The sequence below is a fragment of the Alosa alosa genome, chromosome 13 (assembly GCF_017589495.1).
Source record: "Alosa alosa isolate M-15738 ecotype Scorff River chromosome 13, AALO_Geno_1.1, whole genome shotgun sequence".
Classification (NCBI taxonomy): domain Eukaryota; kingdom Metazoa; phylum Chordata; class Actinopteri; order Clupeiformes; family Clupeidae; genus Alosa; species Alosa alosa.
Window position 1 is genome coordinate 12,541,005 of NC_063201.1, and position 144,179 is coordinate 12,685,183.

A 144,179-nucleotide genomic window follows, 5' to 3' on the forward strand; every position below is an offset into this window, starting at 1 on the left:
ATTTGTTGTGGCGTTTGCATGTGTTATGGCCCTTCTCGGCCACCGTAGATTGAGCTGTCCTGACATTTATTCAGGGTACTGTGAAAGCTACTGATGGATGAATTTCAGGATATGATGAGACATGGTCCTATAAGCTTCCAGATGTTTCCAGCCGAACTCTAAAGGACTCTGACACCTCACTGCATTTGACCAGGTCTACTCTATGAAATAGCACACGCACCAACACATACACCATTGTTCCTTCTTGTGTCTGAATGAACTTTTTCTCTATTTGAAATGTATGGATGAAAATGCATAGAAACCTATTGAAACGGTGCACCTATTTAATGGACAACAAAAGCCAGTGAGAGCGCAGACACACAGGCAGATCGTATCAGCGTCCGGCCCCCGGTAGCCTTGACCCTGCAGGACACAGAGAGTGATGGGGACGCAGCGAGAGAGGGGGCAATCTGGTTGCTTCCTGAACTAAGACGAATGGTCTAATTTGAGCTGGTCAGAGTTACTGCCTCCTGGCTCCCAGCCGCCCATCATCAGAACACATCATCAGTAGGGTAAAACTAACCTGTCTCACGACGGTCTAATCCCAACTCACGTTCCCTATTAGTGGGTGAACAATCCAACGCTTGGTGAATTCTGCTTCACACACACACACACACACACACACACACACACACAAGGTGTCCAGGCAGCTGTGGTGGGCCCCGTAGCTGATCACTCTAGTGATGGTGCAGAAGATTTCATAAAAGCGCTGAATTAGTACTTAAATTGATCTCTATGAGACTCACTTAAAATACCCAGAACAGACAGCCATTTATGTGATTAATTGAGAGCGCTCATCCAGATTGAGTGCCACTAAAGGGCCCAATTGGGTTGCGTGAGTCAGGTGTTATTGCAGAGCAGGGGGCGAGGTGTGTGAGGTTCCAGAGATCTAGGGGCCAAGGCCATTAGTCTCTGGATCGTTCTGCCCCCTCGCTCTGACTAATGTGTCTGTTTTCTGTCCATTCCCGCTACATCCTCCTCTCTTTCTCTCTTCCTCCATATCTCTATCTCTTTTCCTGTCTGTGTTTGCTGTTTAACAGACGAGCTCTCTCTCTCTGTGTGTGTGTGTGTGTGTGTGTGTGTGTGTGTGTGTGTGTGTGTGTGTGTGTGTGTGTGTGTGTGCCTGAGTGTGTGTGGGTGAGACTGGACCTAGGGGCATCAGGGCAATATCTTACTCATTTGATTAGCTCAAGAGCTGGAAACAAAAGGAAATAACATCCAGCAGATACCGCCATGGGCAGTCTCCAAGCCTGTGTCTGTCTCTTTTTCTCTTGCTTATTCGCTTTTTTTCTGTGTGTGTGTGCGTCGCGTGTGTGTGTGTGTGTGTGTGTGTGTGCGTGCGTTCCACATTTCTTGGAATAAGCCAGTGCATGCATATTTCCACATATCTCCAACTCCTCATGGTCACTGCTCTCTGTTCCCTCCCCCCAATCTCAGCCTGTGCCCTCTCACTCACAGTTCAGACCCTCAGCTTCACACACATCCACACACACACACACACACACACACACATCCACACTGTACCTATTCACCCTCATATACATATGCACACACACACGCACACACATACACAACCCTCTTGCCCTATTTTTCTCTCTCTTTTTCACTCACACAGACACACTCACCTTTCACACACATGCAGACACACACACACACACACACACACATACAGCCTCCGACACATACCCTGCAGAGCCCCTCTCCAACTCTCACTCTCTCTCTCTCTAGCTCTGAACAGTCCTCTTTTAGACTGGGTGAGGTATTACCGGCTGCCCTGACAACCATGGGGCACTCCATTCAGCTGAAGAATTTGGAGGGTTTGTGTTTGTGTGGGTGCTGGTGGTGGTGTGTGTGTGTGTGTGTGTGTGTGTGTGTGTGTGTGTGTGTGTGTCTAGTTCTTGCTGCCAAAGAACACCCTCAGCTCCTCTTACCTCCATCTCCACCCTCAGCAGCACCAGTGCCACCATCATACCCTCCGTTCATCGGGACTCAGTTCGTAGGAAGAGTACTGGCTGCACCTCTTTTATTGTCCTTACATCTCTCCTTCTCAGCACCAAAGTGCTGCTGGTGGTGGTGGTGGTGGGTGTGTGTGTGTGTGTGTGTGTGTGTGTGTGTGTGTATGTGTGTGCTGCCAAATAACATCAGGGCTCAGCTTGTAGGAAGAGTGTACCGGCTGCAACTATTTTATTGTCCTCACATCTCTCTCCTTCTCAGCACCAAAGTGCGCCTCTATCCAAAGAAAGTTTCAAGAACCTTTTCTACACTGTGCATGGCTCAGCCAGTGCATGGAGTTCTCTTTAAAAAAAAATGCATTTTAAAAAAGTAAATGCATTCAGAATATATAGAAATTCCAACCTTTCTAGGGTCCAGGCTAGTATAACTGTATAACTGAGATACATGTAATCATCATAAACAATCAGTCCCTCCAGGAATTCGCGATGTTGCGATCGCAACAATTAACGCAAATTCAGCAAATCCTCGTGAATTCTGGGCGACCTCGCAATTTTGTCCAAACACTTTTTTTTTTCGCAAATTTGACCAATCATCATGGTTTCCCCGTGAAATTTCACCTACCACAACAGCCCCTCGCGCAGAATATTGAGTCAGATGCCACACTCACTTCTGCAGACACCAGAGACTGCCCTATAACTTGTTCACTCCTCTGCAGTTTTGATGACAATAAATAAAAGGCTAACGTTAATGATCTGCTTTACTTGCATCTGTCATCTCAACCTAGTGTTGCTAACCTGCCTAGGCTATGAAAGTAAGTTAATTAAGGCCTACTCGGTTTACTGACATTTGAGTAGGCTACAATATGCAACCCTTTGGCAACCCTACAATATGCAACCCAACGTTTACACCTGGAGATGTCCTTTTAGCTCGTGTCATGTTTGCTAGCTTGTGGGCTCAGTTTGTGTAGTGCTACCAAAATCATAGAAATGAATAACATTGTAAGACATTTACCTCTTCTATGATCCAAGAATGATTTCATACGAGTTATTTTTTAACATTTATTTTAACTAATGACATATAAAACATCCCGAATTCCATCCAATCGTAATGCACTACGCAAAAAGTTATTTCCAGTCATAGCTGAACACAGTGAGATGCAAGCGTTCCAATCCACTTAGAAATGTTATTACGCTACTCTCACGTCCTTAAAGTGGCAGGCAGTCAATTAGACTTACACACCAACAATGTAATAACATTAAAGAAAAGTGTAGTCTAATAGTTTAAATCAATATGAAATTACTAGATACTTAGTTGGCTATTTGTAATTATGCAAGTCACAGAATATGAATTATTAAAAAGATATGAGCTTAACATGAATTACAACATATATGAATGTATTGAAACATATGACATGATGCCATCTCTTTAGGGGGCTGTCTTTTTTGGACAGTTCTACGAAAGGTTATACTGCTTTGTGAATTACCCCAGTCAAAGTATTTACACAAATAAAGTAGGACTACTTTGATTTTCTGTACCCTTACTATTTACCTTTACTTATCCTTTTTAATAAGCATCAAGATGATCCGTGTAATTTTGGTCTTACTAACCTTAATTACCCTCAATTAATTTTTTTTTTTTTTTAAATCGCAACTATTTTTGCAATTTTCACTTCCTCTCGCAATTTCTTCGCAACAAACAGCTAAAAACACCGCAACTTCTATCGCAATTTTTCAGAAAAGTTGTCGCGAAATCAGGCATTTTAGATCGCAACAATCTCAAAAAATCCTCGCGAAATCCTGGAGGGACTGAACAATTATGTTGGGGATCCACCATATATATGTTCGGGATTATTCAGACACACAGCAACACATTGTGCATTGTATGTCTACCTGAAAATGTCAATGAACTCTCTCTTTCTTTTCATATCTCTCTCTCTTCATCTCTCTTTCTCTTCATCTCTCTCTTTCTCCTAATATCTCTCTCTCTTCATATCTCTCTCTCTCTCTTTCTGGGATTGTTGGTTCGCTACTATGTTCGGTTTGCCCAAGGCTATTCCTATAAATACACAGCATATGTATGTACATACAGTACACTGCACAGCAGTCCTCTCTCCCCTCTCATCTCAGTTGGGTCCCCTATTCTATCTGGGTGATGAGATACGGGAAGAGAGTAGCTTGTTCTCACCTGAGACACTGATGAGGTGTGTGTGTGTGTGGTTGTGTGTGTGTGTGTGTGTGTGTGTGTGTGTGTGTGTGTGTGTGTGTGTGTGTGTGTGTGTGTGTGTGTGTGTGTGTGTGCGTGTACACACTTTTGTTTGCAATAAATGTGTGTCATAGAACACAGGTTGGTATATTTTTCTGCAATTCTTTGTTGATATCACAAAAGCTTGGTTGCCAATCTATTTACAGCTCTGGAAAAAATTAAGAGACCACTGCACATTTTTCTGATGTTATTCTACGGTTGCTGAGTGACATTCAAATGAGTTGACGGTCATGTTCAAAATTAAGAGACCACTGCAAATTTGAATATGACCGTCAACTCATTTGAATGTCACTCAGCAACTGTAGGATGACATCAGAAAACTGTGCAGTGGTCTCTTAATTGTTTCCAGAGCTGTATATTATTATTATTTTGTTTGTTTTGTCGGCTGGTGCTAATAAGATTGTTTAATAAGAGAGTTTTTTTTATGTAAGCCTGTATGCAGAACACAGACGTTTTACAATAAAGCAGTTCAGTCTTTGTCCTCACACTTCCTCCTTGCCTTCTTGTTTATATCAAGCTCTAGATGCCTCTCACCTCCCCCTCGGTTTTCCTGTCTCCACTTTCACACCCCTGATGGTTGTCTTCCTCTCTTTCTTTCTGTCTCTCTCTCACACACACTTACACACTTCAGACACACACATACTGCCTCTAATTAGTGCAGGAACCTCACCTGCTGCCTGTGAGGTTGAATATGTTGGTGGGAAGCTGAGCTCTTTGTGTAGCTCTCACACTGCAGCCTGATCAAGTGAGGGCAAGCATTCTCTGACAGGCTAGATGACGAAACAACCCAACAACATCTGTGCAAAAATACTCACTCAGGATACTTTATTTAGGGATGTGTGTGGGGGTAAGAGGGGGCACAAACATGCACACGCATCATGACGTGGCCCAAATAGCCTACAGCTCTGGAAAAAAATTAAGAAACCACTGCACATTTTCATACGGTTGCTGAGTGACATTCGAATGAGTTGACGGTGTTACATGGCAACTGGCACCCATGTTAACTGGCTGCATTGATGACGTTTCACGAGTGATGACGTTTCTTTGACAGATGTGGCCGCTTGCAGATTTGTCACTTTCTGATGGAAACTGGAGACAAACAAATACAAATATGCATGACATATTTAAATGTCAAAATTGTCTGTAGTACGCTACATACACTGGACCATGAATATGCCACCAAAAAAATAAATACCCAAATAGCCTAATAATAACTCCACGTGGGGATCTCGAACCTGCTTCCTAAATGAAACCTCCTACATGATAACCATTCATCTACGTACTTGCGCCACGAACCAGCTGATAAGTCATAGTGAAATTTACTTGACTTAGTCTATACAATTAGAAGAAGTCAGCTGATGATTGTAGCAAGTTAACAGGGCTGATGGTGTCTTGCTACAGCAGTTGGCCAAGCCAGTAGGTGGTTACGTTTTCAAACATTTCACTGACAGCTGGTCAGGCTCTCTGTGGCCACCTAGTATCTGTAGCCTAAATTGAGGAAGCGTTGCTGGTCTAAAAATAAATAAATAATAATAAAAAACGTGTGATGAGGAGGATTGAACCCATGTCGACTGCATGAAAAAGCAATATATAGGCATTAACCTGTTGCGCCACAGGAGAAGCACCAACTTGTGAGTTGGGAAATAAAGTATCAAAAAAACATCAAACTCATGTTTACATGTCAGCAACATTAACGTTAATAGCCTATAAGCCTAGGAGTTTTGACTCTCCCTGTGCTCAAAGTTTGTGTAAAATATGGACACGTTATAGACTTCTCCTGCCCATTGCAGTGTGCGTTTCAATAGATAGATAGATAGATAGATAGATAGATACTTTATTGATCCTCAATGGGAAATCCAAGGGTCTCAGTAGCATACAGACATAACACACAACATGCACTTACAGCAGAAATGGTAAACATAAGTATAAGTATAAACATATAACTAAACTCCACTGTGCAATAAAGACAGTGGAAGATAAGAAAGATAAGAAAACTAACAAAACTAAATACTAAATACACTATATAAGTTAAATTAAGAAAGTCCAATGTGCTTGAGGGTGATCAAGCATAAGACGCTTGAAGTGACAGGGCCGGGACTGGTAAGGTGCTAAAGGGAGTGAGTGTCATGTTGAAGGTGCAAACAGTAGTCCAACCATAGTCCTTAGTTATGTGTGCCTGGCAAGGTGCTCAAGAGAGTGAGTGTCATGGTGAAGGTGCAAAAAGTAGTCCAACATTAGTCCAACAGTGCAACAGTGCAAGAGTAAGGTCTAGAGACCAGCATAAATAATATAGACAAAAAGGAGAGTAAAGTATAATGGAGACAAGGTAAAATAAAAAACTATTTCAGTGCAAGAACAGGTTGAGGTAATAGGGTTATAGCCATTCATTCATTCAGTATTGTATCAGAAGCCTGACCGCAGCCATTGATCATGTGTGCTAATATAGCATGAAAAACAGTGTAGCAGTAAAACAGTAGTGAAAACATTAGGCTGTGTACAATAGTAAAACAGTAGTAAAACAGTAGGAAGCAGTAGTGGGCAGTCAGTACTAAAAAAAACAAGGACATGGAGAGGGTGGAGAGGCAGACAGACTAAGCAGAGAAGTCTATCTCTCCTCTTCCCTTTAGTGAGGCATTGAACAGTTCATTGGCCCTAGGAACAAATTACTTCCTCAGCCTTTCAGTTGTACATGGCAGTGGCGAGAAGTCTCCAGCTGATCAAGCTCTTTTGGTTTTTTTGATAGTGCTGTAGAGCGGATGACATTCATTGTCCAAGATGTTGATCAGTTTGTTTAGGGTCCTTTTGTCAGATTTTGAAGTGATGCACTCCAGTTCAGCTCCCACAGAGCCAGCCTTCCTTACCAGCCTGTCAAGTCGCCCAGCATCCTTCTTCTTTGTGCTTCCTCCCCAGCATACCACTGCATAGAAGAGGGCGCTGGCCACAACAGACTGATAGAACATCCTGAGGAGCTTGCTGCACACATTGAAGGACCGCAGCCTCCTCAGGAAGTACAGCCCGCTCTGTCCTTTCTTGTAGAGTGCATCAGTGTTGGCTGACCAGTCCAGTTTATTGTCCAGGTGGAGACCCAGATACTTGTAGGTGCTTACCACCTCCACATTGACCCCATCAATGGAGACTGGTAGCAGAGCGGGCTTAGACCTTCGGAAATCCACCACCATCTCCTTGGTCTTTGAAGTGTTTAGTTGAAGGTGATTGAGTTTGCACCACTGCACAAAGTCCTCCACCAGGCTCCTGTACTACTCCTCTTGCTCGTCCCAGATACACCCCACAATTGCAGTATCATCAGAAAACTTCTGCATGTGACATGACTCGGTGTTGTAGCAGAAGTCAGATGTGTACAGGGTGAACAGGACTGGAGAGAGCACAGTTCCCTGTGGCGCTCCGGTGCTGCTGATCACAGTGTCAGAGAGGCAGTTCTTCAGTCTGACGAACTGTGGTCGCTCGGTCAGGTAATCTGTAATCCAGGTTACCAGGTGAGCGTCCACACCCATCTGCAAGAGCTTGTCTCCCAGTCTGAGGGGTTGGATGGTGTTAAAAGCACTTGAGAAATCAAAGAACATGATTCTCACAGCACTTTTCCCCTTGTCTAGGTGAGAATGTGTCCTGTGTAAAAGATAAGTGATGGCATCGTCCGCCCACTTTCTCCTGGTATGCAAACTGTAACGGGTCTAGTGCATGGCGCACCTGGGGTCTGAGCATACCTAAGACCAGCCGCTCCATTGTTTTCATCACATGTGATGTTAGAGCGACAGGCCTGAAGTCATTAAGCTCGCTGGGGTGTGGTTTCTTGGGAACGGGGGTGAGACATGATGTCTTCCACAGTTTTGGAACTTGTCCGAGACGTAGACTCCAGTTGAAGATGTGCTTCAGTGGCTCCCCCAGTTCAGCAGCACAGGCCTTGAGCAGCCTTGGACACAGTCTGTCAGGCCCGGCTGCCTTACGAGGATGTTTTTTTAAAAGTTTTTTTAAAAGATAACTTACTTGGTCTGCTGAAATGATGGGGGGATGAGGGGAGTGGAGGGTGAGGAGGAAGAGGGGTGCTTCTGTGAGGGTTGTCGTGTGGCTAGAGACTGATGGCCATTGGCTGAAGCCATTGTTGCCGCACTACTCGTGGTGGGAGAGGTGCGATAGCCTGATCAGCAGTGATGATGGAGGGGGGGCAGCATCTGGGGTCTGTGTGTCTGATGGCTGTTGACTGAGGTCGTTGTCACCTCTTTGTTCGTGGTCGCCATTTGGGGGAGGGGTGCAATATCCAGTGATGGTGGGGGTGAGTGTTAACTGGTAATGAGGTGGGGTGGGGGCTGGGGGATGGGCAATCGAACCTGTTGTAAAAGTGGTTCAGCTGGTTCGCCCTGTCCAGGTCTCCTTCCACAGAGCTGCTGCTCTTCTTAAGGCCAATGATAGATTTAATACAGTCCCACACCTCCTTCATGTTGTTATCTTGCAGCTTCTGTTCCATCTTCCTTCTGTAGTCCTCCTTAGCCTCTTTCAGCTTAATCTTGAGTTCCCCCTGTACTCGCCTCAGCTCTGCCATGTCCCCCTCCTTAAACGCCATCTTTTTCCAATGCCTGTGTTTCATGAACTGAATTCTTAAAAGAATAGGCTGGACAAAAGGATACACAATTAGGCAACACATTTTTATTTAATTTATTTGCTGACGTTAATGTAGCTCTACAGACAGGGGCGGCCACAGCCTAACCTCAGTGAAACGTTTGTAAAACTTAACCATGATACTTTGAAGGCCTACTAAATGGCTTGTGCAACGGTAGCATGATAACATGGTAGCCAGATAACATGAACAGCTATGTTAACTTGTTACAATTATAATAACGTTAGCTGACTTCTTTTAATCATACAACTGAAGTCAATTTCTGTGAGTGTCGTCAGCTGGTTTGTGGCGCAAGTGATAGGCACTATTACCAAGAAAACAGGTCAATTTATTAGTGGTTCGATACCCACGTGGAGTTATTTTATGCTATTTAGGTGTTTGTTTTTGGGTGGCATATTCATGGTCCAATGCATGTAGTACTACATACAATTTTGACGTTTAAACATGTCATGCATATTTGTGTGCGTCTCTAGTATATCAGAAAGTGACAAATCTGCAAGCGGCCACATCTGTCATCAATCACGTCATCAACGCAGCCAGTTAACATGGGAGCCAGTTGCCATGTAACACTTGTATTCAAAACTTAGCAACCGGATGACATTAGAAAAATGTGCAGCAGTCTCTTATTTTCTTTCCAGAGCTGTATGAATTAAACAAATTGGCTTTTTGTCATTTACCTAATGTGAGCAATGCCTGTGCAAAAGTCGACCTGTGAATGAATGGACAATATGTGGAATGTGAAGCTAAAATGAATCAAGTTTTTATGCACATGTATAACGTTTTACCAGTGCGTGAAGAAAGCAATTGGTTCCAGACTGTAGCCACATCTCACGTATTACCACCATCCGGAACAGCTATTATGGTACCACAGCGCTTCCATTGCGCTGCCTTTCTGTCTGTCAGACTAGGCACCAAAAGGGGAGAGCTTAATCAATTTAGGCCGGAAATGACTAACTCCCTACTGCTTTGTTTTTGTAGTTTACGCGATTTACCAAAGCGCACTAAGATAACGCTCTGTTTGTCCCTCCAGCAAACTAAACACCTGTCTTTATCAGTAGGCTACTAAATAAGTAGATCTCCTTTCTCTAAAATTGCTGCCATGTACCATGTAACAACATACCCTGTCCCCAAAGTCTTTCAAACACTTTCAAACACTTAAGTGATAAACTCGTTCAGTAAATGAACGGGGAAAAGCGAACAGCGTGGCGAGACGGGTGAGTCACCCCACGTACAAATGAGCTTTTATCGCAACAATCTGATGAGAGCGAGCTCGGTAACCGGAGACGAGGTAATTGGCTCAAACGCTGGCTCGTCGGCTGTAAGTGGCGTTCCAATCCAGCACCATACATCTGATATCAATACTTAGCACTCGGGTTACGCAGCACTTTGCCAATATTGCATTTCATGTGTTGGGACGTACTGTCTGACAGGCGGGTCTCTCTCCTTCACCAGTTCCATTATTTTGTGCGGCAGCCCTCTCAGAGCGGCCTGTGTGATGTGTACGGGACATGTCTGGTTTCATAAAAGGGCTGGAAAATGACAAGACACTTAGTCAGTGGGGACCGCAGGGCAACACACTTGACAGGAGGATGCTGAGATTGTAACCAGAGCGATCATGCAAATATTTCCAAAAGTGCTCAGGTTTCACATTGAAGCCGGCACCTGAGATGCTACGGATCTTGCATGGCGCACTTACTCATTTACTTGCACGTGCCCATGTTCTACTTCTGAGGCTAGGTGACCCTGCCTATTGTGTAAAGCAGTAGCACACTAGAGCACACTAGAGAGTTTAGTACTGTCAGAGAAAGAGAGAGAAACACTTCACCTTTGACAGACTGATTCATGGAGGAAGCCCAAGTAACTGTTCCAGGCTGAAGGGTTTCCAGATTGAGGGTAGACACACAGAGAGACTCTTAATGCGGGCAAGAGAACTTCTCTCTCTACCTACCATGCAGTACTCTTTTTTTTCAAACAGGTTTACGGTTGCTATTCTAGCCACACCACACTTGGCTCAGATTGACACGGCCTGTCTGACAGCAGACAGCCTCTAAGATTAAACGTCCTTACACCTCACACAAAGGTGGCAATGATGCCTGAGGTCTTTAGTGCAGTGTGGTTAGCTAATGATAGGCGGTACCTGATGCAGGCCATTATAGTGACCTGGCTAGTCTCAGGGTGCTAAGAGAAACAGTGTCCCAGATTCTGTTCAAACAGAGCTCTGACTCACCTCCCATATTTATGTAGCTTTTGGAGGTGATGAAAATGCTGGTGCACATAAAGTGGGGAGCCGCCTGGTGTTTTGTGATGCACAGGAAACTAGCCTGACCTAGGAGCCCAAAACAGTTAAAAATTGAAGATGCTTGCAATTACAGTTTGTGACAAGAGCATGGTTACATGGCCATAGAGTTAAATCACTTTGCTCAAGGCCTTTGTTCAAAGTTTTCAAATAAAATGGAAAATACTATTTATAAATGTATTTTAATGGCTGCTAGAATGACCTTGGAGTATGTAGCCATGTGTGTGTGCTATGTGCAAGTGTGTGTGTCTGTGTGTAAGACAGTCTTATCTCCACAGTCAAGGCTTTGCTGTGGTTTTTCAGAGGTTATTACTCTCAGTGACATGCTCCACTGATCTACTTTGCCTTACCAGACATTTAATTGAGGCAGCCGTGGCCTACTAGTGCTTCGGACTTGGAACCGGAGGGTTGCCGGTTTGAACCCCGACCAGTAGGCACAGCAGAAGTGCACTTGAGCAAAGCATCTAACCCCTCACTGCTCCCCGAGCGCTGCTGTTGTTGCAGGCAGCTCACTACGCCGGGATTAGTGTGTGCTTCACCTCACTGTGTGCTGAGTGTGTTTAACTAATTCACGGATTGGGATAAATGCAGAGACCAAAAATTCCCTCACAGGATCAAAAGAGTATATATACTATACTTATACTTAATAAGGCCTCTTCCAGAGAACACATGTGCTCCTTGAGCTGCTTCTGGACATGGAAAAACTCTGTGGTGTTTTTATTGTTTTTGTTGTTGTTGTCATTTTCCTTTAGTATGGGGACAGGTTAGCCTGACGAGCCAGACCCACATTAAAATGTAGGATCTGGGCACTCACCGTTCGCAGTGCTAAGTCCGAGGGGCGGGATAACCGGTTGTAGGGTTGCCACCTGTGTCTGACAAAAATCCTGGACATTTTAACCATCCAATCGACCTTTTTGTTTGTAAGTTAAACGCCTTCGCAAGACATCTAACCCAAGATAAAAAACCGTCATTCTATGCGACAATTGTATAGCTAAAATTAGTAAGAATGACAATTTCTAGTTATTTGTTTAGTTAATTGCTTTATTTAATAGCAGACCTTTATTATTTTGTTATATTTTCAACAGTTTTTAGTTGTGGACACCTGGGGGCAGTATTGAGAAAAAAGGGGGAATACATAATTAGGTTCTGCTTTTTTGCTTATGTGGAATAAACTTTCCTTTCTCTGTCTCTCCTTGTCCCACACACTCTCCGTCTCCACCTTACCATTTCTAATGAACCTCCACGGTGCGTGCCCCCACCACCACCACCCATGTTATGCTACGTCATTTTTGTAGAGCCAATAAGGCTGTGCATACGTTTATGGACGTAGGCACGCTTCAATTAAACTGATACACATTTTGCGCATCATGTACAAAAATCCGGGACATTCAGTGTCCAGGATTTTTATTTTTATTTTCCTGGACAGACCATGAAAATCCTGGACAATCAGGAAAATCCTGTACAGGTGGCAACCCTAATCGGTTGTCTTTCAAATTCCCTCTGCACGCAATAGGACAGCGCTATGAGTCCCATGCGTTTCCCACCAGCTAGTTGAGTTCAAACTTTTCCAACTTAATAAAAGCTTAACTTGTGTCACACTGTTTTCCCATTAACTCTGTCATCAATCATTATGTTAAGCCTGCCTAACGACTCTATACACAATTTGATTGGCCTGATAGAAGTTTAATTTTTCGAGCCAACGGAGAGTTGCTAGACTAGCTCTGGCAGCAAATGTAATTTGCCGCTAGGGTGCGTCTAGATTTTTAGGCTAGGGACAGGTATCATCTTGTTGAGTGGCAGTATGTAATATACTATAGTAATATTCTAGTAGCATTAGCTGCTATTTGGTTGCATCAAATGTAGAAAACCAGATGAGGTATGTTTGGGTTGAAAAGATTGTCATTTCCCCTCAAGCTAGTGAGAATGAGAATGACACAGACTGCAGCTTACTGAGGCCCAGATGTGGCTGATCAGGCATGGGCACACCCAATCGTTTTATTCCTTTTTTAATATTCTAGTAGCATTAGCTGCTATTTGGTTGCATCAAATGTAGAAAACCAGATGAGGTATGTTTGGGTTGAAAAGATTGTCATTTCCCCTCAAGCTAGTGAGAATGAGAATGACACAGACTGCAGCTTACTGAGGCCCAGATGTGGCTGATCAGGCATGGGCACACCCAATCGTTTTATTCCTTTTTTAATGTGTGTGTGTATGTGCGTGTGTGTGGGTCTGGGTCTGTCTTTGTCTCCACTAAACTGACATTTGTGTTAAACATTACCATTACATGCATTCTTTCCGTCTCGCAAACACACACACACACAAATATTCTAACAGTCTCCTTCAGTGACACAGACAACCCATTACTGCTTTTCCCAGACCTTGAAACACTAGATCTGTCACGGCATATTTGAACATGAAAGAAAATATTTGCTGAGGAAACTCATCAGTTTCTCTGCTGCTGGTGAAGACTGTCTGGGTGTGTGTGTGTGTGATGATGATGATCCCACGCCAGTCACCCCTCTACTTCTCACACCCTCTCTGTTTGACTTGGCCCCTCTCCTCAGGGTCAAGTTGAGCTGCCAGCGACTGTCTGTCTGGGCAGTCCAGCCAGGTTCAGTTAAAGACACAAACACCACTGTTCACACCATGGCAAAGACAAGATCACCATGGCCACGAACACCACTGTCCACACCATGAAAAGGACACAATCACCATGCCCCTGTGCTGATATATTAGTCATGTGAATCCAGAAAAGTCAGTAGAGATACTATTCATGGGTTTAATCAGGTCCCTTGCCAAAGGTGTATTAATCAAGCACCATGCAGTCTGCAATCATAAACTATGTGCTTGATTTTATACACCTGTGGCAAGGGACATGATGAAACCCATGAATACAGAAGACAATAGTATAATAAACAGAAGTCTACTTATTATGAACTATTCTTATTCTTATATACTTCCCACATAACTTGTCTTTCAGTTAAGCAGAGTAGTCGTGTTGGGAGACAGTGTCTCTGCTTTGGTCTTACACACAGCTCATGTTTCCAGCCAGAACAATTAGAAAAGTTGGGAGGAAAACAGCTTACATATTGTACTGTTTTAATGCAGCAGGTTACTTTAGACGGAGTTGTGGCCGCAACTATAATAGTATTAAAGTATTTGAATGGTAATGTTGTTTGTTTAATGGGACTTCAAGTATCATGGTTTTCTTTGAAATGGTGGCACAACAATATAAATATACTGTATAGCCTATATAACTTAGCCCTAAATATAGCCTAGCCACTAATGAAGTTAAAATTAGTCACTTTTATAGACATGGCGAAACCCTAGTAATCGTCTGTAATCTTAAGAGACATGTGCTGTCCTTTTTTCCATGAGCTCAGACTGAGACTTATGGTTGGTCATCAGGGTGTAAAGTCAGCTGTCCATTTCCTCCCCACCCCGCCCCTGTACTGTCCAGAACACACACACACAAACACACTCTGACCATCCTCCACTGTAGGAGATGTGGCCTCCAAGTGGCACTCCAAGTGGCCTTTGCTGAGACGTACGGATAGTGGGAGGTATCAGGTTTGCCCCTGGGAGCCAGACAGGTCTGTGGTTTCAAGTCTTCTTCAATCCACGTCAGCCACAACAAGAAGCACTAACTGGAGGAGCCTCGGGAGGCGCATCCTGCCAATTACAACAGCAAAGATGGATGAACCCTAACCAGATCGCTGAGACTCTTGGATAGACCTGACCTGTCTCTGGGTAACCGAGTTCATCTCCTGATCTGTGGTTGTGCTTCCATCTCTAGAAGTCTGGATTCTTCAGTTCTGGACATTTTGTGCCTGTGCTCTGCTTGTGTGCCCCATACCTGTCCCATAAGACAGTATTACACTATACTGTACGTTGCATTGCATAGCCATTATCACAGTGTAATATAGTCTTATGTACAATGTAACATTTGGGGCATTAACGTATAGTAACAGCACTTTGATACTTGCATAATTGTATTGCATTTATGGTTATAGGTAGAAAATAGCGGGGACTATGTAATGTACAGATAATGTTCAGTCCTTTATTATATTTTCCTTGAACTGAAAAGCACTGACCTGATAACCATCATCTATTCATAGACGTCACAGCCCCGTTTAAATAATCATGTGACACTAAAATTATTCTGGAATTAATAAGGAAAGGCTTGGAGTATAGCGGCAGTGTATGAGCACTCCCCTGTAAGGACATCCTGAAGCTCCGCGGGGCCACAGCAACACAGACTCCGCTTTGAATTTGCCCCTTCAGCCTCTATTCAATATAGTGGTGGGAGGAAAAATGCATCAAATCAGCACAAATAAATAAACCCCATAGCTCGCTCTCTAATTTGCCATGAGGGAGGGCAGCCTGCGCGGTTCAGGAGGAGGTTTATCTGTATTAACGAGAGCCATCGCTGGGGCAGCCTCTCTGCCCAGTAATGCGCACACTTCCTTTCTGGGCGGACGGGTCCCAGTGGAGTGCCTCGGATGGCTTCCAGATGGAGTGGTGGTAGCCATCAGCTCCGATCCGTTTTCATTTCACGGGGAATTCTTTAATGACGCTCGACGGGAGGGTTGGGTAGCATGACAGAGACGTCGCATTAATGAATGAATTGTATCATAAATCCAAATTAGAGGAGATACTGTATGTGCACATTCACACACACACACACACACAAATACACACACATAGACACACACACTCAAAGAGACACAGGAGAGCCATGCAACACTGATGCCCTCTGTGTTTTCGCATAGTGGATGAGTGGGAGGACACATAAGATCTCTGTCATCAAAGAGCTTGTTTAAAATAAATCCTCATAATGATTCATTTAAAATTAAACCATACACATGCATGTAGTAGACACCAACAAACAAACCCTGCTTCTTAATTTACATCATCAGACTCGCTCCTGTGCAAAGGCCCTGTTGCACATTAGCTGCCATTTCTACTCCAGCAAAGGTCAGCGACTGGCGGTGCCTGCCAACTAGGCTAGTGGTGGACCCACTCACTGGGCACTCTGTGCCTGTGTTGGCAGTAATTAAGGTCTGTGTCGATCTGATAACCTGCCAGTTATGGACCATGCATGTCCCACCACACGGGGAAGGACAAAGAGCCCCACAATATGGGGAATGACTCAGCTCACTGTAGTATGTGAGAGCTGTGGTGCTGTATGGGTGTCTGTTTTAGATGCCTGTTTGAGTTTGAGGTTCTTTGTGCTGGGTGTCTGTTTGAGATGCCTGGGGAGTATTCCAAGTACGTGGTTTAGTGACAAAGTTGTGTAAGTTAAAGGGAAATTCCGGTGTGATATTGACCTAAAGTGTGTTGAAACATGATACCGAGTGTGAACGTATGTCTCATAGCTTATCTCGGCTTGTCAAAAAATTATATATACTTATACTTATACTTAATTTACCCAGGTTTGTCACTAAACCAGATACTTGGAATACCCCTCCTGATGTATCTTTAAAACTCATCTAAAAAAATACTTAAAAAATCTCTCAACTATGCACACACAATGTTAGTTAATCACTCCTCATAACTTTTAGCTTCAGTCTTCTCTCCAATGGGGTTGATAGGGTGTGTGTGTGTGTGTGTGTGTGAATGGGGGCATGTAGTGCGTATATGTGTACCTGTGGAACAAATGTAACTTATTGATATTTGCTACATGTTTTTCACTTATTGAGCGATGTTTTGTTTTTAAAATGTTGAATTTGTGCTTGTATATTGTATTTGTGCTTCCTGTGGGGCTGCAGATGTAATTATGTAAATATGTAACTGGTGCAATGCATCAAATGTTTACATTTATGTTTTAATTGCACACTGTCCCTTACAAATAAATTGAAATTGAATAGACCTCTCCAGAATAAGTCCCGCCTCCGTAACTTCCGTATCCATCCAACTTCCGGGCGTCGATTGTCTATGGGAAATAACATGGCGTTTCGAAATATCATACCGGTAAAACATCTGTAGGTAGCGAAGTAGAAAAAGCTGCTGGGCAGATTAGCCTACACACTTCTGCCATCTAGTTTCCACTGGATTTTTTGATTGTCGGTGCCGTTTAAGTAGTATACTATCTACTTTGTCGCCTACAGAGTTTGACAGGTACGATCTTTCAAAACGCCATGTTATTTCCCATAGACATTTGACGACCGAAGGTTGGATGGATACGGAAGTTAGGAGGCGGGACTTATTCTGGAGAGGTCTATTGAATTGAATCAGTGGCTTTGAGTTTTTCTTTTTACTTGCTTGCTGTGAATTGAGACGAATGTATTGTCCCTTGAGAGTGAATTGTTGTCCTGTGTGTTTAGAAGAAAATACTGTTGACTTCAGTAAACATGGGAAACATTAGAAAAAAAAATTGTGAAACACTAGAAAAGAAGAGCAAGTTGAGACATGTTGGAGGATGGTAGTCAACAGGTGGGTAAGAAGAATGCCTTCAAACAGAGCTGGGACAAGCTTTGATACACCCAGAGATTAGGGCTGATATATAGGCTACCCCTCCTACACAGTCACAAATTTTTTCCCCTCTCCCCAGCCACAGATCCTTGGATAGAAAGAGATAAAGTAATAGAAAGATAGAAAGAATAACTTAGGAAATAGAAATAGAACAAGAGAAACAGAAAAAAAGAAAAAAAAAAAAAAAAACATGAAATGATGGTTGCTGTGAGGCAAGCATGTTGGCACAATGCCAAGACTGTTGCTATGGAAACATGAGGTGTTGCACACCTGCTGCACCCCAACCCCACCCTCATCCCACAGGACCAAAGACCAAAGGGACCCCTTCCACCACACACACACTGCAAGGAGTGGTTTGCCCTTCAGGGGTTCATTACTCTGAACACAAAGAGCCCTTGTTCCAAAAACCCCTTGAACACTCCCCACCCCCCTTTACCTCCATACTGTGACTCCTGGTAGCAGAGACATGATGACTATGGGTCACAGATGTGATAGAGCTAAAGCACCGTTACAATCATGTCCAGCCTTAAATGGAAATCACGGATGGAACTCACCTGAGCATGTCTATGGCTTGTGTATGTCTATGGCAATTTGGCCAGTTCAATCACTCAAAGGAAGCCATCATTCAATGTTGTTATATATGGGGGTGTAAATTGGCGGTGATGGTGGGACAATTCAATGCTAGTTGCCGTGGTGACTTGTGTGTTGCTTTGATGAAACTCAATTTTGCCACGAGAGATAGGAGGTGCCACCGCACAGCGCAGAGCTACACTGAGCAGATTGTGTTTCACATCACTTCCGAGCTTCCAGTTACGCCTTGCTTCAGATAGGTGTGAGGAGCTCAGATCCATACTGTTTTTTTAAACCAGCCTGGAAAGCAGGTTGGCAGTAGCTGAAAGCCCCTTCTCTAAAAAAAACAAATAGGAAACATCCGCGTCAGGGACGATGACTTGAAAAATGCCTGCATTATGTTTATAGTAAAGCCAAGCAGATTGCTGTTTTTTTCAGTCTAAGCAAACAGAGGCCATGTACGTGCGAGTTTTTCATGTTCATACACAGTCGCAGAGTTATTTCACATTATACGTTTTTTTCATGACTCAATCTTATAACTAATTACAACGTTAACGGCAAATGATAAAACATGCTCACAAAAAGCAGGTCTCTGCAGCTGCAAGGTGTCATTAACTAAAGCCCTTCAGTACAGACAGACACTCACAGAAATACACCCCTGTGAAATGGGCGAAATGAAGTGGACACACGTAAGGTGGGGGGGGGGGATGTGAGTGTGTGTGTGTTTTCTTTTCTCTCCCAAATGATAGGTGCTTCACGCGACGTGTCTCTTCAGCTCTCTCACTCGTTCCCAGGCGGGGCTGGGGGAATTGTGTTTTGGTAAGAGGATACACTGCAGGCAGGCACACACACACACACACACACACACACTGGCAGAGGTGAACCATGCAGAAGCCATCTGTGAGTGTGTGGGGGGTTTTTTTTTTTCGGTGTGTGTGTTGTCTCTGTGTCAGTATGTTTTTCATTGTGTGTGTGTGTGTGTGTGTGTGTGTGTGTGTGTGCGCGCGCGCGCGAGTAAGTGAGTGAGTGAGTGTATTTCTCTGTATGTCTGTCTCTGTGTGTGGGTGTTCTTGCCCTAAGGGTGATCTGCAACATGAACAGCCACCATGGACAGCAGCCACATCTGGGCCAGATTCATGCCAGACCTGAGCTAGGACCATCCCCCAGTCTAGGTCCGTGAGAGCCCCCCCCACACACACACACACACACACACACACACACACACACACACACCGCAGCCAACATTCTGCTGATACCTCAGCAGTCACATACACTCCTATGCCACCACAGAGTAACACATCGCAAGCTTTAGCAGTGAATATCTAGTCACTTCTAAATACACAACTCATGAAATATACTGTATGCTTTTTTTCAAAAACCTAGACATTTATGGAAATGAATTTACATGAATTATTGACTTTTGTTCACGCATCAAAGTAAATTACACTGGGGGTGCAGTGTGGCGAGCCAGTGTGTGAGTGAGCAACAGACATCGGCACATTCTCTCCAGGGAGCTTCGCTTTATTGAACATTTAATATTTACCTTAAATAACTGACATTGGGCTTGATGACACATACAGCACAAAAAACAGTAAGAGGCAGTGGTTACCAACTCTGATTCTGTATACAGAAAAATGGCAAAGATGAAAGCTTCAACGCTTTCTCTGCAATGTTCATTTTGTGCATTTTTTTTTCAGCAAAGCTGCTATTCCTGACCCCTCTCAGTCATACTTGAGTGCTTTGAAGTCAGGCATTTCTGGAGATGGTCGTTAGCTGAACTTAATGGTGGTCCATTAAAGTTTATCCATCAGGCCTAATTGTGGGGCCGAGCCATTTGACATGGTACCATATCTCTATAATTGTCTGCTTAATGCTCTGTGGGGGAAAATGTATGACAAAAAACTCCCAGTTGTCTGGAGGATTACGGAGGGCTTGTTGAGATTGTGCGACATTCCTTTGTGCTTCCGATGTCTCCGTTTGAGGATTTAGGTCTGGAGAGGTGTAATTTGTCTGTGATGAGGCATGCTCGTTACGGGTGAGGAATGAGTATGTGTGTGTGTGTGTGTGTGTGTGTGTGTGTGTGTGTGTGTGTGTGTGTGTGTGTATGAAAGAGTAAATCCGTCCAGGCATCATCCCAAAGTCTGTAGTGAGTGACCCTCTCGATCAGTATACACAGTTCCACATTCCTCTCCCAGATCAGAGAGATTCTAGTACCTTTAAGGAAAATTGAGGCAATTCCCTGTTCAGCTAGCAAGTATTATTGAATATAAAAACAAATGGAATACAACTCTGATTCAATGCTGATATCATAAAATTACATGGCAAGTTTTAGAAAATACAGCAACACATCAACAAGCATATCTGTCTTGGGTTGAGACAAAGCTAAAAAATGGGCAGAAACAAGACTTTTGAGCAAGAGAATGAAGCTGTAGCATATATATCTGACATTTCCATCACTACACAGTGTACCAAGTAAGTACACTTCTCATAATAATGTTCAGTAGTCTACTAAACCAACCCTTGTCCAGGATAGTCCCTTACTGATAGAGAAGAAATGTAAGAAAAAAAATGTTTAAAAACCTCTCACTGATGGCTTTGTCTGCAAATGCCTGTGTCATGACATTCCAATCCATGCAGCACTGAACAACATCAAAAGATGACTAAACACATTAGTAGAGACTTCACATGGTTTTAGGTATGAGTTGCTCTGAGTCACAATCCTCTCTTGAAGCACAGTTCAAGTCCTGTCTGGTGGAAAGGCGTTTTGGGGAGGGGGGATTGAATACCTCAGAGTCTATGATGGGGAGGGGGTTAGGGGGTCAGGCGGGTATATGGGCAGCCACTTCACACACTGGAGGGCCAGTCATGCAGAGTTTGGGTGTGTGGTCTGAGCTTAAGCCCGAGTGTCAGACATCTGAGTTGAGACTGAGGTTGGCCAGCCGCGGGTCTGAGTTGATCTCATACCTGTAGTGGTAACCCTCCATGTGGTCCCTGCAGGCGTCCCGGATGTTGTAAATCCACCGCTTGATGCCTTTTCTGTTCAGGTAGAGCACCAGCAGAAAGATGACCCCGATTAGTGCCAGCACCATGCCCAGAAAGACATAAGATGTCTCCAGTACCCCCTCCAGGTCTCCATTGAAATTACACGTAAGCTCAGAGGACTGAACCTCTAGCAGTGAATCCCCCATGAAGTAACTCGGGCTATTACAGGTAATGTTTTCCTTATCCAAAACCTGATCGTTTTTCCTCAACCACTCCTGCATGTCCACGATACTGCAATCGCATACCCACGGGTTGCCAGTCAACCGGATCCGTAGGTTGGGGTTGATGCTGAAGTCGGCAATTGTTCCATTTGATAGCTCCTTCAAAGCGTTTTCCCGTAAATCTAATAGACCTAGGAGGGGGTTTCTCAAAGTCCCGCTGCTTACAGACACGATGGAATTGTTGCGCAAATCCAAAAAAATTATGTCCAACAGACTAGAGAACATGTCGTCTGGTAGCAAAACCAAGTCGTTGTTTGACAAATCCAGTTTGGAAAGCTTCGGAGTGTTGTGCAATAGACGAGATATTTCACCGGTGTACGAGTAATTGCACAGGGATCTGCTCAGATTTAGCGTAAGCAATGAGTTATCGGCGGCTAACGCGTCTGCACTGAATTCTCGTATCCTGTTGTTGCTGAGGTCAAGCAGACTTAAGTTTGGGATATTATTAAATACCCGAGAATCTATCTCCTCTATACGATTCCCAGTCAAATGGACATTGGTAAGTTGTTTGAGGGGGCTAGGGAAGGAATCCGAGGAGAGACGCATAATGTTATTGCCCGTTACAAACAGTATCTTGGTGTCCTCAGGTAGGGGTTTAGGAATTGCTTTGAGGTCTTGGTTTACGCATTTTACTGTTGTATTGAAACATACGCATTCGCTGGGACAGGCGGAGGACGGAGCGAATCCGATGACATGGAGGACAACCATTACAGATATACTCCACGAACAGAGATTGAGCTGCTTTCCTTCAACTTTTCTTTTAAGCGTCAAATCCAAAAGGCGCATGGTTACCTCTATTCAACAGGCCTAATAGAGTATGAACGACTATCGATGCCTGCTGGTGTATTAATTCCAGCCCGTTTTGTGAGCTCAGTTCTGAAGAGTTTGAATGTGTGACTGAACTACATCGAACTCCAGATGAAAACAGTTCTTCCTCCAAGTTTTAAGTGTTGGCGAAGTTCCAAGACATTAGGCTACCCAACTATCACAGCCTCAAAACGCATACATGCAGGTATAAAAAAAACTCAAAAACATTAATACACCAGTCTCAAATTACCTCGTCCAAAGTCGACCCTTTCCTCATCAAGACCGAGAATTTTCCACGAATCGCCGATAAAGACTCTTTTCATTCAGTTGAACACGTCTACGCTGTTTACGCCCGTTTGTAGTGTGCCGTCTCAGAGCAAAATTTCACGGAAGTAAGTTGCGGATCAGTGCACAGCTCCCCCAAACCTGGCATTCCATTGAACGTTCTTTAGTCATTCTCCAAGGCGAGTTCAACCTCTCACACTAACGCTCAGTACATCCCTGCGCAGTTTTTTTTTTTTAAATAAATACTTTCCCCCTCGAAGCCTCAGTGGAAACCACTGCTTGGACCGTACCATTGCAGTTTGTGTGCAAGGGACATTTTAGCGCTTAAAAATCACATATAAAGCCAAACCGTTAACCACAGATATTTTGTTAATGTTCAGGGGGGAAAAGTGTTGAAATTGATTTTTATCTTAAGCCTTTTTCAACATTATGTTGATGTCATCAGTTTGTAGTGAAAACCCAAACCACCCTAACAGACAAAATCCATTGACAAGTAACTTTAAACATCTGTAAGACTTTGACATGTTGCCTTTACTGTTCACCTTATCTACCAAATTAATTATCCTTTCAGAGTCACGATTTGTAATGCTTATAATGATATTGGCAATTATTGTAGCTTGAATTGGACAGTAAGAGGTCTCTGTTGAGTGTGTGTGTGTGTGTGGGGGCTCCTGTGTTTGTACAGTCTTGGCTCTGTAAATGTGTGTGAAAGAATACTTTCCTTTAATTAGAGGCTATCATGGCTAAATCATGAGAACAGGTCAGGAATGGATTTGTTTAGGAATCAGCGGCTAGGCGTATGGCTGAATGAACCTTCAGTGGGTCAGTTGGAACAGTCTTGAGTAGCATAGTACAATGCTATTTTGAGTCATCCTGTGTTTTCCATAATTCATTTTCTTTACGCTTTTCCCCCTCCTCCACCCAGATAGCAAAATCAGATTGGCAGATAGCGGACCGCTGGTGGTATGCCGTATGGCGCTGGTGGCATGCCACCTGTGGTCCGCCGTTGGACCACCATCTCTTTAAATTTAACTTGAATATTAGTTAATAAAATGATATATGGAGTATAACTGAACAAATGAAAAATATTTTAGACCAATAGTGGCAAAATATTTTTTTTTTTTTCAGAGAACCGATGAGCAAAATGCCAGCGGACCGACAGCTATGCCCCCAATGGACTGACAGTGGTCCGCCAGCCTCTTGCTATCTGTTTTTTTTTTAATCAAAATCCTCAGCATGCCATCAACAGGACTGTGAGAAACCTCAACAGAGGCTGAAACATTTGCTATTCAGACCCTTTTTTGTTCATAATGTGCTTTCTCTTCCCCTTTCTTTCCCTTCCATTATGTTAAAGGCATCCTATAAATGTTTACTGTAGTATAACAGCTTTTGATTATAAACTAACATGTAGACATGCAAACCTGCAGTACCTTGAATGTCCATCAGGGGCTGGTTTCAAAAGGCAGGCAGTTTCCATAGACCCCATATTAGAGGTACGAAGATTTTCACCTAACCATTACAAAGCCAATTTGATGGTAAACAAACTTGTAATAGGGGAATCGTTCACCTATCAAGCCATACAGCATAGGCATAGCGAGTCGCTAATGAGAGAACCAGCCATGCAACTTCAAGAACAGCGCCCCAAATCATCTTGCGAGAATCATAAAACATTACATTACATTACATTTGGCTGACGCATTTTTAACCAAAGCGACTAACATTACCTTGTCAGTAGATATAGCTCTTTGGAGATGTTCCCTTTCGTTAATCCTTCACGTCACAACGAAAGCATTTCCATTGTGTACAGGGGGAACAAGTCACGAGAAGTAGGTTATTTACTAGCCTCGTTAGACCATCCTGATATCGCAAGCTTCAGGTTTTCACTCGCAGATCAGTCTGGCAACTTTCCGATAGAGAAAATTTGGAGCAGTTCACCAAACAAACGGCCAATCAGCGTTGGTTTTGAGGCGGGTTTAGGTGTGACGCAACGAACAACATAACGGCATCCACAGATGAGATGAGATGAGCATAGCTATCGCGCAAGTTTTATTCAAATTAGAAAGTATTCCCAGGTAAGCTGTGAAGCTATGAGTCTCAGCCATGCAGCTTGGAGGAATGAACGACACAGATATCCTCCATGGCCGATTCCAGTTCATAAAGAACACTTTGTTCATCTAATTGGTTGATTTGGCCCTTCGATAACCAACATAGGTGGTGATAGACAGATGGTTTATCCAATCAGCTAACCAGTATTTCTGCCCCTTCCCAAAAGTTCTCCAACGGAAAGTTCCAAGATGGGCATGCAGAGCAAATGTGAAGCATCCATCTGGCGGAGTCAGGTTAGTTATTTACAACTGAAGATTAAAATATAAATATATCGCGAATCTAGGGGGAGCGCTACAGTCAGAAAAAAATACCTGAACCTGCATGGTATACCTTTAAAATGTCCAACCTCACAGCAGAAATGGATATAGGTGATGGTTCCAAAAACGGTTTTGGGCTCTGGTCATGAAAACTGTGAGTGGGGGAATTCTTTCGTATCACATCTGTTTAAAGGCATCTTATGCAAGTTTACCTTCATAATAACATTTGTCAACAAATCCATGTATCCTGTCCAGGTGGAAGAGGGTCAGCCATGAGTGGTATTTACGACAGATGTGTGAAATACAAACACACACAATTGTAGAGGATAAACAATTGTGATTGGATCCTGGGCTTTTGGTGATTTGGAAACAAGGTAAGGTAAAAAGAAATAGACACTGTACTATCCAATAATAACAATATAATAACAAGGTAAGGTAAAAAGAAATAGACACTGTACTATCCAATAATAACAATACAATAAAACAATTATTGTAACAAACAATGATGTCTGGCATGATGTTTGAGTTGTCCGTCAGCCCATTAGCCTGGTAGCTTACGTCAGCTATGACATGATGGTGCCCATAGGTTCCTATTTAGCTTCAAAACCACTCTTCAGAAAAGCCATTGTTGAAGTCACAGAGGGTTTGTCCACCTATACAGTCTATGACAAACTGAATGACAAATTGATTTGCGCAATAGCCTACTATTTTCATGAAATGTGTAATATTACTTTGTTAGTTTAGATGCACATGCCCTGAGTGGTATTTATGATAGTTGTGTTATGGTTATGGTTATAATTATGGTTATGGAATTTAGCAGACACTTTTGTCCAAAGCGACATACAAATAACAACAATACAATAGTTACATTTAACAGTAAACAATTAAAAAAGTTGGTAAGACAGCATACTGCACAGCCTCATGAACAATTTGGTGAAATTGTTCATGAGGCCGTGCAGTATGCTGATACATATTTGCAATATAGCTATAACCATGTTATAACAGTTGTTTGGAAGCAAGCTGTGTTCTGACACCAGCAGTTTGACAGATGATTTTGAATGTGTTTTCTCTGTGCATATTTGAGAAGGCCTACCCAAATACCCCAGCTATGGTTCATTTGAGTTGAGACTAGAATACAGGTATGTAGACAAAACAAAAATAACATGATCTATTCTAGAGCAGTGTTTCTCAAAGTTTTTCAGACCAAGGACCACTTAACCAATAATAAAAAAAAAAATCACGGACCACCTAGCTAAAAATCAGTAGACCTACTTCAATTACCCTCTTTGATTACCTACTTCAATGACCCTGCCTATCCTCCATGGCTAGAATCCAACAATTAGGCCTAGGCCTAGACTGAAAAGCTGCCTTCTTTAACAGAACATGTAGGCCATGTACTTGGCCAGCTCTACTTGGATCAGGTTGATGAGGTGGCACAGTGGTGTCAATCTAACAGCTTGACACTGAATGTCAATAAAACCAAGGAAATGGTAGTGGATTACAGAAGGCAGCAGCAGAACTACAGTTCCACCCCACTAATGATCAGCGGGCAACCTGTAGAGAGAGTCACAAATTTTAAATACCTTGGTGTCCACGTTACTGAAGACTTAACATGGACTGTTAACACTCAATATGTTCTAAAGAAGTCCAGACAACGACTCTACTTCCTTCGTCAGCTAAGGAAATTCAAAGTTTCTACATCCATCATGAAGGCCTTCTACACTTCAGCGGTTGAGAGTGTTCTAACTGGTAGCATCATCACCTGGTATGGGAACTCCAAAGTTAGAGATTGTAGTACTCTGCAGAGTAGTGCGCTCAGCTGAACATACTATAAGAACTCAACTCCCTGCTCTACAAGATATCTATTCCAGAAGAGTACTCCTAAGAGCCCAAAAGATTCTGAAGGACTCTTCTCATTCTAACAATGGATTATTCCTACCGCTGAAATCAAGAAGACGCCTATGTAGTCACAAAGCCAGAACTGAGAGACTCAGGAGAAGTTTTTATCCCCAGGCCATCCGAACTCTGAACTCACACTTTACTGACTTTGCACACATTCACTCTTCAGCACTCTCAAACATTTCCCAACCCTGAACTCACACTTTACTGACTTTGCACACATTCACTCTTCAGCACTCTCAAACATTTCCCAACCCTGAACTCACACTATACTGACTTTGCACTCATTCACTCCTAGCACTCATGACCCCCCCACACACCCCCACACACACACACCTACATGAATTTTAGCACTTTTACATCCCTCTCCCTATGCTATTATGAATTATGAATTATTGTGAACTATGAATTATTTTCTTATTTCATCACACGTCAAAACACACACACACACACACACACACACACACGCACACATATCTGACTTTCTCCAACTTTTGCACATCTCCATAGAACTTTTTATTTATTATTTTTGATTTCTCCTCCATCTATCTACCCATGTCCTTGATTGCCTAGTCTTTCTGCCCCCCCACCCCCACCCCCCAACACACACCCCCATCCCCAACACACACACACACAGCTTCTCCAACACACATCCCCAACATACTTACAGCACACTGCCCCCTCAATACACAGCACATTGTCTCATGAGGAAGCTTCTCCAACACACATATTGCACACTGCCCTCTCCCCACATACACAGCACACTATCCCATCTCCCTTGTCATCCCCCCAATACACACACCAAGACCCCTGGCAGTTGGGTTAGCCCCTTGAGCCATGGATCTGCCCAAGGTTTCTTCCTTAGTAAGGGAGTTTTTCCTTGCCCCTGTTGCTCTTGGGTGCTCCTTGTTGGTGCCCCCAAATCCCAATCCTCCCCCACCTTTTTTAACTACATAGTTCTCAGTAAAAATGTCAAGTTTTTGCCTGAAATTGCACTGTGCCTATTTACAAGGGCATTGTTCCCACCTCTTTTGGGGTCAACCATCAAGTGCTGGACCTCTATAGAAAGCTGAGAACCTGTAGCTTTCGTAGGAAGCAGTCAAGATAACTGTGTGATGTACTGACAAAGAGCTACAGAGGCTAGAATATAGTTTTTTCTTTCTGCCGGATTACAAGCATCTCTGAACTGACCACATTTCAGCCCTCTAGGTCTCTTGATATCCCTTAGAAACACAACTGAGCCCTAGCACCAGGTCTTGTGAAGCTGTGTGCAAAAGTTGATCAATATAGAATGAAAATATGAGTGCTAACTGAAAGTTATTTGGTTAATGCAGCCCTTGCCACTTAATCTACTAAACCCCTCTTCTACTGCACCCCCATAAATGCACAAATAGGCTGACACCAGACATAATTTCACTGCATTTCTTACATCCAGTAACTATATGCATGTGACAATAAACTTCCTTGTATCCTTTTATGTAAGCTTGCAACCTCTAGACTGCCCTGCTGAAAAATTATGTTTTTGCATGATTTTTGATGATTTCGCTGGTTTGACCAGCTTGATGTAGACCAGTTTAAGATGTTTTTTGGCGGTTAAGCTGGTTGGACCAGCCTATGATGGCTGGTTTTGCTGTCATACCAGCATGTTCAGCTTGATAAGATGGTCCAGCATGACCAGCAGGTGGCCCAACCAGCTACCATGAAAAACCATCAAGAGCTGGTATGAGGTCATCTTAGACCAGCTAAACCCAGCTTTTTTAGCTTTTTTTTCAACAGGGAAATTTGAAAGTGAAGATTTGAGACAAAATGACGTCAAATCAGAAATTGGCAAGGTTTTTATCACAGCCGCACAAGCCGCCTGTGCCATCTAATGGGCGGGTACCGCGAACGAAATGTAGCCTATTATTAAAACACACACGCACAAAAACAATAATACAAATACATAATTTGGCTACCTTTTCTTCCCTTTTAATGATCTTCATCAGGGCTCACAGTTTAGCCTACTGGGCTTGGGAGAGAAGGTGACCCACTGACCAAGTTGCTTTAAAACTACGTAATATCTTGTAACACTAGCGTCCAATCATCATACGGATTGGATCATGCTTCCACCAATAAGAGATTCTCTTACTAACACGTTCCTCTCCTGTTTTAGCCTTATTACCTAATAAGAGGTTTCCAGCTAGTCTGCCAATTTTATCGGAAATTGACTACTATTCATTTAACGATGAAAGTCTGGAATTGCATCGCTGAGACGATCTCAAATAACTCCGTCATCTTCATCTAGCGGCAGGTGAGAAAGTGAAATATGACCAGCGGAGACTGTTTTGTGGCTGGGCTGGGCTGGGCTGCTGCTGGCTCAGCGCTGCAGCGATGATGTGTCATAGATTCACATAGACTTTCCTCTGTAGTTTATTAGTTGTTGGCTGGTTGAAGTAAACATAGAAAAGATACATCTGTTCTCAGATTTTATGGTTTGGGGCATTATTTAGATCATTCGTTTTTTTTATTTTACGTGCTGTTGCTGGACTAGGATGTATGGGTTCGCTAGCTAGCTAACGTCACGTCACCTAACGTAACGTAAACTAGCCGTGGTAGCTTTAACTCAGATTATTACCTTTCATACCTTTTCAGATTGCAGTGTTTCAATATTAGCCTCTCAACCTACCATACACACTGTGTCGCAATAGCACGGCAATTATAATATATCCTAATTCTTGGTTTCCTGTGTGGGCAGCTGTAGCAACTTGTGCTGCTGCAGTGCCTACTACATGTATCAAGTGTTTTGTAATCTAGCTATGACAGACGTGTCAAGTTTGTGAAACCAGGGGGCCAGCTACCACCTGGTACTGATGGGCTATGTGCAGATATAACGCAGTGTTGGGAATAGCTGGCACTCCTACTAACGTTAGTGTAATGTAGACGACACATTCATACTTCGGGTTAGGTAACAGCAGTCAGAAATTTCTGGTGCCCCTAGTTCAAATGGATGACTTGACTCTTGACCTCCGAACAACTCTGATCATTGAGGCCCCATTCCACTCACTGTTCGCACCAGTACGAGTAGGCAGCTGGTGTTCTGCAGCGCATTACATTTATTCCACGAGTGGAAATGAAGTGGGCCTAAGTAAACAGCCCTCGATCATTCAAATCTTGCAACTTGTTGTCAATGCTTGGCTGCTCTCTAAAGCTCAAAGGAAGTTACATTCATCATGTTGTTCTGGCACTTAATGATTTTGGAGAGGTGTGTGATAGCATGTCATGTCAAGTAGAACATGATCTGTCCCCAAAGAGGCAATTGGTTGTGCAACGGTAGTAACACAAGATCAGAAACATATGCAATCAGACCATGCAAATACAACACAATTAAATACTGTATGAATAGGCAAATACACATAAACTTGTTGTTTTTGTTGACATATTTCACATATCTATTAGATCGAGAGAAAGTGGGTGTGTCCTATGGCCCTTGACATAAGGCCTCTCTCTGTGTTGTTCACGTGCCTTTGGTTTCTAAATGTTCTGCATTGCTCATCTTCTACTTTTCTCTGCAGGTACCTCATACAATTATGGAGGCTTAAAAACGTGGTGTGTTTTGGGGGGAAGGGGAACTTTCCCCTTCAGCTAGAAAGACTGTTTTTGAATGGACATTGCAAGAGGGGTTGTAAACAGTGTTGCCTTTTTCCATGTAAAGAAATCATAGAATATTTTTTTGAAAGATAATATATTTGTAAAAATTGTAAAAAGTGCTTATATATATTTATATTTATATATAGTGTAATTATTGTATTTATACCTCTGTTTGTGCCAAAGGGTTGTAGTGTGTGTGTAACTGTCATGGTGGACTGACAGAAGGTGTGTTTCTGTGCCCTGGGGTTGCTAGGGTGCAGTGGAATCCCAACACAAGCACAATTCTAGCACCCCGAAAAAACACAAATTAGCCACCTTGTTTTGAAGTGTTACCTTTTTTTTTTGAGTCTTTGCATTTCTATACCTTAAGCACAACCTGAGGCAGCAGGCAACACTGAGAGGGGTTCACAGAGAGGGGGAGGGGGACTGAAGTAGGTGGGGGGGCCTGAAGGTACCAGGTGGTTTGTTCTTGGGAGAAAGTTTGACCTTTGTGTTTGGGCATCACAATGAGCGTGGTGGCGTCACCCGACTGCACCCCTAAATGCCGCTCAGCTCAGCACGCGGACGAGGTGGTCGCGGCCATGACTGGTGGCTCAGAGGAGGGGCGTCTTTGCACCTTCCTGATGGCCCACTGCCACAATGCAGCCACGCTGCGCGATGGGTTTGGCCGCACGGCGCTGCACCTGGCTGCCTCGCTGGGCAAGCGTGCCCTGCTGGAGTGGCTGCTGGACAGCAAGAGCGCCGACCTGCTGGCCAAGGACAAGGAATCCGGCTGGACCGCCCTGCATCGCAGCGCATTCTATGGCCACATCCACTGCCTCATGGCCTTGGTCAAGGTGAGCTATGCAGAACACAGTGGTGGAACCTCTGACCTCAGAAAGTAAAGAAAGTCCTTCCACATATTTGTTCCAAACCATTCACTAAACTAGCTGATTCAGCAAATCTTCAGCCAGGTAGATCATTTAATTAGTGAAATCACCTGTGTTGCGTGTACAGGTAGAACCGATACATGGGTAGGTCTTTTAATCTGTAGTTTTCCTCCCTTGCCAAAATATGCTTGAGGGTAGCATCTCTTATCCCTGTTCTTCCCATTTACATTCCTTTAGAATACACTACTGTCCAAAGGGCACATGTGATGTGGCAGTTTTTTTGTGCTTTCTGAACCTGTGACCTTTATGATGTTCGCGTCTCTTGCCCTACTTATCAAGGCTCTGGAACACTTTCAGTAGTCTGGGATATACTTTTTTGCCTTCTCAGCAGTTTAAAGTTTGGAGTTAACATCACCTGGTTAAACTGCCTGAAATTCTTATGTGTTGCTTTTGCAATATAGAAATATTGCACCAGTCGTCTAACCACAGTTAGGCAATTTCAGTACATATTTTTGTTTGTGATGATATATGTATACCATTGTTAAATTGCCTCTTATTGTGAAAGATTTTTCTTGTGTAGCTTTTTACACGCACCAGCTAAAACCTTGACATTTACTCGCAAGTGAAGTTGTTCAGAATTACCATTCACCAGAGCAACCATTCTGACATTTGTTTAGTCACAGACAGCTACTTGCCTCACAATAGCAGCCGCGCTCTCCGACTTTTAAATTTATCACTGGTGGTGGCATGGGGAAAATTTAAGGGAAATGTGACAACATATCCTGTGTGCATTTTGCCATTGCAGCATGGTGGACCACTCTCCATCCAGGATAAGGAAGGCCTGTCTGTTCTGGATCTAACCATGAAGGACAGGCCGGCTCATGTGGTCTTCAGAAACACAGGTGGGTGTTCCGCTCTGTGTGCTAGGTGGTTCCTTGTTCAAATTAAATTATTAAAATAATAACATGAAATGTAACTATATTGGTAGATTGATCCAGAAATTGATGGCAAGATAAATCATTGACAAATGAACAGGCTGATAGTTGCACTCAGGCTTGTTTTTAGCTTCATAGCTTTTTATGCACAATCAAGAGCTCTTGTGTTAAACAACACCTATGAGAAAACGACCGGATTGAAATGCATTAACCATTTCATTTTGGTTTGACTATTCTTTCTTTTCCTTTTATTTCCTTCCATTTCATCTCTTTTCTGTGTTTTTCTTTCTTAAGAAATGTTCTCAGCTGACCTTCTTTGCAGGACTATATATCATGTCTCTCCAGTCTTCCTTTGCAGTCACCGCTTGGTCAAGGTGAAAAAAGCTGTTGCTGTTACATGTTCACTCCAAGCTCTGTTTTCCCCTCCAGATCCCACTGAGGTATACACCTGGGGGAACAACGCTAACTTCACCCTGGGGCATGGCAACCATGAGAGCAGGCACCACCCAGAGATCGTGGACCTGTTTGCGAGGACTGGGGTCTACATCAAGCAGGTGACTGCTGTGCCAATAGGCTCCCTGCGGTTCGTGCCTGAGGGGTGGGGCCGAAGGCCTTATGTAACAGGCTGAAACCCTGACTTAGTATTGCTGAGTCCACTGCTTATCTCGCATGCTGGTGGAGTCGGAGTTGTAGTGCTTTCCTGTCAAAGCATGAAGCCTCGAAGGCTCGCACACACTGTTGTAGTATATAGTGGTTGAGGTTTTAACATGAAAAACAGAGATATTTGATTGACTCTGGTTTTGTCAGATAGCAGGTGTTACACACAATGCGCTTTATTCAAAACATCTGACCACACACACACACACACACACACACACACACACACACACACATGTTTACACACACCTGCTCACCTGAGAAAAGTGTCCCTTAGGGCCTAGGGCACAGAGGTCTATTTCAGCAGGGCTGGTAAAGAAAAGAATCTGTTAACGGTGGCAACAGTTGCTATGACTGCTTTTCCTCTCCTCTGTGTGTGTGTGTGTGTGTGTGTGTGTGTGTGTGTGTGTGTGTGTGTGTGTGTTTGTGTCTGTGCCGTGCGTGAACTTTAGAGGGCTCTAGCAACCTCTCCAAACAATCACCCCCCCACCCCCACCCCTCCCCCTCCATTCCCCCACCTGGACCAGAGTATAGCCAGGTCAGAGTGACCCTTAAGGGAAGGTCTGTTTGTGTTTGTGTGTGTGTGTGTACACATTTTCCCCAGGAGGGGTAACGTGATCGACTGTCAGTGACAATGCGATATTGTCCTTGGTCCAGTATGGATTTGGGGATTTTGAGCTGGAGAGACCACGGCTTAATCTCCAGAGAGCGAGTGGATGAATGGGGCGGTGAGCACAGCATGAGGACCGTGGGTTGCTCGAGTTTCACACAGTGGTTCAGTGCCAAGGCCCCCCACCCATCCTCACACACACACACACACACACCCATCCATCCACACACACACACACACACACACACACACACACACACACACACACAGAGAGGCATCTCACTCACTCAGTCTGCTCTACGGTTTCATCTTGGCTGGATATATGCTGTTAGTGTGATTAAACTTACTGGCACGCTCTTTTCCACTGTGTGTGTGTGTGTGTGTGTGTGTGTGTGTGTGTGTGTATGTGTGTGTCACTGTCACTGTGTCTCTGTGGATGCAAGTTGCTTGGATATTGGGATCCAGTAGTTTATGTTTCAGCAGACTTCTACTCATCACCACTACACTGTCTGTGAACTCTGCCTCACACATGGTTTGTGTTGTCTCTGCACCAGCTGTGGGTGGGTGTGTGTGGTTGCTGAGGAGCAGTTTTTTGTTCTATCTGCCCAAATTCCTGTTGAAAGTTGAAAGTGTCCCCTTTGTTTATGTGTTGGTTTTTACAAAGGTCTCCTTGCTGATGAATAGGGATTCCAATAGCAATGTGTGTGTGTGTGTGTGTGTGTGTGTGTGTGTGTGTGTGTGTGTGTGTGTGTGTTTGTGGCAGGATCACATATCACCAACCTCTCACCAACCTCTTGATGTGTCCTATGCTGAAAGGAAAAGGCCATTGTTGCTCTGGCAAGGGCTACTGTGCAGATACTTAGAGTTAAATATTAATCTCAAAATAACACACAGTAATTAAATAAAACTACCTGTGTGTGTGTGTGTGTGTGTGTGTGAGTGTGTTATGTGCTTCCTGAGTAGGCTCTTGGCACACAGTAATGATCCTGATCCTGCATAGCTGTCATATGTGGTGTGTTGAGGCTTGAAGGGGCTGCATGTTGCATTAGTGATGTTTTCCCCAGCCTCGCCACTTGCACTTGCACCACAGCACAAACAACCTGTGTGTGTGTGTGTGTGTGTGTGTGTGTGTGTGTGTTTGGAGGGGTTCTTTCACTGCTCCCCTGCTGTTTGGGGTTGGCACAGGAGCAGGTGGGTCAGACCGAGGGCAGTGGGGAGAGATAGATGAAGGTCTGATGGAAGGAGATGAAACATGCATGTTCTTTTAGTGCTGCAGGTCTGTTTGTGACCCAGTTTTGTCCCAGGTTAAAGTGCCATCCCCTGGGAAATAATAATAATAAAGTTGTGTGTGTGTGTGTGTGTGTGTGTGTGTGTGTGTGTGTGTTAAACTAGATTTATGTCTGTCCCTGAAGGTCTGAATGACTTATGTCTCTGTCTGTGTGCAAAAAGAGTTCTCTGTGTATGTGTGTCTGAAGTTTTAACACGCCTCTCTGTGTGTGTGTGTTTGTCTTTCAGGTGGTGTTGTGTAAGTTCCACTCAGTATTCCTGTCTCAGACAGGTAAAGTGTTCACCTGTGGACACGGGCAGGGCGGACGTCTGGGACACGGGGATGAGCAGACCTATCTGGTGGGTGGATTCCTTCAGACATTCTGGTTTGTGTCTGTGTGTCTGTGTCTGTGTAAGTGAGCGTGGCATGCAATGTAGTTCTAAGAAGCATCATTTCTTCATTGAACTGCAGCAGATGCTGTTAAATATTCTGTGTCACTATAGCTGATCCACACCCTAAATGACCCTCAGTCCTGTCCAGTCTCACCTGTGAGGCCGTGTCCTTTGGCTTGTATCCCACAGTGCCCCATTTCATAACGTACCCTCCACTCTCTGCACATCTCACACCCCACCACTCTCCCAGTTAACCCACGCAAAGGCCTTTCTCACCTCCCACCTGCTTCACATCACTGATCTCATGTTCATGTTCTTACCTGTTTCTAACCCTGTCTTCACCCCTCCCTGTACCCCAACCATGCGCCTTGGATGGTGGTGGGCCTCCCGTGTGACTTCTGTGTGCAGCAGTCTTACCTGTATCAGGTTCACCTGTCTTAACACCTCACCTGTGTCCAACCCTGCCTCCTCCAGGTCCCCCGCATGGTGGAGGGGCTCCTGTGTGACTATGTGTCCCAGGTGGCGGCGGCGCGAGATCACACGGTGGTGCTGACGGAGGAGGGGAACGTCTACACCTTCGGCCTCAACCGCTTCCACCAGCTGGGCCTCAACCCACCCCCTGCAGCCAGCCTGGTACCCAAACATGTAAGGAGGAGGAGGAGGAGGAGGATTTTTTATTTTTAAACTTCTCTGGATTGTGTGTGTGTGTGGCTCAGGGGCTACAATTTACAAATACAACTTGCCAACATATGATTTCCCTAATAAACACCCCATAGCTAGTGCAGTAGGTAGGGCCTAGCAGGTACAGCTAGCCTCAAAATACATCAATCAAACACAAATCGTTGTTAACTGCGCACACAATGCAAAGAAACAGGATTAAACTGAATTTCTTTCTTTCTATCTCGCTCTCGCTCTCGCTCTCTCTCTTGCTCTTGCTCTCTCTCTCTCTGTTCATAGGTGTCATCTAAGACTCTGAAAGGGAGGTATGTCATTGGCGTTGCCGCCGGAAGGTTCCACACGGTCATGTGGACCCATGATGCGGTCTACACTGTGGGACTGAACGGGGGGCAGCTTGGTAAGTCTAGTCCAGACCACACTAGATCAGACCAGACCCAAGGTGCATGTTCCTGAAGTATCGTTGAACAACTACCATCATGACATGATGGACAGTTTTAACATTCTTACAACAACGATACACAATATTGGTTGGATTTGGAAAACATAATCCTGATCTATATCAAATTAGTTTTTACCTAAGCCAGTCCACACACCAGTCAGCACTTGATGGTTAAGACCAGTACACACCATGTAGTCTAGGCCAGTTTAGACCGGTTTCAGACCAGATTTCCCAGACCAGTCCACAGCAAATAGTTTAGTTCGATCCAGATCAATCCAGGCCAGATAGTTTTGCCCAGTTCAGACCAGATTATCTAGATTAATTCACACTAGATGGTGTAGTCCAGTTCAGATCAGTTAGACTGCTCCACAATTTCATGTGTTGACCTTTCGACCCTTGACCTGTAGGCTATTTGCTGGATCCCAACGGCGAGAAGTGTGTGACCTCGCCCCGCCAGGTGTCTGCTTTGCACTATAAGGATGTCAGTATCTCCATGGTAGCGGCCAGTAATGGTGCCACGGTGTGTGTGACGGTGAAGGGCGATGTTTACCTGCTGGCTGACTACCAGTGCAAGAAGCTGGCCTCTAAGTAAGTGTGTCGGAGTCAGGCATATTTTTAAGTTTTTGAAGTAACTCAATGTAGGAATACCACTTTTGTCAATTTTCAACATACTGGGTGCCCACTTAGTGCTACGGGGTACCTAATTTGTATAAAAACTGACAAAAAGGGTCATGCTCGCGACATTACCGCGACAACAACGCTACATAGTGCAACACCAGGCATTCTGGGTGCGCATCGGCAATGCCAGACTCAAACATGAATCATCAAAATGAGTTTGAAGTTGTTATTTTAAGATAAAAGATCTACACTTTGTTGCTTTAAAGTTAGAACCTAGACATAATGGGGTGCTGTTTAGTATTAGGGCTTAAAAGTGGGGTAAGCGATTGCGCATGACATCATATATGTTTATGTTTATATTTATATTTGATAAGGCACATTTAAAATACAGTTTACACTGACTAAAGTGGTTTTGAGCCTAGATTTAAAACTAGTGATGGAGCAGACGCTTTTGTTCAAACTACGCACATTATATTTTAACCAAGGACCAAACGGAACAACAAATAGGTAGCGCTACCCTCCCTTCAGTATTCCCGGAGAAATTCCACACGGGGGCTTGTTATTGTTTGGGGGACAGTTTCCAATTTTCGGAGCCTGGGTTGCCTACAGACCTTTTTTGGTTGGACAGTGTACTCATCTGATGGGCAGCTAGCGGATTGTGAGGAGATGTTCGCTGAATGTGTACGTGAATGCGTACGATCGCTGACTGCATCTTTAAAGTTCTCAGGCACAGCGCTGGAATTCAGGTGTAGGTCAGGCTATTTAAGATATGAAAGTAGAGCATTATATATAGATCTATCGGCGAAGAACATTTATGATGACCTCAGGCACAAAACTGTTCTTTGCTTTAGGCCCTGCAGTATGCTTTTAGAGTTAGAGCCTTGTCATAGTGGGAAACTAAATAGTCTTCTCTGTTCTTTTGTGACCAGTGTAGTACTGTTGTTTGTTTGATCTTGAGTACATTTGAGTGATGATTCTTTAGGACTTCCAGTAAAGTCAAGTCTGTGATGTAAGAACAACCACTTCTATTTGACAAGTTTCTATAATTTGCTTTCTTAATGGTCTGTTTTTCACTTCGTTCCTAGTTTGGTGCCTCAGTAACAGGCCTCACCACAGACGTTCAGTTTGAGGTGTATGCCTGGTTATTAGGATTGTTATGACCATGAGGTGTTGGTGGTGTTTATCCTGCTGGGTCCATGCATGCTCTGTTATTCTGAATGGCCTTGTGACCCAGAGATTGTATTTTATTTTCTGTTCAGGCAACTCAACATTAAGAAGGTTCTGGTGACCGGCGGGACTCTGGACCATCGCGTGGACCCCCAGTTGCTTAACGAGAACGGGGGAGAGAAGGCCGCCATCTTGGCCTTGGACGAGGCTGGACGGGTGAGTAACAATGTTTTTCTTCTCTTTTTAGCTACGAAAGGCATGAAGAAATCTCAAACTTTAAGCCCATCAGACTGTTAGGGTTTGTTAAAGACTTTGACCACAGTGATGTCTCCTTTATTTTGTATTCATCTTATGGTTACATTTATGCTGTACAGGATATTTCTATGCTGATGAGTTTTGTGTGTGTGTGTGTGTGTGTTCTCTCTCTCTCTTTCTTTGTGTGTGTCTTTGTGTCTTTCTTTCTTTCTTTCTTAAGTTCTTTCTTTCTTTCTTTCTTTCTTTCTCTCTCTCTCTCTCTCTCTCTCTCTCTCTCTCTCTCTCTCTCTCTCTCAGGTGTTCTGCTGGCGTTCCGTGGGCGGAGCCCTGAGGCAGTGCAGGTGGGCGTACGGCCGCCAGGTGTTCATGTCTGACATCGCCCTCAGCAAGAGCAACATGATGTTCGTAACGCAGGAAGGAGAGGGCTTCAGTGGCCAGTGGCTCGGGGAGTACAAGAAGATCACAGACAAGAAAGGTACACAGAACACAATATTTAGAATGCTATCGTAGGAGGACAGGGGAATCACATCTATAGGCTCCTGGGCAACAAAGACTGAAGCAGAGATCACATATACAGCTTTCTGGACAAAGACATCACGGTTTAAGACGGGTACCGTTGACACATCTGTGGGTACGCTATAAGCGTACGAGAACTAGCAATAATAAAGATCAAAGCACATTGTGTCTGCACAGGCAAGAAAGATGCAAAACACAAGAGCCCTTTGTTAGGTTCCTTTCATTGGACAGACACACAAACCCACACACACATGCAAAAAGATAAAAGCACAAAACCTGCGTGTAAGGAACACTACTGACTAATCAAGTTCTGTCAGGTCCATTAAGTCAAGAACAACACAGGCAATAAAAATTCTTTAGGAAATTTTATTGAATATATTACAAATTAAATTTGGCGGTATGGCTCTGTTCAGAAGGGTCCCCAGACCCTTCATGAGCACCATGAAAGAGCAGTGAGCCTGGGGACAGCAGCAGCATTAGGGGGCGGTCACACAGTTTAACACTGAGCGAGCTAAACTATTCCCCCATATGAACAGAGCAGGCAACTATGACATTAAGCCTATGGATTGCATAAATGCGAGCAGCAAGCAGTTAGGAATAACTAAAGCAGCTTTAAATAAGGCACCCTGTTTGGATGTAGCCATTTAGAAGCGAGGGGAGTGCGAAGGGAGTTGACAGCTGATCAGCTGACGCCCATAGCGGTTAGCAGCGCCTTGACTACTTGGCCTGCCAGAACTGACGCTGACGCTCAATTAGTTCAGTTCTCACTCTGAACAGTGTAGCACATGAACCACATCAGCTTGCATTGTAGCAGGAAGGAACAACCTCACCACAGGACTTAACTTCCCCTTCCTCATCATCTTATGCCATCCTCACACCAGAAGACTGAAACTATTTGAAAGGACAGTCTCAGACCCTCACACATCTAAAGACAAGTCATAGAGTTTTTAAGTCACAGACTAGTCGCAGACTATGATTTTTGCAGCGTCTAGGGATCTTGCAGGGTCACTATTTACTGGACTGCAACTAGATTCCTTAAATTATTTCCCATCGTAAATAGATATCAACAGGATATCAAATGATAGCCTACTCATCAAAAACATATGTTAATGTTTCTGCAGCATTGTTTCAGAGTTGTTCTATCACTTGGAATAGCCAACTAATAATTTATGCAAAACTAAATCATATAGGCTACAGCTGTCGCCTACTTTGCCCCTTCCTGTTTGGTGTTGAAAAAAGGTCACTGTTGGTTTAGATATTAGATGGAGATCTAGTTGAAGGGAGCGCACCGTAACTCCAGTAAAACTCCCATGATTTCATTCCGATTTTGGAAACTAAGTTGCTGACTGTGAAATTGCTCGAAAATCGCATGGTGTAAGGCCGGCATTGGTCACCGTATGTATGTTCTAAGACTCTTCTCCAACTGCCGTGTTTAGTAATTACTATTACTAAATAGTATACTATTGAGAGATGTCTTACACTTGAGAGCGTTAAGACTGAAGCTATTTTGAAACTGTAAATTAATTATTAATTATGCTCCAGGCTGCCATGAGTAGTGTGAAATCACTCATCTTGAAGCAGGGAAATCTAGGGACAAAAAAAAACCCCTTGCCTAAATTAATTTTGTAATTTGTACAGTGAGTGGCTGTGTATTCTTTAAGAGTGTTCTCAAACTGCCCTGCTTGGCAATCACTAGTAGTAGCAATATTAAATAGTAGCTATTTAGCAGAGTTATATTTAGCATATTTAGAAGGGTGAAGTCACTATGTCCATCTCCTTGCCCAAACAGACCCGACCGGGGGGGTGGAGGTTTGTGGCCACTCGGAAGCTGGAGGGGTGTACGAGCGCATCCGTCTGGAAAAGCTTCCCTACGTCCACCGAGCCGTCAGCATTACAGTCGACTCCAAGGGACGCAACTTTGCCGTGCTACAGTCCGACCCTAAGACCAGGTACCAAATACTGACCGACAGTCGATAATTGAATAGCCACTGGCCATTGCAAGGACACCGATATCACTAAACTCACAAGACAGTAAAATAACACATTGGCTTGTTGTACAGGTTGAATTGTGTTTTCAATGGTTAAATGTGCATCATCAATGTCCTTGATTTGATTTAAACCACATTGAGATATTCTGGACAGGAATCACTCTCCTTGTTTTCTTGGCCTCCGTACCATCATCTGTATATAGCCTTGGGTTAAAGTTGTTTTTTGGTTTGAGCCATGTAGTTTTTTATACCACCCTTCACCGTTTGACAACATGGTCAAATGTCTTCAACTCTTTGTCATGTGGGGTGGTGAAGTCACTATTGTGTTTTACACTATTGTGTTTGTGTTCCCCTCCTGTGTTCCAGTCTGTATGAGATTCCTACCGTCTCCATGTCCACGTTCTCCGATCACCTGCGCGTGCTCCGTGCCGAGGCAGACGAGATGGACAGCATCCACGATGTCACGCTGCAGGCCGGTGACCGCACCTTCCCCGCCCACAAGTACATTCTGTCCGTGCGCTCTGACTTCTTCCGGAAGCTTCTGTTCCGCGAGGGCGGCCAGGGTGACGGCGGCGGAGAGGACTGGGACGAGGAGGAGGAGGTGCGGCGGAGCGAGGACGCGTCCGGCTGCGACCTGCTCGTCTTGGAGAAGGTTTCAGCGGAGCTGCTGGAGCAGGCGCTGCAGTTCGTCTACGCGGACACGTGCGAGATGCTGACCCACGGCGCCCGGCCCAGCGTCCCACGCGTCAACGCCACCAACAGCGCCAGGAAGCCGGGCCACAACCAGCAGAAGCAGAACCAGCAGAACCAGCAGGAGCAGCTGATCCACAGCCTGCAGGAGCTGGGCCTGGGGGACAGCCTGCGGGGACGCTCGGCGCTGGAGGTGTACCGCTCGCTGCCGCCCCCTACCCACGTGGAGGGGGATAACCGGGACAAAGAGAAGCCCAAGGGGAAAGGCCCCAAGCCTGGCAAGAAGGGCAGCAAGGGTGGTGGTGGGAGTGAAGCGGGCGGTCCCAGCCCAGTGAAGATGCTGCAGGCGCTGGCAAAAAGACTGGGTCTGGGCAGCCTCTCCAACAGGTGAAGAAAACAGTCCACAGTGGGTGGTGACTGGATGTAGCTTTGAGCTTCTGGGAAGGCGAAGATATATGCATGTATCTGTTGTGTTCATGGGAATTAGCTGAATATTTGGAAAGGGGTGTTGAGCCTATTGGTATTACAGTGATAACCGATTCAGTTGCTTTTAGCATAAAATTGGATTTCAATCCGATTACACAATTTTTACATGACCTATTTTAATCGGAGTAATCAGTATATTAGACTGAAATCTGTTTGTATGTAACTACACTGACTGATTAGGGCAGCTTATTTTCCTAGATATACATCTTTGGAGAGGTGGCTTTAAGCGTTTGTGGTCTCACAGCTATGGTGTTGTACAGTATGTCATGGGTATGTTTGTTGAGTAAGCCAGCAATTGAACGTAGATGTTGTTTATTGGCAGGTTGGAAGGCGTGAAGTTTGAGAATGGCACAGTCACTGTGACTGCCAAGAAGACGGGCAGCAGACCGAAGTTCAACCAGAAGAAATGGTAGGTGTCGTGCAGTAGAGTAATCCACGTTCACTGCGCTGTCGGTCTAGTATGGGTGCCCCTTACGGAAGGTGCCAGCAACACCAAGGTCATGGGTTTAACACGCATGCTAAAGAAAATGTAAGTGTAAATGTAGCATTGGCGTTGTCTACCACGTACGGGCCCTGTGCCTATGTGGGAACCGGGTTCGAGTCTGACCTGAGGTCATTTCTGTAGCCAGTCCCCATCTTTCTTTCACCCATTTCTTGTTCACTCTTCACTGTCCTGTCAAATAAGGCAAGAAATCCCCCAAATCATAGCTTCAAATACTACTAAATACCCAAAAGTAACTTCTATGTGAGTGTAATGTAAATTGTAAATGTAGATGTCGGTGAGGACTAGACTATGCAGATGAGGGTGGCACTGGCAGCTCTCTCTTAGCTTCTCCCTGTGGCTTTGCGTCTGTAACGCTTTAACCTCTCCTGTAAAGAGGTTGTTGGGAGCTGTCTATTGTAGTCAGCACAGCTGCTCAGAGTCTGACACGAGCGACCTTTCAAGGACGCCTCCTCCCTGCTTCCAAATGCCAGCTAGATGTTTTTTAGAGCAGTTTGGTCCCGCTCTCTTCTGTTGAGTCCTTAGTAGAGTTGACTAAAGACAGTGAGCAGTGTGTGATTTCTCCTATCTCCTGTCCGTTCTCATCATTACACGTTATGAACACTAGCATCAATTGGTAGCCTAACTTCACTTTATGAAACATGTTTTCATATAAGATGTACTGTGTAACCATTAGTAGTTAATTAAGAACAGACCACTTAAGCAGATCACTTAATGTCTCTTTATTGAACCACCATTTTTCATAGGAGAAGTATGATGTAGTTCTAACCATTATTTAATTGAACAAAGTGCAGAGTGCTTAAGGACAGTTGATGGTCGTGTTATTCAGCTATGTGTGTATGCAGGTTGGATGAAGTGTTTATTTGGTTCTGATTTCTCCGTGTCTTGATTCTATGTTTACAGCACCTACCTGTGTGATGTCACACTTCGAGCTGAGGATGGCAAAGAATTCCCCTGCCACAAATGTGTCCTGTGTGCACGATTGGGTAAGAAAACTGCTAGACTAGAGAAGTGCCATTGTACTTTTCAGTATTCACTGATAATGATGGCATCTTGAGAGGTTGTGTAGACATCACACTTGCAGGGAGGCAAGTCAATAAGATTAATTCTGCTTTAACATTTCAGGTCCCATTATAATCCCTTTTCATAATGAAGTGTGCATCTATTCTGATCAAAATCACATATTCATTTTATATGAATGTCTTTTTTATTTATTATTATTATATTTTGTATTATTTTCTGACAGAATATTTCAACAGTATGCTTGGAAACCCCTGGATTGAGGTATGTTATGCCCATACACACAATGTGTTATGATGTACCGTTTTGCTGTGTAAATTCAGTGAAGGTTACTGCTGACCTGAACTGATACCAGTTTTGTAGATTAGAGTACATTTTAATGAATGGTTGGATGTGTTTGCCTGCCCCCTGTAGGCCACAAGCTGTACTGCGCTGGATATGCCCACCAGCTCTGAGGTTCTGCAGGTCATCTTAGAGTATGTTTACACAGACGACTCACCAACTGTCAAAGGTAACATTTGTCTGTGTGAGCTAAATCACAGTAAATTTAGTACTTAACCAGTAATACTTGAGGACAGAACAGAACTATGGTATAATGTTGGCTTTGTTGACTGGCACTCTCTCTCGCTGCTTTCGCCCTCTCTCTCTGCTTCTCATGCTCTTTTCATCTTTTTATCGTTCTGTCTCTATCCCTCACTCAATCTCTCCGTCTCTGTCTGATATCTCTCTCAGAGTCCCTGAAAGTGGAGTTTGTGTGTAACGTGCTGGTGGTGGCGGACCAGCTCCTCATCCCCCGACTGAAGGAGATGTGTGAGGTGGCCATCACTGAGAACCGTGAGTCTGCACGGCCTGTTCTCTTTCTTTTCCCCCACCCTGTGCCACCTTGTGCCCCCATGGTGCCCTTTACCAATGACCGCCTTCTGTTTCATTGTGAATGGGCAGAGAGTGTTTAGTGAGTGTTGGTGAAAGTTGAATTCAAGACTGGAAGAAATTAGCAGAAATGCAGTAGCAATGAGAGACCATGAAATGTTAATGCAATTCAGCAACTTGTAGCGATGCCAGGCTAAAGATCCGTTAGCGTAGACTAGAGAATAGCATTACATGACTAAGTGAAACTAATTTCAAATGTTTAAGATGACAAGTGATGGGCAACAAACAAATGGCCTTATGTGTGAAAGATGCTTGAGGGTTCCTTCTCCCCCGTGTCCATAGTGACCCTGAAGAACGCTGCAGAGCTGCTGGAGTTTGCGTCCATGTACAACGCTGACCAGCTGAAGCTCTCCTGCCAGCAGTTCATCGTGCTCAACATGGCTGCCCTGCTCGAGTCACGGTGAGCATGGGTATTATCTACAATGAAAATGTGTGTGTGTGTGTGTGTGTGTGTGTGTTTGTGCTTTGTTCTTCTGCCTTGTGTATTGATTTTATGTGTGTGTGTGTGTGTGTGTGTTTTCAGGGCGTTGGATGTTCTGAGTGAAGATGTGTTGGTAGAGCTGTCTTCAGCCTACAGGAGAATGGTAAGATTACTTTCACACACACACACACACACACACACACACACACACACACACACACACTCACAACTGGTTGGTGATTTGCAATCTGTGACATATGAATGACTTCCCTTTGTAGATCCCAGCCATGCAGAAGCGCCTGATCACTCCTTACCCCAACGCCCCGGACCTGAGCGGGTACGAGGACCGAGACCTCCTCTCCTCTCTGGGCCCCAGCAACGACACCAACCACTCCTGCAAGTAAGGAAGAGTCATCGACATCTACACGCCTTCATCCAACTTACAGCAATGGAATAACATTTATGCTTTTAACATTTAGCAATTTAACATTGAAGCTAAAGAGCTGCAGTTGTAAAATTAGAATAACATTTAGGTTATTAACATTTGCACATTTTTTATATTTTTACGCCATTCTACAGGAAGATGAACAAAAAAAATATGGGGCTCTAATTTCAGTCTGCAGCATGCACACACTGAGCTGGTGTTTTGTGTTGTTGAAATGATCCCTGTTCTTCTGTTCCTTCAGTGAGAGTCTGCTGAAGAAAGCCAAGCTCAAGGCCAAGCGGAAGCCAAGGCGCCGCAGCGACAGCTCCGGCGGCTACACCCTGTCTGATATCATCCATAGCCCGCCTCCTTCAGGTACCAAACCCCCTCCACTCCTTCTGACACGCTCAAGCCTATCCAGTCCTAGCCTCACTTTTGAAATGCCTTATTTGGATAAGCCAATGAGATGAAGTCATCACAACAATATCCATTAAGTTGATCATTAAAGGTTCTACCAAATATTTGTTGCAACCATTATTGCAACCATGTAAACCAGCTGATTCGGATTAGCACAGCCCCTCATCCAGATAGATCAGCTTATTAATGCATGTTTAGAGTGTCCCAACAGAAACAATGCATGGTGCAGCTTTTCATTTCTGATGCCTAGATGGCCAACTTTGGGTTTTAATTATCTAGCAGGAAAACATGAGCACATACACATGATGATGCACACATACCATCCCTGTACTCTTTAAACTCAGCAAGGTCATTCAGGGTGCCGAGATTCACACATAGAATATAGATAAACAAACATGGAAATGACCTCTCTTTTATATTAAGTACCAGTGTCTATTAAGTGAATACACTGATGATGACTGTCCCCCATTATTTTTGGGCTTCTTATGCCTTTAATGAGACTGTGGAGAATGACAGGAAGCGAGTGGGAGAGAGAGTCGCGCCACGGCCGGGGCCAGACTGTCCCCCATGCTTACCCTGTTTCTTATAGAAGTCTACTTTGTATTCCCTCTGCTTTTCCAGCAGCCACTGTTTCTACATGGCTGCACAATGGGAAAATAAGTCGGTACTACGAATGGCTCTGTGCTCCGAGGTCACAGATGCAAGACTGACAAAGAAAATTGGCTTCCACAAGCCAGCGCTTTAGTGTATCAGCAAAGAATTATTTCTGTGCTTTATTTTTTTCTTTTCTGCACCATAACAAATATCTTTAGAAAAAGAAAACATTACAGACACCAACTGATCGGTTGTGTTGTGTTGCTGTTGCTGTTGTGTGGCACAGGGGAGAAGTGTTTGTCCTCGGGGGTGTTCTTCGGGGACCTGGGACCCCCAGCGAAGGCTAACTCTGTGGAGTCGCTGCATGAGGTGGTCACCTCGGACTCCGAGGGCAGCTACATGGGGGTGGGCAGCCCGCGAGACCTGCAGTCCCCCATACCCCTGACCCGACCGGAAACACTGGTAGGACACACACACACACACACAGAGAGAGAGACCTATGTCATATTAGGCCGAAAGCTATCATGTGGTGTGTGGTGTAGGAGCATTGAGCTGACCCAGCAATGTCAGTGCATAGGGTCTTGCTCATACAATTGAATTAGCAGATCAATTTTGCCAAATTATTAAATAATCTTGATTTATACTTTAGACTTTGCCTGTTATTGCATACCAATCCTATGCAACTGAAGATACTGAACTTGTAGGCAACACATGGGCAGATAAATCAAAGTTTAGGTGGGACAATTTGGTTAAACTGTGTCCTGGTCAGGAGGAGAAATGCGGCCCCCCTTGGATGAGGACTCCCCCCAACACCCCCCATCTGAGGAATGGGGGCCCCGCCCCACTGGCAAGCTCCGCCCCTGAGCCAATACCTGTGGTCAAATCCAGGTAAGCCTCAGCAGCATCCTGTGCTGAGCTACGGTTCTCTCAGTACAGATGGCATCTGTTATCCGCAGAGCTGAATTTGTGCCAGAACTAGCCAATTAAGCACAAAATAATGTGGTGGATCTTCGTGTCTGTTTATGTGACGCCTCCCAATTGAATGATGGGATCATTTAATCCTAAAGTGTGTGTGTGTTGTGTGTGTGTTCTCCCCAGCACTGTCCGTCAGACTCCTGTGGTGGACCTCAGGATTATTATGGAGATGGAAGCCAACTCCATGAATCAAGGAGCCACCCCTAAAGCCCTGGATCGTGAGTATTAGTTTTTTTTCTGTGTGTGTCTTTGTGTTGTAATGGTCACCCATTAAAATGATGTGTTTTATTTTGAGCATGTACTCATATGGTTTTGAATGTTACTGCTGGTATAATAGTAATTATGTGAGTCATGAACATTAGATAGGCTACCAGAAATTAAGTAAACACACGGGTATAGGGACTGATTTTCACTCTGATAATGAGGAACTCCCATCAATTGGCCTGTCAATCAATGGGAGGCGTTAAGGTGGGACAGGCTCAAAGTTTTCTTAGGTTCTGGTATCACGTTAGGTAGGGGCAGCCTTGAACAGGCCTATGGGTTTGACATGTTGGACTACGTGAGTGTGGAGTATCGTCGCCACGGTCTCGGATTACCCTTTTTGTTCTAAAGGACATTGTTGGATGCTTTGCTTTTTTTTTTCTATATGGGGATTACTCATCTGGACGGACGTTTGCCAACAAGGACAGGCTGGTGAGACCGGGTTTTTAAAACCGGACCGCCCGTGTCCTTCCTAATTTTTCGCGTTCGCGGAGAGGCTGCCACTTCATAAAAAGGACATTGTTGTGTTTTCTCGGACATTTAGTTATTCCACGGTCTTGACCTATTGAACAATATACTTGACATTGTTTTGTGGGTTGTTTTGTGGGTATTTTTGGGGTTGCTGGTGCGTCGCGGCGCACTTTTTTTTGTTTATGAGTGAATGAATGGAGCTGGCCTATACTTTAGATTCCCTCCGGTACAATAATTCTATAAAGCCACGGAGGTTTAACGTTTGTGTCCTTGTGTTATTCAACCGTGTTTGGTAAAACATCCTGGGGTTATTGCTAGGGCGATCCATGTTTGTATTTTTTTGGTTATTTAGCATGTCCACTACTTTGATTGCCAGCAAGTGTAATGGAATATTAAGCCCGCCTTTTGATGCGTATTGTAGCCCTCGGCTTCCGAAAGCATTAGAGGCGTTTGTTACATAGTGGTGGCCGATGCGGGGACTATTAAGACTTTATTTTGTTTTCCATCCAGCGTTTTTCATAGGCATATGAAAAGTGTACATGTTGTTAAAATTTACTATACAATAATTTTTGTTTGTAGTTAAACACTGCAATACACTACACATACCATTGTCTGCTAAACATTAACATACACAACATACAACATAACATTCAACATGTTTAGTGAGCATCAGGTAGTTACAGATGTACTTGAAGAAGGTGATTTGGTATCACCTATAGGAAGTCTAAGCATGGCCAGCTTCAAAATGTCCATCCCACACGCCATGTGACTGTCAGAGCTGACCGCAGTAAAGCGTCAGTGAGATAAGCAGTCTTTGACGGGCTGTACTTGAATGAGCCTGAGCCTGATGAGGAACAACAGGGTGTTTTGAATGAAGTAAACGCTATTGAAGAACAATTGGAAAGCTTTAAAAGTCATTATGGATGCTCTGGAGGAACAACAGAAACAATCTATTGATAGTGCCTTGAGTCATTGAAAGAAGGGATGAGAGCTTCAATTGATACCCTTGCAGAGGAATTTAAAGGATATGTAGACTCTAGAATAAAAAGCTGGATGAAGCTATAGTGGCTTGTTTGCTTGGTAGGGACCAAATGTGGCATGAGCAGATTCACGAAAATTATAAATAAATCACGGTTGTCCTGGCGACCCCGTCTTTCTCCGCCTTTCACAGTGGGTGATGCCGATGGCACAAACTTAGGCCTTCAGCCTGTCCATGATAAACCACCCATCCACCTTGAGTTTCCCCAGTTTGGCGCGCCAGGAAAATCCAGCTCAGTGGATGCCACAGAGTTCGTGAGAGCAATGTGAAAACTTTTGTCTCTGAGACCATTGAGTGACATTGAACTTATTGGCGACTTAACACTGTCCTGAAAGGCTCAGCACATAGTTGGTGGGTGGCTACTCGTTCAAACATTACAAACTGGGCTGAATTCAAGGAAGCATTCCTGGTAGCCTTTCTGTCTTCTGATTATCAATCAGAAATTGAAGAGCAGTTACGGACCATGGTGCAAACCCCATCACAGTGCCTGAGAGATTTCTCATATGATTATCGGGCCTTGTGTCTTAAGTTAGCTCTGATATGCGGAAGAGGAAATTGTGCGCGTATTTTGAATGCTTGTAACCCACGACTAGCCAGTGGATTACGAGGCATTGTTAGGACAGTGGAACAACTTGTAAAGGTTGGGTCTTTAATAGAGAGGGACTGGAGTAACACAAAAGAATATTGGACACGCGTGTGCAGCAGGCCAGCCCGCCCGGACAAAAATTCAAAAACTGCAAAAAGGGGCCTGAAAAGAGCAGGGATGCTGATCTAGCTGTGGTTCAAGGCATGCCAGATCTCCTGGTGGTTCCTGTGGAGGTTAGAGGCATTGTAGGAGATGCTGTTGTAGACACAGGATGCACCTTCACACTTATGAGAAGAAGCCTGTGGGAAAAGATAAAAAAAAGAAAGATGAGCCATTAAGCACCCGGTTTAGGTCAGAGGTTTGTTATGGCTAATGGACAGGAGAGTACTGCTATTGGGAGAACAACATTGCTCTTTTCGGCTGCATGACTTACAACTTTCTGCGCTGTATTTGTCCTGGATGATAAGCACCTGTATATGCCACTGTTGCTGGGTTTGGACTTCTTATGTGCCAGTCAGATGGTTTTGAAGCATATGGGAAAGTTCAGTTTGCCCGGCTGACCAAGAACATAAGTTCACCGCGGAAGTCCGGGGCGGCTCTTCAATGGGGCCAAGATGGGCCAGGAGTCCACTTTTATCTTGCTGTCACGGAGGCCACAGACACTAACTCAAACATCACCCCACTGCTGGAAATGCAGCCAGAAGTAGTGAGACCATTGCTGCAGAGATGGTCTTCAGTCTGAACAGAGACCAAAGGTGTCACTAATGTCCCTCAAGCATCAGATCTTAACTTTGGATGAGGTGCCAGTGAGACAAAGGGCGTATAGGGTGTCACCTCAAAAGCAGTGCATCATAGCGGGAACACATTCAGAAGATGTTGAAGGAGGGTGTCATCGAGCCGTCCCTCGTCAGCTTGGGCCTCCCAACAGTCCTGGTACCCAAAAAAGCGGCTCTTATAGATTCTGTGTCGACTTTCGCCAAGTTAAATGCCAAAACCCACCATGATCATTATCCGATGCCTCTTGTTCATGAAATCCTAGAATCCATGCAGGGTGCAAGTGTCTTTAGTTCATTGGACTTACAAAGCGGATACTGGCAGGTAGAGATGGATGAAGACAGCAAGCGGAAGACCGCGGTGATAACACACATGGGCCTGTATCATTTCAAAGTCATGCCATTTGGTTTATGTAGCGCCCGGCGCCACCTTCCAGCGACTCATGGAACATATCTTAGGAGAGCTAAGAGGAACAATTTGCTTTGTTTATATCGATGACATAGTTGTCTTTTCAAGGTCCCTAGAACAGCACCTTAGTGACCTGGAGGCAGTGTTCCAAAAGCTCCACCAAGCTCATCTCACTCTCAATATCAAGAAGTGCCACCTGTTGCAGACCCAGTTAAAATTTCTGGGACATGTTGTGTCAGGCAAAGGGAGTTGAGGTAGATTCCTCTAAAGTGGAAGCTATTAGCAATTACCCTGCACCAACCGACTTGAAGTCATTGCAAAGATTCCTGGGGCTTGTGGGCTGGTATCATAAATTCATCGAATCTGGCTGATGTGTCTGCTCCGATGAACCAGCTGAAAAAAAAGCGGTTGCTTGGAACTGGACCGCCAGACTGCCAAGCAGCATTTGAGCAGCTTAAGCTGGCTTTGCAGGCTCGCCTGTCCTGGCACATCCCACATCCGTCACCCTTTTCAGGTGCACACTGGCGCAAGTGATGTGGGGTTGGGTGCCATTCTCACCCAGAATGTTGCTGGTGAAGAAAGGGCAATTGCATATCGTCTAGAGGCTAAAGGATGCAGAAGTGAGGTACTCCACAGCAGAAAAGAATGTCTGGCTGTAGTGTGGGCAGTGGAAAAGTGGAGGCATTATTTAGGGGAGCACTTTTGATGTCTTCACTGATCACAGTGCTCTTTCTTGGGTTTTAACTGCCCAAAAACCTCATCCAGGCTTACGGTGGACCTTGAGATTGCAGCCTTTTTCATTCAGCGTCCATTACAAGAAAGGGTGTTGCAGCGTTGTCCCCGGCGCCCTGTCCAGCTCACCTGCAGGGGACATGTGCATTGCTGTAGCCAAGACACACTGGGCTGAACTGCCAACAACTCTACAGGAGATTGAAGAAGCACAGCAGACAGATCCTGTCTGTGAAGAGCTGAGGCAAGAAGAACCAAGAACAAGCCCAGGCCGGAGTCCACTATCAAGACCAGCAGGGAGTTCTGTATCGTGGAGTGCCATCCAAATACACTGGATTTAACTACCAGCTGGTGGTCCCGAGCAAGATGGTGCCAGAGTTCCTTGCTTACTTTCATAACAGTCCTATCGGAGGCCATCTTGGAAGGATGAAGACCCTCCTCAGGATCTTGGAGGTGGCCTGGTGGCCATCTATCTGAAAAAAAGATGTGTGGGATCATGTCGCTCGTGTCAGAAATGCCAGCAGTATAAAGCAACAAGCGAAAAGACCTGCTGGCCAATTACAACAGGCGAGCGTCCAGACTCCTGGTGAGATGATTGGAGTAGATTTCATGGGTCCATTCCCACTCAGTAAGGCCGAACACAATGCTCATGGTTGTAGTGGATTATTACACCAAGTGGGTGGAGTTGTTCCCAATGAAGATCACGAAGACTCCCTTGGTCTGTAAAATCCTGAAGGATGAAGTCTTCACTAGGTGGGGAGTGCCTGCCTACATGGTATCGGATCGTGGACCCCAGTTCACCAGTCAAGTCATGTCCTCTCTGTGTGAGTCATGGGGGGTTATGCAAAAAGCTGTCAACAGCATACCACCCTCAGGCGAACATGATGACTGGGGTGAATAGAACCATGAAAACCATGATAGCATCTTTTGTGGAGCAGCACCATCAAAACTGGGACAGGTGGCTCCCAGAATTCCGCCTGGCCATTAACAGCGCCACACATGAGACAACTGGGGTGACACCAGCCTTGTTGGCTAGGCGTAGCATTAAGGGGGCCATTTGAGCGTCCTCATCTCCAAAACACCAACACCTACCTCACCTGCATACACAACAGTTCACAGACAGCAAAACATTCATCAAGAGGTTCAGCGACATGTAGGTTTAGCCAAAACCAGACAAGCCAGATACTACAATGCCATGCATAGGTATGTACACTTTATGGTCGGTGATCTGGTCTGGCTTAGGGGCAGCCCACTGTCGAAAGCAGCTGTCAAATTTTCCGCCAAACTTGCACCCGTTGGTGGGACCTGCTAAGGTAGAAAAAGATTAGGTCCAGTAAACTACATTGTGCGCTGGGTGTCGGATAATGCAAAAGTAGACACAGTCAATGTGGTGGACATGAAACCCTTCTTTGGTCCAGATATGCAGCTGGCTGGGGAATGTAATGGTCACCCATTAAAATGATGTGTTTTATTTTGAGCATGTACTCATATGGTTTTGAATGTTACTGCTGGTATAATAGTAATTATGTGAGTCATGAACATTAGATAGGCTACCAGAAATTAAGTAAACCTGCGGGTTTAGGGACTGATTTTCACTCTGATAATGAGGAACTCCCATCAATTGGCCTGTCAATCAATGGGGCGTTAAGTGGGACAGGCTCAAAGTTTTCTTAGGTTCTGGTATCCGTTAGGTAGGGGCAGCGAACAGGCCTATGGGTTTGACATGTTGGACTACGTGAGTGTGGAGTATCGTCGCGACGGTCTCGGATTACCTTTTTTGTTCTAAAGGACATTGTTGGATGCTTTGCCTTTTTTTCTATATGGGGATTACTCATCTGGGCCGGACGTTTGCCAACAAGGACAGGCTGGTGAGACGCGGGGTTTTTAAAACCGGACCGCCGTGTCCTTCCTTATTTTTGCGTTGGCGGAGAGGCTGCCACTTCGTAAAAAGGACATTGTTGTGTTTTCTCGGACATTTAGTTATTCCACGGTCTTGACCTATTGAACAATATACTTGACATTGTTTTGTGGGTTGTTTTGTGGGTATTTTTTGGGGTTGCTGGTGCGATCGCGGCACTTTGTTTTGTTTATGAGTGAATGAATGGAGCTGGCCTATACTTTAGATTCCCGCCCGGTACAATAATTCTATAAAAGCACGGAGGTTTAACGTTTGTGTCCTTGTGTTATTCAACCGTGTTTGGTAAAACATCCTGGGGTTATTGCTAGGGCGATCCATGTTTGTATTTTTGGTTATTTAACGATGTCCACTACTTTGATTGCCAGCAAGTGTAATGGAATAGTCGCCCGCACCTTTTGATGCGTATTGTAGCCCTCGCTTCGAAAGCATTAGAAGCGTTTGTTACAGTGTGTGTGTGTGTGTGTTTTGCTGTATGAAGCGATGTAGACTGAGATGATTTGAATGTTTTTTTTCTCATGTGGCTGAATATCTTAAAAGCGGCAGTTGGCAAGATTTTTTTGATCATATTCACTGAAACCAACACTATGCTCCGACAGAACAACATAAATCAGCCGATTCTACCACCACCTAGAGCCTGTTATTTGTTTTGCAAAACATCCACAGCTCCCGGTTCTTCTGGTCCAATCAGAGCAGGGCTGTGTGAGATCTGACTGTCAATCACAGTCTGACGAGCACAAACTCGATGAGAGGGTGCTCGGTGGTACTGGGGGAGGGGCATGAGAGTTGTAAACATTCAACATTTTGGTTTCCTCAATCTGTCAGACTTGCCAACTGCAGCTTTAAATCTTAAATATCTTATCTCTCACTTTATAATCTAGACAACTATATATGCAGCTTTAATCTGTCAAGCCTAAAGCCTCGTCTCACTCACACTCTTTCTCTCTCTCTCTCTCTCTGATGGACAGGTGGGGTAATGTAACCAAGGCATCGCCCCTCCCGGCGAAGCTCTCTCAGAAGCAGAGGAAGCTGATGGCCATGGCCTCCAAGGACGGAGGCCAGGAGAGGGCTGCTGTTGTTCGGTCGCCCCCAACCCCCGTGGTCACCCCCTCCAAAACGGCCAAAGCATGGTCAGTGGTGCTCAGCGACTGGATGTGTATTTTAATACCGGCTCTGGTGGTGCTGCGGTGCATCTCACTCTCGCACATGTAACAGAGGTCGTAATTCGATGGGGCGGTGGTAGTGTAGTGTTTAAGGAGCTGGGCTAGCATGCTAGTAGCCTGAAAGTTGTCGGTTCAATTCCCGGCTTCCACCGTTGTGCCCTTGAGCAAGGCACTTAACCCCAAGTTGCTCGGGGACAATGTAATCCCTTGTAATATAGCTGACATATGTAAGTCACTTTGGTCAAGAAGCGTCTGCTAAATGTAATGTAATGTAATGTAATTTGCACCGTCATGGGAGTCGAACGCTCCAATCACTGAGCTCGTATCGTGGAGTGCCATCCAAATACACTGGATTTAACTACCAGCTGGTGGTCCCGAGCAAGATGGTGCCAGAGTTCCTTGCTTACTTTCATAACAGTCCTATCGGGAGGCCATCTTGGAAGGATGAAGACCCTCCTCAGGATCTTGGAGGTGGCCTGGTGGCCATCTATCACGAAAAGATGTGTGGGATCATGTCATTTCGTGTCAGAAATGCCAGCAGTATAAAGCAACAAAGCGAAAAGACCTGCTGGCCAATTACAACAAACGAGCGTCAGACTCCTGGTGAGATGATTGGAGTAGATTTCATGGGTCCATTCCCACTCAGTAAGGCCCGAACACAATGCTCATGGTTGTAGGTGGATTATTACACCAAGTGGGTGGAGTTGTTCCCAATGAAGATGCGAAGACTCCGCTGGTCTGTAAAATCCTGAAGGATGAAGTCTTCACTAGGTGGGAGTGCCTGCCTACATGGTATCGGATCGTGGACCCCAGTTCACCAGTCAAGTCATGTCCTCTCTGTGTGAGTCATGGGGGTTATGCAAAAGCTGTCAACAGCATACCACCCTCAGGCGAACATGACTGAAAGGGGTGAATAGAACCATGAAAACCATGATAGCATCTTTTGTGGAGCAGCACCATCAAAACTGGGACAGGTGGCTCCCAGAATTCCGCCTGGCCATTAACAGCGCCACACATGAGACAACTGGGGTGACACCAGCCTTGTTGGCTAGGCGTAGCATTAAGGGGCCATTTGGTCTCATCTCCAAAACACCAACACCTACCTCACCTGCATACACAACAGTTCACAGACAGCAAAACATTCATCAAGAGGTTCAGCGACATGTAGGTTTAGCCAAAACCAGACAAGCCAGATACTACAATGCCGCCATAGGTATGTACACTTTATGGTCGGTGATCTGGTCTGGCTTAGGGCGCACCCACTGTCGAAAGCAGCTGTCAAATTTTCCGCCAAACTTGCACCCGTTGGTGGGACCTGCTAAGGTAGAAAAAGATTAGGTCCAGTAAACTACCGTTAATGCTGGGTGTCGGATAATGCAAAGTAGACACAGTCAATGTGGTGGACATGAAACCCTTCTTTGGTCCAGATATGCGCTGGCTGGGGAATGTAATGGTCACCCATTAAAATGATGTGTTTTATTTTGAGCATGTACTCATATGGTTTTGAATGTTACTGCTGGTATAATAGTAATTATGTGAGTCATGAACATTAGATAGGCTACCAGAAATTAAGTAAACACACGGGTATAGGACTGATTTTCACTCTGATAATGAGGAACTCCCATCAATTGGCCTGTCAATCAATGGGAGGCGTTAGTGGGACAGGCTCAAAGTTTTCTTAGGTTCTGGTATCACGTTAGGTAGGGCAGCCTTGAACAGGCCTATGGGTTTGACATGTTGGACTACGTGAGTGTGGAGTATCGCCGCACGGTCTCGGATTACCCTTTTGTTCTAAAGGACATTGTTGGATGCTTTGCCTTTTTTTTCTATATGGGGATTACTCATCTGGGACGGACGTTTGCCAACAAGGACAGGCTGGTGAGACGCAGGGGTTTAAAACCGGACGCCCGTGTCCTTCCTTATTTTTGCGTCAAGCGGAGAGGCTGCCACTTCGTAAAGGACATTGTTGTGTTTTCTCGGACATTTAGTTATTCCACGGTCTTGACCTATTGAACAATATACTTGACATTGTTTTGTGGGTTGTTTTGTGGGTATTTTGGGGTTGCTGGTGCGTCGCGGCGCACTTTGTTTTGTTTATGAGTGAATGAATGGAGCTGGCCTATACTTTAGATTCCGCCCGGTACAATAATTCTATAAAGCACGGAGGTTTAACGTTTGTGTCCTTGTGTTATTCAACCGTGTTTGGTAAAACATCCTGGGGTTATTGCTAGGGACGATCCATGTTTGTATTTTGGTTATTTAACGCATGTCCACTACTTTGATTGCCAGCAAAGTGTAATGGAATAGTCGCCCGCACCTTTTGATGCGTATTGTAGCCCTCGCTTCCGAAAGCATTAGAGAGCGTTTGTTACAGTGTGTGTGTGTGTGTGTTTTGCTGTATGAAACGATGTAGACTGAGATGATTTGAATGTTATTTTCTCATGTGGCTGAATATCTTAAAGCGGCAGTTGGCAAGATTTTTTTGATCATATTCACTGAAACCAACACTATGCTCCGACAGAACAACATAAATCAGCCGATTCTACCACCACCTAGAGCCTGTTATTTGTTTTGCAAAACATCCACAGCTCCCGGTTCTTCTGGTCCAATCAGAGCAGGGCTGTGTGAGATCTGACTGTCAATCACAGTCTGACGAGCACAAACTCGATGAGAGGGTGCTCGGTGGTACTGGGGGAGGGGCATGAGAGTTGTAAACATTCAACATTTTGGTTTCCTCAATCTGTCAGACTTGCCAACTGCAGCTTTAAATCTTAAATATCTTATCTCTCACTTTATAATCTAGACAACTATATATGCAGCTTTAATCTGTCAAGCCTAAAGCCTCGTCTCACTCACACTCTTTCTCTCTCTCTCTCTCTCTCTCTGATGGACAGGTGGGGTAATGTAACCAAGGCATCAGCCCCTCCAGTAAGCTCTCTCAGAAGCAGAGGAAGCTGATGGCCATGGCCTCCAAGGGCCGGAGGCCAGGAGAGGGGCTGCTGTTGTTGCGATTAAGCCCCCAACCCCGTGGTCACCCCCTCCAAAGCGGCCAAAGCATGGTCAGTGGTGCTCAGCGACTGGATGTGTATTTTAATACCGGCTCTGGTGGTGCTGCGATGCATCTCACTCTCGCACATGTAACAGAGGTCGTAATTCGATGGGGCGGTGGTAGTGTAGTGGTTAAGGAGCTGGGCTAGCATGCTAGTAGCCTGAAAGTTGTCGGTTCAATTCCCGGCTTCCACCGTTGTGCCCTTGAGCAAGGCACTTAACCCCAAGTTGCTCGGGGACAATGTAATCCCTTGTAATATAGCTGACATATGTAAGTCACTTTGGTCAAGAAGCGTCTGCTAAATGTAATGTAATGTAATGTAATTTGCACCGTCATGGGAGTCGAACGCTCCAATCACTGAGCTAAAAGCCCAGGCTCCCAACTCAGCAGTTAGAAGCGTTCTTAAGGTTAGGGCTGTGAGGATTTACACGGGCAACCCCCCCCACACACACACACACACACACCATGCACCTCCATACACACACACACACAATATATTCCTTTTTGATTACTACTTTTTTAAATTTATTCTTTAAAATTGAGCTGGCTCTTGAACACAAGGAATTTCATTACTTATAATTCCTTTTATAAGTACATGCCAATAAACTACTTGAACTTCAACTTCAACCGTTTTTTTGTATCGCTATTTGTATAAAACCTTTCTCTCATTAATAATGCACACAGCTCACACAACCACATCTCACATCTTACTGGTCCTGCAGGGCAGCTTATGAAATTGTCAAGGTCAGGTCAGAGAAATTGTTCTCTGACACTGGATTGGAATCGAAGCCTAGTGTTAATAAAAAAAGTATTTTGCCTCAACAGTATGGATTTGACCTCAGCTCGGCTGGGAGGGGGAAAGAATAGCGAGCTAGCTCTCTGTTTTGTTTGAACATCAACAGAAGTGACGTTGCCCAACATCACTTAGAGCACCTTTTTAAGAGATCATGTCTGGAATTTTACGTGTGGATGGGTAGCACGCTTAAAAGCACGTCTGCGCTTCTGTTTGTGGAAGTGACTAAAGCATTTGTAACCGCTCCCTCCTTTATGACTCGATCCAAATCCAGCTTTCTCAGACACACTGTCTATGTCCTTGTCCCTGACCTGACGTGTGCTGTTGGAGGTCATCTTCATGTGCTGTTGGAGGTCATCTTCATGTCTTTGTTCCCAGGGCGACAGCGGTCCAGTCTCCACCAGTGCTGCGGTCCTTCCGGGACGTCCTGGAAGAGGAAGTGAAGCGGGTCAAGACCCCTCCAGCTGCCCCAGTGGCTGTTGGGAATCCGGGGCCCGCAGTGGGGTTAGTGCCAGGAGCCAAGAGGGTGACCTTCAAGTGTGCGGAGAGCAGCGATACAGACAAACCTGCAGGGTAGGACAACACACACACACACACACACACATATATGCGCACTCGCACATCATACAGGCACACAGACACTCACAAACATGCACACATCATGCACATACACACACTCACATTGCCCAGACATACACATATCATACACACGCACACATCACACAGACACAAACACACAGTCACTCACTACAATACTCATTTTAACACTTACATACTCACGGTGGCACCCACATATGTATACAGTCATACCCATTTGCACATATGCACATATGAACACACACTCAGTATCTGTCTCAGACACACACACTATCTCTGCACACACATTCACAACCCACAACACTGGGAGTGAGTGTGTCAATACTTCATTAATGCAGAGGGGACCACTCATTGCAAGCACATGGCTGTATTGTATTTTGGCCATGAGGGGGCACTGTTGTGCCAATCTCAAACGTATGACGATAACAGAGTTGTTAGTCCTCGGCACCCGTTTCCTCAAAGATGTGTGAGATTCTACATAAACATCTTGGGTTACTACTTTACCCTTGTTTTATTTCATTTTATCCCAGATTGATCAACAATCAGCATAGGTTCATATTGTCTTGTGACTGTAGCTGTTTTATAAGTTTTAGTAGTTTGGGTTTATGGTCTGACTAATTGGGGCCATGGCGTGCTGTGTGTGTGTGTAAGATGATCTCAATGCACCATAGACTGTATAGTCTATGCAATGCAGTGTGTGTGTGTGTGTGTGTGTGTGTGTGTGTGTGTGGCTTTTGCGTCTACTGCAAATAAAATGCCATTTTTTTACTGGCTAGTCTGTATACATCATTACAAAACGACATTACTGGTGTCTGCTACAGATTAAGGTTCATAGAATGAGGAATTTGTGAAACTGCTACTCACTCAGTAGGCCAGCTCCAAATTGCCTGCCTGTGTGTGTGTGTGTGTGTGTGTGTGTGTGTGTGTGTGTGTGTCTGTCTGTCTGTCTGTCTGTTTGTCTATGTGTCCATATTCTAAAAAAAAGAGGCAAAATGTACTGGTCGAGTTTGTGTCAGCTTCGCAGAGACACAGTCACCGTGACCTGCTCTGTCTGTGTCTTATGGGGTGTGTGTGTGTGTGTGTGTGTGTGTGTGCGCGTGTGCATGTGTGCGCTAGTGCAGAGACCACTCAGCATTGAACCTCTGGACTGATAGAAATTACTCATCAGATTCTGCACGGGTGGCTGGCTGGTGTTTTCAGCCAAGCAGAGAAAACCGAGTGTTCGAATTTAAGAGTGAATTTAGTGCTCTGTGCGCTGTAGCTATCTAGCTGTGCAGAAAGATGCTGTGCTATTGGTGCTGACCTAGAATGACACCTGTGGCTCCTATGATTAAAGGAGTAGTTTGTATTCTTTCGAGTACTAATAAATTACAATTAAAAATACATATGGATATGAACAAAAGTAAAAGGGAAAATTTTTAATTTATCGGCCATATGGCTTTGTTTAGTAACAGAAGCTCCAGAAGTTCGAGTGTGGAGAGGGTGTGATGACTGGGGCTGTGACGTTTCCCCTGACCCCTGACCCGTGCATGCTTGTGCCCCCTCATTCACTGGCACTTCCTGTCTCTTCCCATCAGGCCGTGGGTGCGGAGCGGGGTGGGCAGCCCACCGGCGGGGGCGGCCGTGACTTTCGCGGCCATTGTGGAGGAGGAGAGGAAACAGGAGGCGGCGTTGATCCGCAGCCGGGAGAAACCGCTGGCTCTCATACAGGTACAATCCCGCCTGGCTGGCTCCACCTCGTTCCCCTTGTCCTCCTTCATCCCTCTCTCTCTCTGCGCTCCTCATCTGTTTTCATGTTCTCTCTTTATGCTTTTCACTGTTTCCTCTCTTTCACTTTTATCTTTCTTCTTCCTCTTTTTTTCCCTACCCTTCCTGACTTTTCCATGACTTTTGTCTACCCCTCCTGACTTTCCATGTACTCATTATTTCTTCTCACATCATGCTGCTAAGATGGTTTTGACTTCCTGTGGGTGGTTTTGACTTCCTGTCTTAAATGCACCCTTAACAAGATCTCGGGGTTCCCCTACTGTTGAGAAGCGCAATAATAAACAAACTAAATATGCGTCTTTTGCAACAAAGTATTAACATAACTCCGATACAATATAGAGGGAATTCACCGAAGGCAGTCTGTAGAAATAGATCTCTGAATTCCTTTAGCATAGCAGCTCTTTTCCGTTTTCCTAGGGTTAGGGTTAGGGCTAACCCTGGGGCCACTCAGACTATGGCAGAAGTGCCGTTAGTCACGTAATGAGGTTATGAGCCATCAAAAATGATTTTGGAAACGCTATGATAAGGTCAAAAAACTGGTAAGAGTGCCTTTAAATCTCTGTGTTCCCTCCTGTTTACTTTCCGTTTGTGTTTTCAGATTGAGGAGCGAGCCATTCAAGACCTGTTGCTTCACTATCGAGCCGCCAACAACCCTGATGAGCTGATTGTGGTGGAGAGGGCTCCCCTGGGTCCTATTGCCACCCCTACCTGGAACAAACACTAGCACAAACACCGGCACTGTGTACAATTTAACACAGAGAAATGTTGACAAGATAACCCCCTCTGTGACCTCCATGAACTCAGTGTTGCACCTCGTGTTGTGGATGAAGTGTGACAGACAATAGTCTGGCTTTTTTTCTTTTCTGTTTTTTCCTCCTTTTGTTCCATGTCATTTTTTTGCTAACCCTGCTGCTTCATATCCTGTTTGCACAACAGGAGGAATACAGTGAGGAAAGATAGATGGCAAATGACCTGATCATCCTTTATTGGCGTTTAGTAAAACTTAACAAAAGTGATGGTGTATGTGAAGTTGTGTGTCTTCGGAAGGATGGCTGTCTCATGATGCACACAGAGCAGTCTTGAAGCTGCCAAAGATGAACTGGAAATGAGTTGGTAACAGGTTCCATGGAACAAAGCTTTACTGGCCATGCAGTGGGGAAGACAGGGTGCCTCAGCAGGAAAGTCCCAGGCTTTACCTCGGGCCTGGTGGAAATAGCTAAACCACTGGCGGGCTTGGATGAGTTGAGGTATCACACATGCATATCTGAATCCAAATCTAGGACAGCTAGGGTGGGGCTGGGGACATTTTAATGTGATACGCAGTTGAAGTAGTAGTGCTAGTCAGCTGGTGCTGATGCATATTGCAGTAGAACAGTCAGTGGTCGTGATTCTGCCAAGTTGTTTGATGCACAGTAAGAACCAGACTCATGCCGGAGTCCCATAGCTGGGAAGTGTGCCTTTCTGCCTTGTCGACCAATTATCTGTTACACTCGCACAAAAAACCCATTCAATAGAGACAGTATACATACAAAGGATTAGTCCCTGCCCTGCAGTGGATTGATCTGAAGCAGATTTTTTTCTGTCTTGGCTAACTTTTGCGTTTGGTACCATTTCAGCAGTTTGATTGCTCAAGACTTATCACTCATCTTAACAGTGGCATGCAATAAAAAAATCATCTGAATGAAGAAATATTCTTGTATTCTTTGGCCTTGTGAAAAAGTAAAAATACCTTGATGGATTATGGTTATAATGTCCTTTTATCATTTTCACATCAAAACTCCTGCTCAATCAACTGATTTTAGGTGAAAATACTAATGGCACTCTTGGCACACCAATATTTAAATAGTGTCTGACATTTGTCTATTAAAAAGCAATCCATTCCCATTAGGTAAGACCAGTTATGAAATAACCGCATTAGAGATCAATTATTTCATTTTACATTTATTTTTAACTTTAGAGAAAATTGTATGGTGCCTTGGCAGGCAGAGAAGACACTAATAAAATGAGTCGTTCTTCTTTTCCACTATTGCAAAAAGTTTGTGCAAATAAGACCAAGGGTGTTCAGGCAAGTCAGTGTCAGCCGTTTCTTCCATAATTTCATTGATGATTCATTCATTGATTCATTTATTCCAGTTTATTGAAACAATCTGATAGTAGCCTACAAAGACACAGATACCTTCACATAGTAAGCTAAGTAAACATAGGAAGAATCAACAGAAAATATACATAAATGAAGAGTTAAATTATAATAAAAAAAAATAAGATACAAATAAAGGACTATATTTAAGTCCCCACATTTGAAACCATAAAGCATCCTTAAAATGATGCAGCAGGCTTGTGACGAATTCAACGTGGAGCGCAATGGTCCAACAAGTCTCAACAAAACCAAAAGGCGTTCAGAGCAAATCGTTCGCTGAGCCCTGATTGGTCATGTGCTTAGGTAGCGCTTAGGTGCACTCGCTTTGGTAAAAAGGAAAGACAGGTTTCACTAAATTTAATGGAGTAACAAGTAAGAATTTTCACTTAGAGATGTAGTGGAGTCAAAGTATAAAGTCGGCCCCTTCTCAATGTCCAGCAGGCCTGGCGCACAGTTGCCTCCATCTGTGCAAGAGTAGAGTGGATGCACGCATCTGCAGCTTGACCGCAACACCAAAGAGCCAGGCAGGTGTGGCAGTCAGAGTGCATACTCAATCGTAATTCGTGTGGTAAAGCATTTCTGCAGCGTCCTATACCTCTTGCCTGCCCAGAGTCCAGAGTCATCAGTACGCCAGATAGTTTGCAAATCATCCCATTATCGGTTACATATTACATTATAAACATATGGTTTATTTACCCTATGCTAGGCTACATTAAAATATTTGTTGTTGTGCATTCCTCAAAACAAGACGATAGGAGAACCACATAAAATTCAAACACTTTGATATTTTTACTATTCTTTTTTAAGGCATCTAGCCTATATGTTCAGCAATTAAGCCACATCTGTAGCCTACACATAAAGCAGCCTACACGCCACATGCAGCTTCGAAACCTAATGAAACTACTGTATCTAAGCCAGATAAAAGTAGTACATAAGTATCCAAATATGTTTGAAATTGTAATGTGTGATATGTGTTTGAAAATTAATAATGTGTTTTAATTTCAAATAACCGTCTAGCCTATAGGCCTACTATTAGGCTACATGTTTTATAAGCATGTATGAACTGTCTCTTCAGAACTAAATTCAAAACCGTTGTGTTACTTAAACAATCTGCAAATTTCCACGTTGGAATAAATTGTTATTGAACTAATCACGTTAGCTTGCCTGTTGTTATTGTTCTTTCTTTCTTCACTAATATTAAGCCAATATTAAGCCAAGAGACGTCCTCCCATAAATTCATAGAGCCTCGCATCTCCAATCAGTCAGCAGCTTATTATTGCACCAAGCATGATGTGTTTGTTTTTGCATTCCTGTATGATAATCATTTAACAATCAATCGTTTGTACTTTTTATATTAAGCCCATAACATGTCTGCAATGCATCTAAATACTGCAAGACAGAATGTTTCATGCTTTGCTACACAACTATAACGTAACTGTTCCTCTGATGACAAAAAATAATAATCTCTGATATGGTCACGGCGCCCTCTGTAGACTTGTCAGCCTGCTGTAGGCCTACAATATACGTCATTGCACAAGTACGACACATTCATAATGTGAGTAAAATTACATGTAATGACGTTTAAAGTGTACTCAGTGTTAAAAACAACAACAAAAAACTGGTGATGTGTGCATAAGCCTATATGTTCAATGTATGGAGTCCATTCATATGGAGTCAATGTAGGGAGTATGTAAATATTAAATAGGCTGTGTTTAGATAGATAGATAGATAGATAGATAGATAGATAGATACTTTATTGATTCCCAAGGGGAAATTCAAGTTTACAGCTTTTCGGAGGCAGTGTGATATAGATGCCATCAAGGGTTGGGAGTTGTAGTTGTCTTTTACAATCTTTACAACTCCAGCATCTATCTGGGCCAGACCAGCTTTCGCCAACATCCACCCCAAAAAATAACACTTGCTGTGCTTTCTGCATGCAGCAGAGCCAATCCAATGCAGTTATTGGGCCATGCGAGATTATCTGAGATGTGCTGGGGGTAAAGGCAAAGAATGTTATCGTCCTGCCTGAGTTGTCAGGACAGTGTGAGTAGTTCCACTTTACAGTAGCCTAGATCTGCTGGTGCTCAGTGCACCCTCTGGTGGCTTGTCAGAGAACAACAGAGAACAATGGGGTTTCGGCGAAAATTAAATAATATTTTTAAGATAAATACCGAAAAAATTGGTAACGCTCCACGATATTGCGTGTCATCCTTGCGCAGGGGCATGCTAATCTTCTCTGTATCGTTCCAATTTTAGTACATGTGCTGCCGTAGCAAGCACAACTACACTGAGTGTTCGCTGTGTACTTATCCCTGATGAGAGAGAATCAGCTAACTACCGGTGTTCCATTTGAGACGTGTTCTTCAACACAAACATTTTAATTGCGTCAATGGAGATATTTCTATGGATGTAGTCTTTGAATATAACATATAACTTATAACACGCATTATACATGGTTTTATATCTAAACTGACAAAATAGGCTCGAGTCGCAGTGTACGTTGCATTATGGGTAATGCAGACATGTTTATCCCCTAGCGGTTATTGCCATAGGGAGGGAAAGTAATCTCATCGCCATCTAGTGGTTGCGTTCCTAGAGTTTAGCGGAGTGGATGGGATTTTTTTTTTAGAAAAAATATATCTCGGTGCACATTGGGATCTTAATTTAATGCCTTTCATATGTTAGGCACTGGGGTCACCTCTATTGCTTCAAGTGGTCATACCTTATTTTTAGGATCAGTTGAATTGTTTTGAGTTTTTGTCGTAACACAGTGATAAGGAACTACAGCTGCATGTGAAGTCACATGTTTGGGAGCTTAATCTCTAACTGATCAATGCTGACGCAATTTGCTTTAACTGGCTTAACATGTTTTTGTAATAACGGACGCGGATGTAAACCGCGTGGTGATAACTTTTATGTCAGGATAACTGGTGTTGTGCTTCTACTCACATGAAGAGCTAGCTGTAAGTGTTAAGTGTCAATGCTAACCATGCTAATAAACAAACCATGCTACCGTGAGTAACGTTGAAGGGTAAAGTCACGTGACTTCTTTTGTAGTTCGTTTATGAAACAAAAGGAGCAATTTCGATTAAATAATATTTCTTAATATTTAAAATTATATTTCTTAAATAAGGCAAAATAGGGTCTGACATTTTCACAGTTAGAATATTAATACTGTATAGACACTGAAAAATATTTTTGGTGGATAACATCGCTGATTTGGCTTCACAATATTTTTTAAAAAAGAGGTCTATGGGACTTAACATTGGAGCTGCTCTTCGATAGGAACGCAACCACTTGGGGCGCTGGTTTTCACTTTCCCTCCCTATAGACATACTATGTCTATGGTTATTGATTCCGACAAGCCACTCAAGCCCCCACGAACATCTACATACTACGACGGAGTATTAGGGCCACACATGAAGAGAAAAAATATTTTTGCCATGGCGAGATTAAACTCGACATGTTGACTTTAAAGTCGACATGTCGACATTAAACTCGACATTTCGAGAATAAAGTTGAAATTTAATGTCGACTTTAATCTCGGCGCGTCGACTTTAAAGTCGACATGCTGACATTAAACTTCATAATAGGCCCTACTGCCTACACAGTTTAAGCTATGTAGCCTACACTAATACACAATATGTTACATGAAAAATGGGCTTCAAATAGGTGTTATTTCAGATAGATTGCAGATATTCAGATTGATTGCGTCTTGTCTGTTAACGATCATTGCCGTCATCGTGAAGTGCTGTCTCGCGGTTATGGAAACTATGCCGTTTAGGCTAAAGAGCTAGAAAAATATATGTATCCAATGATGTTTCTATACAAAATGTTATTTCACTCTGTTTTACGTGGTTAAGGCCACTGCACATCCAAATAACTGCCCTTCATGACCCACGGGCGTCACTCTCCATAGGATAACATGGCAAAACTAATTTTTCTAAAACTGCTTTTCCATGTCTCACCTGCAATACGTAGCCTATAGGAGGCTAGAAACACAGGTATAGCCTAAGCATATATACTATTTTGATCTCGTGAGAGAATATGTGTGCATGCACTTTATTTATACACTTTGTGTGCATATGTCGGCTACTAGCCTACATGGGGTGGTCGGGAGGACAGCTTCATTCGTCCCTCCATAGACATTCAGCAATGGGCTGTTTTGCATCCATTACGAACAAGCAACGTGAAAGTCTAGGATTGGAGAGCGCCTAGTATGCCTCTAGTGCATAAGCATGAAGTTGAACATTAAGATGCAACAACTAAATGTTTAGAACAACACTTTAACAATAGGCCTACAATAAATAAATAAACCGCTATGACGTTTAGGCTACTTTTGACCATCGCATTTATCGCCTGTAACTCCGTGATAAGGACCTAACAGCAAAGTATTTGGCGGAGCAACGTAGGTCAATATGTTCTATGTTTTGTCCACATGATATAGGCCTAGGCCTATGTCTAATCATTGTTGCACTCGAACACTCTGAATCATTGTTGCACTTGTTGCATTGTTTCATTCGTCCTCCCTTTCAATCGTCCCGAGCGGTCGTTCTCTCTCCAAACTAACTTTGTTCTCAAAATGTTGAGTTTAATGTCGACACGTCGAGATTAAAGTCGACATGATATTTCAACTTTATTCTCGAAATGTTGAGTTTAATGTCGACATGGCGACATTAAAGTCGATACGTCAAGATTAAAGTCGATATTACATTTCAACTTTATTCTCGAAATGTCGAGTTTAATGTTGACATGGCGACTTTAAAGTCGACATGTCGAGTTTAATCTCGTCATGGTAAACATATTTTTTTCCTTCATGTGTGGCCCTAATACTCCGTCGTAACATACTGAAAGAACAAGACCACACCTATAAGAGTAAATATTTGAAAATTAAGTTGGCTGCGTCTGTGATCAGCTCACTCTTTAGTTGAGTTGCACTCGTCATCCGACATGTGGCGTCTCGTAGCCGATGCGTTAGAGTCATTCACGGCTGTATGGAGTTTACAGTAATTTGTGCAAGTCAAAGACCAAATTTAAAACTCGCAAACAAATGATTTGTGTAATTGCAAAATAAAGCTGTCTTTAACTCTTTGGATAACTTTTTGGACTCTTTAACTCTTTGGATAACCCTCAGATTATTCCTCAGTGACACATTTTTTTGTTTAGGCTACTGCTTTGCAGTTGCGCTTCTTGCTCTCGCGTTTACGCTGCCTGTTCTGGCACAAATTTCATATGCCGACAGAAGCCACGCAACTGCAGGTGGCAGTATTTCAGCAGCCCGCCAACACGGATCTCCTCCAGATTGCGCGTGCAGATCACCTGGTGGCACAGGTCAGGATGGCGCCGAAGTTGCCGTAGACACTCTCAGCGATGACAATGGGTGCAACATCTGGGTCATGGGGTTCTCCGAGCAAGTTTGTAGAACTGCAGCAGCGAGTCGAGCTTGAACTGGAAGGAGTCCATGTTGAACTCAAACTGCCGCCTCAGTAAGTCCACAAACATCACCTCCACGTTTTTCTGTGTGTGTACTCACACAACTGGTTTACAGTAATACAACTAAGGGAAGTGTTCCCTCAAAGGTAAAGACAAGTCTATCAAGAGATCAGCAACAGTTTGAATCTGTGTGCACCTGAATATTTTAGCATTAATTACAGTGTAGTAGCCTAGACTACAGTAAATCAGTAAATATAAAAACGCTTTCTTTCTCTCTGACCAAGATTAATCAAAAGACAGAGGACTCACAATAAAATATAAACAGTTGTAACCAAAACATATATTTATTGAAATTACTCACCATTACTTATCAAAACAACATAATTTTATTTATAGTTGTAAAATAACATTTCATAATGAAAACCCCCATCTCCTGAAAATTTGTATCTGTGTGTGTGTGTGTGTGAGAGAGAGCGAGAGAGAGATATATAGGTGCTGATCCAGATGTTGAGGTGTGTGTGTGTGTGTGTGTGTGTGTGTGTGCATGTGTGTGCGTGTGTGTGTGTGTGTGTGTGTGTGTGTGTGTGTGTGTATGCTTGTGATGTTTTTGCACATGCTCAATGCGTATGTTTATGTAGAGAGTACACACGGTTTGATATGAGTAAAGCAGAGTTGTGGAGGGCCCATTCACTGCACCCTGTTCTGTAACAGAATCTTAAAAAGATAGATTAAATTAAAAGTTTCATTGTGTGATAAATAGCGATGAATGTTGCTCCATTAGCCATTTTACTGAGTAGTGCTAAACATATGAAAAACATAATTATGAGATCCAATATTGATTTTTTACATATGCAAACATGTCAAAAAGTACACTGATTGCTTTAATTATTGAATAAGAACATGAAATGTTGCCATGACTTGCCTTCCTGAGAGCAGTTCAGCAAATAGCCAGTAGAGAGCAGCATTGGTCTGTCAGATTATTATTAGAAGCCAGTCCTCTATCATGTTCCCATTTCTCCTCATCATTATCCAGTACTGTTGACTTTGCACTGGCTTCCTGTTAAAATAGAATCCAGTATAAAATGGCATTGATTGTTTTTAAAGCATCAAATGGATGTGCTCCAGTTTATGTACCAAACATGCTGAACCTATACACCTCATCATGACATCCCAAGCGCGCCTGGACATACCACGTTCACATCCCTCAGAGAAAGGTCCATGCCCCGCGCCTTTGGAACAGATCTCGAATCAACATCTTCTGTGACTGTTTTTAAATCATTGCTAAAAACCCGTCTGTTCCGACTTGCGTTTAACAGCCATTGAGCCTGTAGGAACTGGATGGAGATCCTATTTTCATTATTTCTGTTTATCTGTTTTTGTCAGCTGTATCAGCTGTAGTTGATGTTGGAACCACTGATTAAACTCTTTCTTCCTTTTATTGTGAAGCACTTTGGATAATTGTGTTATAAATTACATTTACTTATTTTACTTAATGCATTATGAGTGGAAGGAGATTCAGAGAAGAGAAAACCTGCCAGGTAGCAGGTTATGTTCACAGAGTCAGTTATGGTGGTGAAGTCCCATGTCTCCCTCATTAACAAACTCAGATTTTTTAAAAACAAAATCCACTTTCTGGAATAGAAAAAAACAAAATGATTCCACTGTAGCATAACTGTACAACAAGTACGAAAAATACAACAACAAAAAAACAACCTATTTAAAAAAAAAAAAAAAAAAAAAAAACTTTTGCAAACAGCTTTGTCGCCAATTCAACATTTTAAATTGGCTGCAAACATGCTGATGGAGGTCCATCGGTATTGATGGTGCGATGTAGTGCACACCACACCGATTTGGGCTACAGGCACTCATCAACCGGCCCAGTGTTATCAGATTGTGTAATCCCAATTTGCCCTCCTGAAAGTAATTCTGACAACAGCCAGTGGAGTGCAGCATTGGTCTCCCAGATTATCCTTGTAGAGATCAGTCCCCTATTGGCTTTCCCCTTTTTCCTCTATCTTATCATTACATATGGAAATGGCAATATTGACTGGGCTAGTGCTACTCTGTAAGAGACTAATGCATCATCATCACTGATATCATATTGGGATATATCCCTGCATTATGTATAGGTGGCGTAGGTGATAAAATAGATTAACAAGTGACATGCTTTGGATTATGAATGAGTGTTGTACTGTATGTACATGAATAAATGCCACAAAAAAAACATACAGTACACAACCAACCCCCCCCACACACACACACACAAACACACACACACATGTCAATGAAACATATTCCACATACAACATTCTCCTATATTAACCATATAATTAAGGCAGTGAATCATTAAGTAATGTGCTGTGTATTCATTTTTAAGATCATTAATGGGAAGGCTCCCCCTCCACTCAGCACTTTTATACAGCAAAAGTCATCTAGCAGCAGAACCACAAGGTCTGCCCTAAGAGGGGACTGTGTAGTCCCCCTTGGGTCCAGTTCCTTTGGCCAATTATGTTTTTCTGTGAGAGCCTCTAAACTATGGAATCAATTGCCAGTGGACATTAGAAACTCCACCTCTCACCATACATTCACACACCATCTTAAGGACTGGCTTTTGAGCATACAGAAATGTGAGCACTTCTCATAATACATTAATGTTGGTCTGCCTCTATAGTTTAGCTGTCCTGTAACTCATGGTGTATGTATGATAGATAGATGGATAGATGGTTACTTGATTGATCCCTTAAGGGTTATATGGCTGTATGGTTATATGTCTTATGTTTTAAATGTTTTAATGGAGCTAGTATTATGGCATTATGTTTTATTGCTGTATGGCAATTGCTATGTGACTTAATATGTTTTTTAGCCACCATGTGCCTAGTATAACATCTTGCCAATGGACTACAGTTGAAAATTAGCCTGCTGGCTAACACTGGCACATTTACAGAAATGTTGATCAATGTGCACTGTCCTTTAAATAAATAAATAAATGAAATAAATAAAAAGTGTACATTGCATCTACCAGACATGCAAACTCTGTCAGTCCTGCATTGTAAGCAGCCCAACTCTCTCCATTCCAGTTGGCCATAGAACAAACAGGACGTTGCTTCTCCACATGCATGCAGCATGGGCATTACAGAGTCATCAGAAGTGGCATGAGGGACATATGGCGAGAGGAGACATGTTTGAAAGGAGCCAGCCAGCAATATGGCAGGCTGCACACACACGCACACACACCCTTGTACTGACGTCAGGAGAGTCTAAATCTAGAGGGAGGAGAATGCGGGGGGGAAAGAGAGAGAAAATGAAACTGTTGAAGCTGTTTGAGAGAGAAAAGTAGAAAGATGAGAAAACGAAATCCATCTGGAAAAGTGGCCTTTTGTGTACTAGTCTAAGGACTTGCAGTGCCGTAGCATGGACATGGCGACCTGGCCAGGAGCCACCTGCTGTCTTCAGCTGGCTATCACGGCTGAGTGTGACCAGTGAGGGATGGAATCTGGAACACATGACCGTGTTCTTATACAGTGATGGTCAAAAGTGTTGGCACCCATGCTAAAGTTGACTGAAAAGAGGAATATAAAATCATCTTTTGGAAATTGATCTTAATAGTTTGATGCTCATTGAGCTCAATGCAAATCAAACCAACTAATAGGCTAACTGAAATAACACCATGCCAATCTCTAGGTATGGTGAAGGGTATGTGATGATGTGGGGCCATTTTAATTCCAAAGGCCAAGGTAACTTTATCAGGATGCACTTTATTCTGGATCCATGAAATAACTGACCTTTAAAAATAAAAATCTGCCTGTCTCTATGGGAATTTAACTTAGGGGTGGCAATACTTATGACCCCTGTATTTTAAGGAAGAACATTTATTTATTTATGATACATTATTCATTCACTAAGAAAATTGGTGTCCTTAAAGGTTAGATATTTCCTCATTTTTCACTTAAGGCATTAAGATCAATTTCCAAAAGATTTTATATTCCTCTTTTCAGTCAACTTTAGCATGGGTGCCAACACTTTTGACCATCACTGTATAAGAACACGGTCATGTGTTCCAGATTCCATCCCTCACTGGTCACACTCAGCCGTGATAGCCAGCTGAAGACAGCAGGTGGCTCCTGGCCAGGTCGCCATGTCCATGCTACGGCACTGCAAGTCCTTAGACTAGTACACAAAAGGCCACTTTTCTAGATGGATTTCGTTTTCTCATCTTTCTACTTTTCCCCCCTCCTCTCTCTCTGGGGCTCCTTGTGTCCCTGTTCTCCTTTCTCTCCTCTCCCTCCAATGGGTTCCTCTTCCTCTGTCATTCTTTTCCTCTTCATCATGGCATGGCAGGCCTGTCCTTACCTCTCATCCCTCGCCCATATAGTGGCCTATTAGCTGGTTTGATTTGCTTCTAGCTGAAGACCCAGCTCTTTAGAGAACATCTCCTCTCATAGCAACACTTACAACAAGTCTTACTGATCCTAGCACTCACCAGCCGTCTCAAACTGACAAGTAACTGTTAAAAACAGCACTCACTGATGCACTTATTCTTACTGTACCCTAATGTTTTTAAATTGTCCTAAAATTGTTGAGAACTGCTCTAAAACTGTTTACTATGTTGTTAGTCGCTTTGGCTAAAAAGCGTCAGCCAAATGTAATGTAATGTAATGTAATGTAATGTAATATGACACTGCTTGGCTTTTCTGTTACGGTTACCTCTACAGCATTTCTCTTATTGGTGGATGCCCTTTGTGTGCATTGGGTGTCCAAAGTTCGACTGATTGAACTCACTGAGGTTTTGGAAGCTGTGGTGACAAAAACAACCTGACACAACAGGGAGTATGAGTCTGTGATTCTGACAAAAAGTTGCTGATGAATGACCTCAGTAGCCAATCAAATTTCTCCACTGACGTCGGTGTTTCTGAGGCAATGTGTTGATAGGCTAGATTTGTTTATGGCTTGGTACAAGGCACCTTTTTGAAATGATTGGATTCTCTTTTTTCGAACACACACACTAAACAAACAGACAGCCGCCAGAGAATATGGAGCAGCTCGCTCAATTTTACAGAAAGTGTATTGGATTAAAATCTCTTATGGACAGTTTACCTCAGTGCTGTCTCACCTTTGATCTATCATCTGTATATGGAATTGCAAGTGTTACTGGATGGTATTTCTCCTATGCAGTATGATATCTTGATATCATTATTTTATGTAAGTCTTAAAGTCTAGGTGAATATCAGATGCATTCTGTCTCATATACTCCCATACACTGCTTACATCATTTGGCTCTCCTCCTGTTATGGATGCCATGTTTTAATGTTTACCTAAGACTTTTTCTACATATTCTAGTACACCCCACCCCCTTTCCTCCATTTTGTAAGCCTCAATTACCTCCTCTGTGTCCAGTCTATGTTGTGGAATCGTGTGTCAGTCCAAGAGAGGGGGAACAGTTTCAGCTCCAGTTCCCTCCAATGCCAAGTCAGTCAGCTGCTTCTTTCGCCTAGCGGTTACAATTATCTCAGTGGAGACACGGCAGGTGGGAGCAGTGTAGCACTCTGGTTGCTTGGGTTCTAATTGTACATTGTCAGAAAAAGAAAAAAGTCTTTTGTGATTTCTGTGGAAAGTAAATGGCTCTGCATACAATTTTCTCCCATTCTAAGAAGTTGATGTTAAAATCTGTTTTTGAACCGACAATTACTTCAATCCAAGTTGCAATAGAGCTGCCAGCCTCAAGATGAACTTTTGAAGTCCTCTGTGGACATTATTATCACCCTCTTTTGAAGAGACTTTAAAAGGGGCCTAAACACCTGGACCTTTCCAAAGGGCAGACTTGTCAACCTTTGTAGCCAGCTATGCCTGTATGTTAATTTTGGGTCAAGAAGATTGGCTGGGTAGATATGATGCAACATGCTCTTAAAATTTCTGCAACATTCTAAAAATCCACAAGGCTATATTACGGACAAGAAATATCCAGTAGCCTACTTTAACAAGGCAATAACGCATTCCTCTAATTCAGTGGTTCCCAAACTTTTTTCCCACGTATCACCACCTACAGTACATCCTGTCTCTGCTCGCGTACCCCAACCATCTGACACATAAAATTGTAACGCATTCTATAGACGCATTCCAGACATCATGTTTAATTAGCCACCCCACATGATAACAAATAACAAAAACAAAATGTCTAACTGGTCTATGAGCTCTCACACTAAAAAAAACAGTGTGGAGAACAACATTATGAAACACAAAAAAACAAAGAAAACAAAGGCTTATTTAAAAAAAAAAAAAAATTTTACATGCACCTTTCCGACATTGCCTTTTTCATCTTGCGTACCCCCTAATGGAAGCTTGCGTACCACCGGTGGTACATGTACCACAATTTGGGAATCCCTGCTCTAATTTAACAAAGCAATAATCTATTCCTTTAACTATAATATATTACTCTCATACTCTCAGATGTGCTCCTTGGGACTTGGACCTGATAAAAAAATAGATATTTTCTTGACTCCTTCCCAGAACAATCCTGTATCCTGTATTTTTTCTGACTCAAACAATGTCAACAGCATCAGTAGTGTTACTGCTTACACAAGATCCACTGACACAGGAACTCTCTAACGATAGCTATTTATGTCAGATCTGAGATTAATTGCCTGGCCTACTTGCCTGATGCTAACGAACCCTCAGCACTGCAGGAAACTTAGCTGCAGATTGTTTATGGCAGGACACTTAATTGCTGTGTTGAAATGATGGAAGTTGAAACGAAGGCCAGTACATTTGACTGGTTGTTCATTAAGCTACTCTGACAAGTGCTGAACACAGACTGATGTTAAACGGATTCGGCATATTTTTCATTTATTTCAGCCAGTGTTTTTCCAACTCAGTATTAATCTTGGTCACTCCTGTCTGCCTAACAATAACAACAAAATTACCCAAGAATACGCTTTTCAGATACAATGCATAACAAATAAAGGTACCTATGGTATGGTATGGTATGGTATGGTATCTTTGGGGTATTTGAATGCACATGGATAGATCAAACCCATTTGACTTAAATAGGTTTTCCATCCCAGCAACCATTCAGTGTTGGTGCACTTATGTGCATTGGGACTTTGCAGTATGGTGGGATTTTGTACAGTGTGCATATGATGATTGAAGTCACACAGACTCCAACTCTTTCTCCCAGGTACTGTGTGTGTGTCCTCCCCCAAACAGGAAAGCTGGGGTGGGGGTCTTCTGTCCATTCTTCTACCCCCACTCCCTCCCTTACCCACCCCCAGCCATGCCATTTAGGTAACCCTGGGAGAGGTTCAGAAGTGGAGGCTATTTTTACCCCACTTATTCACCTACCCCATTTATGCAGCTTCTCCATCCGCCTCCTCCCCAACCCCCTCAGACTCCCCCAGACCCACCACGTCCCTGGGCTGCTTCTGCTCACAGTCTGTTCACTGAGCCACTCTCTTTCTCATCTTCATCATTTACTTCACTCTTCTCTTCCTCTTCCTCCGTTTCATTTCCGCTATATGCTGCTTGGACATCTCGAGTTTCTCCCCATGTGTCTGGCTTTGTTGTGTGACATATCGAGGGCATCCCCTGGTCCATAATGGATGGGTCTGTCCATGGAGCATCAAGACGTCTTTAGATACCGCTCCAGTCTTTTGTTTGACACATGCTGTGTGTGGTGGGGGCTCTATGATTTAGGGTTTATTTTGGATTAGTGAATGCAGTAAAATTATATTCTGTTAGAATTCACTCCATCATGAGATTCAGAGATAGAGTCAGATGTCACTGTTATGAATGTACTGTATGTGAAGAGTTCAGATGCAAAACCCTCTAAATCCGCCTGACCACATTTCTTTTAAATGAGCATTTAAAATCCGGTTCCTATAGGTTTTTGATATAGAAATTGATATTTCAGACCAGGAAGAGAGTGTTATTTAGTGGGTTTGGAAGTTAAATTATTTAAATTAACGTATACTATGTGAGGAGAGCATTCACTCACCATCTTTATCTCATTTTTGACGTAGGTGGCATTTAGAGGCTTTTGCATCTGAACCCTTCATGTGTTCATCAGTACTTTTGTGTTGTGGAGCTACTGAGCAGACTGAGAGGACTCTTTGCACTTCAGCAGGTTGTGTGGTGGGTTGCCTGTCTTCTCATCACAGTGCTATTCTGGGAGCCTGCTAATTTGCACCAGGCTTGGAGAGGAAGCCTGAGAAATAGGACATGAACACATGCTTAATTATTCACTGCTGGAATTTTCAGCTATGGAACACTTTTTTTTTTTTTTAAGTTCGGGATTCTGTGTTCTGCAAGATAAATGTCAACAACAATGTTGATGTTGACATTTCTGTAGCTGTATGGTATTTAAAAGGATCCGTTTTTATGATCAGCACAAAATTGGTATAATGTCTAATCACTGTGTAGTGAGTGAACTGGGTAGTGGATGGTACGTTAAGCTAATGAAGCTAATTTATCAATTGAGGGAGTCAGTTCTGGGAAAATAAACTTGCATGTAATACTGTTGCAGTAGAGAAGGAAATTGAGTAGTTTTTGCATAAGCTATCAAATATTAAGAAAAGTGAAAGGCAACCTCAGGTTGTTTAGTTGTGAAATAATATTGAGCTAGCAATGAACACACACACACACACACACACACACACACACACACACACACACACACACACCTCCATTGCAATTATTGTACACTAAGGCGTCATCAATGATTACTGCAAACAGACAAACATTAGAGTTTACTCTAGCACCTAGCAGAAATGACTTATTAGCATGGGGAAGTCATATTCCAAACTATGGGAAATACCAGCACCTTTGAAGCCCCTAATGGATCAGCCAGGCCATCATGTTTCTTTTGAACAGCTGCTACACTGATATTACATGGCGGAGTGTCTGGTGCTGCTCAAACCCATTGTGTCCTAATGGAATATTTTCATTGGTGGAGAGACTGTGAAATTTGTCGGGATCAAAGGCTGAGACGACCTGAGAAAACTGAAAATGCTTCAGGATAAACTCTGTCTGTATCACAATGATCGGTGATGAAACAGGATTCAACCTTCTGTGAGGTAAGCTGAAATCATGAAAGTTGAAGTTGGAGAGTACCATTCACAACCAGAAAGTGCAAGAAAGTACAACTTGAACTGGAAAGTAACAGTTAGAAATGTAGATTTTTCTACTCCACCACTGCTTCTTTAACAAAGTAACAAAATGTAATGAGCACGGGTTGGCAACATATCGAGAGTGATATTGTAATATTTCTACTTGTAATACATTATTGGAACAGACACCAAATATTGATTTATTTTTTTAGAGTAGTTCAAAACTACTTTACTTACATAATCTTTTAGGTTCTTCAGAAAATCATTATTCTGAATTCTTGATGGAGTGGTAATGGTCATATAATTGTAAATGACAACTGGCAGCAGCAACAAAATTTGCCCAAACTATTCAGTTTTTTTATTTGATATTCTTGAGATTACAAGAGGACCGACACCCTGGTCTTGGTTGGCAGTAAGGGTCATTAAATTCGCAGAGGGAGTTTGGAACTTGGTCATTTAGCACATTGTATGCTTGAAATACTTTAAATGGCAAATGGCAACAACATCAAAAAATTCCATCAAAGTATTTTATTTTCATTTTTATATATCGATTAATAACAACTGATATCGACTCAAGTTGCTTTGCTGAGCTTGAACCCCCTAGAGCAGAGCAAGTGCTGATGCGATAGCAAGGGTAAACAGGGAGAACCAGAGAAGCAATACATTCGGTATGTCCGTCAGGATAAAATGTTCACATACATGCTGCATACAAAATACTGTACATCAAGGATACACAGACAGAGAGACATACATGTAGAGAGTAGCCAGTATTGGTTGGAGGACATGTTGGTGGATAGTCCATACTGTGCGCTCATAAGGTGACTTTTTATAATGATAAGCAGAGCTATGAAGCAGAAAATAATGGCACTTCCATTACAAAAGGCAAAGGGCTGACACAAAATATGTATATAAGATATCATCATTTGCAGAGTAGAAATTGTGCATAACAGTTTGGTGGATATATGTAGAATAAAAGTGAAAGGCTTCTGCAAGTAGATCAGATGGAAAGACTGCAGTAGCATAAATACCCAGACTAACACGCTCAACACCTTAACGTAGTCTCAACTGAGTGCTAAATCCTCCTGAGTGTCAAAATAAACTTTATGAATAAAGGCTATAGCCCTCACAGTTCTTTCTAAAACTTTTTTTAATCACCCCACCGATTTAACTGATGGGCTGATTAAAAAAGTGTTAAAAAGGACTGTGAGTGCTGCCTTTATTCAAGACTGCAATAGCATCCCATAGAGAAGATGGAAGAGAATAAAAAGGCCAAGTAAGTGGAGGAAGCTAGATTACCTTGGATGCAACTATCTTATGACAGTTATTACAAAGTGTACAGAGATATGTTAGTAAAGCAAACATCAGTCATACACAAGAATGCATACAGTCATTTCCTGTCTATTAGCCGCATTGTGTAGAAGCTGCAGGACAGTGTTTTATGCAAGTTAAAAGAAAAAAAAAACGTATTAACTGCCCCTGTGTATTAAACTTCATAGCTGAAGACATTTTGCAAAATCAACGTAAGCCGCGGCTATTAGTTGGGAAATTGTATGTAATAGGTATGCCACGGGCTATACAGGGTAAGAGATTGGGGTGAGATGTGAGCACAAAGCCTTGTCAGAGTAAGGTTAGGAGTTGGTCTTAGGGGTTGGGGTAGCCCCCCTAATGAAATTATTAACCCAGATTATGGCAGTGGAAGTAACTATGAACCCTGGTTACCTTTGGCACCTGTGCATAACCGTTTGGTGGGAATGGATCGCTGAAAGTGAAAGGCTTCTGCAAGTGGATCAGGTGGAAAGACAGCATAGCATTTCGTAGAGGAGATGGAGAGAAAAAAAGACAACAACAGACGCTCACACAAATGGATAATAATACCGGAAGTCAAGTTGACAAACTTTCCTCGCAGCTTGCAATTCATGCACCTTTGTTTCAATGCATTCTGAAACAGCATCAATGCACTGCTTTATAAGAAACACAACGGCGAGAGCCACATTACTCTGTATGAAAAAGTTCTTTTCAACATAACAGCACCCAAAGAAAGTTAAAGTTATACAGCTGATTCATATGCATCAACAACACAGCACAGAAAGACCGAGAGAAAGAGCAGAGGAGGCAGGAGGAGAGGTTGCTCAGTACGGTGTATCGTATGTGTGATGGGCCACATCTTCATGGAGGCCTATTATTCTTCACTAGGATGCACTAAAAAAGCAAAAGGGCTCTGACTTTTATTTTACTTTTTGAGATGCTTGAGATTACAAGGAGGACCGGCATCCTGGGAACACAAGGTCTTGGTTAGCAGTAAGGGTCATTAAATTCCCAGAGGGGGAATTTTGGGCCATTTAGCACCTTGTATGCTTAAATTGAAATACTTCATCAATTCTACTTTTGACAGGGAGCCAATGTAGAGTGGCAAGAGAGTGAGATATATTTTGTAGTTGCAGTTGCAGTATGTGAGCAATAGCGTTTTGTATCAGTTAAAGGCTCTTTAGTGAGTTGTTGCAAGTGAGAGCATTTCAGTAGTCAAGCTGTGAAATAGCAAATGTGTGGATTAGTGTTTCTGCATCTTGAAAGGAGGGGACTTTTTTTAATCATTTTGATTTTGACATATTTGGCTAAACCTTTTGACTAATGGCATACACGTTTTTTTTTTACTTAAATTACACTTTAAAGTAAATACAATAAAGTGAATCACAACGATGGGTTCGGGCATTGACTCTGGGCCAACTAATTATCAGGCAGCAATGCTACTGCTGTTCCATACCGCCCACTTTGTTGAATGGAATTACAGCACTTTGGGCCCTATTACTAGCAGGTCCCAGGTGAAAAACCTGCTAGTAAAACCTACAGTTAGAACTAAACATGGTGAAGCAGCTTTTAGCTGCTATGCGGCTCAGCTGTTGAACCAACTTTCGGATGACATCAAAAAGGCCCCAACTGTAGCCAGTTTTAAATCTAGACTTAAGAGCAAACTGTTCTCAGATGCTTTCTGCTAACTGTGCCGAGTAACAAATTCTGAATCTGCCTTGATAATTATTCTACCTTGTCTTTTATTACTTTTTTTTACTACTTTTGCCCATGACTGATTAAGATTCATAGAAACGCCTTGTTACGCCAGCCACCCGACGTTTGATAACAAAACCACTTCCAATGTGGACTGGACAACCCACTAAATTTAATTAAGCTATTCGCTAATGACCATGCGTTTTAGATCGCTAAAATAGGGGCCTATGTGTACGTTGTTTATATTTTGTGAATGGCATCCCTTCGGCCCATGTTTTGATATACCAACAGTTTTTTGTTTATGTTTCCCATTGTAATCGTGCAATTTTTAATGCTTTGCATGGACGTGCGCTGGTGTGCGTTCATGAATGATAGAAGGATGGTGCATGCACCTGTCAATCTGACTGTTGACATGCGCTCTTAAAATAGCATATGAACAACTCACCATTGACTTCTGACCAGGTTTAGGTGGTGTATGATAGCGATTTTTAGACAACGCGCCAGGCCCCTCCCTAGGTTGTTAATTGCCACACCCCTGGGCGCGATGTTTAAAAAATAAACGTGCAAAATACCCTTCTTTTACTGTCTATGAAAATACCGAATTCAACTTTGCGCGGGTGAAAAACGAACTTTACGCCATGCGCAGGTGTCCAAAATACAGCCCTTAATGTAGTTCAGTAGGACCCTTTGATCTCCACTTGACTGGAGGTTAGAAACCATTGGTTTGCTGTCAAGCAACATTAAAGTGAGATCTACCGACTCACAACTCACCAGCACAGAGAGGCTCACATTTGCTCATCCATTACCTCAGTATGGATACACACACCACTCACAATGGGACCATTTAACATTTTGGATGGGCACAGTTTGAGGGGATTACTTACCACCTAGCTTCTATGGGTACAACGCCACTGCCACATGACTCACCATCGGAGATGCAGTAGTACTAACCCCTCCTTCCAAATCACCTTGACCCTGTTAAACGCCTCATTGCTGTTGTCTTTTGCACAGGGAAATGAAGCATAGGGAGGAAGTGGTGATATTAACAAAAGATCAGAGGTTGGCTGTTTTCAGTCAGTGCTAATTATGCTATTTCTGAGCACCAGAAACAAATAAATATCGATATTAGCAGAGCTTCCCGGCATCTTTCATTCTGAGAATGACATGATAGTGAATGAAATATTAGTCCAAATGAAACTCTCTGGAGGTTGCCTCCAGGCATTCTTTAGTGCAGTAATAATCTTTGAAGGGCACATCATATAAAAATGACTGATAATTCACTGGGATGACCACAGGATCATTGTGACAGAGACTCTTAATGAGCCAGAGGTGTTTTAATATCTATCCATGTGGCTTGACTGAGCCCATGAGACCTGGATATGAGAAGGAATACCTCCTTGTCTTTTAAGCTCATTTGCATATGGGCCTATCATAAACCAAAGGGATCTAATTAATGGTTCAATTCATACGTTGAATTAATTCAACTAATTTCATTGAGTACTCTAGACACCGTATTTTAATACTTGAATAGGATTTTGCCCATATCTCATTTGCACATTTATGTTGATCCTCCCTGGTTCTGGCCCTCCATTCCATTGAAAATCCATTGAACTACATTAAACTCAACACTTGCATGGTAATTCTAATCCATTTTGAAATTGCAATCAATCTTTCTCCCTCTTCCACAATCACACTTAATCAATAGCACCCAAATACTTTCTAGAGAGAAATAGAGAGAGATGTATTAATGCTAAAACTGAAAGCTAATAATAGCACTGTGCATGATGTGAAATGCATTCTTCCATCTGTTCACTGTCTGATGTCCTATCATGTGAGTCCTTGGCACTGTCCTGAAACTAAATGTCCCGGGCCATTATTCCGCTGCACTGCAAAAACTGCTTATCTAACAAAATCTAACCAAGTGTTATTAATCTTATATCAAGATAAAAAAAACTAGTTGGTATTGTTTTCAGTATAAAGAGACTTACCTAGCGCTTTTTTGTGAAATCATTTGACTTAATTTAAAACAAATTTGATTTATTTTAAGACATCTCATCTTGAAAACAAGCAAATTTGTCTGCCAGTGCGTTAAGCAAATTTGTCCTAAAAACAAGCAAATTTGTCTGCCAGTGCGTTGAGCAAATTTGTCTTGATAAGACTCCTTAAAATAAGTTAAAGTCTTCTTAAATTAAGTCAAAATGATCTTTTGAGAGGGCGCTAGTTAAGTCTTTTCATACTAAAAACAATACCAAATAGATTTTTTTATCTTAAAATAAGATCAATAACACTTGGTTAGAATTCATTTTTTGCAGTGTGTGAACTAAAACTATGAACGCTTGTGATTAGCATGCTAACGACTGACGGTATTTATATTTGTAGCCCCGGGCCCAGTGTCATTGCAAGCGGCTTTTGAAAGGTCAGTGGAGCCAATCTGTTGGCGGCTAAGTGACACTCCTTCACCCTGCCTCCGCCGGTAATTGAGGGAACACACACAGCACTCATACAAACATCCGCACGTCTCACTGGAGGTGGAAGGGCCAGAGTGAAGAGAAAATTGAAAAGAAACAGTAGAGACAGAAGGGCTTAGCTGTTGTTTGGTGTGTGTGTGCGTGCGTGCGTGCATGCATTTGTGGGTGTGCATGTGGGAGGACTGGGGCTGTTGGCTACTTCTTTTTGTCATTACTAGCTATTTTAGTCATTACTAGTCATAGTCGTCATTACTTTAGTCATTACTAGCTATTCTATTTAACTTTGTAACAGGACTGCTTCAAGTGTACCACTTCAGATCTTTTTTCTGCATAGCACAGTTGAATAGTAGCAGCCAGTGACAAACACACTTCCCATTGGTCACAGTTGTGGCTTACTATAGGACAAATCCCGTTGGGATGCCGCATTGGTGGGCTGATAGACTATTACAAAAAACCTCTCTCTCTCTCTCTCTCTCTCTCTCTCACACACACACAATCTCTGTCTCTCTCTCTCTCTCACACACACACATGTAGTTTTACACACACACACACACACACACACACACACACACACACACACACACACACACACGCACACACGTGTAGTTTTAGACACACACACATACACACACACCAATACAGACAGACAGACAGACAGACAGACATCTTCAATATTGGGTGCAACCCCTGTATTTATCCATCATGTTTACCCTAATAATTTTTGGGACAACTTTTTCTGCTCATGTTCAGACTGGGCCCACTGTGTCATGAGTGCAGAAGAGAGAGGAGTGGAGAGAAGAAGAGGAGAGAAGAGGAGAGGAGAGGAGTGGAGAGAGGAGGAGAGGAGAGGAGAGAAGAGGAGAGGAGAGAAGAGGAGAGGAGTGGAGATGTGAAGAGAGGAGAGAAGTAGAGAGGAGAGGAGTGGAGATGTGAAGATAGGAGAGAAGAAGAGAGGAGAGGAGTGGAGATGTAAAGATAGGAGAGAAGAGGAGTGGAGATGTGAAGAGATGAGATGAGAGAGGAGGAGAAGAGAAGAGAGGAGATTAAATGAGAGAAGAGGAGAAGAGAGGAGAGGAGATGAAACGAGAGAAGAGGAGAAGAGAGGAGAGGAGTGGAGATGTGAAGAGAGGAGAGAAGAAGAGAGGAGAGGAGTGGAGATGTAAAGATAGGAGAGGAGAGGAGAGAAGAGGAGTGGAGATGTGAAGAGATGAGATGAGAGAAGAGGAGAAGAGAAGAGAGGAGATGAAACGAGAGAAGAGGAGAAGAGAGGAGAGGAGAGAAGAGGAGTGGAGATGTAAAGATAGGAGAGGAGAGAAGAGGAGTGGAGATGTGAAGAGATGAGATGAGAGAAGAGGAGAAGAGAAGAGAGGAGATGAAACGAGAGAAGAGGAGAAGAGAGGAGAGGAGAGAAGAGGAGAAGAGAAGAGAGGAGATGAAATGAGAGAAGAGGAGAAGAGAGGAGAGGAGAGAAGAGGAGAAGAGAGGAGAGGAGATGAAACGAGAGAAGAGGAGAAGAGAGGAGAGGAGAGAAGAGGAAAGAGGAAAGGAGAAGAGGGAAGAGAAGACGAGAGGGCATGGCAGGGGAGAGAGGAGAGAACAGCGTAAAGATACAGTGCATTTGATTCTGCTTAGCAAGAAGAGAGGAGAGGATGTGAAACAGATAAGGAAAGAGAACAGGAGATGGAATCAGTAGAGCTGCTGTACATTAACTCACCCCCACCCACCCCACACCACTCTGGACCAAGCAGACAAGTCCACCCCCACCCACCCCGCACCACTCTGGTCCAAGCAGACAAGTCCACCCCCACCCACCCCGCACCACTCTGGTCCAAGCAGACAAGTATACCCCCACCCTCCCCACACCACTATGGACCAAGCAGACAAGTCCACCCCCACCCACCCCACACCACTCTGGACCAAGCAGACAAGTCCAGTGCCAAATTACTTTCCCTGTACACCTCTGATCATAAGCATAATAATGTTAAAGTGCTACTGCATGTGTGTGTGTGTGTGTGTGTGTGCACGCACGCACAATTAATGCTGTTGCATCATGGTGTGAAATTGATGCTCTTTATTCTGTTTTCAGGCCTTTCGGTCTCTTCAATATCCGTAATATAACCCACTCCGGCTTCCTTATGCAAAGCCTCTGGTAATTTAATTTATGACATTGCATTAGGTCAGCCAATCAGGTCAGGTGCTGTGAGCACGATGTTGCATCCTTGTGAAGTGATCGCGAGGGGGGCACTTGTTCTTCTTGTGTCATCAGACCATTAACCTGGAGCTGGAGCATGACTGCCTGTAATTGTGTGGTGGTGGTGCTTTCACGTTATCTACAGTTGGGTTGCATTGAGTGGGCAGGCTTTTTTACATACAATAGGATTTTATTAGTCAGCCCAAATAACAGAATCTTGCCTCTTTTTATAGTACGGTATCTTCTTTAGTTTTGAATTACAGAATACAACTGAAATGACAATAAAGTCAGGAGGAATTTAAGCAGATGCAGCAATAACAGGGAAATAAAACAGAAATGGTCATTCACACAGTGACACCTTAAAGCTCTGTGTGTCCTCTTAACAGGTTTTATCACAAGTTCTGACCCAGAGGAGGTGACTGAGATTGTCGTCCAATAGTGTGCTCTCTCTAAGCAGGTAGAGGCTGTTTTAAGTTGCTGACACATAGGCATTGCGGTATAGTAATTCACCTGACAATGTTCAGTCCATTGGGAATAGCTGTTCTCCCTTTGCACATGGGTGGGAGAGGCTGTGGGTCAAAGGTCGTATTGAATGAATAAGCCTCTCGTATGCTTCGTGAAACTAAATGACCTTTCCAGGCCCTCTCTGTTGGTACGCATTGCCTGCTTTCATAAGCAGCCATCACTTCAAATGGGAATGTCTAGATAGTGTAATGTAATTATGCAAAAAACCTTCGTTAATTTGCTAGACTTTGGCTTCCTTTAAACAAGGCTTACTGCTAATTAATAGATACAGTATGACTAGTAAACGAGAGGGGAAAGGTGAACAAGCTATAGAACACTTATCTGTATTATATATTAAAATTGTGTTTTTATATACATTCCCTTGTGGATACGTGGCGTTTCATGTCAAAATGGAACTGAATATTATAAATTAAAGCATATCTATTTTTGTGTGTGTGTGTGTGTGTCAAGGGAAAAAAGTGAAAAGTAAGAAAAAAGTAGACCCTATGTGTTTCTTAATCAAGGCAGACCTTTCCATCATTTGCTATGTTAATTATAGCCCCACAACCCTTGAGAAATACATAATTGTATTATTCAAAGGGTTATGCATTCACATATGCCTCCCTCATTATGAGCGAAGCGGTCATATAATGATTGTCAAAGTTTTTTTTTCTTTTTTTTTCCGTCATCTACTTCCTGAATTTTTGGTCAACGATACCCTGGACACCGAACCACCGGGGTACATGAAATTTTGTGGGTATGTAGCCCCACTAGACTTTTACGGAAACATTTCGTTTGGTCCCCGGGGGCCACTCGCCCCCCGCGCTGGGCCCCCCAAAACCCAAAAAATGCAGTTTTTCTGAACCGTGGCACCGAGAATGAAGACATTTTTATGGTATGTTGGTCTCAAGGGCCCACATCAACCTAGCCCATAATCACTCATTTGTGATTTGCACCCCCCCCGGTAAAAAATGAAAATGCAATATAATTCTGCAATTCTGCTTTAATCGCCCCTCTCTTCAGTTAAGATGTTCAGAACTGCACCAAATTTTATGTGTATGATTAACCTGACATTCTCTGGGGGTATGCCAAGTTTCGTAGAATTTCCTGGGGGGGTCTAAAAAAATTAAGTTATGTGTACATTTAGTGACTGTACACTCATTGGCCTGTAAATGGGGGTGCACACATATACACACGCACACACACACACACAGGAACGCACATACATCAGTATCGGCAATACAAGAGCCGATACATAATTACAAATTCAGTAGGATTAAAGGAAAAACAAATATTCATCATAATAATTTGGCTGCATTTCCAGTATTGGCGTCACGTAGTCGTTTGTCCACCAGATGACACATCGTTGCAGTGAGACGTAATTTTGTTGGAAGTTAATCTAAAGTGGGTTGGAAAGACACTACGCTTCCTACAAGGACAAGACTGTAGTTTACCGCAGAGAACGTCTAATAAGGGTAGGATGATTTCTGCATGACATGTAATTCCCATTTCTTCTTGAAGCCGAAATAAATCTGAGAATGTTTATCGGACATGCTTGGTTTTTACTGCAGGTAGGCTACGTTAATCTTAAGTTATATCAAATAGCCTAGAGTAGGTAAAATAATGTTACCGTTAGCATTGGTTGAGTGATGGAGGCCAATTTGATTATTGATGTATTTGTAGAAAACCATAAATGCGGTTATAGGCTACCAAGAAAATTGATAACAGCACTAATTGCATCTTTCGACTGTCATCTCATTTGCTTATGACCATAACCTAGGCTACTAACAGGAGCTAAGTGAGTTAGCCACAACACGTTCGCTACGTGATGGTTTTCTAATGGAAAATATAGGCTACCTGAAAGATAACCTGTCTATGATGCAACCTAAACACCAGGCTGGGACATTTAGCTCAAAGTCTCAAAAAGCATCTGAGTCAACGTTCATTCCCAACACCCATATAGACTACTTCAATCCTCTATTTTCAAAGCTGATTCAAGTAAGGAAGAGCATGGCTCAAAGTAAAGTAACTAGGACTGAAACTACATAAATTCGTCAAAATGAATAATTTGTGTCAAACTTATTAACACACCCGTGACGCACCAAATGTTTTAAAGCGCACGTTGAGAGATGTATCCAGGGCAGGGCTGTACCTACACATATTTGTTGCACGTGCTACAAAAATCATTCTTTGCGATGGATGATTTAGTACCAACGTTACACCGGTCCAATACAGTTTTGCCTATGGCTAGACGTTTTTTGTTTGTTCGAAGTGCGTGTTTAGGGTGTGAGAAAGGAGTCGATGTGCTTTGATTCCAGCTTGGTAGTAGTAGTCTATGCGATTAAAAAACACGTGTGTGTGAAGTATCCAAACAACGATAACGCTTTCATTATGGCTGCTTTAGCCACAGACATTGAGCTACTGTACAGTGGGTTGGGTTCCATTTAGAAGTGTCGCTTTCCGTGATTCACACAGCTGCGTGAAATGTATTAGGCCTACTGATATGCAAAACTATTAACTTTTCGCCAAGGGGTGGCAGCTTAAGTCCGCTTGATACTGTAAGCCATTGGTTCCCAAAGGAGATTTTATTTGGGTTGCCAGCATAGCCTAGTGACAATTTATATAGTGTAATAGGGCCATATAGCTTATAGTTTGTTAACAGTCACGGTTTTGTCATAACTCCCTCTATGCATTTTTGCATTTAGAATAGCTCTGAAACCGGGGTCGAACACTTCGCATGGGGGGGGCGCCAGTGCGTGGATATCTCAATCGCAAAATTAAACAATATTTCTATCGGGCGCCTACCATGGACTAGGCTGGGTGAACTCAGCCTGATCTGCCGGCGATTCCTTTTCGATTTCTTAAAAGATTGAGCTTGGTCTGGCGAAAGCCAGACTAACCATGGACCTCATAGTTGCAAAATGCAAGGGAACATGAATCAGCATATTATTTGCACAAACAATAAAAGTAGCTCTTCAACTTGGCCCGTTAAAATGTGTATAAACAGTCTAGCAATGCATTTCATGTCAGTTATTTATTTATTACACCACTGGGTAAAACCGCATTTTGTTTTAGACTACTGGTATTTAATTTGTGCATTGACAATAAAGCTGAATATCATATGAACTAGATGACTAAACTTATGCATATGTAGAAGAAGAAACATTCACAAAAATCTTCTTGATAACTGTTGAAAACTGCATGGAACTGACAGGGATTGTTTTGTTTAATAAGAAAGAAATAAATACATTATGCTGCTACCTTCTGCTTTTCCCAAATACAATGTAGCCTACAGGTGTACCTTTCATCAGTCCAGTTGCAATGGATGGACTGTGATGAACTGCCCTACTTGTGATTGTTTAGATATTTTAAAGGTTTTATAACAATGCTACACATTTTTTGGCAAGTGCTACAAATCTATTCACCTTTGCAGCGCCAGTAGGCTACTTGTGTGTGGCCCGCAAACACACATTCCAAACAAGCATACACAAAAGTTTCAAGAGTGGGGGATGGAGTAGAAGATGGAGACAAATTCATTAATATGATTTATTTTCCCGGAATGGATGTACAGGACTGAGCGGCGGTCATATTTTGTACCGCTATGCCGTACATCTAGTTTCAGACTGGCATTTATGTGGCATCTGTGGCATCTGTGAACAGACAAGTCAATGACTGATCAGTAGTCATTACAGAAAGACTGAGAGATGGTCTCGTGTCCATTTAGTCTTTCTTTTTCTTTCTCCTCATAGTCCTCAAGTCCTGAACGAAATCCCAGAGGGCCCTGAACTCAGAACTTTGCAGATAGACTAGGCAGGATTTTGGAAAATGTGCTTATTTAAAGTCCTGAAGGAAATCATGTTAATTTTTTAGGGGTTTTGAAGGGTGCTGAATTCAAATCTTCTGTATGCCAGGCTCAAAAATGTCCCATAATGCCTCAAAAGGGAGAAATCCAATATGGCCACCGCCAGGTCAAAATCTAATTAATCACTTATCTTTTGGACTGTACAAGGTAAAAACCTGAATGTAATATGCTTTTATAGGTTTTCACATATAGGGAATTCAATGTCATGCTCAGATTTAAGATCAAGACTAGAGAAAATGCTTGAAATGAATGTACATGGTTAAAATTGTTGTCTCAGAAAATGAATAATTCATGAAAAAAGAGGACCATGAAACAAGTTGATGACTTTCTGAAGAATTTACTTGAAACATGTTTAGAAGCAAGGTTGATTACCATATTTTAACTATCTATTTATATTATTTATCTGTATTCATCTATTTATCTGTATTTTAACTATTTATTTAATAATGCATTTTTACCTACTTATTTAGTAATTAATCCATTCTATTCTATTCAATTCTTTAAACTTCTTGGTATGAAGAGGTAGGTTACACACTAAGGCTATCCTAATCATCCTCATCCTCCTCCTCTCCAGCAGTGTTCTGACAGGTGCTGCTGCAGCTGCATGACTCCATGCATAACATGCCACTTTTCCTACAACTGCAGCGCTGGCTTAGACCTCCCTTGAAGCAACCACAGGAGGTGATCTCCTTACAAGCTTTTGGAATTGGTGGAAGAGATAGTAGCTGTGGCACTAACTGATCATGCACATTTGGATGGCCTGATAAGTGTGTGTTGTGTTTGGGCCACCAACATGCTTTCTTGGCAAGGGACGTCCTCCAATTGTGCATCAATTGTTTTATTATGCCTATGCACACAAGGGAAGCCCGTTGTCATTTTTTCTCTGGTAAACAAGCGGGTTCTCCTGTTTCCGAGGGGCCGTCAAGGAAGATGGCAAGAGTAGCCAGGGGGCTTGGGGAGTCCTCAGCAGCCTCACAAGCCTCACTGTTTTCTCTTAGCACAAGGCCTGCAGTTCCCCAACCTGCTCCTTCTACCAGTCCGCGTGAGCTGGAGGAGGAAGATGAGGAGGCCATTGTGGACGTTGAGACTGTTCTCTGTCTGAGGGAGAGGAGCTACCTTGTGCACTGCCCTGTGCAGCCAGCTGCTTAGGAGGCGAGCTGGCCCGTCTGTTTGAGGAGGTCGTTGGCAGGGCATCCAGGGCTCTTGATATTCCCCTTCCAGAGAAGCCCCTTGCCTCTGCGTCTAGATTCCACACAGACATGACTGGCCCAGTGGCTCATTCCCCCTCCTACCAGACTTTTGCGACTTGGTCTGTCCAGTTTTTCCTCCCCCAACTACTTTTAGGTAGGTGGTCTGGCCAGGCTAAGGTGCTTTCCAACATGCACGGCGAAGGGCTGATTGGTTGTGGCTCGCTCCCCCCAGTGGATCAAGCTTTGGTGCCCCTCTTCTCCTCTCCCAACTCCATCTTTGGTGGTCCCTCCTGCCTCAGTCCCAATGACAGAACTATGGAGGCTCTGCTGGTTAAGCTGCATAGGCCCATAGCGATGCAAGCCCGCCTAGCTAACACAGCGGCCATTCTGTCCCTGTATGTTCGACACCTCTCTGGTCTCTTGCAAAGAAGTGCCGGTGATCCCACTCTTTTGAGAGAACTCCAGTCAGCCTCTGTGTGCCTCGCTGCAGTGTCTAGGGAGCAGGCAGTGGCATCGGGCCGCTCCTTGGCTCAGTTCTGGGTAGTTAGACGCCATCTCTGGCTGTCTCAATCTCAGCTCCAGCAGGCAGACAGGTGTCAGGGTCTCTTGTCAGGTGTGCCAGGGGCGCTAGGCGCCCTAGGGCATTCACGCCTCAGTCAACACCTACCTTGGGGCATCCGTCTTAGGGGCCGACTGATTTCAGGCAGCGGCTTCAACCATCCCAGGGGCCCTTGTCGTTCCTGACAATCTCCGGGCCAGCCAGCCTCGCCTCTCAGCTCAATGCAGTAAGGCTTGGCTGGCCTTAGAAGCGGATCCTTGGGTGCTCTCCACCATGACCCTTGTTCAGACCTTACGTGCAGAGCTGTCCACCCTCCTGCACACAGAGGACCTTCGTCCTATATTAGACCTTAGGGGTCTCAACGTGCACCTCCGGTTTCTGAGGTGCAGGTTCATCACAGTTCCGAGGGTGCGGCAGGCCATCAATGCAGGGGACCTGTTTGCTACCATCGACCTACAGGATGCTTATTTTCATATACCCATGGCCAGGGCATTGACGGTTCCTGAGGTTTGCGTTTCAGGGTCAGGGTCCAAGTCCTCCCATTTGGAATCTCTCTGGCCCCCCGAACCTTCACCAGGTGCATGGATGTAGTTCTTGCACCCATGAGGCAGCGGGGGCTCAGGATATTAAACTATCTAGATGACTGGCTCATCTGTGCAACTTCAGAAGTGCAATGCCGCCTACACGTGGCCTTGCTGTTGAAGCACATTCAGGACTTGCGCCCCAATCCCAAGAAAAGCAGGCTCCAGCCTTCCCAGGTCACCACCTTCCTGGGCATGGTCCTGGACTCCAAGAAGGCATCCGTGACTCTCTCACCGGCGAGACAGCAGTAGTTCGCCGCATGTCTCAGTCACTTCACGTTGCACGCCCAGGTGGAGTGGAAACTCTGCCTTCGCCTCTTGGGCCTTGGGTGGAAATGGTGCAGGTAGTCCCCCTTGCCCTCCGTCACATGCTCCCAGTCCAGAGGTGCCTGTTGAGCCTAGGCCTGTGCCCCCAAGGGCCCTTCCAGACCAAGGTGACTGTGTCCCGCAGGCTTCACAGGGCCCTACACTGGTGAAGAGATCCCGCCAACACCGAGAGGGGGAGTGCCATGGAACCGGAGATTCGTCGCCGGGTCGTATTTACAGACGCATCCCCAGTAGGCTGGGGCGCCGTTCTCGATGGTCAGGGCATCAATGGTCTGTGGACGGACCCTTGGCTATCCCAGCACATCAATGTCCTGGAACTGAGGGCCGCTCTTCTCGCCCTCCGGCACTTTCTACCGTGGCTAAGAGGCCAACATGTGATGGTGAGGACCGACAGCACGGTGACTGCGGCCTACATCAACAGACAGGGGGTCTTGGGGTCTCCAGGTCTTTGCAGGCTGGCGACAGACCTGTGGCTCTGGGCTCATCCCCTGTTCAGCTCTCTCAGAGCAGTTCGTGTGCCGGGGGCCTTAAATGCTGCGGCCAACATCTTGTCAAGAGGGGGCCCAAATCCCGGAGAGTGGAGGCTCTAGTTAGCTTCTTCCTATTCACAAAGGCTAACTAGTTAACGTTTTTTTAGTTTATTATAATATATTAATTATTCAGTTAGCCTATACATAATCCTCACATAACAATCTTCACATGCTATTATAGATGTATTACATGGTCCTAAACAAATTGTTGTGATATTATGTTATAGGTTACCTGTTACTGCTTAGCATCATGTGAGGGGAGCGACATAATTGCTAAAAAGCGCCTCCTCAGTGTGTAGGTGTGGCCTCATTCAGGGTTACATATGGGTATTTGTGTGTGTAGGGGTAAGGGTAGGGGTGGGATGGGCAAACATGTCATCATAGCACACTGACATCAAAACAATAGGCTCAGGTACAATATTTAATTAGTAGGCAAATCTAGTAGCAATAGCTTAAGAGTTTCAAGCATTTTCTTCAAATACTAAATAAATAGTTAAAATACAGATAAATAATATAAATAGATAGTTAAAATATGGTAATCAACCTTGCTTCTAAACATGTTTCAAGTAAATTCTTCAGAAAGCCTTTTTCTCTAGTCTTGATCTTAAATCTGAGCATGGCATTGAATTCTCTATATGTGAAAACCTACACACTAAAGCACATTACATGCAGGTTTTTACCTTGTACAGTCCAAAAGATAAGTGATTAATTAGATTTTGACCTGGTGGCGGCGGCCATATTGGATTTCTCCATTTTGAGGCATTATGGGACATTTTTGAGCCTGGCATACAGAAGATTTAAATTCAGCACCCTTCAAAACCCCTATAAATGTTGTATGCCAAAAATTAACATGATTTGCCTTCAGGGTTAATTTTCTTTTTTAAAAATGGACCTAGACTAAGAAGTGTAGTCCATGAGGGAACGTGCAAGACAAATGATTTATGCATAAAGAATCATTCTTCTGCCAAGAAATACATTTCCTGTAGGGGAATGGTTGCAAAGCAACACAGAGACGCAGCAACTCTAACTTTTGTATCAATTTGTGGTACAGTAATATAGAACGAAATGTGGTCAATGTGAAGGGTTGCAGAGTGTTTTTCAAAGGCTTCAAATGTAATTTAGCTAATCATAATCAAGGACCAGAACTATCCGTTTTAGAACCAGAGATATCAAACCTCCAAACATTGGGAGGGCCCATTCAAAGACAACTGACAAAAATGTGTGACTTGCCATATATACCAACAACATCGTCTTGGAGCAGGATAGTTGAGTCTAGTTAAGATAGTTAAGTCTTCTAAGTGGGTGTTGTGAGTCTGCTTAAACACCACCACAAATGACAATGGTCCACGCGATCCTGTCAGCTGCAGCAAAGCAGAAAAAGCCAGAAAGTTTTAAATGTATTTTTACACAAAAAACCTGCAGATAATGGCTGAACAATGCTCCCTTCCTCTCTCTCTCTCTCTCTCTCATAATCACTGTTGAAAACGTTATCAACGTTATCCCCCAATCTGACCCACCCTCCACCTTTGTCAACCAAAACCTGACCCTGTGTGCTACCATTATCCCACACTAGTGGCTTGCATCTGGGCATCATTTTCATTCAGTTCCTGCCCCACTAACCTCTTTGGTGTGAGTGTTCAGATGTCGCTGACAGGACCGCTCGGACGCTGTCTCAGTTTGACAGGAGATACCGGCTGGTGGATGGTCCCTTGGCCCTTACTCATGAGGTTGGGCTGCATTGCTGCTGATGCTGCTGCTGCCGCCGCCGCAATGGTGACAGTTTTTATCGCATGACCTTGTTGCGATCTGACTCTCCGCTTCTTATCGCTTTGATACTCATTTTGGCACTTTCTCGGGGGCTGAAAATACAGCATTGTGTTTACTATCTTCTGCACATCTCATGCCTGTCTATCCCCCCTCTCTCTCTCACACAGACACACACACACACACACACACACACAGACACACACACACGCACACACACACACACAGACACAGACACCCAGACAGACATTTCCAATATCTTGTGTTCCTATTCCTAACCTTGCTTATAAAGCTTATGAAGATTCTCTGTAAGCAGAAATGTGTCTAAGATCGAGCACAATGTGCTTTTAATGTGCAAGGAGGGCCTCAGTACTGTTTCATAAATAAATTCTTGCAATAATAAGAATGATGAAACTGGAATGATATCTTATTATAGGTTTAGTCAGATTTTTTTTTTTTTTTTTTTCGCATTTCCAAATTTCCGTCAAGGATTCCCGGGACACTGTAAGCCCGGGGTACACGAAACTTGGTGGGCATGTAACCCCACATGGATAGCATGGAACCTCCTGTTTTCGTTTTGATCTGTAGCCCCCCCGCTGGACTGGACCCCCCGAAAGGAGGGTAAGGCAGACACAGTTTTCTGTGAATATCTCGAGAACCGTAGGGTTTAGGAGGACCATTTTTTTTGTATGTTGATCTCAAAGGGCCATGTCATAACCACTCATTTCATGTATAGCGCCACCTAGTTAAACACAAAAAAGTAAAAATGAGGTGTTGTAATCGCAGGTATCTGTGACCTAACATAGTCAAAACTGCACGAAATTGGAAGTGTAGGATCATTATGACACCCTCTGAATGCACGCCAAGTTTCATGGAATTCCGTTCATGGGGGGCCACCAGGGGGCCACACAATAAATTAATTTATGTTACTATACACCAACTGGCCTGTAGGTGGCCGGAGACAGTTTTCTGTGAATATCTCGAGAACCGTAGGGCCTAGGAGGTCCACCTTTTTTTTGTATGTTGGTCTTAAGGGGGCATGTCAACCTATCCCATTACCACTTATTTCATGTATAGCGCCACCTAGTTAAAAATTAAAAAGCAAAACATTAGGTGTTTTCATCACAATATCTCTCGCTGACATGGTCAAAACTGCACGAAATTGAAAGTGTAGGATCATTATGACACCCTCCGAATGCATGCCAAGTTTCGTGGACCTTCATGGGGGGGCCTTACAATAAAATAATTTATGTGTACATTTAGTGACCGTACACCAACAAGGATTCCCGGGTCACTGAAAGACCGGGGTACACGAAACTTGGTGGGCATGTAACCCCACATGGATAGCATGGAACCATCGCTTTTCGTTTTGATCTGTAGCCCCCCCGCTGGACTGGACCCCCCGAAAGGAAGGTAGGGCAGACACAGTTTTCTGTGAATATCTTGAGAACCGTAGGGCCTAGGATGACCAATTGTTTGCGTATGTTTGCCTCCAGGGGTCATGTAAACCCATTCCATATGCACACATGTGCATAAACAGATACACACGCACACACAAACATTCACAGTAATCCTATGTATGACACATACTCACACAGTAGACATATATACGCATGCATGCACATGCACACACACAGGCACATAAACAGGCAAACACACAAGCACATGCACATGCACCCACACACACATAAACATAAACATGTACATGCACACAATTCAAGAATTTCTCAGAATTATGAACAGGCAAGATGGGGGTGAGGTTGTATAAAATGTATATTACATGTGAAATCTATGAACTAATCATGTTTTGGTACTTGTTGTCTAGCAGATACCAGTGAGAATTGAGTGTGCATAATGCAAATTTAGTGAGACAGTTAGAATCATATATGCCTTTCAGCGTGACTTATTTTTGTGGAAAACATGTGCTGGACTGGGCGGCACTCGTATTTTCACAGTAGCGGCTCCTGGGTTGACAAATAGGCGGGGCAGAGTCTGTTGATCAAGTTTAGAAAAAAAAATTGGCATAGTTCCAGGTCACGGCAGCTGGGCGCACAAATCCATCCACGTAGATTTTGTTCATTTTACGACTCTTTCTTTCTATGGCTAGGCTATGAGCGAAATCTGGGGAATGGAATTCCATAATGTTACCACTTAGCGGTCAAAATACGCTTTTGTTCATGCATTATTAACCTATGTTAGCCTACTTAATGTTATTTTATTCATAAGAAGTGAAGTTTAAAATGTTGAGATTCCAGACAAATAAAAGCTACAATGTAGGTACCGGTAATCAGCTCATTAGCTCAGATCAGTGGAGAACTACTTTGGGGAAAAAACTCAAGAGGGAAACAAATAACCGAGAAATTCGCTGAAATCAAAATTCCACTAGAGCTCCAAGTGTAGGCTTCACGCCGCCTTACACCACTCAGCTCTCATAGTCAAGTTTAAGTTGTTTATTGTCATGTAGGCCTAGCCTACTCATAAAAGAAATTATAAGTAAATTAAAAGTAGGCTATTCATTAAAAAGGTAAATATTCTGTGTGTATGAATGAGTGCTTGCGTGTCCACCGTGGTTTGTATAGAAATTAATATTAAGTGACACATACACGTAAAAGGGCAGTTTTTTTCAAGAGCTCCTTGGGGAATGGTTTGGAAAATTTGAGGAAGCTTGAACTATCAAATAGGATGGCGGCAGACAAATGGCCAGTGAATGAAAATCTGTCGGTGGCGGTAACTATGATTGTTACACACTTCATAGGCAATTTGCGCAAAGTTACAAGCGGTCCTGCGCTTATCCTGGACACCGGTATGTTTTGCACAAAGGCACGGACATCACGTAGGCCTATCGTTCTCATGTTGGCCACAAACTTGTCTGTAACCCTGTGTGCCTCCACTGCATCGATTGCTTTTCTGCAGCTGTGCATAGAGCACATCTACACGGGGCATGATCTTAGAACAGGTCTAAGGAATAAAAACTCGGGATCTAAGAGCATTCGAGAAAACCCTTTAGCCTCTCTAACTGAGATTGTATTAAAACCTCCAGATGTTTCAATTATTTCGAAACACTCCAAAATAAGCTTTTAAATCTTTTCGGAGATCTTGTGAGAGAAACTATAAAAATCTGAGAAGACACGCACTAAGGATGCTGCTGACGCAGCCTTTTCCATCACCAGGTTCAATTGATGTGCATAGCAATTAGGGTAGGCTACACGTCTTGCACTTTCTTACGCACTCCACCAGATGCTCCTCTCATGACACTAGCCCCATAGCCTGGCTAGTGCCACCACTTCTCAATGAGACGTGGTCTGGGAACCAAACGTTCATTTTCTCGTATTTGAAAAAAAAGCCCAGATTCGTTTATTGGGTGCCACGGATGTCTATCAAATGCGCCTGTGCATAGCTCATCATCGTCTTGCTTTCCCCCCTGTTCTGTGATTGGTTCCCTATCTCAGGCGAAAATTTGCTCCATGGTCTCCAGGCTGCCTTAGCAGCATGAATCAAATCGCGCGCAAGGCAGCATGGGAACACCCAGGCTACTAGCCCCATCAAATGTCTGTGCAATCAGCCTTACTTTATCTCTGTCACTCTCAGGTGAACAAACTCGTACACGATTTCGCACTTACAGTGTAGCCCTCATCGAGTTGTGCTGCAATATTAGCTTTCCCCAGCATGGCTAATTTGCACAACTCAGATGCTAGCCTCATGTTTTTTGCCTTCTCTGAAAAATGTTTCAAGTCACACACACCTACACTAGCCTACTCCAAACATCCCCTTGTCCCCAGAAGATCGGAAAAGCAGGCATGGAAAACAGAACATTTTATTGCGTTCAGGACAACCAGAGCTTCTTATCAGCAGAGGTGGAAAAAGTATGAAAATATTGTACTCAAGTAAAAGTACCAATACCTTGATAAAATATTACTCAAGTACAAGTTAAAATACCGATCTGAAAATGTACTCAAGTAAAAGTAAAAAGTAGTTCATTTAAAATGTACTTTAAGTAAAAAGTTACTTAGTTACTTTTTTTTGGGGGTACCAGAACAACCAGTTTTACCAGAGACTTTCTAATGAGGAGATACAGCACTCAAAAAATCCTCCATAGTAATGCATGGGGTTAGTTTGTAACAGTTGTCTACACATATCACAACCCTTCCGCGGCAAAACGTTGACATGTGAATACACTGAGCCAATCATGTGGTGTGTTGTAAAATACATTGAGCCAATCATGTGGTGTGCTGTGAAGACATCGTGCCAATCATCTGTTGTGATCTCGCTGCTTGAGCAAGGTTGGTGTCGCGGAAGCCTTACGCGACGCCGCATTTCTGCGAAATAGATGCACGATAAGTGCCCAAAAAATGTTGCAATATGGCGCCCGGTAAAGGTAACTTGCCTGATAAGGATGTTGAGAAATGGAGATCTATGTGAAAAATCACCTCCTTTAAGTTCTTTAAGTTTGAGCAGTAGTTGATTTTCAAAGTTAGTTGCACTCATCCTTGGGTCGCTTTGCAATGAACAGTAATCCAGCACAACTGAAAAGCCCCTCACAGGCAGCTGAGGCAGGCAGGCCATATTGAGTTGCAGAGAGTTTTTTTTATATTTGGAAACGAGCAGAAGGTTCAGCAGATTAAAGGGCGTCGAACTGGGGGGGAAAGTGGGAAGTATAGGGCAATGGAGGAGAGGGCCCTTGAAAAGTGGAATACAGGGGGCACAACATTTTCATCAGGCTTTAGTAATAACTCAGGTAATCCACACATAAAAACTCCATAAGTAGAGTCATGTATAATGAAGTGGAATAACACAGGGGAAAAGTATTGAACACGCTAAGAAAAAGCACTAAGGCAAGGAAAAGGAAGGAACGAGCTGGAATCTGTAAGTAGTTAGAGAGTAGTTATCCTTTCTATCTGCGCAAATTAATATAAGCTTGGTTAGTAGCTTACATATTGATGGGCTATAAAAAGGTTTTTCATTACCAAGGTGTCACAAAAAAAAAAAACATGACATGATGGATAAAAGCAAAAAGCTCTCCCAAGACCTTTGCAACCTTATTGTTGCAAAACATATCAATGAAACTGGTTACAGATGCATTTCAAAACTTCAGAATCTTCCAGTAAGCAGCATGGGAGCCATTATCTTCAAGTGGAAGAAACATCACTGCATCATCAACCGGCACAGGGCACAGGATCTCCTCGCAATATTTCTGAGCAGGGAGTCAGAAGGATAGTCAATTCCAAGAGCCAAGGACCACTCAGAGAAAGCTCCAGAAAGACTTGAAGGCAGCCAATTCAATTAAATTCAATTAAACAGTTCTGGAAGTAATCTGGAACTAAAGATCAGTTTTCACAAGAGGGACCCCTGGAATCTGTTTAGAACAATGGACCAAAATCACACCTGATACTGCGACTAATAACTTTTGTCATACAGGAAATGTCTTGAAGCTGTCTTTACAAACAAAGGCTTTTCCACAAAGTATTGAAGAAATTTCAGTAGGCACGTTCAATACTTTTTTCCTGTGTCATTCCACTTTAATACACAAAACTCTTATGTTTGGATTTTTTATATGTGTGTTAATATAATGTGTGGTGAAAATTTCGAATAGACTCACTGGAAGTTTAGGCTAATTACTGAAAAAAAAAAATTAAGCGTTCAATACTTATTTCCACCATATATTTATTTTACCTGAATATTTTAACTTCCAAATTAAATGTAAAAATGAATGTCAGACGAAATGTAAAGTTTGACTGACTGGATTTTGTATACAAAACATAGTGAAAACTGTCTAAGGTCACTCTCACTCTCCCTTGCTAAAGAGCTAAATGGTTTAGTCCGCCTGCACGATTCATAAGGTAGTCTATCTTATTTAGTTGAGCATCAGCATCGCTAGTAGTGGACCGCTAATTGTTGTGCTGCTGGTGCAATGTCTTTCTCCAAGAAAGCCAAGTCAGGTTACTAAAAACAAAGGCCAAAACAGGAAAAAGAGAGACATCAAAACGAGGGGAAACAACAAACGTCTTTCCAAAGAAAGGTGAGCACAAACGTCAAAACACGAAATCCCATGGTGTTTGCTTGAATATCTCCGCAATCATTGATGCTAAAACGAACTGAGACAACCCATTGGAATAGCAGAAAATACACTTTCATAGGTTAGGCTAATCTGATGCATCTCGTGATCCAGCTCCATCTCCATCACTTTCAAAAAGACTGCATGGCGTCAGCTTGATTCATGTCCTGTTGTAGGCTACATGCTGATCATTATCACTAGGCTGGTTTAGGGCGCGATTTTTTTTCTCTCCCTTTCTGTTTTCGTTAGTCTTAACTTTTTTTTTTTTACTCAAGTAAGGGATGGGATTTTTGATGTAGCTGGCACAATACTTCACTCAAAAAAGTAATCAAGTAAAATTTAAAACACCGATTTTATAAACTACTTAAAAAATACAAAATACACAGAAAAACTACTTAATACAGTAACGTGAGTAAATGTATTTCGTTACTTTCCACCTCTGCTTATCAGACATGGCCTACCACGAACGTGAAAATGTCCGATTTAATGACCGACTCTTGTCCTTTGTTTGTTGGTATACGATGTTAATGTCGGGCTGATCAGGTCCTAGGTCTTTGATAGCTAAGTTAACTACAAACTCAAGTCTTTCAAATAAGTTCTTTAAGAGAAACTCCACACTATTGCACACACACTGTTCTCTCGCCATTTTTCAACTGTCTGCCTGACCTCACAAACTTTGTGCGGACTAATACAGTAGGCATAGGCTACTACCTACAGTAGGCAGTAAGTTCTGACGTCGTATAGGGTGGGCAGTGGCATGATCTGCCCACCCGACCTTCTACTAACCGCGCTCTAGCTGCAGTTCCATTATCGGTCGACAGATTTACATAGACAAACAGCAGGCACTGTTCAATTTCTTCAGGGCAGTCACTGCCCTACCAGAAATGAAATGTAACGTTACAGTAGGCCTACAACAACTACGAATATGATCAACCAGATCTTTGCAATCTTTGCGAAATTTCTTTGCAAATCATACAAAAATGTAACATGATTGAGTACTTTGCCACTGATTACAATAATAAACAAACAACATTTTATTTTAAAAAAATATTGTGGATGTAGTGGATGAATCTTTAGTAGGGCTCTGCCCCTCCTGCCCAAGTGAACGAGCCGCATCTGGCGGTACATCTAGTTTTATGTCAAGTAATAAGAAATGTGGTGGATGATTAGAGACCTGGCGCTACAATTTAAAATCTATATAAATTTTACAAATAGCACACTCTCATTTACCTTTCTTTGTCTCCAAAGGGTTATGCTCCATGATCAAAAAACCTCTCATTAGGAATTATATGTCATGTCGTGTTATCTGATACACTGGAGAGTGATTGCCAGATAAGACCACTTTCCTGTTCTGTATCACTGACACGTTTCCACTTTGCTCAGCGTTCTCTGTACTTGTTTGTTCTTATATCTCAGGTTTCGTATATCAATAACATTCTTATTGTAATGGAGAATTCTAACCTTTTAAGATGTCATCTCTGTGTACTTTGTGTAGCAAACTGTGTATTGTCAAAGACAACTGTGTTATTTGAGAATAAATTAAACACAAAGATCCATACATCCAAGTGCATGGTGTGTAATTATGTACCTGCAAGAAAGTACCTTTGAATGATACAATTATTTATACTGTTAATAAATTGCATTATAATCAACAATTGGCTACTAAGATGACCAGTAGAGCTTATGGAGGTGGACAATTATACCTCACAGCAAATTCTGGAACTATGTAGGTATGATCATTTGTTTGTTCTATCAAAAACTAAAATAAGGTTCCAGGAATATGTCTCCATGATCATTAATATTAAGGTTTTGCACCTACGTCATAATGTCATGTGACCGTTTGTTTACAACTAGAGTGGTAGGCAAGATTGGTAGGCAAGGCACTGCAGAGAGTGGTAGGCAAGCCTACAACAGTCGGGTTGCATAGGCTACACATAGTTACAAATAGCTTCAAAATTGAAATTTTAATATCAAATATTGACCGGGATGCCGACCACTTGTGTAGGCCCTAACAGTTGGTTTTACAATAAGAAGCAAAAAGGCTTAGACGAACTAACCGTTTAGCCTACCTATCCTCGTGGTTGTGGAGGATGATCGTTAGCAGCTGTGAAGTCTTTTATTCTCAAGATAGCCTAATGGTGTAGCCTACTGTCTACGAAGACGAGGGCTAAAAATACAACTATCTACAGTCAAAAAAATGAATTGCCAGAGACAGGCTATGAAGGGAAAAAAGTGCAGTATTTTAAACATGGCAAGATTATTTTTACCGGAACAGTTTGTTCTAATTTGTCTCGTGAAATTCGTGCTTGTGGACATCAATCACCTATCTTCTGTCCTTCTATTTCAAGTTATCATGTGTGTCATTTGATTATATAATCACAACAAATGCTAATAAATGAAAACAGAATAGGCTTTTTGTGCTATAGGCTAACGTTACAGGTCACTTAGGCTAACTCCCCGTATGTCAAAATAAACTGATTTGATCCCTAATAGTTTAGCGATCACACACAACAACTTAACACAGCAACCTCAAACACCACTGTTGAACCTAGGCTACTGCTTCAGTCATGTAAGAAATAAGCAGTTTATGAATTATCTTTACCCGTTTAATCAAGTCCACATGACCAAAATAACAACATATTTAAAGGCTGAGCTAGCATAACAGCCTAATATAGGCGATGCTGCAATGGATAACTAATAAAAAGTTTCACACAATTAATGAACTTTATCACTCACATTCTGAGTTTTTCTGGGTGGTTATATATCCATGCAGATCGTCTTGGAATAAGCCATCGCTGTTATATGATATAATATGTTACAGGATTCATGACTAACGCCATTAATGTTATGATGCTGACTGACGCTGGCTATAACAGTAGCTTCTAGGCTACCGTTTTAAAGTCTGCTGAGTCTACTGCCTACCAAAACCTGTCGCTGTTCAGTTGAAGTTAAATGATCAAATATTGTTTGATTTTGTGTCAGCTTTCAGAAGGAAGACATGTTCCTTTCTGGTCAAATTTCACAGCTTCTAAGAAAGGCTATCGCCTTCAGTGTAAACCGAAGTTTTGAACAGAGAGAAAAAGTTAGGCTACCATTAGGCTACATGCAGGTTCTCCGATACAGATCAATGCACCAAATCAGGGCGATTTTAGCGAAACAACGTTCCTGTGCGTGACAGGCTATCAAATATTGAACAATGGGATAATGTTTCATCATCACCTTTATTGATGCCTGAAATGTTGACATTGCTGAAATACAGAGATGTAGCCTACTGAGAGGCAGCTGCAGACAACGATGTTCAATGGGTTCAACTTGTCCCTTGCCTACCAGCTGGATGTAAACAAAGCTATAGAACCTAGAATACGTCACATGAAAAACGTTAATACACACTGCCCTTGTTCACAGCTCTTGCCCTTGTTCACATTTAGGAGTGTTGCTGAGGTGTTTATTTACACCAGAAAAGGGTAGCCTACTTCCCTCATCAACCCCCGTGCTTTTCAGTTCCACTCGAGTGAGTGGTAGATGTTTGGACGTAGAGAACACAGAGAGAGTGATTGATCATGTGTATCTCTCCTCCGCACTCCCCATCCCCCCTCTGCCCAATCAGCTGCAGATCTGAGGAGCTGAAAATGAGGAGAGAAGTGCTCAGATCTAGGACGCCTCTCCCTTCTCTTCTTCCTCCTCCTGTTTCTTCCTTCCTCTTCCTTTCTCACACTTCCCTTTTCATCTCGTCAGAGTGTTTGCCGTTAAAAAAAGGAAACCCATCATGTGTTTAGCACCAACTCCAGTCACTTTCACACTAATGAAGCCAAGTTACTTGATCTTGCGCTCTTTCTCTCTCTCATATCATAATGACAAAGACATTCCCACAGTGCCTCAGATCATAGCACTCACTGAATCACTTTAACTGTATCCCTACCCACGAGCCAGATGGAAGCATGCTAATAGTCCCATCCATAAGGGATATAAAAACCCAGTCCACATTTTACATGCCCTGGGCATTGTGTTGATGTTATTAAGTCCAAACCATTATGTCTCTTATTAGTTCTGATGATTCAGTTTGCTCCACAAATCTCTGCCTTAACAGTGCGTTACTTCTTCTGACTAAATGAGTGTCAGTGCCTGAACGCCTGTGTTAAGGGTTTGGCAGAACCCTCCCCCTCCAGACCTGCTCGGTCATATTGATTTGCCTGCTCTCTGCTTGAGCTGCTGAATTGATCCCTCTCCACCCTTCTTCTCTTTAAAGTTGCGAGATGAGACGTTGAGGAGACATGAGTGATCAAAATGCTTCCCATTTGACTGAGGTCAAGCTTCATTAGCCACCTCCTGTCTGAGAATGAGAGAGGGAGAGAACAGAGAGAGAGAGAGAGAGACTGATAATAGCGAGAGAGAGACTGAGAACACAGAGAGAGAGAGACTGAGAACAGCGAGAGAGAGAGAATAAGAACACAGAGAGAGAGAGAGAGAGAGAGAGAGACTGAGAACACAGAGAGAGAGAGAGAGAGACTGAGAACACAGAGAGAGAGAGAATAAGAACACAGAGAGAGAGAGAGAGAGACTGAGAACACAGAGAGAGAGAGGGACTGAGAACAGAAAAGAGAGAGAGAGAGAGAGAACTCATTTACAGCATAGGCACAGGACCCGTGGAGGGCGGTATCCTTGTGAGCGCCTCACAGCAGAGCAGCGAGACATACCAGGAGCCTGGAGCGAAGGGAAAGAAATACCACTTGAAGGGCTTTTAAAGGCCAAGAGGCAGGAGCAGCATCCACAGGCAAGTCTTTAGGGTGCCGACTGCCGAGAAAAAATCTATTTAGACATTTACATGCCCCTTTTCAGGGGGAGAGATTGGGTGAGAGAGAGAAAAAGACATTAGAAAGGAGAGAAAGAGGTTAAAATAACGAGAGTCTGAGACACATGAGGAAGAAAAGAAAGAGAAGAAGAAAGAAAGAAAAAGAGAGAAGGAGATAACCTCTGTATTGTGGTCTCGGTAGCCACGTGTGCTCCTGATAATGACAGGTCTGCCACTGATATAATGGATGGTCCTCGCTCACTCATGGTGGGGTTTGACCCAGTCAACTTATCTCCCTGTGTGATTTTTCACTCAGCTGGGCCCGTGCAACACTTCTGTAAAGATTACATCTACTGGCCCGTGTAGGGAGGGGATGGAGAGAAATATGTGACGCATTAATTCCAATAAACCAGATTAAATCACAGCTGTGTATTGCTTTGAAATAATGAAATAATGAAAACTCAACCATTCAAGGATGGAAGCACACATCTGGGAACTGCTGTGCTTAAATGAGTTAGGAAACTATGAAATGTTGATACCTGGGATATATCAAATACAGAAAATGAAACAGAACACAGCTTTATGAACAGCAAAACAAGTTTCACTGTCTGTGTTTGTGCTTTTTGTTAACTCTGAACCCCCCGTCTGTAGACCCTGTTCAAATGATGATTGCCAGGTCTGTTCCGATGAATTAATTAAGTGGAGCTAATCAGACATAAAATATCCCAATTATCATTTGATAGTGTCTGTGTGGCTGGTGATGAGCTCTGAGCATTGAGTGTCTGTGTTGAGCGTCTTGATCACTGATGTGACTGGCCCCTCAGGGCCCAGGGCGAGCCACTCTGGTAGATATTCTATCTAATAACTTTTAAAAAGTAGGTGGTGCTGTGGTGCAACTGTCTGCAATGTCCATATGTTTGGGTCCAAGTGCTCATGGGGACCCAGGTTTGAATCTGACCTGCGGTCATTTACTCATCCCACCACACCTCTGTATTTTATTCCCACCCCTCTCACTCTTTTATTAGTTATACAATTATATTATCAATCAATTAATAATTTGCCAACATCACTTAAAATGCTTCTGAGGAAATTAACCCTTCAAGCATGCTTAGTACTGAGTTTGTGTTGTGATGTGAAGGGTTAAATAAGGAAAGCACCTATTTGTCAGAGGGCTAAGGTTTAAGAGTCACGGCTTGCTACTGCATCCAAATGAATAGAGCTTACTGATAATAGGCCAGGATGGATGTGTGGGCAAAAAGAGCTATACTTCTTGAATAAAGTATTACTTTGGTTTATTCTCTGGTCAGATATTCTGATGCTGGATCTCTGGGCTGTAGCGCAGCAGTTGCGTCAGTGTCTCAAACTACATTCAGGTCTAGTGCCCACGGGGATCAAGGTTTAAATCTGGCCTGACCACACTTCCCATCTCTCTCCTTCCAACTCACTTCCTGAGTTATACCATCCTGTCAATAAAAGGACAAATATAACTTAATAAATCAATAAATAAATCAAATAAATACATGTCTCTCCATGCTCTTTGGGTTGATTGTGCTTTCAGTCTACTACAGGTCCTCAGATGGAGCCCAGAAGTTTGTGGAACCCTCAGTTCATCACATCATTTCATCATTTCTGTGTTCTGTTTTTCTGTGTTGTACTATGCCAATGTTAAGATGCATTATGGATAAATATATACTAGATCAAAAACATTTCACTTGACAAATAAAATAAAGCACTTTTAATGTATCTTTTACAAAGATATTGCAATACCTACAAAAATTGACCAAAATTCCAGCTGGATTTTGACCTTAATCTTTAATTTATCGTATAATAAAAACAGATATACTGTAAGCTTGGATCTGGGGCTCTGTCCTGATCGATGTGCCACACTAGCTGCCTGACTGATACCATATGCCACATAGGAGGATCTGTGTGAGCTTCTTTTGGGCCACTGTAAGAGGGGAGTCTGGTACTGGAGGGCCCATCCGTGCCCGGCTTCTTCTTTTGAATAGCTGCCACAGTAGGCCTCCAGAGAGGCCGGGCATCGTGACTGGCACCGGCGCGCCTTGTGAAGGGTGGATGGGGGTTGGGGTGGTGGGTGGGGGCAGGGGTTGGTGGCGCCCTCTGGGAAATAACAATAGAGAACAGGAAGTGTTTTTTTTTTTTTACCCTCATGATATGATTTGGGGTCGTAAGGAGTTGTAGAGGGACTAGAGAGAGAGGCCGGTGAATATGTGTGAGTCATTATAAAGAACTCTGTGTGTGTGTGTGTGTGTGTGTGTGTGTGTGTGTGTGTGTGGGGGGGGGGAGTTGAGAGAGATAAAATTTGATTTGTGCATGTGTAATCTTTTGTGAGAATGGTGACATCTAGCGATGTCTTCCCATATAGAATATTGCAAAATGACAGATGTATTTCTTGTATGTCTCACATCCTCTCTACTATCTCTCTTTGTTCACCTTCCCTGTTCACCTCTACCTCCTCCTCCTCTCTCCTTCCCTCTTCCCTACCCCTCGCTTCTCTACCTTTCATCGTCAATCGCCCTCCTTCTCCATCCTCTCTTTCTCCCTTGTCCCCTTCCTCTCATTGACCTTTAGGGCCTTGACCTGGACTGTATGTTGGAGGAGCTTAGGACCATGGGGAGCTGTCCCCCTGAGGTGCAGGTCACTGAGTGACTCATTCGGCTCTTGCTCATGGTCCACTACACGTAGAGGTGAGGGCTCCTCCCACTCCTGCTCCACTTACACACATCAGCCCATCATGTAACAGACTTACGTTTTATTGCACATGAAATAGGGACAACTGGAATAAGATATGAAATGAAACAACTTTTTTTTAAAGTTCTGTGTTATAAGTTATAAGAACAACACATCCCTTGTGAGTTGACACTGTAAGACTTGTCTTTAATAGAGAGACTGGGTTGCTTGGAATTTGAAATGAGATGAAATTAGATGTTGTGGATATTCCATTTAGGATTTGTATGTACTGTACAGTATAACCAAAGATCCTTGATCACAAACTAACTTCACTTCAACCCTCTCTGGTATAACTGTATGCATAACACTACACGTAATACACATGGGATGCTGATGTTACAAGCACAGTTTGGGTTTTTGTTTTGTGCATAAAAGCAGAGTGGAGCAGAGTCGTGTTGAACAGTGTGTGTTTTCCAGGCTCCCTTCAGCCCAGCGGTATTTCTTGCTTCCTGTTTGTTTATCTTTCATCTCCCAGGCGGATCCTTCATCGGCACCTGAAAGCAAAGAATATTTTCCCGAAGAAAAACGTTGATAAAACAGGTAGGCTGACTGGTGGCTGCCTTGTGGGACTGGGGTTTTGATGTTTTAGTCTCTCAAAGTAGGTTTTTAAGTGTAGCAGGGGAGCGCCGTCCTCATATCGCATTCAAGGAGGTGCTCTTAAGATGGATATTGTTAAATACTGCGTTTGTCAAAGGGGAGAGATAAATGTCTGGCAGTTAAAAATAATTTTTTTTCTGTCTAACAGTGAAGGATAATACACCGGAGAGCATGACTTACACGTTGAAGCACTAGCAGCAGCAGCAGGACAGAAACAACTTCACAGTGGAAACTGAGGTAATGTGTTTCTGTCTGAAAAAGTACAAGTGCCAAGTTACAAGTTACACTCCTGAGTGTTCACAGTTCTGGGTAGTGGCGGGTCACCTTTGATTGAGGTCACTCCCTGTAGCCAGTGGCTTTGGTTAGTTAAAGTAAAGAAAGGTCTACGTAGTGCAATGCCTACCAGGCATTTTGGCCACACGTCGAATCAAATCAAGGTTTTTTGTCACAATAAAATTATACAAAGCACAATATGAAGTGAAATACTTATAGTCTTCTGGTGACTGTGCAGTGTGTATATATTAATGTGTGCATATGTATGTATGTAATAAAGGGAATAAATAGAAGATGCATACTGTGATATATAAGTATGCTTATGTGATGCTGATGTGCATGTATGTATGTATGTATGTATGTATGTATGTATGTATGTATGTATGTAATAAAGGGAACAAATAGAAAATGTATACTGTGATATATAAGTATGCTTATGTGATGCTGACGTGCATGTCTAAAGTGAATTAAGGTACAGTCTGTCATGTGCTCCAGGTACAGTCCTCATTCAAGATATGGACAGACAGGTGAATAGAAGCTCTCTCAGTGCTGGCTTTCAGACAGTGGTAATGTTTCCCACCCCGTAACACAGACAAGAATTTGGGATTTCGGATGATTTTCTTGGCTCTGGACTAACATGTCTTGGTGTAAATGGCCTGAAGGTTGTGTACTCATGGTGGTACTCATGGTCTTACTGTGTGCTGTTTCCATACCAGGCCATTATACAGTACTCCCTAAGAACACTTTCAATAGTGGATCTGTAAAGGTTTTTTTTTTAGCAGTTATTGAAGTAGTCTAAAGGTCTTGAGGTGTCTAAGATGAAAAAGACACTGCTTCAGGTCTTCAGAAATATGGACACCAAGATATGTGAAACTCTTTCGAAAGCCATTCATTTTAAGGGGATGGTAAACCTTCTGCCAATTACACCTGAAATCCATAATCAACCCCTTTGTCTTTGAGTCTAACATTGAGGAGAAGGTTGATGTCCTGTCCAGTGTGTTAGTCTGTATGCCTCATTCAGGTAACCCTGCTCACTGCTGTCAGAAATGAGGCCAAGCACTGTTGTGTGATCAGCGAACTTAACAATGATGTTGGACTCATGTGCAGCCATAGAGTCACATTTTGGAAATACAACAGAGGACTTAGAAGAACACATCCCTGTGGTGCCCCTGTGTTGAAATAAAGGGATGAACATACTGAAAGGTACTGATAATTGTAGCTGACGTAAAGACAGGTTTGATTGACACATGCACAACTGTCGTAAAGTGTTGAACTGTTGTCAGGAAGTTGAAAATCCAATTATACAGAGAGGTGTGCAGTCCAAAGTCCTTAAGCTTGGTGATAAGTGTATTAGGTTTGATTGTGTTAAATACTGAGTTAAAACCTATAAACAGCGTTTGCACATAATTTCCTCCCCCGTTGTTTAAGTGTCATGTGCAGTATGAAGTTGATTGCATCATCCATAGATCTAATATGCAAATTGCAGGGATCTAGATTTTGGGGCAATGAGGAGCAAATGAAGCTCTTTACTAACCTCTCAAAGCACTTCATTAATGCAGACGTTTAGGCAGGCAGGATGTGATTTCTTTGACACAGGAACAATTGTTGGTCTTTGAAAGCATGTTGGTACAATAGATGAACAAGGTTAAGGACAGATGGAATATTTCAGTGAACACTGACGCAAGCTGCAGGTGTTAAAGACTCATCCATGAATGTCGGCCTGCTGTTTATCCGTTCGTACAGTCTCTTTTTGTCAGTAATGTTTTGAATCAGCACTTTGCCAGCAAGCAGTACTTTGTTGCCAGTTGTGGGAAAGTTCGCTTGCTAACATAACATAAACTGGCTGGCAGACACCTCGTAAATAACCTTAGACTTATTTTCTGGTTACAATAACTAGGTTAATTGGAATGTTCTGTGTCTATTTCTCAATACGTTTTACAAAATCTAAGCAAGAAAAGGCTAAATATTTCAGCACACAGTCTATGGAGTTTGCCATTTTGACTACTGTTCAGGTGGTGAGTGACGCAGACACAGGAGACACAGAACTTCGAAAGGGTCACGCCGGTAGTCATGCATGGAGTCTATGCAGAAGCATAAATCAGCCTTTACAGTTGCAGTAGCTTCATTCTAATTACTGTGGTAACTTGGCAGGAATTACCACACGGGTTTAAGTTTCTGCATAAGCACTTCTTTAAGGATCATTGTGCTCGTACTCTGTTTGTAAACCATTTGAGTGAAGGGTTTGAAGTCTTCTGAGCAAGTGTGTGAAGTTTTCATCTCTATTATACAATAATTTGCATGTATTTTCATATTGTGTGCGGTTTGCAGAATGTGTAAATGCTGTTTGAATTATATGATCAAGGTATTCATTCTGAGATCTGGAGAATTTGGCTTAGATCATCATGCCTTGTCAGGGCTTACTCATATTTGGAATTATAAATACAAGCTAATTTGCTTGACAGGTCTGAAGTGGGAAGACTGTGAAAGGAGCTCATAGTGATAAAAGTCTTTGATTTCATCACTTGATGAAAATTTGCTGTGCACTTCAAGGCATTCCAATTGCAGCAAAGTATTTCAGATCGGAGCTATGTAATCAGATGTGAAATATTTAGAGTTGAGTGTTGATTATATCTTTCAGAATGAGTAAGAATGTTGTTGATACTTATGTAAGCTTTATGTTTATGAACTTGGAGTGCACTAGTGCTGATGCAGAAATAGGAATACTTATCTGAACAGCTGTCTTTTTTATGTTGAAGGTACCCCTGCTGAAGAAAAAAGAGGTATAAAAATGTCTCTTTTTATAATTAATATTAGTCTTACAAAGTGAATAAGGAGAGAAACTACTAGTGTGAAAGTCACTTCTGTGGGTTTTTTGGAGATTTAGCACCACGTGGCTAATTAAGATGAGAGCGGCCAGTGGAGAGATGGCCAGGGCCAGAATGTGCTGTTCTCACAAGTATAGTATAAGTATATATACTCTTTTGATCCCGTGAGGGAAATTTGGTCTCTGCATTTATCCCAATCCGTGAATTAGTGAAACACACACAGCACACAGTGTACACACAGTGAGGTGAAGCACAGACTAATCCCGGCGCAGTGAGCTGCCTGCATCAACAGCGGCGCTCGGGGAGCAGTGAGGGGTTAGGTGTCTTGCTCAAGGGCACTTCAGCCGTGCCTACTGGTCGGGGTTCGAACCGGCAACCCTCTGGTTGCAGGTCCGAAGTGCTAACCAGTAGGCCACGGCTGCCCAAATCAGACAAATCAACTCTTGGAGTTTCCTTCAAAGCAGCAGGATGTTCGGGCTCCTCTAAGGTCATCTGCCCCCCGCCCCCCTCCCCACTCGCTCTCTCTAACACACCTGCTGACAGGCAAACCGAGGCACACTGGAATAACTTCATTTTCCATCCCAATGGCTGCCAAGAAGACATTGAAATGTGCCTCTCTGTCAACACTTCAGCCGAAAAAAAAATAATGAGAGCCCTCTTTTCTGGTGATACTGTGTCAAATTGCAGTTCAATTTCCTCATTCTTTATTGTTGTTGAATAATTTTATTCTGCATGAGCCTATATGAGCAGACTGGAAGTATACTGGAATTGAGATGTAATGGCAAACCTGTCTATGATATCTGCACATGAAGCTGAGACTGTCTACCTATTTTCATTTTAATAACACATGCACACACTCATACACACACACACACGCACACAGACACACCTACACCCCCCCCCGTGCATCTGTGGTTGCGTTATGAATTTGTCAGTTTGTGTGATGCCTATGTTTATTCGCTGCCATTCACACCCCCGCCTGCTCAAAGACCTTTTCGCCATGGTTCTGACATCTCCGCCGATACTTGTTTTTCTCTCATTTGTTTTCAGACTGCACCCATTATTCCCATGAGTGCCTCCAACCGCCCACCATTACATAAAACCGACGGATTTAAAGCATCCAGGTTTAGACTCGTTTTGATTTCACTTCCTCATCCGGACATACATTTTCTATGTAATGTATATGCAGACAACCTCCTACTTGGGTTACTGTAGAATGGTAAATGTGGTAGATTGACTCTACTGCTTACTCTAGTCCATGTGATGAACTGCTCTGCTCTCTCCTCACCCAGCTATATGTGACGTGTAGCGCTTGCCTCTGTACTGTAAGGAGAAATGGTAACATACACAATTAATGCAGGTGTTGTGGTCTGAAACCTTAGACTAACACTAAACAGTAATGGGCTCAATGCATGTCACAATTCCGGATTTGTGTGTGTGTGTGTGTGCTGCTTCTACATCATACACATATGGGTCTTTTCTATAGAAAAGACCCATATGTGACCCATATGCTTCTACATCATACACTTATGGGTCTTGAAAAGACCCATATGTGTATGATGTAGAAGCAACGTAACCAGGAAGTTGATCTGCCGGGATAAGCAAATCTGGAACTGTGACGTGCATTAAGAGCATTGGCTTTTGGTAGATTCATTATTCTAATGATGCTGTCAATAGTACAGTTTGCTCTTGTGAAACTGGGCTATTTGCGAGTTCTTTATTTGACAGGTGCTCGTGTTGCCCAGGTGTTTGAGCTCTGTGTTGTATGAAATGTGCTGTCTTGCACATGCCTCTGAAGGCTGGAGAGTCCTGTCAGTTGACATGAAGATAGTTGCGGAGTGAGAGCCCATCTCCACTGAGCTCGACACCTTCACACAGAGGCGAACAAAGCTGGAAAGGTGTTTGTTGATGCTCTCACTGAACAAAGTCTGTGTGTGTGTGTGTGTGTGTGTGTGTGTGTGTGTGTGAGAGAGAGAGAGAGAGAGAGAGAGAGAGAGAGAGAGAGAATGTACTCTAGATCAAAGCAACTTACAGTGAGAGCAGTCCATTAATTTGCATCCTCTGTAAGAACTGACTCACGGCCTTGACCTGACAAGCACAACACATTACTCATTGATCTACAAGAGAAAAAGTGACAATCAATGAGGAAAGATTTTTGCCCAAGGTAACTCCCACTCACAGATGGGCCCTTGAAGAAGGGCCCATCTGTGGCAGGGACACTGGAAAAGTGAAATACACTAAGGATAGCATAGATAGATGAGTAGGTAAGGGGGTAGGTAAGTAGGTAAGTAGGTAGGTGAGTAGGTACATGTACTGTAGGTAAGTAGGAGTAGGTAGGTAAGTAGGTAGTGGAAGTAATAGATTGAGATGTTAAGGTAAAAGTATGTGTCCACAGAGGTAGTGCAAAATTCAACATGATATGACAGATATAACTTGGAGGTAAAGTCCGAACCATAGGTCTGTCTGGTAAGAGAGATCAGCATTGGCTGCTCCATCCTGGCTGTTTTTAGAAAGGTTAATGGGAAAGCATAATGTGCTAGGGAGAGATTGCTCTGTGATGACCAAAACATTTCTCTGTATTGGGGGATGATTGATTTACTGTCTAAATCATATTCCACTCGTCCGTCACCCTTTTAAATTATTCAGATGGAAAGGTCAGTGATTGACAGTTATTACTCATTTATTGAATCTGGTGTCTAGAAAAGTCAAACTTACAACATTTCAAATACAGTTACACACAAACTAACACATGCACGTTTTAACACAATTACACACAAACTAATACATGCACACATTACACATGCACATACTCTCTCCGTCTCTCACACACACACACACACACAGACACACATCCATTCCCGGTTTTTGTTTTTCTATGACTCATAGAAATATATGCCGATGCCACAATCAACTTCCGCACACAAATCTGCTATGTGTTATTAGACTCAGTACTGTTGAGTCTCAGCAGCTGTGAGAACACTATTTCCGTGCTGTGAACTAAGGATTCGCACGCCGTTACTGCAAATCATTTTTTCCCCCTGTGACAGTTTGCCAAAGTATAAAGCTAATGTTACAGAGAACTTACATGATGTTGTCATCTCAATAATGACCATCTCCATCTGTGTAGCCCCCCCAGGAACATGCAGTTTGGGTTTGGATACTATCACATTTCTGGCAGTATGAAGGAGGGTTCTAAACAGTTACAATGCACTCCGATATCTTTTCCCCTATTCCTCTGATTGCAAAAAGCCACAAATCTCCCATTTGGTTCATGTAATTTATTGTCTTCAAATTCCATTGATTCCTTGCTAGGAATGTGGCCAGTTTAACAGCGTCGCCACTGAGAAACAAACCAATCTACTGGATAGTCTTCTGCTCCTCCAACCAAAACAACAAATCCAGATAAGACTACATTTTTTTAAGTATATGTTTTGGGCTTTTTGCCTATATTTGGATAATACAGTGAAGTGTGACAGGAAGTAAGTGGGAGAGAGATGGAGTGGGATTGGGAAATGACTGCAGGTCAGATTCGAACCTAGATCCCCCATGGACACTTGAACCCGAACATGGTATGGATGTTGAGAGAGAGAGACAGAGAGAGAGAGAGAGAAAGTAAGCACATTATTGCGTATTACATTATTGCCAAAGTGCTGTTTTGTTGCCTCGGTCTCTACAGGGGCTCTCTGGAGGAGTATCAGATGGACCCTCTCCTGCAGATACACAGCCATGTGTTCTCTGTTGCAGATACACAGTCATGTGTTCTCTGTTAAAGATACGCAGTAATGTGTTCTCTGTTGCAGATACGCACTAATGACTAATGTGTTCTCTGTTGCAGATACGCACTAATGTGTTCTCTGTTGTTCACTCTTCTGTTTCTCCCCACAGGCGATAAAGCACAAGTTCTCCATGACTCCACGGGACAGAACAGATCAGTTGAGGGTCGAGATGCTGCACAGATACTACAGGAGCTGTGAGTACACCGCCTTGGTGACCATTGGAGACCAAGTCCCTGTCTCTGTCCTCCTGGTGAATCAACGGAAACAACATCAAGCTGCCGGGCTGCCCGCCAAGGCTGAGATGTGTCAGCCCCCTCCCCCTGACACTCTGAGCCTTATGATGCGTTGTACACACACACACACTCTCTCACCTGCTTGTCTTTTGGGGGCAGTAAAACTATGTGAGTGCTTGTGCCATGCGTGTCTCAGCTTGCTGTTTGGAACGTGTTAATCAGGTGCAAAGCTGGCTGACATGGACTTTGTCTTTCAGTAATCCACCTATCAGTCCACACAGGCACATTAAAAGGCATCAGCTGCCAGAGCTTGTGCCTGTCATTCTTAGTCATGATCTGATGAGCAAACATGGCCTCCTTGTTTCTAAGTTACTCTTGCGTTTCCAATTACTCTTGCGTTAAAGCAACACTGCACTTAGGATTGACACCAAGGTCACAGTGTTACCCAAATATGCATATACTTTGGGGATAGCTATTCATATGGCTAGCAGTGGATAAACTCAATTGTTTTAGCATTTTTACATATTTGATGAATGTGCCAGCACCATGTTTGAGGAATGCGGCACATCAAATGCATTGATGAGGTGACTGGACTGACAAAATGTGAAATGCACAAGCCTGAGAGACCTAAGTTGTTTTAGGGTGAACTGGAAGAGGGAGAAAAAGGATGTTGGTGTCCTGGTGTCAGAAAGGTCATAGCCTCAAAGATTTCCCAGCTCAGCATTCACACTTGGAGGGGAAATGTTCCTTACTTTTTGCATGTTTTCGCCTTACGCTTTCAATGGCAGTTCAGCGATGCATAATTTCTGAGTTGCATAAATAAAGTTTTTCTTAACTTTGTGGCAGCTGAGTAAACTGTTTCACTTTTACACTTTTTACCTATGCTGCTTCAAAGTAAATATATTTCAAACAGTATTTGTCTACGTAGGTCAAGTGAAAGTAGACTTCTCATACGAAGGTGCCAGAAAATGGAAGACAAGCAGTGCTTCTGGCAGTGTTTGGTAATCAGCTGTCTGCACTAACCTTGTTGTGGCCTCCAAACGCATGTGGACGGCTTTATTTCTGGAGCATCTGCAGCTTCTTCAGTGAGAGGTGAGCTGTGAGACAGGGAACCTGTGTGGTGTGAGGACAATGCCTGAGCGTGAAGTGGACACTCAGAGGACTCCGAGGACTCATCCTGTAGAAAGTAATCTTTAGAAGTATTACTTGCTAAGTTGCCCAGGCTCGTTGGTCTTGGGGTATGATTCTCACTTCGGGTGCGAGAGGTCCTGGGTTCAACTCTGGGACGAGCCCTGGTAGTGTAGCGGTTAAGGAACTGGGCTAGCGTGCAGTAGCCTGAAAGTTGTTGGTTCAATTCCCAGCTTCCACCGTTGTGCCCTTGAGCAAGGCACTTAACCCCAAGTTGCTTCGGGGACAATGTAATCCCTTGTAATATAGTTGACATTTGTAAGTCGCTTTGGCTAAAAATGCATCAGCCAAATGCAATGTAATGTAATAATGCTTCACAACAGTCACTGCAGACTTGAAAAGTCGTACAACTGCAGTATATTCTTAAAAGTAGTTTGGCCACCACTGTTACACCCAAAGGTGTGTGCCAACTGAGTTGTGCTCTCAGGTTAAAGAATATTCTTAAATCGTAGGCAAAGAGAGAGGAAGGGGCCCAATTGAAATGCTGGGCAAAGTGCAAAGTCTAATTAAGCAATAAGCCCCGAGAGGCCGTAAGTTACACTGATTTTAGAACAGCTAAGGGGCATTATTAGGCACGACGAGCTGGCGGAGTTCTAAAATCAGTGTAACCTACGGACTAGAGTGGCTTATTGCTTCTCTAAAACGGTTACTACATATAACTGTCAAGAAACACAAAGTCTGAGCACCTGAGAGTTTTGCGTGAGCACATGAAAAGTAGGCTATTGATACTTTGTAGGTTTTACATGGGAGACCAATGGGCTTTATTAAGACTTTGTTTGTAAGTCAACATTATATTATACAGCACCATATAGTATGCTATCAATTTTAAGCACATTTAAGAGCTCTACTAAAGAGCCATGAAAAACATGGATTCCTGTGCCGTGAGTGCTTTGTAACCTACTTGGCGCCATTGTGAAGGTGCTCCTACTACGCAGAATGCAGCCAGATGCCACGATCAGCAATGAGCTCCGGTTCATTAGAAAGGATGGCGGCTGTCTGTGTTTATGAACAATTTGTTATGAGAGTCTTTGTACCACATATAATTAGGCCCTTTAGCAAAGTAGTTTTGGCGACAGAGCCGACTCCTTACTCTGAGTTTAACACCCCTTGGGTCTAGTTTTCCTATAGAATTAAACAAATATCCTCTTTCCTTATGTTTAATACATTCATTCTCCTTGCATGTTGTGTACATCTATCTATAAAGCAAGAAGCGTCTGTGTGTCTGTGTGTCCGGATGTCTGTGTGTCTGTGTGTCTGTGGCACTTATATCTCGCTGACCATTTGTCAGACTGATTTTTTGCTACGGGCATGAGTAAGTGCAGTGCCAAATTTGATGTTGTTTGAATAAGAAATCGTTAAATATATATCGGTAAAAGAAGCACATATTGCCTTTCGCAGCTAGCCACTCCCCCTCCCACACAGCACTGTACTGTAAGCCACTGAGGATAAAAGCAGGGCTTTGGCAGAACTGGATCAGGTTACACAGGTAAAAACTTAAGCGAGTGCAATATGTGTTAACATGTCTGACCTCAACAATAAAGACCCCCTGTGTGCAGTTTGCTTGCATAAAATGACTCCACGGATTTTACAACAACACGCCAACACACACAGGTATTCAGTGGCTCTTCAAAATGACTGCAAGGTCCTAACTTGAAACGAGCGATAATGGTCCCCAATTAAAGAACGTCTCAGAATGCTACACATGCAAAGCATAACCAGCGCCAAGCAATGAGTGGCAGACAGAGTGTGATGTCACTTATAGGCCACCAGAGACTGTTTTTGAGTCACACCGCAAATTGCAAATTTCATATGATGATGCATCATTCATCTATCATCAAGTTATTCAATAGGCTAAGCATATAGCCTTAACTCAAAACAGCTGTTAGAATTATGTCATTTTGATTTGTAAAAAATGTCACATGCAGCCATGCTTAAATTCTGCTTACTTCATATTTATTATATTATTACATTATCATGTATTATTGCATTATTGAATGCTTACCTGGAATTATGTTTTTCCCTATCATCCTATTTTTAAAGCAGGCCTACTGCAGGCATGTAATTGGGCTACAGGAATAGCATGTTTGAACGGACTGCACTAGTCCACCTAAATCTATGAAGTTGGCCAGAAGTTTGTAACTGTTCCAGAACAGATTACAAGACTTGAAAAAATGTTTTAAATGTTGTATGGAAACAATAATGGTGTAAGGCCAGCCTTTTGCATTCCTGAGACATGAGAGGAATTGTCATTGCAGAATGCCCTTTGCAGTCAATTACCTCTGTGTATGTAGCCTATTTGTTTGCTTTTGCTATCATCTTGGCGGGCATAGCCATGGTTCCCCGGCACACTGCTAAGCGACCCTCCTAGTCTCCCCTCTGTCCAACCTACTCCTCCTGAACTCAAACTGAAATGTAACTGTCAAATGAAAAATGATTTATCTGTGTTTGATATCATTTTTGATACTGTGGTCAAAAATATCCAGGCAACACTCAGGTGTGAGGAACCACTGCAGGTTTATTCACGATACCGGGAGCAAGGTCACTGGCAACAGCATGTTCCAGTAACACTACTCAAAGTTCTGTAGGGCGAGGCCCCATCTTATACACGTTAGTTACATTGGTAATACAAAAATCACATGAGTACAATGGTCTTTTCCAAAACTCCTCACACATGCAGAAACACAACAGTACACTTCTTGGACATAGCATGTGCCCCATGCACCATACGCAAGTAATGTGGCTACTCCAAGTAAGTCAGATAATTGGTCAATACAATACATATACATCCTTCAGCATTTTCTTGCCATAGTCTCTTTCCTGTCGGGATATTCCTAAAATTACTGCCTCAGGCAGGATACCCTTAACTCATGACAAAAGGGGGTCCCATCACCTTTATTAGAAAGTCGTGACATGGAGAGAGCAAATGACAGACGAAGCAAAGTTATTGCACATTGAATGTATAGAAAGCATACACAGAATATAAGAAAATTAAATGTTGATCACTTCTATTTCATAAAATGTTAGTAATCCAAAATTTCTCCTTCAATACCACTTGTCTCAGTGTGAAAAGTAAAAGGGTCTCAGTTGTAGACTTGTAAAATAAGTGTATATATGTTTTTCTGTAGTCTGGGGAAAAAATGGGGTAACACTTTACTCGACAGTAAAGACATAATGAGTGACATGACCCTGTCATGAACACATGACACTGACATGACACATGAACTCTAACCTTAACCCTAATCCTAACCTCTAACCCTAATCCTAACCCTAAGACTAACTTGTTATGACAAAAACTGAATGGCACTTAATGACAAAAGTGTTATGTTATAAACGTTTATGACTTGTTTATTACATGTTCATGACAGTGTCATGTCACTCTTATGTCAATACTGTCGAGTTAAGTGTAACCAAAAATTGTGGCGCATGCACAACATGAGGCTCGGTGTCTCTCCAGTTTTTGCATCTAATCTAAAAATGGTCTGTTTTCTAATGAAAATGTTTCTAGTAAGGAATCCGTTTAATCAGATACCTAAGCAGTGAATGTGTGAATTCTTAGTTGACACATATATTTTGAGGGCTTGTTAAACTAGAACAATCAATAAACATTTTCAGTCAATTGCACCAAGCCATCAAGCCTCTCAGTCACTGAAGAAGTAAAATTAAGCTTCATATATTAACGGTCACTGAACTGAGAAGTAACTGCTAAAGGTGTTGGGTTGGATCCTATATTAACAGATAAGCCTTTGATAGAGATAATTATTTGGAAGTACATATTACTAATTGTTGATTAAAGGTTGTATCAGTGATTTCAGGCCCAAAAAAGGCCCAAACATAAATGATCACATTCATCTAATCTTTCCTAACGATCCGCTAGCTGCTTGCCCCATAAGCAGGCCGTCAAAAAAACGCGTCTCTGTAAGCAGCCTAGGAGATCTGTACACAAAAACAATTGCTACCAACAAGGGTTGGCAACCCCTCAAAAGCAAAATTGAAATAAAAGTGTTTCAACCAATAACCGACGAGATGCACGTTTAGGAGAGTTTTAATTGCACGGGAGGGAGGGGGAGGGAGTAGCGAGCTAGCTCTGTTTTGTTTGAACATCAACAGAAGTGACGAATCCCCGCTATCGCTGATACAACCTTTAATACTTCATTGCCAACAGTATATCTGTGGCTAACCTTTAAAATAAAATCGCAGTCAGATTGGTGAAGAAATAATTGTAATTCAACTCAACCTCATTGAAGCGCCAGATAAGACAGAACACGTATATTCCTAGGAATACATGTAAGTGTATTTTTCCCAGCTTTCAATGGTGACAACTTGCAAGCAAAGCAGCAATGTCCTTATAATGAAGACCTAGATAAAAAATATAGTACAACTAACTAACTCCTGTATTGTAGTAATTTCTCTAGCTGTCACTGTCTCCAGTATGCCCCAGCTAGGCTACATCAATATACAGCAGGCTTTCATGTGCACACACAAAAAAGTTTTGCGTGAGCACCTAAGACTTTCACATGAAAGTTTTGCGTGCGCACATGAAAGTTTCATGTGAGCACATGAAACTAAACTATATATATATTTTGCCAACACCAATTAAGGAGCCATTCCAAATGTTACAAGGTCTTCAGTGACATTTTCAAATGGAGAAATGCTCTTGTAATGAGAATCCTGGGCCTGGGTGACCGCTGTTGTCTCTGTGAGCTTAGCTTTTGATGGTCTTGTCCACTGATCTCAAGAACACTAGATCAAGCAAACAAATGATCTCTCTCTATCCACAACGTATTTTGAACCACACCGTGCCTTGGACACCACATCTGTGTCTGTCAGATAGACATGTGAAATGTATGATATTTTTCAATGATATCAAACAACTTTAACTTAAAAAAAAAGACTACTTTTACTTGCAAAACTGTGATTTGCCCATTCCAGCGATTTGCCCATTCCAGCAGTTTCAGTTGCCCGTACCAGCGGTTTTCCATAGTGGTCTCAAGAAAAATGCCAACCAGTGCGGCCTCATTTGTGAAATAAGATGCTCTATTCAGTAGCCTTTTGAGATCAGTGGTGTGGACCAGTGGTGCCCCTGTAAGCCCTTTGCCCCACCCTAACCCCAACTCTCCACACACCCTCAGGAAGAGGAAAGTGCACCTCTGGATGCTTCAGCAGGGGTCAGGGGGCAGAAGATGACCGCAGGAGGCTCTGCAAGCTGCATGCAGTGGAGAGGAGAAGGAAAGAAATCTGAAGTGAGTGATGCTCTCTTTTATTCTTTTTGTTTTTCATCTCACTTTCCCTCTTTCTTTCCATCTCTTTCAACACTTCCTGCGTCATAATAAGTCGCTTCGGATAAGCTAAATTAATCAGCTAAATTAATAAATGGAAATGTAGAGGGGATTTTTAGAGTTCTCCTATCTGAGGGCGTTGTTTGTTTTTGACTCAGTGCCACGAGTCGTGACAGGAATACTGATGAGCGTTGGTTTGGGTATTAAACTGACCACTGACCCTGGCTGGGGTTCATGTGTACCCCACAGATGTTTCACTCATCAGTTTCATTTATCATTTAGCCCATCAGAGAAGTGTCTTCATGGGCAAAAAAAAAACATGTTCACCTTAAAAACAAATTATAAATGTACTGTAAAGGTCCTGTATCTCAGTGGAGTTGTCCCCCAAATGGGACAGTAATGTATCTCAGACATAAACAAGAAAGCTTGGATCTATCAACAAGAAAGTATTTCCCACAGTGGCGATCAACAACCAAGCCTATTTCACATTTCAGGAGATTCAACATTACACAATTGGCTTGTGGCAGTTACAAACGCATCGTCTGTTGAACCTGGGATCTATAAAGGCCCTTCTTCACGGCACAACAGAGACCAATCAGCAACCAAGCCTGTTCAATTGTATAGGATGTGAGATTCTAGAAAAGGTTTTCAGAAACATAAAGTATATTTTGCATCTAGCAGCAGATAGCATTTCTAGTCTGCACATTTTCTCTATCCTCTCCTGAAAACCACACTGACGGACTCTAATCTCAGCCCTCTTCCAAAAATTGTCTAGCAAAACTGTTTTCTTGTATTAGTACATTAGTAGTAGTACAGTAAAATTTTTCGCTTTTGGTAATTTAACTTACATTCCGCAGTCTTAAATTGTAAAATAGAATTCTCCATTCTGATAGAGTCTGCACCATGATGGACCAATCTGCTACACCCACATAACTGTAATGTTAAAGCAATGGAGTTCACCCGACGTAGAATTGATAATTTCTCTCAGAGCAGTGAAAGGGTTATCTTTCAAGAGTGGGACTGTATTTCCCGAACGGATGTATAAACAGAGATTGGAGCAGAGATGGCTGCCACAGCAGCCAGAGATCTGGATTCTAAATTGTGTGTGAATTCACTTCAGAGAGCTTCCTCCAGCACAGTGATACAACCCCTCAAGGAATGGCATTAACAAGGGCTGTTGTTTTTGTACACAGCTGATATGATACACAATGACAGGCTACAGTATTGGTTTCTTTTCCCCCTCTCTCTTCCATTTTTTGCTCTTTCCTCTCCAGTCCTCTTCCTCGTCTTGTCTGCTGAGATGACCCTGTGCAAAGTCAAACAACTATTTCCCAAGATCTGTGTTTACTGTACGTGCCGCACATTACAATGGTAAAACACTGTGAGAGGACGCAATAATTTCCCAGGCAGCCCTGTCGCTTTATCTGATGGCACTGAGACGTTTAATGCCATGTTTCTGCTTTCCGCTTCAGCTGTTCTTAATTACCCTCTCGATCCGATCCCAGGCAGCTGGTGGAGGAGAGGTACCAGGAGAACGCTTCGCGTATGAGGGAGCTCTGATGGTGCCGTTTGCAGGCAGTCAGCATAGTGCGTGGATGTGCTCGCTGTTAAGTATTCATGATTAAAAAAGGGAACTGACAAGACTTAAACTTTGGGGAGACAATTTGCATTGCATTCTTTTCAGAAGTTTTTAAGGAGTGGATGTAACTGCTGTTTGATGAAGTTACCATCTCTACTTAGAGTACTTAGCTACTGGTTAATGAGTTTATGGCTAAATTCAAAAGAACTTAGTTGTGATGTTAATTATCCCCTGTGGTAACAATTGCAGATAATTTTCCTAAGTGCGCCCGTTTTAGCGAAACTGCCTGTGTCATACTGCGACTGCTGTCATGTTTGAATCATAATACTGCACAAAAACATTCGTTGTTCAGATTTATCCTGTGAGGAGAATAGATCATTAGCATTAGCACAAAATGTCATTTAGAGCAATACCGCCTTCATAATGCCCATCCATTACATTCTTTATTTATTCATGCCCTACAGGACTCCACAGAGGACAGAGCCATTAGCCCGGACCAACCAGCGGCACCTCCAGATAGCTTTTTCAGCGGGTGATGAGATGGCGGCACAGCTGCGCGGGCCTGATCGGGGTGGCGAGCAGTGAGCGTCAGACACCTCGTCTCATCACAGTAGAGCCATGCGGGAGTCAGATCATGTAAATCGCCACATCATGCGGTGACAGCTGGTGGAAGCCGGGAAGCCGTATCAGGCCTGGGTGATGGGAACGCGGGCGCTAATGGTTGGGCTCAGGGTGGAGCGGCATCCCCCCACGCATTTCATAACGGTGTTTAGTAACCATGCTATTCATAATCATAAGGATCCGAGAGGGACCAGCCATCAGGGAGTGTGGGCGGTAGGTGGTGGGGGTGTTGTTTGGGGGGCAGGGGCAGGCAGTCGGGAGTGTGGGCGGTAGGGGAGCACTGGAGACCGATGATGGGAAGTTCTGATGAGAGCATCAGGTGCTAAGCTGTACAGTGAGACTGTCAGGGAAATCGTCAGGGAGCAGGCTTGTTTATGGCTTGTTTATTCTCCACCAGGCGCTCATCACATGCATACTGTCTGGAGGGGAGGGCTCTGTCTTACCAGGCAGCCCTATTATAATAGTAGAATTGTATTCATGAACTACATAAGGATGAACATTTTTAGATTTGTGAAACTAGAAACAAGAGGTCGCATATGAAATGGTGTGAGGAATGTAAGACAAGAACCTTTTATTTTCAGTCTTTTAGAAATCAAGTTATTTTTTATGTGCAAAAAAAGGGCATCAGGTTGCTTGTTTGTTGCTGTGCATAATTTGTGAAACTTTGACATTGTGAGTCAGTTTTGAGTTCCTCGGAGCGTTTACCCAGATAATTGGGTTTTTACATCATATATTCTACATCTATTCATAGGTGCCACCTACGTCACTATCAAATAGAACGCCACCATATTTACGACCGATCTCGCCCAGTATGGCCGCCCACACTGCACATTTGAATATATGAGAGAGAGAAAGATATGTGGAGAAAATTTCAATTTTAGGCTCCGATCCTTTTGTTACCCCCAGATTTATTTTGTCCCTTATTATCTGCCCCAGGCTTGGCCCAATTGGCTTTCCACGATATCTACCTTGTTCCTAACCCCTCCCCGTACAGTGGGGATAGCTTGAAGGCATTGAAGAGTAGGGGAGAGCCTGGACGATTGAAACACGGGACGAATGAAACATTCCAGTTTTCTCCGAGTGTATAGGCTAATGATGATAGACAGATGTCCTTTGGTCAAAACATAGAGCATGTTAACCTTCTATCAGCCAAATATCTTCCTACTATGTCATTGTATCACAGAGTTATAAACGAGTTTTGATGCTCAAAAGTAAACTTCATTAGCGGTTAATTTTTTTTTATTATTAATGAGTGTTTTTCATTTAAGGTTCGACTTAATGCTTATTCAGTAGACCATTTAGTGTTCTCCACAATCCCAGACTTTCATATTGCATGCTTGTTTACATGGAAAGCAAAACAAGCTATACAGTAGTGACATACTGTATGTCTGAGACCAGGCTGTAACTCCATGTATTTTACAGTTTTTCTCAGTCGCTTTGGTGCTTTTCTCACATCACTATTAACATTTGCACAGAATTTAGTGCAATTCTCAAAACAATTAGTGCAAACTGCAAAACCTAGTGGAAAAGCACGTCACTTGCTCAAAATGGATAGTCCATTCCTCAAAAGCAGGTATTCATGTCAATGAAACATGTCAGTGTCATCAAAATGAGAAGTCTTGACACCATCGTTTATTAACAAGATAGTCAAATGGCTTTGTCATGTTTTCATTATGACTCTCTCAGTGTTTTCCAATGCAAAAAAAGGTCAGAACTCGGTGACACTACCTGAACATGCTCAAGACAGCACTATACAGTACTTGTACAGCCATTTGAAAACTACAGTAAAGTTACACATTGCTGTAGTTAGGTGAGTAAGTGAGTACAAGACAATGAATGCGTACATTTTTACTGTATGCTCTTTGCAATTCTACAGCACTGTGACAGAATTTTATAACTAGTTCAACAATTTTGTATGCAATGACTCAAGCAATGAAATGAAGACTATTAGTTTTATTGGGAACGACTATTCAGCATTCATAAGTATAGTTAATTTTGACTGACATGACATAAGCAAATGATAATGTTAAAAAATAGCAGAGAATTGTATGAACGCAACTGATACATGTCCAAAAGTATTTGCAATTTGTTCAGAGGAAGGAGAAATTGCTACTATGATGTGCACAAATGACTAAATGTTGTGGAGGTTGAACTAATAGTTATGAGAATTTTCATTCTGATCTGAAAAAAGCACCAAAGCGACTGAGAAAAACTGTAATGAAATGCACAAATATCTGTGTTTAAACAATCATTTATGGAGGTTAGACATGGAAAAACAGTTTTAGGAAGATGAAAATACGTTTGGGCCCACCAGGTAGGGGGTCGAGTTTTCCCATGTTATCCTATGGAGACTGACGGCCGGTGGGTCGTTAAGCCTACTTATTTGGATGTGCCGTGGCCTAACCCACGTAAACACCTAGTGAAACGACATTTTCAACAATATAAACATGATATAAATGGGAAAGCTTACCGTTCTAGCTATAAACATGGCAGAATCATCCACAGGGCATGATATGTCAAAAAACGCTTAGGCTATACACACTTCACGATGATGGCAATTAGTTGTTATCAGATATGCACGAAGACGTATAGCCCAGCAATAATGTATCTAAAATTACACCTATTGGGAGTAGCCTACCATTCATGATATGTAGTAAAATTTTGAAGTTGTGGGACGTTTACATTGCTTAAACTGATTAATTCGTCCCCTTATGTGGTTTCAACTGTCCCGACCATAGGGACGAATGAAACACGCACGTCCCACTTTTGCTGTAGGCCTAGCCTAATTTCTGAACGGTTTTGTTGAAAGCTGAAAATGCATTTTGAAAGATGACACATGTAGGTTACTAGTGACCAAATATTAGCTTTCAGTGTGGTATGATCAGTTTGTAAATTACGTTTAATAAAAAAGTGTTTCAACTGTCCCGGCTCTCCCTATACTGATGCCTATCAATATGCTGTGGCTGGATGGGTCAAAAACGTGAAAGTGCGGCGCATGGCCACCAAGGATTTATATTTAATCATGGGAAATGTAAGTATTACGTAAAAACAATTCAAATATATGATTTTGGTGGCAGTTTACTCTGACTAGGTACATGTAGTAGCGAGTTGTTAGCTAAGTGGCTAACAGCTAGCAAGCTACCACTCATTTTAGTGTCATTTAGCTCATAGCTAGCTGCCATTAATCTGGATAATGTTCTTTAATGTCAGATGTGTTTATACCTATTTTATACACTCCATGGTTTATACTCATTGAAAGAACGTGAAGGGAATGGAAACGAGGCGCTTGTGACTTTATTGGAGCAGTTTGTGGTGGGTTATCAGCTGTTAGCTGTCAGACGGTCAGCTGTTGTGACCGCTGAGCGGACCACTAATCGGTCATAAAGATGGCGGCGCAAAGCTACAGTCATGTGACACAAACGAATATCAGCTTGATGAAAAGGACATTTTTATTTTTAGAAAATGCATCTCTCTCTCACTGCTACATTCATGGTGTGCTCTATATTACATATAAACACACATAGCTACACATGGTTTATAGCCTCATTGAGCATCGATTTCATAATACTGTATGAAGGTTTAGGCAAACTTGCCTAAAACAGAAGCATGCACTCAGTTGACTTTGCTCTGTTTTCCATCCTATTCAAAAGCCTGGATATTGCTGCTTATACTTACATATGCAACATGGTGGAGAATGTGGTTTCCCCGAATGAGTGATGGCAGAGCCAGCTTGACAACATCCTCAGGGTCCTCTGCTGTAGAGGAGGGTCAGTGCTTTCCAGATGAACCCGCCTCCCCTTAAACCTCTCCTCTCCCAAGGCTTTGGTGGGCCTCAGGCAGTCTTAGGCCTAGTCCACACGTACCAAACCGACCTTTTTTTTTCCACCGTCTTCCCTGGAACTGTATCAAGAATATTTGCGTCCAAACGGATTCATCTCAACACGACTCAACACTTTACTTCATATCCCAGGCCTATAGGTGGCACTGTTTGTTACAGAAATTGACCAAAGCTTGCGCGCTGTGTAGGCCATACAACAGAGTAGGCTACGACAAAACTGGCTAGTGCAAGGAAACCAGGATTGTTTGTGTGGACTTATAGTGAACTGTCAACTGTAGTCAACTGTAAAACTAATAAACTTAATTTTTACGGTTTGTGAAGGGTGAGTCCCGTCCTTTATTTGTCTAACGCAGGTAAAAATAATCTCCTTTACTTTCTTTGGTTGTAGGATAGTCCGCGATTCACATTAGTTTTGGTTATCACCGCAAGTGCAAAGGTAGGCGTACCCAAGTTCTAGGCTATTCCGTCGCCACATTTATAATATTGCTATAATACCTTTGTTAGTAACAGTCGATACTTGTGCTTGCATCAAATCGCGCATTCGCATTTAGTGCGCATCTATAGGCTTAACATGAGTTCTAAGTGTCTTTGTATGCTCATATCTGACTTCACTATGAATGCATTTATTTCTGTTGTAAGACATGTAAAATTAATGTAAACTTACACGCACTTCCCTAATAACTTAAGTTCTCTCGCGTCACTGACAGTAGCTAGAATGCATAAAAAAACACAGTGAAAAACAGTGTTCAGTCCACCAAGTCATAAGCTATCAGCGCTGCGCAGCACCAGTTGTGATATTTATCCTACGGAGTGTAATCGTAGGTAATGTCATGTATGAAAACTAGTATTGTTAGGCAATACTATTAGTGTCAAGTCCAGGGCAGCTGAGGTGTGGCGATGACATCATCAATATGCAAGTAGGATGTGCGGTTTCGCTGTCCAAACAAATTCAAAAGGCCTACGGTTTCAGATTTTTCCACTCTGGGACCAGGTTTCAAAAAAGTGCGGTTTCGGGCAGTGCGTTTACAGGATTCGTTTGGACGCTCGGCCAAGACGAAGCAAAACCTTCGCAACCAGGGGCTGTGTGGAGCCACAATAGGTAAAGGAGAAAGACAGGAAGTCCATAGGTTCATCATCAAATGAGTTCTTTTCCCTCATCACATGACCGCCCTGCATAGAAATAAGGCAGCTGTGATCAAAGGGCGGATGTTCCCTATCACACACCTCGGAGGTTGTGCGTGCGATGGGGTCCTTAACAGGTCCTTAAAGACAAAGGGCAGACTTTGAAATGGCTGAGGCTCTGACAGCTGGCCATTATCTGGTGACTCACAGACGCTAGGTCCAGTCTCCAGTGGAGACGACTCTTCACACCTCCAGGTCTTTTATAGCAGTGTAAGAAAGAGCAGTCAAGGCGTTCTACAGTACATGCTACTGCTCTGCATTCTGTGTGAAAATGATTTCGTCTGTCGGTTTGTTCATCCTGCCCGATGAAATTCCTCAGAGTGATATGATGTACATCGCGTGCCAAATTATGTGTTCTTACTGTTCCTGTTCTGGCACTCAGACAACCTGGGGCCAAGAAGAAATTGAGGTGTGAGAAACACTAACGTTTTTAGAACCGGTATGGGGGAAGGCCTCTGAGAACCACCCCAGTCAAGGTATTATTTAATTAAGTATATATACTCTTTTGATCCCGTGAGGGAAATTTGGTCTCTGCAATTATCATACAGGGGCACGTTTCCCAAAACCATAGTTGCTAACTAAGTTATTTCCCAATTGCCAACCAACTAAGTTGCTAACAGGTTAGCAACTATGGTTTTGGGAAACGCACCCCAGAACAACAAAAGGTGACCAGATCTGTTTGCTTTGGAAACTTAATTGATTAACATTTAGACTGTAGGAGGGACTGTTGAAACCAGATATAGGATGAGAGTTTGAGAAGCTTGGTTTTCACTCTAAAAGAGTGGTGCCCCATGTGCTTCCATGATTGCTTTTTATTGGAATAAAGATTGAAGCTGCATTAACTGAAGATAAATCCCTTTTCCTATGAACACCTTGTGTTTTTCTTACACATGGCATATCAGAAGGCTAAAGATGATGGACTGACAAGGGAGACTCCAGAGGATTCTTTTTATAATAGGATTGTCTCTGTTTTTGATTTAATAGAATCCTATTATGGTTGTTAATCAAGGTTTGGATTGCAACTGTAGGCAGTATTCCATCATCAACAAGTCAGGAAATGCTAATTGAATGGACCTAATTAGGGTGTAACTGATTTGGTAACACATCTGTGTAATCATTTTGAATGGCCAATGTTATGGGAAGTTATATAGCTTTGTTTGTGAGGAGGCACACTTAAATAATGTGCATTGTCTTGCCATGTACTGTAAATGGCCACAATGCCTCTCTCAGCTTCGTCCATGATGTTCTGTCTTCGTGGCTTGTGAATGTGTCGGGGCAACTCCAGCCAAATTGCTTTCAGATGTGCAATGGATCTTCATTATCCTCGTTGCTAGTGCTCTAATCAGAAGCACGCAGAATGATGCCAAAACACCTTGCAACGCCAGTAATTGAGTCGAGATAATGACAATGAATATGAGTATTCCACCATTAGGCCACTCAGAGAGACCTAATGCCGCTGCCCTGGGACTTAATCATTTCAGGATTTTAAATTATGGCTCTTCGGATCACCGAATCACAGGCTGAGCACACAGATTGCATTTGGAGGCCATGTTGTGGTAAATTGCATGATATGCAGTAGGCAGAACTGTAAGGTCAGGTCAGATGTTTCCCTGACCTTACCCTACTTAGACTGAACGGACATCTAGGTTTGAGTTGATATCACACCTACCAACTATATGAATTTATATAACGATTTGAGGCCTCAGGAGAGTGTTGTGTATTTTCTTCATTTTGTGTACACAACAAAACTCCAGAATGATCTGAATGGTCATCCTCTCAACACATGTCTCACTCTACTCTCTACACTCTACACTTAAAATTATTGTGTTGTCCTATCTGGACACAGAGATATGTTAAAAAAACAAAAAAAAACAATGGAAGTTGTGTTGTTTTCAATGCAAGTTGTGTTATTTCCAACACATATTGTGTAACAAATAAAAAAAGGAAACAACACAAACTGTGTTGTCCCTATCTGGACACAGAGATGTGTTAAAAACAACGCAAGTTGTGTTGTTTCCAACACATTCGTATGTGTGCGCTGGCCATCATTTTATTTCTCTGTCTTAATTTACGGCTGTTGATAACTGGAAATGTTAAAATACTGTAAGTCACTAAATACCTCTCCATAGCTGCTGAGTTTTTTATTGATCGGTGTGAGTTTGACAGCGTATTTTGCTGACAGTCCAAACACACTTTGGCCAGAGCGAAGCCAGACACACAAAGTGGGCAGAGTCATGCTGAAGTTAATTAATAAAAGATAGATGGATAGATCAGAATTTAACACTGTTTGCATGTGACTGGTTTATTCAAATTCACTTCACCGGAGAGGTCTCGCCCATTTCAGAGTCTCCGCCTTGACGCAGCTTACCGCTACCTACATCGCCACCAAACACAGGCCTGACGTGTGCTTTGTCAGCCACACCAGGCCAGTAACAGGGGCCTAATTGGCACTGCTACGTTTTAAACCAATTTTGGGGGGGTATGTAAAGTTCTGGTAATTCTGTGTTGATTATGTGAAGTCGGGACTTGCACTTAGTGTCAGAGGGTGACTGCCTAATTAATGCTGAATAAAAACACTCAATCCTTGTTTGCTTAAGTGAGTCCAGTTGTTTACTAATCAGAATCAATGCAATGGTCCTCTCAGGCCAAAGGAGAGTACAAGACTGTTCTGCTGTACTGCTGTTTTGTTCCAGATCATGGGCTGAATAGGCCTATAACTTTTGAGCTTGTTCCTGGGTTCATTTACAGTTCATTTACAGTACAGCGGAACACAACTTGTAAATTGTGTGGAGACCACTTCCCCTCGGTGGTCTGAGGCTGTTTATTTTGTTGTGAGGCTGTTTGTTTTGTTTTGTTTGTATTGAGTGTTATTTCTGTATTCATACATACCCAAAAAGAACCAATCAGGTGGCCAGGTCAGAACGCATCCTTATGTCTAGTCTGGGGTTTGTGAATTTGGGTTTGATTTTTTTGTTTGTTTTATTTGATCATTTCTCAAACTCCATTTGAGATTGCCATCAGCTTATTCCATTTTGAATGCAGACTTTTATTGGTTTTATTGGATTTTTAAAAACGTTGAATCAAATCAAATACTAGGATTCTCGCTCTAATCAGCATTACCAGATTGGCAACCACCCCAGAACTGTTTGCATCATTCTACCAGAAAGACTCAGTAGACAGAATAGAATCAGTTAACGATTTAATTAGTAAAGGAACGGCTTGGATGCAAGCATGATAGAGTCCTGAATAGGTAACAGTCTTTGGCGTAGGCCCCGTCTCGGATCCGTCCAGCGATGAGCGGATCTCGTCTCCTGCCGATGGATGAAGGCAGGGGCGGGGAGCCTACCCCCCACGACGAGACGGGGACCAACTGGTGGCGGTGGCTGAAGGAAGATGTGGTAGGCAGACCGTGCCCGATGGACGTGGACTGCTGGCAGAGGTGGCTGGAGGGGAGGTGGAGGGGACGTCAAAGTCAGCGTACTGAGAAGCAGAAGCAGTGTTAGGTGGTACATATTTAAAGAGCCCACTGAATTCCTATAGGCTAGCGCTGATTGAATGAGTGAATGATCAGATTGCAGGGCTTTCCCGAAAGTAGGCAAAGCTAAGATTGGCTCCATGTAAGCATGGGAGGAGTAAGCTACACTACGAGTCTTCCTAGTAGAACTTTCGCTGAAGCTATCATTTCTACCAGAAAGACTCAGTAGACAGAATAGAATCAGTTAACGATTTAATTAGTAAAGGAACGGCTTGGATGCAAGCATGATAGAGTCCTGAATAGGTAACAGTCTTTGGCGTAGGGCCCCGCCTCGATCCGTCCAGCGATGAGCGGATCTCGTCTCCTGCCGATGGATGAAGGCAGGGGCGGGGAGCCTACCCCCAAAAGGATGAGTGATGCCCGCCAGGGCGGTGACTCAGTAATCAGCATGACTGGGCCAGGGTGAAGACGTTGTGCCAGGACGGCGACAGAATTTTAAAGTAGCTAGGTGTTAACCATAAACCTAGGGTTGTAGTGGGGCCCATGGCATGCTTTCGCTTTAGTGGGATTTAGGAGCTTGACGAGCTGGGCAACCAGCGCCTAGGGCAACCTAGACCAACGCGCGTCGGGCAACCGGGCGCCCAGGGCAACCTGGACCATAAGCACTTCACGATCTGAAGCCCAGTGACTAGCGAGCTAGTACATCGCGGACGAGCCAGGCCACCGCATCCAGAGCAACCTGGACTTTAGTGCTTATGCGAGCTGGGCAACCAGCGTCTAGGGCAACCTAGACCACCAGGACGTGCCGGGCTACCGGCGCCCAAGGCAACCCTGGACCATTAGCTGGGCAACCAGCGCCTAGGGCAACCTAGACCAACGCGTGACGGCCGGGCGACCGCATCCAGGGCAACCTGGACCGAACTGGCAACCAGCGCCTAGGGCAACCTAGACGAAGGCCACGAAGCCGGGCAACCGGGCGCGGCGACGCGACCTGAACCATGAGCTGGGCAACCAGCGCCTAGGGCAACCCTAGACAGACATGACGGCCGGCAACCGGCATCCAGGGCCACCTGGACCAAACTGGCAACCAGCGCCTAGGGCAACCTAGACGGCGCCATGAGCCGGGCAACCGGGCGCCCAAGGCAACCTGGACAGTGAGCTGGGCAACCAGCGCCTAGGGCAACCCTAGACCAACGTGACGGCCGGGCGACCGGCATCCAGGGCAACCTGGACCGAACTGGGCAACCAGCGTCTAGGGCAACCTAGACGAGCGTCACGAGCCGGGCAACCGGCGTACGGTGCGACCTGAACCATGAGCTGGTCAACCAGCGATAGGGCAAACCTAGACCGATGTGATGGCGGCGACCGCATCCAGGGCAACCTGACCAAACTGGCAACCAGTGTCTAGGGCAACCTAGGCGTGCATCACGAGCCGGGCGACCGGCGAGAAGTGACCTGAACCATAAGCGTCGAACGAGCTGGGCAATCAGTGAAAGGGCAACATGCCCATGGCTGAGACTAAATCACCACAAGCTACCGCATGCTGGGGCCCAATATGTTTCAGCAATTAGTGCAAAGGCTTAATGCCAGAATTTAACCACCGCCACCAGGATTTGTGAAGGTAAAATGAGGTACCTGAGTTAACATGGGAGAGCAACTTCTGAGCATCGAAAATGTCAAGAGGAGTTAGTTTGATGCATCCTGATGGATGACGTGGATAGCCCCTTTTGGCCGGCAGTCTTGGCTACGCCGATGCGGAATGAGTGAGAAGTGAACCTCTTTGAAGAGAGGTTACATTTAAGCAGCACGTTAGCTAGATGGCTGCTGAAAATCGGGTAGAGTGTGAGCTGTAGTTTAAGGTAGTGAACGGGGACCAGGGAAGCAAAACATGGTTAGGGTTAAAAGGTTAAACATGATGTACTCAGGATCAATGCAGGGGAATAGAGCTTGTGGTTGCAGATGCTTGGGACCGGAGCAATGAGTTAGTTGATATGGGTGCTTGAGTATATCCGCATCGAAGTCATGTGGTTTAATATTTAGGATAGATAAGCATTATGACTAGTTTTGTAGAAGACTAGTGCTTGTGAAGCCAGATGTGTGTTCTGGTTCGATAGCTCACCTGCAGCGGCTAGAGTGAGATGAATGCATTGAGCTGCAGACCCAAGGCCAGGATGGATGCGTGTGAGCTACACCTTAGCACCTGTTCTTGGAAAGCCCCCCAAAATAAGATGAGCAGCATCAGTAATGCGAGGAAGCATGACCTTGCGACGTAGACAAAGGACTTCGGGACAATTCATGCCTGTATGTGACAGGAGGAAGAAACATATGTTACTGAAATATGACGAGACAACGAACAGATGAGTGCTGGGGTACCACCATGGTGCTTATGCATCTCAGAGTGCAGAGGAGCTCTGAGAATGACTTAACGCGAGCTTGCTATACCAGCTGCACCATTGTGGCAGGATAGTACAGTTTAGAACTGGCTGCTGGAGAGACAATGAGTAAAGGTAGCAATGAGGAGAGAATAAGCAATACATATCGCCCAACTGGATGCAGAAATTATATTAGTCATGCGCCAAGCACTGGCCCCTGAGTGAGTGGAGGGGTGTGCATTCACACGACATTCCATGTGGCCAGGACATTTTTAATCAAAGCGACTGACAATGTACCCTGGGAATCCAGAGTTCTCACGGAAGCATTTGCTCAGGGAGAGACTTCGAGTCTGGCAAGGAGTATGATGCACGTAACTTTTTGCCCCTTGCATCATGGGAACCAATATATGTGTAGCTGATATAGCGGGCCAGAGGTTTATCCAAACAGATGACAAACGTAGTGTCATCCAATTGCGTCGAAGTCCGGAATCAGGCAGTTAACATTGACCGTATTGGCGGTATCCTGAACCATGAGCTGGGCAACCAGCCCCAGAACAACCCAGACAGACATGACGGTCGGCAACCGCATCCAGGGCCACCTGGACCAAACTGGGCAACCAGCGTCTAGGGCAACCTAGGCGAAGCGTCATGAGTCGGCAACCGGCGCCCAAGGCAACCTGGACAGTGAGCTGGGCAACCAGCGTCTAGGGCAACCTAGACCAAAGTGACGGCAAACAGGTTAAAGCTAAAACAATTCTCCCACAATGCCAGTGCAATTAAAAACAATTTACAAGGTAGAGCACAATAACGAAAAGTGCATCAGTGAGTGCCGGTTTTACACAGTCAAGAGTCAGTTCTAGACAGGTGATAAGTGCTGGGATTAGGAAGGCTAGTTTTAAGCCGTGCTACAAGAGGAGATATCCTCGAAAGCGCGTTGGCCTTCGGGAGATTTGTGAAGACGGAGGGATGACCCCCCTCCAGTATGAACTGGAAACATGATCCACACGATTGCGTGATTCTGTGAACCAGCACTGCCATCCCTGTAAGAAAGTAGATATTAGTGTGGTATGTGGAACTGCTTCTCCATTGATGAACTGCATCCCTCAATGGAAGAGGGGAGGCATGATGCACCTGCAGGGGTTAGCAAATTAAAGATTGGGAGGAGAATGTAAAAGGAACTTGCACGTCCTCCCTGGCGCGATCACTTCGGGTGAGCATATCTGCCAAAAACAAAACAGCCAAGGCAAAATGGAGAATGGAAATTAGAGTACACATTATTTGCAGAGGATCCTGCTAAAACAGCAATTCGAGTCAGCAATCAATGTGACTGATAAAGTGACTAGATGGGCTGAAATCACACGGACACTTTAGAGACCCGTTGTCTAAAGAGAGTGCATGAAGGGCGCCATGCGTTGGCCTGAAGGAGACTTGAGTCTGCCAGTGATGGACCGCTCCGTTTGACCTGCGAGAAGGAAGGAGTGGTTAGACAGGTGACATGTAGCATCGTCATCGGTAAAACAACCAGCCAACGGCTACGTTGGTAGTCGTGATCAACGAACTTCCAGCATAGGCCACCATTTAAACCACAACTAGCAAAATGTAAAATTACCGACATAATCATGAACAGCCGGTAACCATTAACACCAATATATGGAGTGCTGAAGCGACCCACTGGTGGCAGTGAGCAAAGTGAGGCCTGCCATAGAATCCAATACCACGATCACGGAATCAGAAGACATTTTAAACATACAAAAGACGCTAGAAGGATATGTTATACACAAATGACACAGCTTCTTAATTAAACCATTAAACCATTAATTCTCAACCATGGGGGCATGAGCCCACACTATGGTGTCAGCTCATGAACACTGACATAATACGGGCATTGAAAAGAAAACGCCTATTATTGCCTAGATAATAGCTTGTGTGACATACTGGCAATTGATGACCATGGGCCGGCGTGCCGTCATTTTGGTTCGAGCTTTGGTGTAAGACCCCCCAAAATTGAGAACCCAGATAGCCGAGAACGTCGGGGACGTCACGGCATACCTGGGACATGACAGATCAGCGGTAGCTGAGAGTAGTTTGAGCAACGGCCAGTGCATGCAGAGAATCACCCGAGGAAGGCCGTGTAGACTTCCTACCAGAAGGTATGGGACGCAATCCCAGATGATCAAACGAATGCAACGATGAACTGGCTTCCCGCAGCCATGCAGGAGTGATACCTGAACCGAAGGTCCAGCAGGAAAGTAGCCTAGCCTAAAGCCTATGCAGCCCAACGAGCAGCGAGGCAAATTAAGAGGCTACAAAAAAGACAACTGGTTTGGCGACGCCTCAACCAAGGTAGACATCGAGATAACCACAGTGAGTGTAGAACATCAATTCTTCATCAATTCAGGTCTTAATACATGGTTGGGTTCAACGGCAGCATGGTGCAGGCCAGCAATTTACAGCACACATCGCAAGGATTATAAAATCAGCAGGAATTATGTAAGGAGGCTTAAGTGAAAGTTAAACCGTGTCAGACAAGTCAGTTTGTTTGCTGCCGCCCGAATATCGTTGGCAAGCAGGTTGCATGACTGTGGGTAGAGTGTAGTCCAGCTCGAGGAGCTTGGGAAGAGGGAGCACGATAACCTTACCAACCAGCGCTGAAGCTTGAGAAATTGTTGCCGCGACATGGGCCTGCAACAGAGTTGCGCGAGGGCGGCGACCCGGCAGTAGGTTATCGTGAATTGAAGGCTGCAACAGCGTGGCGTGACTGGCTCCGATAGGCAGAGATTAGCGATGAAGCGACATGCAGTGGCCCTGACTGAAGGGCGACAGGTCTGAACAAGCAGCAACGGCCGTAGGATTGGAACAAGTAACGCCACTGAGGGCAGAAGGGGCTTAATGTAAAATGCAGAGAGCCCAGGTCCCTTGGAAGCCTGAGCTAGGACGTCAAAGTCAGCGCACTGAGAAGCAGAAGCAGTGTTAGGTGGTACATATTTAAAGAGCCCACTGAATTCCTATAGGCTAGCGCTGATTGAATGAGTGAATGATCAGATTGCAGGGCTTTCCCGAAAGTAGGCAAAGCTAAGATTGGCTCCATGTAAGCATGGGAGGAGTAAGCTACACTACGAGTCTTCCTAGTAGAACTTTCGCTGAAGCTATCATTTCCTTTCACTTCAGCAGATTTTTCAGTTTGAAGCTGTTAAGCGTAAGTTTCAACCCAAACAAGAACTTTATATTGTTATGAAAATGTTGTTCTATACATTTCTGAATAGATATAATAGAGACACAGTTTGATATCACAATTGGTTAAATATCTGAAAATGGTTATAATGAAATCATGAATGTTATTTACAGACACGTTTGTAACGTGTTAACATTTATCTTCAGTTTGCAAGTGGTGCAGCTGCAGAAAAGGATTTGTCTCCACCAACAACAAGCATCATTATTTTGTGGTTGGCTGGTGGCTCTGAGACACAGTTATTTACTCAACTGCTGAAGCATGACACAAATAGCTGGAGGAGAGTGATACCATCGATACCTCCACAGCGCCCTGGCTTCCACTAAGCCTTTTTCATCAGGAGGCTTGGTGCTCAGCTGGGAGAGGCAAGGGAGATTGCTTGGAGTTATATACAAGTGTCATTCTAAAACAGAGATACATGTAGCAGAAAAGCTATCTATCTATCTATCTATCTATCTATCTATCTATTTATCTATCTATCTATCTGTCTTTTTCTCTCTGACATGTTCTCTCAGCCTGTAATATCTGGTAGACAGCCCAGTTTGGTGCTCAGGTGGAGAGGCCTAAATGAGAAATTGAAACTGCTCAGGCGGGGAATGGGAGAGTCTTGCAATACACACGGCACAGCCACAAACACTTCCCTCCCTCTATTTCCCCATCTCTACCCCCCACCCTCACCCACCCACATCCATACACACACCCCCACCCACACATCCACACACACACACACACACACACAAAGTCATCCACCAGTACCACCCTCCACCAGCTTCTTCCCTTGGTGTGAACCTGGCACTCCCAGCCTGCAGCTAGCTAATAGGATCAGGGGCATGTGACTGTGTAATTGGGAATTTAGATCATCCTGCCAGACTCATTCGCACCTGTGTGCCTGTCCCCTGAAGGTGGGGGTCAGTTGGTTGTGGGCTGTGGGCTGTGGTTGTGGCGGAATGAGAGTGGAGGTATAGGGTGTGCTCTTACTCGGACACCCACTGCCCCCCAAACCCCCGCCCACACACACACACCACCACCACCACACCACACCACCGTGTCCTTGAGATTACCCACCGTGTCCAGTGTCATTGGCCAACTGCAGGCCTCTCTAAATTCAATGCAATCCAGCAGGGTTTAATAAACATCATGCAGAAGCCCTTGGTCATGTGGGAAGCCGATGTCCTGTGTTGTGTGTGTGTGTGTGTGTGTGTGTGTGTGTGCGTATAGGTGTGTACTGTATGATTTGAAAAGGATGTGTTTGGCAGTCTGTCAACAGGAGGAGGCCCCTGACTGCAGAGGCATGTTATTTTGTAGATGGCCCTCAGTCATGTTCTGAGGAAGAGGAAAGACATGAAAGATACCAGATCCAAAATGACATGGACTTGCATGAGAGGTCCAAACTCGATTGTCAGGCAGCGACACTACCTCTGCTCCACACCCAAAATGAAAGTGGTGTGGAGGGAGAGATCTATGACTCATTTTGTCACACCAGGGGTCCATTTCTCAAAAGCATAGTTGCTAATTATGATATCAATTACCTTGGTAGTGCCACTGCCAAATGTGAGTCTAGATTTGAGTTGCTCATGCACAAATGCTTCATATAGTCACAAATCACAAATAAGAGCATATTTGTTAGCTCAGTAACACTTACATACAGTAAGGGTACATAAATTATCATGAATTCATTTTCGATTTACGCATTACTTCATTCCTTTATATCGTATGAATCATCAGGACTTCATAGTCTCTCATTCATGACCTCATGCAAGAACAACACATCAACTCAAGCAGGTATGATGGGTACATCATTATGATTTAAGGTTGATTGATCATGAGTTCATCATATTTGTGGCCCCTCAACTTAAGTTGTGTTCAAATCAGAATTTGAGCAGTGATCACCACATTTTTGGCAGAAAAAGAAATAATCATGATCATGCTTAATAAATCATAATTCATAATGCTGTATCCACAGTGCCTAATGCTTTAGTTGATGTGCTGTTCATGTAGGCCTACAGTATGGGGTCACAAATGACAAACTATGAACTCAATTCCTGATGATTCATGAGATATTAAGAAATGAAGTAATACATAAATCATGAATTAATTTATGATAATTCATGTACCCTTACCGTAAAGTCAGGGCTTAATTTGAGCCGGAACACGCCGGAACATGTTCCGGCACCTCCGACGTTGAATCCGGAACCTTTTTTATTGGATCCGTCAACTCTTACGCCAATATAAAAAATAAATCGCCTAAACGATAAATAAATAAATTACTGTTTGTGTAGTGTTTAATGTTGATATCTTTCTTATTAGTCTTTAGAAATAGGGGAAAGACCAAACTGGATACAACAAGCTAATCGAGGATTTGAAAGTGCTTTATCCACAATATTGGCCACAGGAGGGTGACGCGCTGTTCGGGGAGAGAGAAGTTGAGACGCTCTGCCAGCAGTTTTGCATCGATAGCCCGCGGAATGTCATCAGGGCTTTCAGGGAATACCACCTCTACCATCTCCTCCCTACTCTTCATTTGCCTTGTCGGCCCTCAACCCTTACGTGAGGTCATGGATTTCTAGAGAACATAGGTGTAGAGAAAGAAGCAGGTTAATGGAGGCCGGGGTCTGGATGCTGTATGGGCCATTTTGGAGAAGTAAGCCTAGGGTACGGTAGGAAGAAATCGCTCTTCCACGCTGTATCTATTAGTTGATCATTGATTACTGGGTGTGGGTGGTCATCATTGCAATAGCATACTTTAGCGCCGAGGCTATTAGCCCCTTGTTGGACTGTTTTGTTGGTTCCCCTATCTCATATCTCCTGTTTTCCCGGTCTGTGTGTGTGCGCGCGTGAGTGTTTGTGTCTCCCGCTCCCTCTCTGTGTCATATTATGTGTCAGTCCCGATGTGTTTTGATTGGGGGTAGGGGGTCAGATAGGTATTCAGATGTGTCAATCAGAAATTACTAATCATGCCACGCTGTATCTAGTTGATTATTGATTACTGGGTGGTCATCATTGCAATAGGATACTATAGCCTATATGTTTTTATTTCGGCCTATGCGTAGAGTTTTTTTTTTTTTTTTTTTACATTTTACATCCATGCAGTGCAGTGTGTTGCAAGTTCTGAAGTTGATAAACATTGCCCTGGTGTACACACTGCATTGTTTAGTTTTTTTAGTCAGAGCTATGTACAGTAGGCTACGCAGGTTTTTTTTTGTTGTTTGTCCGTAACCTCAAATCCCCGTTTTGAGTCGCCGGATCCACCCCGCCTTTGCGCTCTGGCACCTCCCACTAAGCACTGCGTAAAGTGTTACCGTTAGCTTTTAAAATGTGACTGAAATATGGCAGTATATCAACATCAATGGAATCCTGCTGACTTCTCTTTCCACATTATCTTCATCACACACAGCGTTTGTTGTCAATGCTTATGCTAGTTGATGCTAGTGAATCAGATTGAACTCAACTGAACATGTCTGCAAGGTTAGCTAAACTTTTTCCAATTCCCTGTTACACACATACAGTACATTTATTTTATAAAGCATAAAATAATATTTCGTTTAAATACACCTTTAGATGAAATGGCAACTATTACAGACCACTATTATCCCTTAGCTTTGAGGATGCACACACCATGCACTTTGATTTTAGATGCTGAAAACTATTCATCATTATTCATAATTCATTCAGAATTATTCATGGAGGTCTTACAGACTGAGTCTTGCTTTGTTATAAAGAACGGTAAGGGTAAGGTAAGGGTACATGAATGATCATGAATTCATGCATGAATTAATTCATGAGTTATGCATTACTTCATTCCTTTATATCTTATAAATCATCAGGAATTGACATGAGTTCATAGTCTCTTATTAATGAACTCATGCATGAACAACACATCAACTAAAGCATTAAGTACGATGGGTACATCATTATGATTTATTAAGCATGATCATCATGATTACATGTATGTCAGGTTAGTTACTCATGAGTTCATCATGCCTGTGGCCCCTCAACTAAAGTGTGAACAATGGCATGTGTTTAGAGAACTGCACAAGTTGTGTTCAAATCAGAATTTGAGTAGTGATGACCACATTTTTGGCAGAAAAAGAAATCATCATGATCATTCTTAATAAATCATAAATCATAATGATGTGCCCACCATACTTAATGCTTTAGTTGATGTGTTGTTCATGTATGAGGTCACAAATGACAGAATATAAACTCATGTACATTTTGATGATTCATGAGATATTAAGGAATTAAGTAATACATAAATCATGAATTAATTAATGCATGAATTCATGTACCCTTACCATAAAGTGTTACCGAAAAAATAAACTTCGTCCTCATCTAATTGACATAGGAATACAATTTTGTTGTGACATACAGATTTTAATTAACAATGCCACCATAGTCAGATGCTCTGGAAATTACAAACATCTGTTACAATCTGTTACAATATACAAACTAACAATTACAAAGTGTAATTCTTTTAGTCATAGTGCAACCCAAAATAATAGCCAAGAGCATAGTTTGCGGTCTGAAAATTAATTGGAAATAGTCTAAAATGAATTACTGGTATAGCAAGTTATTTCCATAATATGTTAAACAAAATCTCTCCATGTTCCCTGTGCAGCAGTGTAGAAACAGCATGTGCATGTTTTCCAGAATCCCTCACATCAGTATTTTTTTTATTTCCACTGTGGAAACAAATGTCTCGCGAGGGATTAACAGACATGGGTGGCCAAGTGTTGAAAGTCATAGAGAGGAAGGAACATTACATTATGAATAGCCACAGCTCCTTGCCAGAAAGGCCATGGCAGAGGGATGCCTCACCACCGCTTGGGCTCACAGAGATAACCATGTTTTAGTGACCGCTGCTCGGCTCCTTACTGTGGTCAGGCAGCACAATAACACTGAGGATTACTGTAAAAAGTGGCCAGAAAGACAACAAAAAATAGCAACCCATTGTAAAGAAATAGTTATTTTATAAAAAATAATAATTTTCCTCTCCTGATGTGTTCTGTGCTCCTCAGTATGTTGTCAGCAGAAAGCTCCCACCTCCCATGCAGCATTCATTATTCATACAGCTACATACATGCCTTACATACATGCCTGACTCACATTAGCCCTGCATAGCCTTTGTCCTTGTCTTCAAAGTGTGCTCATAGTTGTCACTCAGCAAGGATTACTGGGAGATGCCCATTTATGCACACGTCTATGATCCTCATATGTAGATCAATACAGTCACCTGTTCGCTATAGACCTCCGGTCCAAATTATGCACTCATTATCATTCCATATGGGTAGCTTTAGTCCATGTAATGGCATTAGGTCCTCCTTTATTGTAGGGATGCTAAGATTTCTTTATCGGGCAGCCAGGGCCAGTTAGCAGAGAAAGTGCAAAGTCTGCAGCTTGATGCCCCCAGGCTCTGTGCTCCGTGTTGTATGCCGTCCTCCCCAGAGTCCCCCAATCGTCCGCTGGCATCGACCTTATAGACTCCAATCTAATCTCTGCGCCGTGCTCTGTTACGACAGGCAGAGTAAGTAAAGCTAGATTAAAACTATTTGTCATTGTTGCAGGGCTAAGGCCAGAGTCTGGGGCAGAAAGGACTCTGCAATGAAAGA

At 43.3% G+C, this 144,179-nt stretch overlaps 2 protein-coding genes and 1 non-coding gene across 4 annotated transcripts; 1 reads left to right on the forward strand and 2 right to left on the reverse strand.

Moving 5' to 3' along the window:
- Nucleotides 1-20,295: 20,295 nt before the first annotated feature.
- On the reverse strand, nt 20,296-22,790 carry tpbgb (trophoblast glycoprotein b). The gene has a single exon (XM_048260037.1). The coding sequence runs from the start codon at nt 22,271-22,273 to the stop codon at nt 21,131-21,133; it is 1,143 nt and encodes a 380-aa protein (XP_048115994.1). The 5' UTR covers nt 22,274-22,790; the 3' UTR covers nt 20,296-21,130.
- A 6,185-nt stretch (nt 22,791-28,975) lies between these two features.
- On the forward strand, nt 28,976-62,559 carry ibtk (inhibitor of Bruton agammaglobulinemia tyrosine kinase). 2 transcript variants are annotated; one of them, XM_048260734.1, is made up of 28 exons: nt 28,976-29,131; nt 30,393-31,304; nt 32,143-32,239; nt 32,702-32,826; nt 35,055-35,165; nt 35,673-35,843; nt 36,156-36,273; nt 36,723-36,903; nt 38,193-38,316; nt 38,653-38,830; nt 40,661-40,820; nt 41,226-41,936; nt 42,358-42,444; nt 43,441-43,523; nt 43,784-43,821; nt 43,972-44,068; nt 44,290-44,391; nt 44,770-44,887; nt 45,011-45,071; nt 45,187-45,308; nt 45,595-45,707; nt 46,630-46,805; nt 47,113-47,231; nt 47,442-47,540; nt 54,470-54,631; nt 58,885-59,079; nt 60,681-60,813; nt 61,469-62,559. In XM_048260734.1, the coding sequence occupies exons 2-28, from the start codon at nt 30,975-30,977 to the stop codon at nt 61,592-61,594; spliced, it is 4,137 nt and encodes a 1,378-aa protein (XP_048116691.1). In that variant the 5' UTR covers nt 28,976-29,131; nt 30,393-30,974; the 3' UTR covers nt 61,595-62,559. The 2 variants fall into 2 exon arrangements, with proteins under 2 accessions (XP_048116691.1, XP_048116690.1); XM_048260733.1 differs by lacking the exons at nt 58,885-59,079; nt 60,681-60,813; nt 61,469-62,559 and having other exon boundaries at nt 47,442-47,536; nt 54,470-54,616.
- A 2,622-nt stretch (nt 62,560-65,181) lies between these two features.
- On the reverse strand, nt 65,182-65,287 carry LOC125306657. The gene has a single exon (XR_007195587.1). It is a non-coding gene; the product is annotated as a U6 spliceosomal RNA (small nuclear RNA).
- Nucleotides 65,288-144,179: the final 78,892 nt, after the last annotated feature.

Bases quoted from the DNA above. Each gene is read 5' to 3' on its own strand.
- tpbgb (XM_048260037.1), bottom strand. From the start codon at position 22,273: ATGCGCCTTTTGGATTTGACGCTTAAAAGAAAAGTTGAAGGAAAGCAG.
- ibtk (XM_048260734.1), top strand. From the start codon at position 30,975: ATGAGCGTGGTGGCGTCACCCGACTGCACCCCTAAATGCCGCTCAGCT. The intron at 40,821-41,225 runs GTACCAAATACT...CCTGTGTTCCAG, and splicing joins CAGTCCGACCCTAAGACCAG to TCTGTATGAGATTCCTACCG. The intron at 42,445-43,440 runs GTAGGTGTCGTG...CTATGTTTACAG, and splicing joins AAGTTCAACCAGAAGAAATG to CACCTACCTGTGTGATGTCA.